This window comes from Oryzias latipes, chromosome 6, assembly GCF_002234675.1.
Source record: "Oryzias latipes chromosome 6, ASM223467v1".
Taxonomy (NCBI): Eukaryota; Metazoa; Chordata; class Actinopteri; order Beloniformes; family Adrianichthyidae; genus Oryzias; species Oryzias latipes.
The window spans coordinates 18,186,899-18,331,077 of record NC_019864.2 but is presented as its reverse complement, the minus strand read 5'-3'; the positions used below and the strand labels follow the sequence as shown (position 1 = coordinate 18,331,077).

Genomic DNA, 144,179 nt, shown 5'->3' with positions numbered 1-144,179 from the left:
CCTGACTCTTTTTAGTCTTTTCCTATAGTATTTTCTTTGACACAGCCTAGCTCACAGCTCAAGTTTTATCGTGTCTGCATTTAAATTATGCAGAAATTGTTTTGTAACTGACAAAAAGATAGAAATAATTTTCTAGAGATGAATGAAAGCAGCACTGTTTTCTGGTGTCTCTTTAAGTCTAAGAAGGATTCAAAGAAACTATATCATCCAAAGAAGGAATTTGAATGTCATTTCTTGTACATATTCATTATTACTTAGAATGTATTAAAGTCTTTAATGAAAGACCCGTCAAAATGGTATAATCTCCAACAAAAATGTTTGGGTGTATTCAGACTGGAAAAGTCTGTCCCTCTTACATTTTTGTTAATTTTTTTAATCAATTGATCACTTTTTTCTAAAAAGGATTTGGCTTATGTGTGATTTTTTTGTTGAAATGTCTACAATTAATGCTTGATATGAACCAATAAATCAAATCAACCCAAATTATTTTTAGATAAGATGTTCCCATTGCCCACCAGGATCTCTCCATTGTGCCTCCACAGTCATGGTTTCCATGCTCTACTAAGAAATTCTGCTCCCTTATCTTGAAAAACTTCAGATTGAGACAAATGGGTTAATTTAAAAAGTAATTAGCAAACCTGAAGCTAATGTGTTTCTTTAGTATCTGTCCTTATCTCGCTGTGTGCCAAACCTGAAAGTGGCTCCATTGTTCCCAGCAAAAGGAATCTGATTGGAGCGAATGGATATGAATGCTTTGAGTTATTACCTCCTCTCTGTCGTCAACATTATTAAGATGTCCGTCCAGTGTAATAGCTAAACACAACAATGGAGCAGGCAAGGAATCTGAGACACTCATCCGCTGGAATCTGGGTTACTTTATCACTTTAACAGTAAAGAAACAATTAAAGACACTTAGTGAGTCTGAATGTGCACGGAGGAAAGGATTCCTCTGACACACGATGTGCCACAGACACTGAATTGTTTCTCTGACGATGCAGCCGCATTTATTGTTCAGGACTATCAAAGCAAGTAGCTTCTCACAGATAAATGCTGCCATATAATTCTTTTCATACCTATCTTTTAGATAAGAACCTAGGTTGATGATATGGCGTTTTATTTCATATGACTTTCAGTTTCACAGAATACTGAAAACATTCTTTGTGGCTTTCAGCGTTGTCTCTATCTGTTTTCTTTGCTAATAGTATTTACACAGTTAAAAAATAAGACTAAACATAGCTCATTTGTTTTATCTTAACTGATTAATCTGATCCATCTGTTTGTCATTTAACATTTTGTCCAAATGAACCCTTACTTTTCCTAAAAAATAAAAAAAATTACATAAAGCACACCTGCAAGTGAAAATGTAAGTTCAACTATGGCTCTATAACAAGTTTAATTTTTCCTACTTATGTAAAAATTCAAATTAAATGGAATAACATTTTTCTACCAACATTTACATTAGCAAGGACAATGGGCTGTGTGACAACTGATGAGCTCTGGCCAAATGTTTCAACTTCTCTGAAGTGTGTTTTTTGTTTGTTTTGTTTTTTATTGTCTTTATATACCTGTAAGTACCAAAACTTGCTCCGCAGAGCCCTGAACTAGTGTGAACAAACTGTAGTGTGGGCTGTGATGCTGGTAATGTTCCAAGATGGAAAGATAACTTGGATAGCTCAAATTTTGCTCGCCATAGTTGTTTCACCTGTAATTTTTTGTTGGAAATCTGAGGGCGCTGTAAGAAAGCGGCAAAACGTGTAAACAGAGAGCTCAGATATTGGTGGCGGGAAGGGGGGCGGGGTTCTGCACACAACTTAGGAGAATTTCAAATGAACCTCTGCCACTCTGCAGAACTAATTTCCTAGAGAACAACACGTTTTTTTGATTTAGGCTAAAAATGGCATAATCATAATTAAAAGGACCACAAGGAACGCTTTTACAATGGATCAAGTTATGATCTGAGTCAGTCTTTAATTGTAGAACGTATATTGTGAAGAATGAAGACTCTCAAATTATTATGTCATCAGTGTTATGATATTTTTCCTATATAGTTTTTTATTGGTTGAATGAGTTGATGGTATTTATTACAGTTGTGTCATGTGAAACCAGAAATAATCCCATTCCTTACCTACAAACTCACCCTCGCAATTAGACCTAACAAATAAACTTTCAATTTATAAATGTCTGTGAATGTGCATCATCTGAATCAATCTTGGTTAAGTGAAAAGGCATGAAATCACCTGTAGCATTTGGCTTATTTACCTGCCATTTTTACATATTTACTGTTTTATCAGTCTTTCTATGATTATTTTGGCACTAATCTGTCGAGGGCAGACATAAAACATGGTTCGATTAACAGTTATTTTCAAAAGCTTATTTTTTCCTCAGAGGAAAACAAATGCTGCAGTAAAGTGGCAGGAAAACAACTCATCTTCCATGAACTTGCTTTGACCCTCCGCTAATATTTAATAGAAATTTCATTTGATTGTGGCCAAGTTGTGATTTATGTGTCTCCTGGAGTCCGGCTCCACATTTTACAGAGCTCTGTGTTCCTGGCTCCATGCGAGAGTCCTAAAAATAGTGGTTTCAAAGGCACATTAAAATAGATAAACAGCTACTTTGTGGTTTATTTAAGCTCACAAAACAGCTCTGATGAAAAGTTATAATATTTGTGTCTCATCTTTTCCCACCTCCAAAAACGTAATTCTATAGTTTGGTTACCTGAAGCTTCTAATTTAATTCACTCTTATAGGATGTTTATATTTCTAAAACAAAAGGTAATTTAAAATGTGAGCCTTTGCTATATTTTTTGAGTCTGTCTTATGTGGCAGTTGTTGCAAGCTAGTTTTTTAGGACTCCTAGAGGTCAGACATCAACACAGAAAGTATCTACAGAATTTGACTGATTATTTCTGAATTTTCATGTTCTGAAAAAAATCATGTAGATGTTGTTTTAATTTCTTTATGCCTTTAATTGAATCAGCAGCCTTTTTTTTAATTCAAATTGTTATGAATCAGGAGCAGATAAAACAACGCAGTTTGAAAACGCTTGTATTATTGATCCGGAAAATTCGCTGGGCGGGCCACAAGCTCCCTGATCCGCTCCGTATTGGATCCTCTGATCCCCCTGATCCTCTCCAATCTCCATATTGGAGAGGATGGGGGGCGAGGTTGCTCCTCGCCGATGGTCCTGTCCACAAGTCAGAGGCTGATTTGTAATGACCTACTTCAGACTTTCTTCTTGAAAACGACACAGGTTTTTTAATTTTAGGAAGAAACAACACAATCAAAATTAATAGACCACTGGAAACGCTTTTACTATAAGCTTAGAATGACAGTCATTGCATTCCTGTTTATTGAACAGTCATGTTAAGTAAAGACATTGGAGTGAGTAGATTTAAGTGAAGGTCACTTCTTTAAGTGGATTATTGTGCAAAACCCTTTATTCTTTCATGTATTCAAACATGAGCGGATCCTACTGATGTGTGATTATATAAAATACCATCAACTAACTGTCAGATTTATATGGTTAGATTACAGATTACAAAATAAACATCAGGTAAATAAATAAAAAAGCACAGGCCCTTAAGAGTGTTGAAACCTCAAAAAGCCAAAGTTTAGCTTTTGTGATTTTTAAAACTTTTATGTTAAAACACATTCAGATAACCACAATATGTAAGCAGAATTATCTGAGGAGCTGGGTGTCCATGTATGCAAGAAAACAGAAACAAAGTTTCCAGAAGAACAAACTGGTAATTGAGATTGAACCTGAACTGGGAGCACTCCAGGGGCCCGTTTCCCTTCGTTAAATGTCTCACCAGAAACACAGTATCAGCTTCATTGCCTTCTCAGGGCCCACATCAATGGAGTGAAATTTATACCACTTAAAGTATCTTTGGGGCAATCTTTCTTTTTTTCACAGGCAATGAGATTACACGCATCTCTATTGACATGATGTAATACAGTATGTAAGCGATCTGTTTTAACAGGATTAAGACATGTGAACAGTGTTACTACCGGGGTTTTAGATGTGTTTGCAGCTGAGTGTCAATGAGCTATTAACTAAATACTATTGACTTATTTGAACAGACCTAAAGAACATCAAATGTCATCTATACAGTTTGATACATTGTGGTTTTGGTCAAGATTTGTCCATTTTAGATCAATTATTTAAGTCCAGAAGTTTATGTAAAGGTGAATAAGACTGAGTCTGACAAATTAAAGCATTAGACAGCTTTTTTCTGCAAATAAAAATGTGGTTGAGAGGATTTTGGCTCCCACGCAAGTTCTGTGTTGTTGCTGATAGAACGTAGTTGCTATGACTGAACTCACGTCAGTCTAGGTTTTGTCAGTTTCTCTCAACCTCTTGATGGTAAAAAGCTGCACTGCTGAAGGTTTGAAGTGGTTGCAGTACAACAGTGTGATAACTGGCTGCACAACCAGCCTCTGTACAATGAAAGACTTTTTTCTTTCGTAAAAAAAACACCCAAAACAAAACTAAAAAGCACTGCACAATTCGTCATCTCTGGATGTAGCTGCAGCAAGGTTTGACAGGCATGTTGTGTTGACATGGTAACACAAATATATACAAGGAACTAAAACTACAAAACCACTGTAACTTCATCTGGGATTGTACAAATGACGATGTTAGTTGAATCTTCTGATTTTTGTCCCAACACCTTTAGCAGTTTGTGCTTTAATTTTTTTCATTAACAGTCATTTATAGCTAACAATACATTTTTTTGTTTATTTATTCAAAATATGAACTTTTTCTTTTGTTTTGTTTTTTCAAAATCCTAAAAGTTTTGACTTTCATAGTTCCCAAATAGTTTTCCCACAGATGGGTTGACATGGGTCAATTTCTCATTTAGGGGTCGCCACAGAAAATCATCAACCCTCTCCTCGTGTGCTCCTTGATTACATCCATGAACTTCCTCTCTGGTCTTCCTCCCAGCCTGTTTGATGCCAACCTCAGCATCATTTTACTAACACATTTAACGTGTCCAAACTTTAATTTATCCTCAAAACGTCAAACATGAGCTGTCCCTTTGATGTTTTGATTCCTGATCCACTGTCTCTAAACCTGGAACATGGCTGCTCTCACTACAGGCTTCTACACCTTTCTTTTCATTCTTGCTGACATTCTTTTATTAAAGATCAGACTTGAAACCATCCTACTTGTTCCAACCTGCTTATACGCAGCTCTTCACCACTTTCCTACAGTAATCTTTGTTGTTCTGGACTGTTGATAATTAGCATTTATAATGTCATCTACCTGCTTCTCCTCCTCTCTTTGTTCTCACTACAGATCGCAGTGTGATCTGCAAACATCATAATCATGATGGTCATCATCATGGTCATCTGTCAGTCTGCCCATCACCACAGCAAACAAGAAGGAGCTCAAAGCTGATCCTTAGTTTAGTCCCACCTCCACCTTGAACTCCTCTGTCACATCTACAACTCACCACTGCCTTGCAACTCCAACATACGTCTCTGCCACTCCAAACTTCTTGATACAAACCACAGCTCATCTGTTTCCTGTCATAGACTTTCTCCAGATCTAAAAAGACCCAACACCTCCCTCTGACCTTCTCTGTTCTTCTCCAGGAGCAACTTTAAAGCAAAAGCAGCACCTTGTATGCTAAATTGGACACCAGTGTACATTTCCATTCTTCTGGAATCCTCCCACTCTCCAAAAACGAAAACCTAAAACAAATTGAATTATTTAGTAGAACTCTAATTAATTCATGAGGATTTCCTGCCAATGCACTCTGACTCCCATTCTAAAGGGATGAATGTATTTTCTGCACATGATATTGTTGGACAAATCCCTGTCACATGCCATTGGTTTTCCTTGTTGCTTTAGTAACATAATTTGACTGAAAAGCTAAAAGTGGGTGCAAAGCTTCAGCTCTGTTCTTGGCATGCATTGTTTTTTTTTACAGACATTCTGCTGCTCTATTTCAGACCTTCTGAAGTCACTAATTATGGCCTTATAGGTTAAATGAACCACCTTTTGATCACACATATCTGTTTTATGTGGCTGTAGGTTTCTCTAGATGTCATCAGCTACAGTGAACTCAAAATATGGGGTCACATTTCCAAGTTCAAACAATTAGATAGCTGTGTGTTAAGAGTTTGACGATGGTGACAGTCACAGTCATTTTTTGAAGTATTGTGGTGGTGTGCAGTTCAGGAAAGATGCATGCAAAGGAGTGAACTGGGCTTATTCTGAACCAAAGAAACCTTCAAGTTAAAAATGTGACATTGGAACAAAGGGAGAGAGAAAAATACATAATTAAAGTCAGCTTTAATCACCATGACCGTTTCCATATCAGCCCTTAACTCCAGAAGCTCCAAGATTGCAAGACTTGATAGGAGATATTTCTTAATAATATTTGCCTCTGGCATTTTTAAAGACATGTACAAAAGCATAAAAAACACTCTGTCTGTTGTCTCCTCTATGTGAAAACTCCTGCAGCCATTTTTACATAAAGTTTTGCGAGTTAGCACCAGTCATTCAGACATGCTAAAAACTATGGCTGCAATCCTGTCCTGCATTAACCATGTGAGGGTTAATCCATTTGCATCAACCTTTCTTAATATGTTTGTTTGTTCTGACACTGCATATTTATCACTTGCTAAATGAATTGAATGAATTTTTGTTAGTTTCAGACGCAATACGCTGTGCATACAGTTGATAAAGCAAATGTACATGTATTAGCATATGCTATCAAGTTTCTGACTCTTCAAAAACCTTTAGCAAAACCAAGTTATAAATATAATATTTTTTATTGTTTTTTTACTTAAAGTAAAGGAGTTGCTACTTCAGCATTTAGCTAGAGCCAACATTCTTTTCAAACTAGGTTTTTTTTTTGTTATTGTTGCATTGTTGTATTTTGGTCACCCAGTGGATTCTGAATGGTGAGAATGAAGCCTACAGTGGAAAGGGCGCATTAATCAAAGTTTATCTTTACTCCACCCAACTCAACAATGTTCAAAAATGACACATGAGTCGGCAACCTACCTACCAATAAAAGTACACACCCAAAATGTGTTCCAAATTGAGCTCCAATAAAATAAAAATGACTTTTTTTTTAATTAAATTTGCTGCTTTAAAGTCATCACGAATAATAAAGAAACAACCTTTAAAAATGTCCTGAACCAATGTGGACATTTCAGGACATTTTTTTTAATTGCCTAAATTAAACTTTGGTGAAAGTTGAATTGAGAAATGTTCCCTTCTGCAATCTGCCTACAGTGGTCTCCGGAGGAACTGCAACAATTAGTACTTCAAAAATAAAAAATCGGGCAAGTTTCACTTTTTGTAATACCAATATAGAACAACCTCATAACAGACTGAAGCATTACGTTGATCTTTAAAGCCATTGCAAGATAGATATTATAATTTATTACTGAAATATTTTTTTAGTTATTTTGGCTCTTCATTCATTTTGCTGAAAATCCGCAGGATTACCAAAGCTGAAGGTCTCAAAGAGCAGACTAATAAAGCCAATTGGATGACTGGTAAAAGGTTTTAAGGAAAAAGAATTCCAGAAGGTATGACTCAACTTCAAGATAATGTCACCTGGATGAATAAGAATCTTCACCAAGATCTTAAAGACCCACTGCTATCATCTTTTGATCTATTTTAGCATTGCCAGTGGTCTTTTAATTAGGATTATGCCGTTTACAGCCAAAATCCAATAACCTGTATCATTTTCTGGTGCACAGTTTCTACACATTGGAGTAGTTCATCACAAATTTGCCCCCGTTTTATGAGCGGGACTGTTGGGGCAGAACAACCCCACTCCCTCACCCCATCATAGATGCCCTCCATCATCAAAAAAGGCCAAAAGAACATGTTAAAAACACCAAAAATACAAATGTAATTAGAGTGAGTCTTTAAAGGGAAATATAGAGTCTATTGTAAATGGTTAATGTTCAAAAGAAATTTAATTTTGTTGAGATATTAAATTAGGTTTGAACTGAAAATATATTATTTCATGTTATTTCTTTTCTTTTTTTTGAGTGAGTTTTATTGCTTTACTTAGGTTAGAGCTACAAACTTGAACATTTTACAGCTAACATACAGGACAAAGGTTTGTAAATATGTCATACTGTCTACCTTCAACTTTTGTGGGTTCATATCTTGATGCTACACCCTCATCTAGGGGCTTGTAAAAGGATGTAACATAAAGGTTAAGAGGAACAAATTGAGGTCATAGTCTGAGAGCGAAGTTTCCTTTTTCTCATTAGCAGTGCTCTTTGTTTTAATATTAATGTGAAACTTTTTTGTAGTTGTAATCTTGCTACACTATGTTTCTACTCTTATCTTTCAGGTGAATTTTAGACAGGTACCGTTTATCACCCTCTTTTTGTTGATGCGCCCAAATGCCTATGTGCCAAAAAGTATAAACACAAGGGTTTCATTTTTCTGCCTTAGAAGTTTTGAGCAGATTCAGGTGACAGTTTATGGGGTGGAGTTAACCGTTCTACTTCTCAATCTCTGACTGCAAAAAAAAAAAAAAAAAAAGCAGCAAACCCAAACACTTTGAGACTGACTGGCAAATTATGGAGGATAATTAATAATAACACTGTGATATTGGAGTGGAATTTGGACAAATTTTAACATCGTCAGGAGTAAACAACGATGCACCTTCACCTGTAAGGAGAGGAGTGTGCTGCAGGGATCGTTTACTGACACTGGCGTCTACGGTTTTGGAGATCAGAGGGTAAATCCTGAGGGGGTGTTGATTCAGACTCATGCTTTGGTTTGAGGATCTGTATTACGTTGCTTCATCCGGCCTTTCTTCCATCAAGTTCAGGGAAACGGAGCTCGTTGTTACCCAAAAGCCCATTTGTCATTGAATATTTATCATGTATCTGATTTGACAGGGAGAGATTTCAGAGATGTGGCAACACCCCCTGAGGCATGCAACTCAAAACCCTGTAATAGAAGCCCCAAAATGCGGCTGTCATTTTCAGCCTCTGGGACATGGTTAATTAATTACACGTTGGCTTTAACTCTCCAAGCAAACCTCTGCAGATTTTACAAGTTTGTTCAGGCTCTTCTCTGCCAGTGTGGCACAGTAATGATCTGTGTTTATCTTCAGAAATTGAGATGCAGCACATACACACGGAGAGAACATGAGGTCCTTTAAACATCTGAGACGCCGTTCACCGAGGACAGGAAAAATGTATTTGTCTCTATCTCTTCCAAAGTGCTCGGAACAAAATAATGTTAGTTTAAAACCCGGGTGGCAGTTTTGGTTATGGGGGATGCATTACTTCTCTGTTGAAAACATTAATGTTAAGCCATCAATAATTTTGTTTTATATTTTGGCTGTATTTTGACCAAAACACCAACAAGAGGTTAGATTAAGATCTTTGCCAGGTTTGCACCAGAAGATAATCTCTTTTAATCCCATAATTTTGGTGTTATAAACCACCTAAACATTATCTGAGTGAAATTTAAGTGTTAGGCAAACACAGTCTCAGATTGACAACAACCAAAGTCCTTTTTAATGCAACAGTATTTGTTTAACAGAACTTGTCTTATAGACTAAAATAGGGGTTGTATAATAAGAGATGATTTTAAGGGAAAAAAGACAGAAATATGCAAAATTGTTTAATAGGAACACATTTTAAGGAAGAAGTTTGGCAATTAATATTGAATTCTGCATGTTTGCAAAGGATCCTCAGCAGTGAAAGACAGCTGTTTGAAGAAGAAACTTTATTTAAAAACACTTCAAAATTTTAAAGCCTCATGAATATAGGATTTAAATCACCATCTTATAAATAACTTAATGGGTTTTTGATTACAAATATTCAAATTTCTTCTTAAAACTCATCAACCTTGCTGAAATAACACTTGACAAATGTTTGTGCTGATGAGAGAATGGTTTGTGAAGAAATGTACATGAAAAAATAGGAAAGTTAACAGTAAAACACAATTGTACCAGGACACAGAAAACAATCAAAAAAATGTATCGTATTACTTTAATTTAGCAACTCGGTAGCAACCATTGATAGTATATATTACTGGACATTTTCACCCCTTCCCACTTGCGTTCCAAATGGGAAGTACCCTTTGGCTCCAAGAAGCCCAAATCCCATAGAATTTTATAAATAAAAATAAACAGCTAGTAGTCATTATATTTGTCAGAATAACAGTTCTTGCTCTGATATCTCATTCTTAACATCTTCTTTCTAATCATTATTTTTTTCATTATGTATTTATATTTTTTCATTGCAAGTTATTCAAGTTATAAAATGCCCAATCAGATGCCTCAGTAAAAGCATGTGGTGCCCGCTGGCCCCCATCTCGAAGGTTTGATTGACAGATTCTCCCAGGCCGCTTTTAGTGGAACGGGAACGGGTGTGGACTTTCAACAAGCTTACTCATGATTGGAGACAGTAGTCGCCCTATAAACAGAAAAACTTTTCTGCATGTCGCAGAAAATCGCAGGTTTCGTTTCACTGGAGCCGGAGGTAAGGCATTCGGTATGGTAGTTACAAACGTTACCCATTGTTGGTTTCATCCTCTATTTTAGCTGCTAATTCTTTGACTCCTACTTCTAGTTTTTTACACCAAGGTAACTTTCAATACAAAGCATGACATTCTTACCAGTATGAGGGGATTTATCAAACTGAATAGAAGGCAAGTGGACAAAATGTTCAGGTCAGATTTTCAAGAATTTGTCAAGAAGTTGTATTGAATCATATTTCAATAAAAATGTTTCACCAAGGTTGTCAAAATAATTGTTTGTCTTTTAAAATAATGTCAGCAAAACTGCAGAGTACGAAATGTCGCTAAAATGTCAATGACTATTCTCTGTGGTTTTAAATCCCACATAACAATTTTTTTTGACCAGTCATGAAAGTAAAAAAATGTATTTATTTTGCTCTGAGCACAAAGATTTGTGTCAAATGCATCTCTTCCAGTATTCGCTTTTCATTTTCACGAAAAATTTTCTTACAATTAATTTCACTGTAATACCTGAAGCTATTCAAAGCACAGGAACAATAAAAGCACAGACAAACAGTCACACAGTGTGTGATGCGGTGGTCAAACAATCTGTGCTGTGCAGTATGGATGTGATTTACTTTCACTTCTCATCACTGCGTTTTGGTTAGAGTTGCTCTGGTGTGGAGGAGATCGATTTTCCCCAACAGGAACATTAGTGCTTCTCCAGCCAGGGGTATTAAACTCAAATCATTGTGTTCTATTGTTTGGCATGTCTTATTGATTATCTCCTGGGTTTCACAGCAGAGAGTGAAATATTGTTGCCTCAACAGTCCTGCACAGAGAATTGGATTCATTCAAGAACAACTAAGTTGTGCAAAGTGATACAAACTCTTTTTAAACTGAATCCCTTCTTGGGTGGTGTAATATGAGTGGTTGTGGCTGTGATTACAAAGACATAAAGCAGTAGATGAAAGTATAGTCATTGGGTGTGTACATACCATACAATACCAACGTTAATACATGGAAAAAAGCATAATCGTTTATTGATTTAGTGGCTCAAATCACATTATTTTATAGTACCTGTGTGATGACAGTCTCTAAAAACATTAAAGCAAAGTCTGCAGGGTTCTGCAGCCACACAGATCTGTTGCTCATGGTAACAAGGATAAAGCCTCGATTCAGCTAAAATCAATATTCTGAGCCACACTTCGCTTTCGCTGCTCCATTTCTCAAATTAGGCAAAGCAGATACTGAGGGGGGAGAAAAAGTCCTCTTTATTGAGACGCAATCAGTCTTAGGGAGCACGAAGCATTTCCAAATACCACGCAGTTGCATCATGTGAAGGAATCTGATGAAAGTGACCTTTCTCTTAACTAGAAATTTGAAGATGAGACATGCAGCCCCTGTTAAAGTGTCCCCCCTATAAAAATATGATAATTTATGCCGTCCTCTTGTGCAGTCTCACATGGGTAATTTTTACAGCAGTAAATCAGTCATTAATACATTTTTAGTTTTCATTTATGTGAATCTAACAGCTTCATGTGTATAAAACTTATTGTGTAAAAATCTTAACAAAAACATGATTTGCTATACTTTTGTCGCAAATTTGCACATAAACTGCTAACAAACTTGGGTTAATATCATGGACAAAGCTCATGCTTTTATGTGCTCTCAGGGCAATCGTATCACTAAGCTTTGTTTTGATTTATGCCTGCAGAGGTCTGCAGTGGCAAAACCCGCCATCATCCAGTGTTCTCTGGCGATTCTCTGGTAATTCATCTGGGTCTCCTGTCGTGTCTCTTAAAATAAAAAGCCTGCAGCGTCTCGCCGGTCTCCCACTCGGCGAGCACCACAGGGTCTCTCACAAAGCTAATGGTCACACCGGGGCTGTCAGCCCTGTCTAAAGCTCATCCTTTGTGTGAGCTGTGCTCCCGTCTCACCCCTGTCGCCCTGCGCCTTATTGCAAATGTCAAGAATATTGATTTGACTCAGAGCGACAAAGTCTTCATTCTTTTAGTGAAGCTGCACCAAAAAAAAAGCTAGACATGACCTTCATGCGTATTTTACCCAGGCAATCTTTTACCTCCTAACTTTAAGGTAGATGTTCTATTTCTTTTCTCTCCAACAGCACACTTAAGAAAAGCTGAAACATTACAGACACACTGCTAGGTTGTGGGAAAATCCCAGAGATGAAGCACTTTTTGAGCAACACACCACCTCTTTTGGAGGTTTGCTCCGAGGCGACACGAACATACAGATTGTTTTTTTTTTTCATCATAACTCAGCTGATGTAAACAGTGGGGGGGCAGAAGATATCTTAGTTTCTGATTGATGTCAGCTTGAAGAGCATAGGAGGAGGTCTGCAAACATCCAAACAGAAAAAAGATACACAAGAACGAGTGGATTTGAGGTTCTACTTTTCAAACAGCAAAGTTCTGCAGGTAAAAAAAAAAGACTGTTTTTAAGCCTTTTGTCTCAGTGTCACAAAAAACGATGTGTTACTTAGAAGTGAGAAGCACAAAAAGAGATGCTCACAAAAAAAAACAAAAAGTGGAAATACTACACCTCATGGCACTGAATCAAATTTGCATGATACCCTGTTTCTTCCGTCTTGCATGGCTGCTGTCTAATTGTTTCTACAGAGAACTCATTAGGAGTCATTTGGCTGGAAAGTCTCACCGGAGTCACTGCAGTCATCTGATAACCTCCACGTTCCCTTTCAGGGGAGTGAATCTGAAATCCGCTTACAAAGACAGGGAAAACAAAACACCTCTGATTTCCCTGAGGTGATGCGTTTGCACACCTGATTACACAAAATGTAGGAAGTTTTTGTATTTCCAGCGGTGCTTGATGACAGTGTTGTTGTGTGACATTCATAGGTAACTTCCCTCTGGAGGCTTGAAGGACAAACATCAATTTCACACAGAAAACAGTCCTCCATCAGCTTCATTTCAACTTGATTTTGATATAGTTTGAAACTCAGTTGATTCTGTAGTCTAATCTCTTCCTCAAATCTCTGATGAATAAATGAATAAATGCCCCATCTGTGTTTTCCTGCAGCTAGGAGTTTGCCCTCTGACTGTACTTGCTTGCATCGCGGTCCCTCTCCTCCTGCCCCACACACTCAGGGGAGCACTTCCCCGTAACACTAGACGCATCCGCTGCATCTTCATTGCTCATTATTTTACCCCACAAAGACCTTTGCTGGAAATGGGATATGCTGTAATCTGAGAGAAAGGTTTAACTCTTTGTTGTGTCACTCTGTGAATTGCGGGATCTAGAGCATTGCCGAGAGATGGGCAGCGATGAACTGATGCTCGGTTATCATAAACGTTCCAATGGTCGAACTCCAATCATTCTGTGTTTTGAGCTATCTGTACCTCAAGAATGAACATAGACCGAGAGGATGTAAATATCACCACTTTATTATCCATCCATCGCAACCATTACTTGTATTTTCAAGAAAAGAGAATCTCACAGTTTGTGATCAGGTTTAATATTTAACAAATGAATATGAGGGATACAGAACCTTTTATCCTTTTGCTTTACACTTTTGAAGGCAGACAACACACATCTGCAACAGCTGCTTGTCTGAGGGGGTGCTGTTCAAAATGAGAACCTAAAACCTAGAAGAAAAAATCTTGGCAAGAATGCAAAATAGCAACTCCAAAACCTCCAGCTTAAAGCAAATTCACAAGCTAATATAACTAGAGCCACATCACTTCACCAAGTTAACACCACCTAGTTTGTTTCTAAAGCAAGTAAAATGGTTGAGGGCAAGCATGTTGACGAAGTAGTTAGTGCTGTCACATCACAAGAAGGCCCTGGTTTGAAACTTGGCTGGGTCTTTTCTGTATGAAGTTTGCATATTCTTGCCGTGCACGCATGGATTTTCTCCGGTCACTCTGGCTTCCTCTCACAGTCCAAAAACATTCTTCATAGGTTCGGTGGTGACAAAATTGCCCCTTAGGTGGGATTGTGTGGCCCTGCAACAGACTGGCGACCTGTTCAGGGTGTACCCTGCCTTCAGCCGACAGTAGCTGGGATGGTTCCAGCAACCCTGTCATCCAAAAAGGGATACAGCAGTTTTGGAGTTGAAGAATGGTTGAACTTTACAGCAAAATAAGAAAATAAAAAATACATTACTTACAATTACTTTTTCACTTTGTAGTTACATTTAATGACATCTGTCCTGATCTAATGTCTCTCATTTCTTGTCATTTTATTGAATATTTGTGATCTAAACTGTGCTCCAAAAGGCATCATCTTATAACTGCAGGTGACTATTATAAAGTTAAGCTCCAGAATGGCCTTTTTGGGAAAGTTCCATCAACTGTCAGCCTTATATTTCAAATGCTATCTCTCGATAAAGGCCATGGTTCTGGAATGCCATAAATGTTTTTCAGCTTTTTCTTGGATCACATGTAAATTGAGACTGTTGGTTTCATTTTTATTTCCACATAAATTTCCATTCTCCAGGACTTCTGCTGAACCCAACCTCTGAAAAGAACTTGAAAATAACACCATCACTTTTTTTTTCCAGACAAACAAGAGTTGCATGTCCTGTCCACTTCAAATGTTACACTCAAATGTTTAGCATTTACTAGCACCATTAAACCAAACCATCTAGGCAAACAACCAAGTGTGGACTTAAATATCCTTCTGTGAATGTGTTAGTTGCATAGAAATGTGCAGTTGGATGTGTTAAAAATGACAATGAATAACTTTTTGAAATGAATTTTCCTTCAGGCAATAGTCAAAGAATCACCTCTTTTCAGCAAGCTCAAATTGCGATAGATGAATAAAAAAATACAGGTGTGATTAAAACTGGTATGTGGATGGAAGTAGGACCAGCCATGTTGGCATCTGATTAACTAAACCTGTCTAAAAGCACCAACAGAAGCAGGACTCACCTTCACTCACTGCCATCCTGCTCCTCTTTCAAGGCTGGCTCTGATCATCCCTGGAGGCTTCACCTGCTCCAAAACGACTGACTAGCTTTGGTCGTTTCATTTAAAGTCACACATTAAATAAATTGTGGGTGGATGCATCGATTCTGCGAGGTAAGGTGTTGAATGTAGGGTGTGCGTCATCGATTTGACTGACATTTAATGCTCTGACTTTATTTTTTACTGAAAGACAGAAAATATCAGTTACCTCCAAATACCCAAGGAAAACCAAAAAAAAGAATTATTAAAAAAAGGACAGTTTTGGATGTCTGAATTAGTGTGATACAAATGCTGTCATTTGCTTCACTGTTAACACTCTTGTGTTTGAGCGGCTCATAATTGTTTGATTAAACGGCTGAGTTCAGTGCCACTCAGGGAAAAGAGGGGTCTATTAACACACAGGAAATATTGTGTAACTGCCTTGTGAACATCAATCTGCTGCATTTTAGACACATGAGTGCAGTTCAGCTCTGTGGGATTTAGCTGTGATTATTTCAGGCCAGTCCAGGTGGAATGCCAAAGAAATCCATCAAGTGATTATGCTGTGAAGCAAAATCAATGTTGTGTTAAATAAATTATGTTGTTGAGTCAAGGCTGCATTTAATACACTGTGTTAAGACCAATGTTGGAATTGGTTTAAATCTAACCTGACAGGGTTTGCTGTTGCAAGTCCAGGCCTGTTAGATGTATTTCTGGAAAATGAGGAAAGTGCAGCTGTGAAAATGGCCCAACCAGGCGTTGGAGCAAGACTGGTGGGAGGCAAATGAAGAAGAAGCAGCACAACCCCAGAAAGCAGACTTTCTTCAGGCTCATTTATCTATCCACTCAATGTTTCCCTGAGCTTGGCTGTACTTGCAGCTCTCCCCTCCAATAGGAATGGGTCAAATGCAGCAAAACAAATGGCACACACTCACAAAGGTGAGTGGCAATAATTGGAATTTACCTTGAACTTTAGCTGTCATTAGAAGGTAAGTCAGCAGCCTTGAATTAAGAAAACCAAGACCCACTCTGAAGAAAATCACGTTTTTAGCGTTTTTAACATGGTCTTATTGCATTTTTCTGATGATCGAGGATGTGAATCAGGAGCTGATTTACAAAAAAGGTTTTTCTACTTTCTAAACAACCAATGCAGTGTCAAAAGACAAGAGCACGAATGGTAATTAATACATTTGCCATAATGAATTTAAACCTTTAAAGTCTGTAAAAAAGAACTTGTTTGAATGTGCATTGCATAGAAAATAACGAGAAATACACCAACACAGACATTTTTTCTCTCTTTGGCTCCTTTAGCCCTTGTGCTATCTTAGATGACCCCACCCTTACATTGACGTGTTCTCCCTACCATGACAAAGGTGGATAAAGGTAGAAAGATTTCATGTAATCCATGGACACCAGTGAAGATCACAAATCATTGAAGAAAAAAGGTTCAGCGCACTGTCTAGTGGGTCTAGATGACCCAACTCCCAATGTTAAAGTGCCTAGGATAGCACAAGGGTTACGACCTCTGAGTTCCACCTTTGTACCATTTTTTTTCTGTACCAAAGTATCCTTGATAACTCAAGGAAATAAGCCTCTCTGTTGTGCTCTCTCTGCGTGCCACTGTGTTTTGACTTTTTATTTTTACTAACAGCACAAAGGAACGCCAAACTACCTGTGCGAATAAGTGAAAGCTGATTCACTGTGGTGACCCCAAAAGATGAACAACAATAACAAAGGACCCATGCTAGATCTGCTAGATAAAACACACTGATTTCAAATCCAGCTACACATTTGAAATCATAGAGCCAGATCAAGCCCCAATTGCTAAAGTTCATCCACTGCAGCTATGGAAAAACGCAATTAGAGAAGAAGTGACTCTCCCATCTTTTTCACCCAAAAAGCATTGTTTCTGAGTATCAAAATACAAGAAGCTGATGGATTAGGGTGATAACTGAAACAACTGATCCTGTTGCAACCTCCTGTGACCTACTTGACTTGTGACTGTTTGCATCAGAGTCCCATCCGTCCATTTTCTATATTTTCTATATACAGGGTTGCTGAAGCCTATCTAGCTACTGTTGGGTTAAGGTGGGAACACCCTGGATAGTTTACCATCGCAGGGTCTATAGAGATAGACTAGTTATAAACTAGTTATATAGTTGACTAGAGATAGATAGGCTATAGAGGCCAATAACCACACACTCACATTCACATGTAAGGGGTGGTTTAAAATAACAAATTGATCTATCAAACATATTTTTGGACTGTGAGAGGAAGCCAGAGTGCTCGGAGAAAACCAACACAAGCATAAGGAGATAGTGCTCACTCCACACAGAAAAGACTCAGCTGAGATTCAAACCAGGGATAACCGCTACACCAAAATGTATCAAAAGAATATTAAATTTTTTAAAAATGTTTTTAAAAACCATTTCTAAATTCTCAATAGTTATTGCGAATTTCTTTAGACATATTTAATTTATTCTTATCTCTTTATTAGCTTGTAAACCTCGGCCGTAATTTTTTTCCTAAAGCCCAGTCAAACATTTTATAAACAAGTTTTTTTTTTTTTTTTTTAAAACCTCTTTAATTTTTTAGTTCACACAAATCACAATTAAATGTTAAAAAGCAATTTTTGTGTGCTTAAAATATTTCCATTAATATAACTAGAAAGTCAAAATCCCTCCTGGTTTTGTCATAATGTTTCATTTATTTATTTGTTCCTTTCATGAAAATTATTGATGTCCAATATGTTTACATGTTTGACTTACAATATTGAACATTTTCATGATTATAAGGGAGCAGAATTAAACAATACAATTCTTATAATTGTCTGCTCCTTTTTAAACATTGCATCACATTTTCATTTCTCACACCATCAGCTGAGCTCAGATTTCACCAAATACAGTTCAAAATAAACAGTAAATAGATACAAGATTAAAAAATAAGTTATACAAATGGAGGGATGGATAAATGAAATAAAATAAAAGTCAGTTAGAAAAAAGTATGAATTTCAAAAACAACATGATTACAATATTTTATGGGCATCAGTTTTTACACACCATGTACTGTTTGTACTTTTTAGGCTATATTCAACAGCTGATGCCATGGTCCTGAATTGGCAGGAACAGCTGTGTCTCCGTTTTAGTTCACGGATATATTTCTTCTCTGCCTCGAACCGAGCTAAAGTTGGACGTGTGGACTGCCAGTCAGCTCTTGGGCTTAGTTCCACTAGACGCAGACCAAGAATTGTAATTGCATTTGGCTCCCACTCCCACAACAGGATTAGGTTATTGGTAGCCAAGAGGCCCTTAAAATTGCCCCTTATTATCAATTGCTTGTTGAGTGTGAGGAAAGGTCAGTCGGTCTGGTATTCAGCGTTCCTTTTTGGGCATAGACCGTCATCAGTGTGAATTGGTGCTGCCCCCAGCTACACCTCTCAGCCATTGAGAAATGTGGCTCATCACTCATCTTCTTCTTTTTATATTATTAAACACATTTTTTTTTTACTTTCTTACAAAAATAATGAAATATTGCCGAAAAGATTCAACTTTATTTCCTGCCCTGTATTTCTGTGTCTTCAAACAGATCCATAGATCATTCCTTCTTATCGGCTGACAATATGTGCCATTGCTCAGCACCACAATAAAATAGACTGCAGTGCTATACTGTCTGGGAAAAAAAAGCTTCTTCGTTGTTGTTTTTTTCTATCTTTGTCTCTTATGGGTTTTTGAAAAATTGCCTAAAGCTTTTTCTGTGTTTTTCTCTTCTCACAGAGCCTTTCTCCCTTTTATTTAAAATAATTGGCTGTGAGAAACGTATGATATGTAGAAACGACGTGCAAGGGCTCCTGAGGTGAAAAATTCTCCTGTTCATCTTCCCTCATGAAAGTCCAACGTGTCTTTAGGGTTAAGCTTGTCTTGGGGCTTTACTGCACAGAGGAGGAATTTAGCAGGTATGTGAGGCAAACTCTGTTTGAGTCTAGTTTGCAAAAGTGAAAAGTAGATTTTCCACCAATCCTGATGATTATTTCTTATCAGTCTGCATTTAGTTCTTTTTTATTTTTATGTATATTGCAATGTCACAAAGCTAAAATGTTAATATACTCAAAAGAAACGTCCAATTCATGAACACTTGAACAAAAATATTGTCAATTTATCAACTAAAATGACCACAAAAAAGGAATGGGAAAACTAAAATTAATTGTAAAAAAATGTTTGCTGTTTGAAAGAATTTTTCTTTTTTTTTGAAAAAGGAGTTTCGAATATTTTTAAGCTGCAGGATAAACACTCGAGATGCAATGATTCACTTTCCTGACAATTTGGTTAAAACAAACTTTTCATGACTACATCATATCAGTATAACCATTTGTTACTCTCTGTTGTTTTTGATTTATTTATTTATTTTCACCTTTTCCACTTTGCAGCCGTCTCACTGCCCATCTGTCTGTCGGGAGCATGGAGGGTGTTGTTCTCAATAAAAAGAAACAAAAACCCGATCTTTTTTCCATTGGAATGTCTTTATAGGTCATTTTTTTCATTGAGACAAATCACAAGAGACACTTGCTGTCATTTTTAAACATTTATTAAAAGAGTTTCTGATCCCCCTATGCCCCAAATTGGTAACTATTTTACTAACTTTATTAATCTGTTTTTGTTTATTTTTATTTATTTAACCTTTATTTATCCAGGCAAGACAGATTAAGAAAAAAATGTTTTATTTTCAACTGTGGCCTGGCCAAAGGCAAGACCTCTGTGATTCTCCTGCTCAAGCTGCTGCCATATTCCGATGCACTTTAACGGCAATAAATTATTTTGATTCATTCATGATATGCAGACTTCTACCAAAGCATTTATTTGAAAAAATAAGCCTGAAATATACACAGCAAAGTAATAAGAAATATATAAATATCCGATCACTGATCAGAAAATAGCATCCGATACTGATCGAGCCTGAAACTATGTTGTTAGAGCCATTTAAACATCTTACACTGTTTTTACTGCATTTGCAAAAGAATAGGTCAACCTAGGAGCCCAGCAGTTCTATTGGCTGGGATGTATGACATAGCCAGTTGCACATTGTTTTTTGTTTTGTGAAGTTACAGAGCAAGAGAGCGCACTAGTTTTCGACCGTACTTTAAAGTTCTTATGTTTTATATGTTTTTGTATTTACATTTTTTGTAACAATCTTTTTGGGAAGTAAACATGTGAAAACGAAGAACTTGGACTGTGGAAGTTCATTTAAGAAGGACTCGTCAACCATAAGCTCTGACTCTATAGCTTAAGTGTGCCTTTCAGAATATAGACGGAGCCACACGTACATACATGATCGGACCCAATTTCTGATAACGTGATCAGATCAGAACATTCTTAGAGTTCAAACCTCGACCTTTGGGTCACAGTTTTCTTTCGGATCGATTTATGATTAGTTTATTACAAAACCACAAAAGAAAAATATTATGAATATTTTTTTACATTTGCTAATAGGCCCTCAACAAAGGCGAACAACCAATCCGTTGGCATGAACTAAGCCTGGTTTAATGTAACAAAACAATAATAAATATATTGAATTTTTCCACGATTACGTTCAATGTTTCAACACACGGTTGAGTTTTAAACGGATACTTGTGCCATCCCTAATATACACTGCAACAGCTCTATTTTATATGCATGTTTACGTGCTGCGGGAAATAAATTGTTCCACATTTAATCTAATTTGTCGCCTCAAATGATTTCTTCGCTCCCAATGAAGCAAAGAAATAATTTGACTTTATAAAGTCGTATATAGAAATTCCATAAAAGCAAAGACGTCCACCGTGTTCTTTCAAAGATTTATGCAAGAAATTCCTCTTTCAGGGAGGCATTCACGCCTGAGTGCAGGCAGCCCACCTCCTGAGGATAATGTGAATGACCTGGTGGGACTATTTGTTCCCCAATTTGTTCTGCCGTTTTTCTGGATTCCAAGAGGTGCCTTTGGTTAGGAGCTGCTCTGCATCCTGGACTGACTGAACTTCCTAACTTGGTGTGAAGTAAAGACTTCTGTTATGAGCTTTATAGAGCTACCTTTTGATATGAATTCCTATCAGTTGTTCATCATGTGTATTCAAGTAAAAAGTCAACTTTTATGTGGACTATTTCATGTTTTCTTTTTAGGTTGCAGCCTCACAGCATCACTAAAACTGCCTCTACAACTTCATTTCCTGCTAGGCCCCAGCTCTGACTCTCCTTCATCTGACCTTTCACACAGTTAACCCCATGAATGGACAATAGCGCCCTTTACTTGGGCCCCATGACCACAGCAAAGCCTGCAGCTGGAGCGCACAGCAAGCCTTCTTTGGCCCGAGGGCATGCCAACAGCTGAGAAAGATCACCGACCTGCCAAGGGGATTTTTATTTGAATGGTCAAGTGGTCGCAGATGTAAAGGATGAAAGTACCCTCTGCACAATGAACCAAGATCAAAAACTGGAGATGTATGAGATAACTCAAAGAAATTGGCTTTAACAGGTGCTGAGGAGCCTCATGGTGGATCTGCTGGACCTCAGAAGAGTAAACATCTGAACAACTCCAGCTGTTTACTCTGTATGCTTTTGATTTCTTGTCAGATATCAAAAGCATCATATAGTCTGACACAGGGTTTTTGATGAGTGTCAAATGATTACAGACTTAATAACTTTTCGATAAAAGAGAAAATCCTAAAAGCTGACCAGTCCAGCGACCGGGTTCACTTTAAATGAAACAGGGCATTAATGGCGGGGACAGGCTCTGGCAACCCTGCGACCCCGAAGGAGGATATGGTGGATAAAGAAAATGGATGGATAAATGAATTGCATACATTCCAAAGGGGTTCATTGTAGGAACCAGGCATATTTCCACTCAGGGTTGAGCTACAGGGGGGCAAGGGGGGACAGCTGCCCCCCAGCAAAAAGCTTTGCCCCCCCCCCCCAAACTTTGAGTCAATATTAGTATCATTATTGACAAAGATTAAGAGGGGCTGGTTTAGCTCGTGCTGGTTTGCGGCACCCTCCGTCCGTGAAACCAGGGTTCAACTCCAGGCTGCTCCCTGTTCCCTTCTCTACTTCTGTGCCAGTCCCAAGCCCGGTTGCTTTGAGAGGGTTGCATCAGGAAGGGCCTCTGGCGTAAAACATTGCCAAGTTTACCATGCAACTCATTCGCTGTGGCGACCCCTGATGGGAAAAGGGAAACAACAACATTGACAAAGATTAAGAAATAATCAACAAGCTTCTTTAATCATTAGTAGTAGTGCCTCAGCTGTTTTTTTTTATTAACAACAAAAACCAATCTCTTTGAAATACCTCTTTTTGATCCTTTAATTTGTAATTGCTGTTCCCATTTGCCACCCTTCCAAAGTCTTCTGCCCCTTTACCTCCACCCATGTTAAATGTTATTGGTCCACTGTTTTCACTGGACCAATAACCACTGTGGTCATGGGATTCTGGAGGGCGTTAATGAACCAAGAAGGACAGGGATGTTGGTGGAAATGACTCCGCCCACCTCAGCGTTGTGCTGGAAATGCCCTTTGCAAAGTAAAGCGTGAGTTTTGTTGAATCCAACAAGAGGTCTACCCAACTGTCCGGTTTGAGGTCTGATACAATCAAATTACCGCCTCCCTCCCACTCACACTTACACAATCGTAATGCATTAAAAAAAACACTAAATGTCAAAAATGTATTTTTTGTTTTGTAGTTAGTAATCATACAAAGCTAAAAGACAAATGTATCATAATACAGATACATAAGTTTAAAACTTAAGATGAAAAAGTATAATATGACGGTGGCCCAGAAGGGTCACAACACATTAACTCACAACAAAACACATTAACTCACAACGCAACACATTAACTCACAACACAACACATTAACTCACAACGCAACACATTAACTCATAACACAACACATTAACTCACAACGCAACACATTAACTATCAACAAAACACGTTAATTGAATATCCCAAAAAGTAAAAACTACAAAATAAAACAGTAAAACACAAATAAGATTCAAAAACAGAAACAACACAAAAGCGTGGATAACCTACAGAGTGTTGCAAATTCATGTTAAGTTTCAGCAGATGTGGACACAACCTAAACGTCTTTCAGACTCCCTGCGGAACATAAATCTCCCTGCCAGCCCACTAAAAAGTACGTCAACATAAATTATGGTCAGTGAAACCGACACAGCATGGGTTATTTATAGGTTTCTCATCTACCTGTTTAACCCCTTCAGCCATTCACTCATCCAGACCTGACAATCAACAGGGTTTTAAAATCAGAAATGATATTCAAGAACCTGTTTGGTTCCTTCATCAATTTAATGATGAAGATTTTTTTTCTAAATGAACAAGTGTCTTTATGTTTGAAGGCAGAAAACATTAACTTTATTAGTATAAATGACTTGGAGAAGGTTGTTGTGTTGTTCATCTAAGGCTTTCTGTTGAGATATTAAAATCTGCTGTTGTTGAATTATAGTGAACAGGTCTTATCTTCACTGACCAGGGAGATTACTGGGGGAGGGGACTGCAGGGCAGGGGCAGACAAAACACATTAATGACATACAGAAAAAAAAAGTCAGTGTTTGAATAAGCCTGTGAGAGATGACAAGATGTGCTTGATTAAAATTCTGCCATTATCATTATCATCATCATTTCCATAAGGCTTCCCACTCCTCCAGCCCTGTAATGACACACTGTCCAAGAAGCCATTTGATGCCTAAAGCCATCCCAATACTTGGCCCTGCCCCTCTCTGTCTCTCCAAATGAGTTTTCATTAGCATAATGGTGTGAGCTGCTGCTAAGTGATTTCTTTTAATCAACCCTGGAGTCACTGGTAATAAGTTGCAGATGACTTAATTAATTCTGATTAATACATGTGGCATCTTCTGACTTAGTTTTGGCTCATTTGTCATTAAAAGTGGGACATTTGTGGCAGCTGAACATCATAGGATTGCGTTTCAGACCATTTTTTCAAACCTTGGCTTCAATCGAAGTCTTTCGATGGCATCTGTCAGATTTTAGCTCCTCCTATTCACAGGTTTGGCATCAATCTAATTAAAGTAATCTGACAATCTTTTCACCTATTCCGTATTTGCTCTATTTTCTCCCGGCTGGTAGAAAGAAAAACATCCAGCTGTGCAGAGACACAAAGAGAATAAAATACTAAGTGATTCTGCAGAAGAGGAGGAAAAAGTTGTTAACATTCATAGACCTGAAAATAAAGAATTGCCTGCAGAATACATTACACAGCAAACACAAGGGAGGTCACGATATTCATCTGGATAGCATTGTATCTGGAAAAAATAGGATTTTAAAGGCACAGAATGTCAAGCTTCAAATCAGGATGTGTAATCTTTCACGTATATACCTCGTGGAGGGTGGTAGAGCCATCTCTCCTTTTGAAAATAACAAGCCAAACAAAGCTTCTTGATGGAATAGACACACATATGCCCCGAAGTCAGAGAGCTTTCCTCATACCTAATTTTTTCTGAGTCAAAGATTGATGCTGCGCGCGGCTTAGACGGGCTGGATTCACACACGTTCCTTTCACACAACTTCACCAGGATGTGTTACAGCAGGATTGCAGATTACAAAAGCTGTTTAATCGCGGATTGATAAGAACAATTGTTTCCCAGGAAACCAGACTGCCACACATTTACCTCCCAGACAAGTAACCTCAACAACTTCGCTCTTTGTCATTCTGTTTGCATAGGCCCTTGAGTTTCTTAAGCACACACAGATCACTCACACCTACACACATAGAAACACACAGGCAGTGTCAACACTTGGGTAAAACATTCAAAAAAAAAAAAACCCTTTGATTTCCTTTCTGTTTCCCTTTGACCTCTGACCTTCTGCTCCAAACATATACCCTTGTCTTCTTCTGAGCTCCTGTTTAGAGTTATGGCAACGCAGGATTAAGTCTGAGCAGAAACCCCACCCGGGCCGCCTCTCACCCCTTCCCAGGGTCTTGTTATTTCTTTCGATCTATCTATCTACTCTCATCCCTTCCCAGGGTCTTGTTATTTCTTTCGATCTATCTATCTATCTATCTATCTATCTATCTATCTATCTATCTATCTATCTATCTATCTATCTATCTATCTATCTATCTATCTATCTATCTATCTATCTATCTATCTATCTATCTATCTATCTGTCTATCTGTCTATCTGTCTATCTATCTATCTATCTATCTATCTATCTATCTATCTATCTATCTATCTATCTATCTATCTATCTATCTATCTATCTATCTATCTATCTATCTGTCTATCTGTCTATCTGTCTATCTGTCTATCTATCTATCTATCTATCTATCTATCTATCTATCTATCTATCTATCTATCTATCAATCTATCTATCTATCTATCTATCTATCTATCTATCTGTTTGTGAGTGAAAGCCACACCCCACAGCTGTGCACCTGGAGCTGCTCCCATTCCAGTGTGGCAGTGAACCCACACACCTGTTCACACCTGAGGCCTGTGCCTCTGCGCTCCCATTTCGTCAGCGGCTTTTGTTAACATCCATCAACTCTGTAAACTCGCACAAGGTAAAATAAAATAAAAAGCCTCAGGACTTTCCATGCCTCAGATATGTGACACTCTGCTGTGTTAAACAAACAATCTCCAAAGGTGTCAATTTGCAGGTTGATTAGATATTTGTACTTTTTTCCTACTTTGCTTTGTAATCTCACCTGGGCTGTTGAACCAGAACAAAGCAGGTTGTCATGATGGATTTTCTGCAAAGAGCTGACCATTGTTCTGACTTCAGTACAATGGGAAGACTGTATTATATGCATTAAAAAGTAAAATCAAGGATTTGTTTTGCCTTGTGATAAAACTGGTATGAAATTCTGTATTCCCATGGTATGCATGGCAATAGACATTAGAATATAAGTTATTAAAAGAGCCAATTCAAATAAAAAAAAGGGAACCAACTGCATATCTTATATCATTTCCACTTCAACAGATTTCTCAGATCTTGAAAGGGATGTGGGGTCCACACAAACTGCCTGCTTGTGTTCTGATGGTATCTCCTTACTAAGGGAAAGAAACTTAACAATCCATGTCCAAAGTGGGCTAAATGCAGGCGGCATGTTTTAGACTTTCAGCACCCTGGTCTGATTTGGTTTGATTGGGTGGGAAATGTCAATACATGTCTCGCCTTCTTTGGCTTTGGTTTGTTTAAACACTACATCATCTGCATAATCACACAACTGCTTATCTGGAAGTAGTACAATAACACAGATGTCCTGTACAAGAAGGGCCAAAGTCAACTGCATTTTCTGTTTTTTTATTTTTTTTTATTTCAAGCATTCAAAACAAAGAAATACTAAAGAAGACAAACAAAAGAGATACACATCTAAACATAGATATTTCAAACTTAAGATAATTAGTCATGATTTGATTAGAAACTAAAAAAAAGTAAAAGAGATGCATATCCATATATACATGCCCATATGTAAATGATCCATTACGATGATCACTTATTACCAGTCATCATGAATAGTGATATATATATATATATATATATATATATATATATATATATATATATATATATATATATATATATATATATATATATACTTATACAATACATGAAATATTGACTCCATTAAGTGTCAGAGGAGACTGAGGCCTTCAGAGTCAGTAGCCACTTTGGGAGCGAGCAGCGCTGACCAGGATAAGAAGAATCTGAATAAGCTAGTGAGGTGGTCCAGCTTTGTCCTGAGCATTACCGCAAGTGATTTATTCCAACAGCCATCAGACTGCACAACTCCTTCATGTGACTAGATCATCAAAAAAATACTAATTTATTTATCTATTCATTTATTTATTTACCTATTTGTCTGTTTGTAAATGGTTATTTGGTGTTCCGTGATTTGTATTGTTACTTGTTTTTTCTCTTGAGCTGCCATGGCAGGTAAATTTCTCCTCTGTGAGATCAATAAAGTCCAATTCAATTCAGGAACCTTAGGAAGAATAAAAGCAAGAAGAATAACAAACGTATTTGACTTTCATTTATTGTGACCTGCATCAACCCCACAACTGTCAACTTTTAGTATTTCCTATCTATTTTTTATTCATGATCTATGTTCGTTCATCTCCACTCCTTCTGCGCTTTGGTTTGATGCTTAAATTCATGCTGTTGCGAATCAAACCAGGGCTCATCATAGGATACTTGCATACTCACACTTACCGGTACTTACATTTTTCCATACTCAAGTATGGAAAAATCTCAGAATCCGAATAATTTATTGTCATTACATTGGAGCAATTTGAGCAGCTCGAGGCTGTAAGGATACAGAAGATAGCAATGTGCAAAATATGGAACGAAAATTAATCTTTCAATTGAATTTGGGATTTTTCTGCAGTAGGAACCATTATATTTATGTACTGTATTACATTTCATGTCTGCCTGCATCCTTGTTTATAATTAAGGCTCATCTACTTGACCAATTAAATTAAATTTGGGACATTTTACCCACAAAAATGCAGTTTAATGACAAATACAAGGATATAAATCCCCCAAAATAAAAACAGATCAGTACAAGAATACCTACAAACTCAACAGGATTAGGAAGGAATGGCTTGATGAAATCTGAGCAGGTTTTTTTTTACCCAGATTTTCAGTGTTCCTTCCTAACATGAACCTGTGAAGGTCCAAGGTGAAGAACCAACAGTACATTCCTTAAAAACCCTCTGAACACCTGTCTGTGTCACAAACATGTCACGGTGCAAAAACAGCTCCGACATTCCATGCTTGCGACTTGACCACCCAAAACAAATGTGGGAGGTCTGAGCTCGATCGGTAGCCTCACAGCGAGGCTCAGCTCTCCCTCATGGCTGCTGACAGGTATTGTTTTTGGCCCATCCTTTATGCTCCCTCTCATTTGTTGAGACAAACGTCTCAACAAATGAGACGTTTGTCAGCAGAGGCTCGTCAGCACATAGAAATGCCAAAAAGAAAACACACGATGAAACTAAAACACAACTTTTGACACATTTCATCAACTTTTGTTTCCTTCTTTCTAACCTGCACTGACCTGAACTACAACCGACAGTGTTTGAATCATGATAGAAAATCTATGACAACACAACTCTTTCTCTAATCCTTAGAGATTAATGGTATGTTTTTCTTGTGCTGTGTTGTAACGTGGCTGATCTAAGATGGTGAAGTACAGACAAGTATATGATGTAACTTTAGTGGCCACTGATACCATTTATGTACAAAAATATCATAAATATTGAATTAATGGATTAAAAGAATCATCAGCTACATATCTAGACAAGCCAGCTGCTAATCTGTGCAACTATACGTGACGAGGGAAGTAAATAAAGGAGCCCACCAAAAAAAAAAAGGCAAAATTGGTTCAGTTTCACCCTGAGGTGGAACAGAAACCTGTCCAGGGTGATAACAACAACAACTGGGATCAGTTTCAGCCCACCTGCAATCTTGAACAAAGTGAAGCCAATTCTCCTGATCTAAGGTTACATGAATTTATCGGAGAAACGTCCAAATCCAGCTGCCCTGGAATCTAAACGAGCTCTGATATCAAGAGAAAATCAGCTGCAACACTTTGGCATCCAAACCTCTGCCCTGTTTCAAACCGAGGTCACGACTGAAGGTAACGAGCTTTCTTTCTGTGAAAGCAAAGCCAGAAGTCTCAATGAGAGCCCAATTACAGGTCCGAGAACATCCTGAGGCCTTTTGTTGCCTTTAGGAAACTCCTGCCAAGCAATGCTGTGAGCACTGAAATAATTAGCAGCACTCCAGCAGGAGACTTTTAATACTTTAATGATTGTCTTTTGAGTCATTTTGTCACATGTAACTACAAAAATCAAACATTTCCAACCCAACAAGCATCCGTCCTACTTTTCATTGAGTAGTGTTTATGTTTTTTTTATTCAAATTGTTATTTTATTGACATAAATATAATAATCTGTTGCAAAGAAGCAAAACACAAATTCAGTTTTAAATCAAGACTATTAAAACCAGGAAGCACCTCAATTTGCTTGCAGCTCACGAGCAGTCACCGGGCTTTAATATAGTTTCAAAAGAAAGAATTAAGCTTCTCAAGTGAAGTCAAAGCTGTTTATAAGATGCCAGCAGCTTAATCACAGTTGATGTTAAATTCCAAACCATTTTCAAGCCTAATTTCTGTTCCTGATGAAAACCCTACAGCAAGGAGCTCCTAATGTACAGATCTTCCATTCAAAAATGAAAATATATAGAACTTCTCATGCTAAAAACAAGCTGAACAAGAAAAGTGTTTGAAAGAAGGGAAAGCTCTGACCTTTGCATTTCTACAAAGCCATTTCCCAGACTGAGGACCAGTTCAGACGTGGCTTTTCAGAGCTTTTATGTGAAGGACATTGCTAATGTGACTGACGTGCACAGCCCACCACAAATACTAACATCACCCTGGAAACTAATTCTCAATGGAGCTGCCAATACACTGACATTACTCTTCAGCTGGTCAACAGGATTACTTCTCTGCATTCACAAGCTTGTTGTCAGGGTGCTTTATTCTTATGTAAAACACAGAATTTGTTTCTAAATCTTTTATTTATTTATTTATTTTTTACTTCACAAGCAAACACACTGTTTGTGGAACCGGGAGTCACAAAATCTTTCTCCACAGAAAATTTATAATGACAAAAAAATGTCATCAAACTTCCCGAAGCCGCAGGATTCATATGTGGTTTGCTGTTTTGTGCTTGCTCTGCCTGTTTATATAGTTTTTTGAGATGTTATCAGCCCTGCGAGAGTCCTCATGCTTCATATTGTCCTCAGCGCAGGATCAAAGAGAAGCTATCTTCAAATGATGATAATATATCAACCATGCCCTCCCATGAATGGCTCGATTTTAATCTGGCAACAACATGTTTTGGTATTCTCATCCGCTGCTGTTATCCCTTTTGCTCCAGTGGGAAAGCAGAGCAGGGCTTGGTGTAAACACCCACAAAGAGGGCTTTCGCTGCCTTTCTTGTTCAGGTAAGAGGCTGCCTCAGCCCACAATGCACTTCTGCCTAAAGCCTTCTGGACAGTAGCTATCTTTTCACAGGGAGGATTGGGAGGGTCTCTCTTTTCCCACAGAGGAAACTCCTTTTGAGCTCGTATACGATGGACGCTTTATGGAGTCTGAATGGGGAGCTGTCCCTTTCAATGCATTCCTCTGCGTTTCTGCTCTTACAGAGGACCAGTGAGCACCAAAATCAGCATCTAAATAAAACACTCACTCCCCCCCTTTTTCCTCCCCCTTCCTCCCCTTCCTCCCCTCTACTATTATGTGAACTTATGAATCCATAGGAGGTTTATTTGAGATGCAAGTCTGAAAAAAACACTTTGCTTTGGCCTCCATGGGGGCATTTCAAAACAGAATATTGTTGTTAATCTCTCAGCACCAGTCTTCTGTCAGCTGAACAAAACACAGCAGCTATTCAGGAAAATAATCTTTATTGGTTGCTAATTTGATTAAGCATCACTGACATATTTAAAATCCTTTTTTAAGTAAATCTTGCTCTGTCTTTGCTGTTAGAAGGGGATAATAAGTCTAACAGGCGTATATACAGCATACAGTGCTCTAGGGCACAGATCAGATGCTTCATCCACGGATGAGGGTCTGCTTAGCTACTGCTGCTCAGAAATAAAGAGAAAAGTCACTCAAACAGTGGATGTCCAGCAGCTTCATTCAGCTCGGCTCCCATTTACACTTTCTGCAAAACATCAAAGCCGCCGTCAGAGTTGAACCAGAAGAACAGACCCTCAGAGAGGAAGGAAAGACACAGCACCCCTTTAACCTCTGCATCATTCCATTCAACCCAACAGAACTGCTTTGTTTTCATGGGTTATCGGGCTAATACTGTTCTTTAATCTTACATCACAACCATTCAGGATTAAAACGCGTTTTCTCCCTGAACATGTGTCATCCCACAAAACCTGTGTGCATCCTCAAAGTCGTTTTCAGACAAAAAAAAGTGCAATAAAGTCCTTGTGCTGGGGTTCATCTCTTTTCTCCACATCTAACTCCTGAGGTGTGCTTTCAGGGAGGAGTTAACACCACCAAGTGGATCAAAGCATGGTATTTGCACAAGCCTTTCTCCTGCTGCCGCTGCTGCTGCTGCTGCTGCTGCATAATGAGGTGAATCTAATAACAGTGTTGTAAAAACCCATCCACGAGGGAGACTAGAACAAAACATGACTCTGAATACCAATTTTTATTTTGTCTTTTCTGCTTCTTTGGCCAAAAACTCCTGCTTTCCGCTGGCAGCCGCTTCACAAACGACAGCAGGAAAGCTTTCTGTGAGGCTGTTGCATAATCTGCCATACTATTGCTCTTATTAATAAGGAATAATGGTTTTCATGAAACATGTTCAATATTATTTCACTGTGGGATGGAGTATTGAGTACAAAACAATTATGAGACCAATCCTTTACTAAATTCTTCCTAATGACTTATGTCGCATAAGAAATTAAACTGATGGATCCTTTTCTCTAAAAGTCCCACTCTGATCATCTTACGATTTATTGTAAAAGCGTTCCAAGTGATGCTTTAATTGTGATCATGCTGTTTTTAGTCAAAAATCAAAAGCCTGTGTTGTTTTCTAGGATATAGTTTCTGCAGATCGACAGTAGCTAATTAGAAATTCACCTCTGAGTTGTGGACAGAACCGTTGGGACTGGGTGAGCCCATCCCTTCCCATCATCCTATCTGTTAACACTCTCTACCGCTAGTTTACAGACCCCTACAACCCCAACGTAACAACTGCTTCTGATTCACAACAATTTGAATAAGGAAATGTGAAATTAAGGATTAATTTTCTTTATAATATGTCCTCCCTCACGAAAAAAATGCCACAAGAACATGCAAAATTTTAATTGGAGTGGGTCTTTAATAAACATCAAATCAAGTTAGCAGAAAAGCCTTACATGTGGTGTTGTTTACACCTGTTGTGGCTCATAATTTCATTTTTTTTTTTTTTTCCATGTTGGGAATATATAACAAAGCATTACAGATGTGGAATGTGAGCTTGATTTTGGACCAAACGATATTAGTTATTTTAGATTATATTTATGATAATTTATCTCTATTCTGTGACATTCGGTCGTGTTCACATCTGTCCGAAGTCAGAACTCTGTCTCCCCCTCTGGTCACCAGCGGGAACCATCTCCAGAGTTCGAGCCCCACTTCCTGGATGCTGCACACCTGAGTCTCATTCACTCAATCATCCACAGTCAACTGAATCACTGCACAGAGCTGAGTTCAGTGTGAAGTATTGGTTGTGCCACTCTGCCTTCTTTAACAAGCGTTATTTCTGGACTTGATCTGTCCCCTGACCCTGACCCGGACTGACTGTTTGCCTGCCCCACATCTGCCTTTATTCTGATGATCCTATGCCTGTTATCGACTCCTGCCTGCCTGACCCTGATTTAGCTTTGTGGACTTGTAGCTGAGTTAATGAACCTGCTGCATTTGGATCTAGCCATCTGCCTGTTCTTGTGACAATCTCATAATCTTGTTTTGGTTCGTACTATGTCTCTCACACATCAGAAATAGCCTTCTCATTGCTAGAAATTTTTTCAGGAAAAAGTGTTTGTCATCTCGTGGTTTTCAAACAACTTAAGCATTTTTTTCCCTCCTTTTCGCCACATCATTTTTCTTATTTTAAGCAATCCATAAAAATGTTCAGAAATGTATTTTTTAAAATAATGTTGGAAATAAAAACTTTGAAAACAAATTCTAGAACAAAGAAGAATACATTTTAAAGAAGGCGTTTAAATTTGGACTCATTCTCTGCTGTAATACTTTGGCTGAAAACAGCAATCTGGTGGAATAAACCGCTATTTGGGAGGTCTGTTTAATTAACATTGAGGCCGAGCCTGACAGCTGTGATGGCAACAGCCGAGCCAATCGCAGGTGCTGTGTGTGGCAAAGGGAGGAATGTCTGCGTGTGTTTGACAGTGGAGGCCAAGCGCAGAAATGAGATGACAGGTGGCCTGACCTGGTGCCTGGCTGCCAGAATGAGTTTGACTTGAGGGGCTCAGCAGAAACGTGACAGTGTTAATGAAAAACTTGCAACTACAGGGACGAATCCACAACAGCTTACTTTCTGCAAATAAAGAAAAAATAAAAATATTTAAAATGAACATATTTAAATAAAAAAAGTTTTCTTTAGAGTCCCTGATGAAATGGTATATTTATTCTTTGTTTCAGACTGTCATTTATGTTTTATTTTCTCACAGAGCTTTTTCCAGAAGTGGAGTGTAGCTGCAGCTCCAACAACCCGATCTTCTGGGAGTTGCTCTAAATACCTCATAGCCTCCAGGAAGTGGAAGCAGACGGAGCCCAGGTGTACAACAGCTGACTGGCACAGACACAAGCTCCTTTTGTTGAAGGACCTATTTTTGTCTGTCCTACAGTCATCATCACTGGATAAACTACACTGTCTTCAACTTTTAGCAAGAAGCTGATAAATGCGTTCAGTGAAAGCCCGAGGTCACTAAGTAAGAAAAGTAAAAATTTTCATCAAAGTAGTTTTCCATTAATCAAATGGGCTGTAATTTATGGCCAAAGTCAAAAAACTGACAGCCCCAACAAGCCAAATGAAGGTAAATGAAGTTTCTGGCAGAGTGCTGGTGAAATAATTTACAATTATCTTGTAAATGAGATTCAATCTTTACATTATTAAAAATGTGAATAAATGAGTTGGAAAATTGTGCCCTTTATTGTTCAGTTTATGACTGTCTGACACTTAAAGGAGAAAAGATGTACAGTTAAAAATGCATACATGTATTTCAGTAAATCAGCTTAAAAAGTGATATTTATTTATCCCTCATGTTCATGAAAAATATACAGATAATTGTCCTGAAGTTGAGTCATGGCCTCTTGACACAGTTCCACTCTGATCATCTTTTGATCTATTATAAAAGTGCTCCCAGTGGTCTTTTAAGTATGATTATGCCGTTTTTAAGCAAAATTTTATAAAAAAAAAACTGTCACTTTCTAGGACATAATATCTGTAGAGCTACAATAATTTACCGGAAATTCACCGCTGAGTTGTGGGTGGAACTGTTGCCGTGGAACAAGCCCGTACCTTCCTCCTGTCATCCATCTGTTCACATGTTTTCCCACTATCTTACAGTCCCTCACACCCCCAAGCTAACAACCAAAATGATGAGCAATATCAGTGCTATCAGCCGTGCAGTTTTGAGCCAGATGCCAACTCAGACGAGGAAAACAACGACGTGTATTTGTCCGTAAGGATACTTGGAGTGGAGCAGGGAGCTTGTGGCCTGCCGATTGTACCACCTAGGTCGCAGCTATAGGCTTTTTCCATCTGCATTTTTCCGTTTGCTCCTGATTCACAACAATTTGAATAAAGATAAACTCAGAAATGCAATTTTAAGATTAATTTTCTTTATATATGTCCTCCATCCTAAAAAAAATGCCACAAGAACAAGTAAAAAACACCAAAAATATGATTTTAATCAGTGTGGGTGTTTAAAATATTTTAAACTTGACTTGTTGAAACAGCTAAATGTAATCCCATGTGAAGAGTTTTAGAAAATTTGGTTATTGAAAATGTTCTTTGAAGAAAATACAGTTTTAACCATTGTCTGTATAATTAGACTGAGTGCCCCTCCCTCTCATGTTCCAAACAGGAAGTACCCGGCTCTAAGAAGCCAAAATCCCACAGTTCTAGTGAAACATAAACAGCTACTATTCTGTCATTATATTTGTCAGAGTAACTATTCTTCCTTTGCTATTTTTTAACATTTTTTCTTGCAAATCCAATTTTTTAAATATGTTTTTTGTTATAGCAAGTTATTCAAATTATAAACTGACCAATCAATCAGTCAACCAACGTGGTCTCACGCCGAACATTCCAAATGATGGACTTTCATCAAGCTCACTCCTAAATGTGAAAGTGGTTGCCATAGAAACGTTGACTTAGATCAATCACTACTTATTGACGTTGTCTGGCTCCAACATGGCGGCATTCGTATTATGAAAAGATGGCAGCTGAATTGACTTCATTTTGTTTTTAGCTAGAAGTAAGTCTTGTGATGTCACTCTCACTCGATCCCTTTCTCATATTTGGTCAATAGTTCACTTGTTGCTCAAGTAAAAAATATGCATAAAGAATCTCCACAGCCACGAAATAGCTGTTCAGGGCTGTTTTTTTCACAGTTCTGTGGATTCTGCATGTAGGAACTAAAAGAATGGGTCAGTGTGTTTGCTTGAAAGTCAGGTCCTATTAGAAATTGAGATCAGAAGTTTAATACAATTGATCAGCAAGAGGAAGTGTGAAGGCTGAAACTTCCTGGTGGACGACTGCATTGATGTTGCAACCGATAAAATAGCGGGACCATGATTTTCAAGAAAACAGGTTTTATCACAAAAACCAGGCCTTGTGGTAGAGTGTCCGCCCTGTGACTGGGAGATCGTGAGTTCAAATGCAGGCCAAGATTCTAAAAATGGGACCCAGTGTTTCCCTGCAACACTCAGCATTAAGGGGGTTGGATTTGGGGTTCCCAAGCGCAGCTGTGTCTGCAGCTCACAGCTCCCCCAGGGGATGGGTCAAATGCTGAGAGCAAATTTCACACTATAGCTGCATGACAACTAATGGGACTTCAGCCAAAGGTGCCTCTGCCATTGTCTCTGCTCTAAGTTTGATTCAAGCAACCGCGCTTAAAGCAGAACCCACATGTGCACTCTGGCTCCTGGAGCAGTCCTGTAAATCTCCTCTACATTACTGATCGAGCTTTGTCTCTAAATCCTCTCGAGGCTGGAGCTATCTAATGTGGCCCATGCACTTTTTTTCTGTCTTTTACCACATTTTCCCTCTTGTCAACACCCCATTAATGTGCTTGGACACAGCACTCTGGGAACAGCCAGCTTCTTTGGCAGTGACCTTTTCTGTCTTACAGTCCTCTTGCAGCGAGGGTCTCCCTCCCTATTGTAAGAAATACTGATCAAGACTGACAGAGCATGTGAAGACCCAGGAAACCTTTTGAATAAATTCTCTATTTGGAGTGTAACACCTTAAGAGTCCTTCTATTGAATGTTTTTACAGTGTTGAAACTTTTTCAAATACTGGATTTAGGGTTTTAATTACTTGTGACTTGCCAATATTGTCAAGGTGTCGCGCACGATGAATCTGGATCGTTTTTTTTAACTTATACACAAAAAAGGGACATTTTTGTCAATCTGTATAATGCGATGATTGCTGCAAAAGATCTGATTTCATACTAACAAACAGTAATGCCTTTTATTTTATATATTCTTCCAATGTCAGATTGAATGATGCTTGAAAACATGGCTGCACAATTCATACAAAATAAAAGAATCAGGAAAAAGAAATGTGCAAGCAGAGACACACCTACCTGTGTTTATCTTGTGGGAGTGTTCTCGTCACTACTAAGATTATTCATCTGTTTCGCTGGATGTTCTCTGTGTCAGCCAAGTTTCCACAGTGATGCAGCTGTGTGAGTGGAACTGCATGCCGGGACCTGTTCCTCATGTCTCCCATTCCGGCACACATGAAGGATCTGCACATCCACGCTTTGTGTCAAGAAATCCAGAGGAGCTGATGCACTGCAGCCACAGAGAGGAATGCTGAGGACGACTGCTTCTTTGTTCCAACGTCTCTACCTAAAGTTAAAGGAACCTCACGGTATCACGCAGGCATGTCTGACATGTAGCATCCAGTGGTTTTGGAGCCTGGAAAGTTAAAAATCCAGCATCCGTGACATGAAAATTGTAAGAAAAAGAAGAAGGTTTAGGAGATAATCCAAGGTTGTAGGAACTACTTTAACCACCCTGACAAGTTGGGAGTTTTATCACAGCATGCATAAAGTAAGGGCTCTTGTTGCTAACAGGTTTTTGACCAAAGAACAGCACGAGCCATCAAGTCCAATTAGTGCCGCACACTTTTACCACAACCCAGACGCTCAAAGAGCTGCAGTTGGGGAACTGTGGGGAAGGATCAGGGCTCTGTACAGAAAGGTAATTAGAGAAATTCTGTTAGAAAGGGGTAACTAAATCATTTATATTCCAAACCCATTCATTCGCAGAGCACCTCTTTGCTTTCCCAACGACTTGTGTTTGCTTTCCAAATAAGCAGTTTTTCACAAGATGCTTTATTTTCTGCTCGTTCATTTATAAATCTTTGATGGGCCTGATAGATCCTTTGAAAGACAAGCTCACAGAAAAGGAGCTTTAAAAAGGGCTTTGCTGATCAAGCAACAGCACAGTGCCTTGTTCCTACTTGCAGGACTGTCAGTGTAATAAATGATTTTAAGTGTCTGCGCGAAACAAAACTTTCTCTACGATTTGTTTGCTTTGCTTCTTGTTGTGCTTATGAAAGGAGAAGAAAAAAAATCTGGTTCACGGATGTCAGCAATGATGATGCTCCGGCTCTCTTTTCACGCACTCCCCATGTTTTCCACATCTGTCACAGTGCTTTCTGTCTGATTGTGTTGGACCTGTGCAGTACCAATTGGATCCGGTAAAAAAAAACCTTTTGTAATGGTGCCTTAAAAAAGCTGACAGTTGCTTGTGACGATCAAAGGCTTTGGGTTTTTTTGAGACAATTGCACTTTGACAGGTGGAAAAAATTAAGAATATACTTGCAAAAAATTTGATTTTTACGAAGAAATGCAGGAGGGGAAGTTTAATTTTTATACTCAAGTAGAACTCTCAGATGTTTCCATGTGTGTAGCTCTTCTAAAAATATATATTTTTTAAAAATAATAGAGAATAGAAAAAATCACTCCTCACATAATTCACTTCGACCAGACTGGATTCATCAAAGGCAGACACTCGGATGATAATGTCCGTAGACTAGTTAATATAATAGACTTTGCCACCATTAAAAACCAGGAAATGACGGTACTATCGCTGGATGCTGAAAAAGCCTTTGACAGAGTTAATTGGAAGTTCCTTATTGCTGCCCTCCAGAAGTTTGGTTTTGGAGAAGCATTCATCAATTGGATCAAAATATTATATCACAACCCCAATGCATCAGTTAGAACTAATAAACAGACCTCAAACAGGTTTTTTCTTGGAAGAGGAACCAGACAGGGCTGCCCACTCTCTCCTTCTCTTTTTGCTATATTCATTGAGCCTTTAGCTGCAGCAATAAGACAGAATGAGAGCATTATAGGAATAAAAACCAAACACAGCCATCATAAAATTAGTCTTTATGCGGATGACATATTACTGTTTTTAAGGAATTTACATTCTGTAAATGAAACAGCAATGATCATAAATGAATTCTCCTCCATATCAGACTATTCCATTAATTGGAATAAGTCTGTTTTATTACCACTCAACAGGAATATGGAACAAAGACTCACAATTCCAGTTAAAACAGGAAATATCAAATATCTGGGTATCTACTTTTCCCCCAAACTATCAGAACTGGTGCAGCTAAACCACACCCCATTACTGAAAAGCATACAGGACGATCTAACACGCTGGACCAACCTGCCTTTGTCCCTTATGGGCAAGGTAGCCACGGTTAAAATGAAAATCTTACCCAAGGTTAATTATCTCTTCTCAATGATTCCCACACAACCGCCATTAAAATGGTTCAAAACATTAGACTCATCCATATCAAGCTTTCTATGGAACAACAAACCTGCAAGAATTAGTCTAAAAACTTTAAAATCTGCAAAAAACTGTGGAGGATTAGAATTACCTAACTTCCACAAATACTTTCTTGCAAATAGATTACAATACATCTTAAAATGGTTAAAAAATAATCCAGAAACCAACTCATGGTTAGACTTGGAACAGGCGTTATGTGGAAAGATCAACCTGTCACAGCTACCATTTATTAGCCAAACAGTTAAAAAACAGGATTGTTTCAAAAGCATTAATATAAATGCCACCTTAACAGCCTGGTGGGAATTTCTCAAAATATCAAAATCATCAATTCAACCGTGCAAAATGACACCCATCTGGAACAACCCGGACATCCTTATTAACAAAAAAATGATTCACTTCCCAGCTTGGCAAGCAGGGGGCATAAAACAACTAGAGCACGTAATTATTGATAGAAGATTCATAACCCCCCAGGAACTTCAAGACAAACATGGAATAAATAACTTCTTGGAATATCAGCAACTTAAATCAAGTATTACTAAAAAGTATAAAATTAAAGACGACGATTTAAAGCTACCAGATGTAGTTACCACTCTGATCAATTTTTCAATGAATAGAACTCTCTCCAAAATATACAAACTTTTATGCAATTTAGATAACAATATTGCCCTTCCAACAAAAAAATGGGATGCAGATTTGAGCATCAGCACAGATGAAAGCTTCTGGTCAGAACTTTGTCTAAACACCTTTAAACTGACAAAAAGTCCAAATCTGCAGCTAATCCATCTCAAAACTCTTCACAGAGTTTACTACACTGGACAGAGGATGTTCAAGATGGGTCTCAGTAACTCAGACATTTGCGAGCACTGTGATAATAATCTACCCGACAGCTACATGCACGCACTGTGGTTCTGCACTCCTGTCCAGGCTCTCTGGCAGCAGGTATGTGCCGATTTATCAGTCTGGCTTAAGGTTTCAATCACTGCCTCACCGTCACTTTGTGTGCTTGGTGACATGAGTGCCATCGATATAGAAGAAGGATTAGCATCTATCATTTTCATAACTCTTTGTATTGCCAAAAAAACTATTTTAATAAATTGGAAAAACAAGAAAAATATAAACATAAGTCAACACAGAAATCTGCTGTTTGATCATATCAGCTTGGAAAAAATGTCAGCCCAAAGCTCAAGTAACTTTGAAAGAATTCAGTCTCTCTGGTCTCCTGTGGTTGACTCCATGACTTAGGGGGTGGGGGGCTTGGTCGTCGCTGCTCCTTGCCCTTCTGCCGTGGTTTGGGGTGGGGGTCGGGGCTTCCGGTGCCTGGCGGGGGCGGTGGGGGGCTCCGTTGGTCGGGGGGTCGGGTCCGGTGCCTGGGTGGGGCGGGCTGGGGCGCTGCGTGGTCCTCTGGGCTTGGGTGTGGGGGTGCGTGGTGGGGGGGTGGGGTGGTGGTCTGGCTTGGCTTGGGGGGGTGGTCCCTTTGCCTGTGCTGGGGGGGGTTGGCGGGGGGCCCTGCTCGGGTGGGGGGGGCCCAGCGGCGCCGGATGGGCTGCCCATCTGCACCTGGGGCTGGGATCGGCCCTTCCCTGGCTCTGGGACGGGACGGGACAACCCTCTCGGGGCCCCCGGTCGCTCTGGGTGTCACCCGCTTCGGCTGCGGGGTCTGGGGTGGGGTGGGGTGGGGGGCTTGTCGGCCCTGTCCTGTGGGGGGGCGTTCTGGGGGGGAGGGGGGGCCCATTATTAGTACGGGTCGGGGGGAATAGCGGGTCGTGGTCTCCGCTGAGGCAATCAGTGGTTGCCTCGGCCGGTTGGCCTCCTCGGTCCCGTCGAGGCCTGACCAGAGCTCTTCTAGGGCCGGCGTCTGGGGGTGGGGGCCTGGGCTTGCTCCGGGGGGGGGGCGACGCTTTCTGGCTCCTCTCTCTCTGTGTGGGGTGGGTGGTGCCGGGCCTGGGGTGTCGGCGCCTCCGGGGGTGGGCCCCTGGGCTGGGTGGCCCTGGCCCCTTTGCTGGGGGTGGGCTGGGGGACGGCTGTTTGACCACCGGGGGACAGTCTACCAGCTGTCCCCAACTTACCCCCTTCCTTATATAACCTCATATTAGGGTGAGGGGGTGGGGGGTCTAGCCTGCGATGCGCCTTGGGGGGGGGCTACTTGGGAGTGGCCCCCCTCCTATGGTTGCCGTATGGAGTGGGCCCCCCCTCTTTCGGTTTTATTTGCACCTTAGACATGTAGGGTCCTTGGTAGGGGGGGTGCTTGGACATCACTGCAAGCAAGCAGCAGATGTCCTCCTGGCACCCTACCCGCCAATTTTAACCGCACCTTAGACATTTAGGGGCCCTTGGTGTGGAGGGTGAGGGGACATCACTGTGAGTAATCAGGAGATGTCCCCTTAGTGCCCTACTCGCCAATTTTAACTGCACCCCCCTTAGTACACACACCCCTCCCCCTTCAATATATACATTCAAACATAAACACACACACATGCACACAAACACCCTCTCAAACACCCATACACGCACACACATTTTACAAGGAAGGTGGGACCTGGGTCCATCTGTCCCCTACCCCTTCCCTGGTGGGGGGTGCGGGCCCCTTGGCGATGGCGGCCGTGTCCCTTGGGTGCCGGCTCCCTGGGCCCGGCGGTGCTCTCTCCGCACGGTGGGGGGGTTCATATTACACCTGAGCCGGGGGTGTTCGTGTCCCTGGGGGGTGGGTCCTGGTCCTTGCCCCTGGGCGCTGGGCCCCGCCAAACTTCCAACATGGCCGAGCCTGGTCGGGCCATATTTATAACATCCCTTGTGGGCCGCCCTTTTTTCCCCGGGGTTCCCCCCTCCTGGGCGGGGGCGGCGGGCCCCTGCCTTGCTCCTACCTGGAACAACCGTGGGCCGGGTGGGGTCCCTGGGGTCGGGGCGGGGGGATGCCCGGAACTCCTGGGTGGTGGTGGGGTGCTCGTCTGGGGGTGTGGGCGTCCCTCTCCGGTGGGGCCCTGCGTTGGGCTCTTCTGGCGCGGCGGGGGGCTGCTTTCCTGGCTGGGCTGGGGCGGCGCTCTCTTTCCCTCTGCGCCTCCCTGCTCTCTGGCTCTGGGGGCCTCGCGGCGGTCCGGCTGGCCCTGGCCTGGGTGGCGGTCTTGGTCGCCCGGGGGGCGGTTGTTCCCTGCCTGTTCCCGTGTGGCGTTGGGGGAATTCCGGCTGCCGCTGCTGCTGCGGCGGGGGTATGGGTGTGGGGGTGGCTGGGCGCTCCTCCTCCTTCTTTTCACATTCCACCATCCATTTTAGAAGAACATAAACACTCACCTGAGCACAGGTGTTAGCTCACCTTTGCACTAATAGTTTGCATGATTGAATGAATGAAAGATTTCACACTAGTTGGTTTAAAGGCATAGGTATGCGTTCGTGAACACTATCTGTTTTGTGTGCATGTTGACATGTGGACATTTTTGCGGCTAGCAGGTGTGTTGATAATATTTGAGTGTGTGTGAACAGGCCCCGCCCTTTTTGTACTACATTTGAACCGTACCGTAACGATAAACAACCAGTAAACCTGTCTGCTCTATGCTGCTTCATGGTCTTACCCCCCTTCCCCTCCTATTATCACCCTCCTACCCCCCCCTCTCTCTAACGTCCCTCTCTCTTCTTCCCCTCTTTCCTTTTCCGTCCGGTCCAACACCAAAGATTTTCAAACATGATTGAAATTAATAAATTTTGGCCTCAATTACAAAAGGGGTTTATTCAGGCATACCTTTGGTTTGTCTGAAGATGAATAACCCCTCTTGTTAAAATAAAATATGTCCAACACAAGAGGCCCTCAGCTCTCATCTGTTTGCCTAGCTGTTGGACAGGACAAGTTAAAAAAAAAAATATATATATATATATATATATATATTTTTTATGTAACACATTACCTTTGGGGCCGGACATTAAAAGCTATTTTAAATCAATTTGTGTTTACAAGTTTCAATGCCAATTTAAGCTTTTTAAGCAATTTAAAGCAATTTAAGCTCTTGGAGCAATTTCTTGCAAAAAGAAAAGTTTTTTTTTTTTTTAGTTTTTACACTAAAACTTAAAAAGTTCCATAAATGAATGAATTATGTGACAACACTTTTCATTACCACACAAAAATGTTTTTGAAATGGAAATGTATAAACCAATCAGTATTTGATCACATCAAATCTACATAAATTTGGATTTTAAATGGAATAAATTCAAAAATGCTAAACTGTAGTTTTATTTTACTTTGAATTGCTTAGTTAAACAGATTTTCATCATAAACCTAAAACTAGAACATGAAACTTCACATTTTGCTTTTAAGAACTATTTTAATATTTAATATTATTTTTTTATTAGATTTAATATTTTAAAGTGGCAGAGTGGTTGTCTGTGACTGATTTAATTTGTGGTTGTACAATTTCTACTCATCTTAAAAACTGACTGCACAGACGTTTCGTTCACTTGTTTATTTTGGAAAGGTTTGAATCTTTATACCACACACTCGGTCTTATTCCCCTCTCAGCGGTACGTCTTGGTGTTTCACCGATGCTGTGTTTTTATTGCTGGAATTTGCTGCAAAGACACAGCTGGGATGACAAATGCAGATCGCCTTACTGTGAGAAAAAAAAAAAAAGCGAGAGCGCTGCTAGAAGGGGAGCAAACATGTGTCAGCCATCTGGAAAAGTCTGCTAGAATGTCAAGCACGTTTAAAAATAAATTGTTCTATCCCATAGAAGCACACGGTTGTCTTTTATTTTTACGGCAAAAAAAGCAAAAAAAACGACCGGACCGTAATCACTGAAGCACCACTTTATTATGAGCTACTCAAAACAAGAAGATTTCATGTATAAAATTTGCCCTGAAGAAAAACCTGTTCAGCAATGTCAACTGCTCCAGTTTAAAGGACCCAGTTAGTATCAACAGCTGGAAGCAACATTATGACGCTAGTTTATACCCCACACAGCTGCCCACCAAATAACTACTCTACTCTTTTTGTATATTTCATGGTCCATTGGACTCCTAAATGTATAACTGTAGATCCCTTGTTTCCTTTTACATCTATAGACTTTTTTCTTGTTAAACGTTTTTTCTTAATTTAACTGTGACTGTTAACAAAAGGCTATAAACCTGCTATAAAAAACTTAAACAGGTGGAAGTTTAGTACAGTGAGTAGGTTTTTTTAACACTAACCTGCATTTAAAAAGGTAAGAAATATATATTTACTTAAGTGGCACCAAATACCAGGCGTGTAAATGTCCCAATTGTTTCACCGAGTCAAAGTTTTCAAGGTTTTAAGCTTCCAGAATGATTAGGGTGGAGCAAATAGGACAGATGGAAAGAATTAGGAGACCATTTGTATAAAAGTTGAAAGGGGCACTGGTCACGTCATCTGCTGACTCCATAGTCAGTTGCTGCCATTTTAAAAATGGGAATCTATAGGGTTAAACTTGTTCAATTTCATGGTTTCCAATTCCCTCAAATGCAGCACATGAGTTTTGTGTTCTGCTTGCCTCTTTCATGAAGAGTACCACAATACATGATCATATTCAATACACAACACAACTCCACATATCTTTATGACAAGAAAGGACCAGGAATAAAAATTTAGTTCTTATTTTAGTATTTTTTTATGTCAAAGTTTAAAGCAAAAATAAGGTTAAAAAGCAACAAACCTATAGAATGTTTACCATCTGTCACCAAACACTATGCTAACCGCACAACATATTCCTCAAGTTTCTCCTTTACAAATGTTTCCTTAAATAAAACTTATTTGAACAAGATCTCAGTCATTTCTGTTAATTCCAAACTTTTACCCTGACAAAGAAAAAAATGTTTGAAACTTCAATGTCATGACGCTCAAGGCGTGAGGACCCAGATGCTGAAACCCAGAAGGAAGAAAGGTGAGTGTTTTGACGAGAAAAGGTTTATTGTTTCTCCAAGGATGGTGGTAGTAGTAGCTGAGGTAGATCCGGACTTGATGGCAGCTGGTGGCGTGGCTGGAGGGCTTAGTGCGGTAAGTGTGAGCCGTGAAGTCTTCAGGATTCTCAGAGCAGCAGAAGGGATGGTCACGGTGACGTCACTCATGAAGTGTTGGTTATCCTGACACAAAGAGTAAGAATTAGTTCGAGGCTGAGCGCAAGGCAAGCACAAAAAGAGCATAAACTGAGGACCAGGCTTAGTCACCATAAGGGGCAACGAACTGGCGTTGAACTGAGGCGTTGGGTCTCCTTTTAAGCAGCAGTGCAGATGAGGTGAGTGAAGTCGGCTGGTGGCAATCAGGAGGAGCAGAGCAGGCAGAGCTGGAGGGGGAGGAGTCTGACAGGCACCGTGACATTAAAGTTGCATCATATGTGATTTTCTTCTGCTACGTCTGTTTCATCTGCATGAAGAAAATGTTTGTGATATACTTTTGCAGGTACAAACCTGCGATTTACAAAAATTAAGTCAATTTGGCTAGGACTTTTTAAATAATCCCAGAATTATCGAAAAAACAGCATTTCCACAATTTGGACTTTGCTTAATTAGTTAAAAAAAGGTTTATCCTCATCACCACATTTATGGAATTAATTGCTATTTTAAGTCTAATTATTAAGCGGATTTAATGACAACCAAAATTCAGCACTGTCAGACACATTTTGTCAATATGTTTTTCTTTTTTTACTTTTATTCTAACTATATTTTAAAGACAACCCCATTCACACACAGACATGGATGCCGATAATTGCCAAAAAAAAACAATTTTCCCATTTTGATCCTGGCTCTTCTCCACTTTCTTCTGCTTTCATTGTGTTCCTTTTAGCCGACATGATTTCATCACATTTAACAGTTGAAATTGTCTTTTAGATTGAGTCATATTAAAATTGTCCTAAATGAGATGCATTTAAGTTAAATATATTCCACATTTCAGCAATTTCTTTTCATGCTTACGGCTGGATTGGAATTGATTTTTTTGTGAGGTTTTAAATGAACTGACTGATGTATCGGTGCTAGAAATCAAGCAAAACAAACAAAAGGAAAATGGAAAAGTCAGAGAGATTCATCTGTCCAAAAAAATCAATAGTGCATATAATCCCCATTTTTCTTTAATCGCAAACCTCTGATTGTCTTTGTAAGTTCCCATCACACAGGTTTTTTTCTTATTCCTTAAAGAAGAATGATCTTAAATCTGTAAGGTCTTGTTTGAAATAAGATGCTGGATAATAATAATAATCAGAGAAAGTACAATTTCTCTAAAAGACTCAGAATTACGCTTTTCTCAGAAATGTTTTTGCTTCATCTAAGATGTTTAAATGTTTCTCTTAATAATGTGCTTAATTAATCTTCATTCCTTGCATGTGCAAGACTTTAATTAAACCAACCTCATTCCGAATATTCATGATTTTGGAATGAGGGTGGCGTGGATGCCTTCAGTCCTTCACAGATGGAAAGCCATTAGTTTCTGTGTGGAGATGGTTGATAACTTGTTTCTTTTATTGAACGTGTCTTTTGGCTCCACGACTTAACACATTGAATTGATGCTGTTTTTCTGCAGACTATAAGTGTGGAAGGAAAAATCTATATTGATTAAAAAAGATGAAACGCCACAACACAGCATGGAAGTCGTTCTTTTAACATTGACCTGAACAGTATAGAAAAAGCCTCTTCCTCCCATGACCGCCATCTCAATCAAATAAAAGAAAAAAAGTTATTTTTATTTGCTGATTTGTCAAAGACAGTGTTTGGAAAATTGCAATATTTTCAAATCATTCTGTGGAAGGATTTCTGGAAGTCTTGCTGAACCTAAATGAATAAAACGCAAAAACAGTGTAAGCAAATGTAACTATTAAACTACTTCTGCAGAGCTGATGTATTGGCAGCAGGAAAAAGAAAAAGAAAAAGTCCTTCTACTTTTTTTTAGACGTTTAATTTAACACTCCTAAAGAAGGTCATAGAAAAGAAAGGGTTGGTAAAATCACTCCCAAGTATGGTAATAATGCTTCAAGACTATAGAGAATGCTGCTTCTCCTTCACTCAGTCTTTATTTTGACCTCATTCTCGCTATTATTGTCCTCCATCATTTAATAAAAACACTTGATCTCACTGCTGTAATAAAATTCATGTGGAAACTTTGAAAATGTTGCCAGTACGTTCCCCATTGTCAGCACAATGCTTCTCACAGCTGTTACCAGCTCACTAGACCCCACACATCTGACAAGTGACTCAATCTAGTGTGCTGAAAATCAAGCAATCTCCTGACTAAGCATTAGTGTGAATTGAGATGCAAATGCAAACATGCTGTCATGCAGCTGACAGCTGGTGTTTCTACTTTTCCATTATAATTCAGATCCTTGTTAAAACCAGAAGACCAAGACGACAACATTTACTTTGGTTTCTTGGCTACAGTTAGTGAATTGCACAGACATCTTTGCTACAAAAGGAGGGATTTAGTAGCAGTTTAAAACATGTTGGTTAGTTTAAAATGGCCTGTTTAATCCAGTTATTCTCTACTTTTTTTCTCACGTATGCCAAACCTGTACAAAATGAGTTATTTAGCATTCCATGCCTTGCAGATGCAACTCAATAATCCCTCACCATCAATCAACCTCCTCCATGCACGTATTTTTCTTAAGATGTGCATTTTTACACAAAGGTTTGTGTTAAATCTGCTTTTTCATCACCAACCTAGGAGTGTGCACTTTGTTTAAATCTGTCATCTTACTTCAGTCTATCATAAAGTAAAGAACACTTCAGTTCTTTACTTTCATCCGACATCTAAAATCTATTTTTCCATCCAGTTTTTCTTTTTCTTACATCTTGACAATAATGACAATTGTGGAAATTTTTAAATTCTACCCATTTAATTTTGTTTGCCAGAGAACTTTATGCTACTTTTAAAAAGAATAAACTAAAAATATTCTGCCTCTTTTATCCCAGATTAGGATCATCTCTTGATTTATGTATTCTGACAATCCCTAAACCATTTATTTGTATGGGTTATTTTCTTTTTCTTTTTTTATCCACAGCAATTTCAGGGCAGCAGTGATTGCTTGTCTGAAAGAACAGGGAGCAATTTTTAGATTGGTTCTGTCTTGTCACACAAAGTGGCAGCTCAGGGTCATTTCAGGGTGCTAAATGTAATAGCTATGTGCTGATCTGATGACTGAGTGCTCGCAGCTGAATGAAGGAGGCTGCTGCAGTTTGGGGTTTGCATGCTTTCAGAAAAGTGCTGCTTCCATAAAAATTTGTTTTAAGTGGAAGATTTCAAAATCTGCAGTTAAGCCACTTAGAAACTAAACAATGTTATTTATGATTATGCAGCATATTATTTGCAAAATTCTATCCAAACTCAAATAAAGTTGCTGTTGGCATTAGGGACACCGCAAGGTTTTTAAGGAAAGCTTTCAGCAAAGGGAGGGGAAGGGAAGTCGGACTGCTTTACACCAACGGTCCTGCCCACAACTCAGAGGCGAATTTCTAATGAACACCTCGCGCAGAAATTATGTCCTGGTAAATAACTCAGATTTTGTTTGTTTTTTTTGGCTAAAAACATCATAATCATACTTAAAACATCACTAAACACCCTTTTACAATAGATCCAAAAGATGATCAGAGTGGGACTTTAACTTAAGGTTGTTTTTATTGTTTTATTTTTTGTGAAAACTCATCGTGTATCACGTTAAAATAGGGAGCCTACATCTGCAGCAAGCATCATTGCACACATTTGTCATTGGAAATTGGTTTTCATTGGCTTATAAATTAGAGGAAATTTAAGACACGGTCAGACCACGATTCACTCCTTATCCAGACCACATTCACTTCTTGCAACGTGAGGTAAAGAGCCATACAAACTGTTTCAAATTACAAAGTTACACCAAAGAAAATTGTGTAAAACCAACAGACATTTAAAGCCGAAAACAGGATGCAACTTGAGAAAACGTTTGAGGACGAAGAAAAATAAACTCCTATCCTGATTTTCAGGAACCTGATCAATTTCTATCGCACGTGTATGGTAAGATGAGGATTTATATGTGTCGACATCAGCTCTAGCTTTAGGTAAAGTTCCCAGTAATAGAATCTGTGTGCAAGTTGAGACAGAAGATAAAGTCAACACAGCCTAAAGCATGTATGACTCACGGATGTTATTTTGGCACTGCCATCAGTATCTAATGAAGGAAGCACCTCCTGTTTCATAAATTTACAGAGGAGCAATATAAGCAGTAATGCAACAAATAATTTTTATTCCTTTTTTTAGTCTGATTTAATTAACCTGTGCCCGCTGCAAGAGCTGCGGTTAGTCAATGAGTCTCATTTTACATAATCCATGCATAATCAATAACATCATCATTTAAGCCAGAGATGAGGTCTGCTGCCGCAGAGGGATGATATTTATCGCCGAGTCTTTTTATTCCTGTAATTAGACGTGCACAAGCTCTTCAATTACCCACAAGCCAAAGTGCTGACATTTCCTCATCCCATTATGGAGCCACTGCCCCCTTCATAGAGACGGAGATGTCATGACTGTGCAAGGATATGAAGATGGGCAACATGGCATCAAATGTTGAGGCTTTTTGGGATCAGTTATGGGAATTAGCTCCAGCTAAACGAGTGGAATACATCCTAATGAGTTTGAAATCCATCCTTTCTTTCAGTCACCACTTCTCTAAATTGCAAATTCATGTCCTTCCAGTGGCTTCCGATGCAATTGTGCCCTTGGTTGGTTTGCACTTAACATTTACTGAGCAGTGATAATGGTTCAGAGGGCCAACTTTTAATCAAATCCACCTCACTTTATAGATACATGTCTAAAAGTATTTGTCATACTTAACATGCTGTATATTAGTGTGAAAAGCGCCAAAGTTTTACAGTTTGTTATATTTTCTTTTCTTAAAAAAGGAACTTGAGTATTAGAGAGTGCAATGGAGTACGATGGTGGATTAGTGGGCGCTGCTTTCTTGGCAGGGGACCTGTGAAGTTAGTGTGTGTGGTCAAAGCAATAATGAGAAGGGCTGGAGAGCAGCTGGGACTAAAAGTGATGTTTGAAAAACTGTCAAATGGTGCTGTAATGATGGGAAACTGCCAGGCTTTAAACAAATAATATTACAGTATGTAGCATTTTTCTTGAAAACTTGGGTGGGCAGAAGGTTTTAGGAAATTGCTTGAAAGTTCAAAATTTTAGCAGAGGATGGTAAATTTGTCCCTGTTTTTTTTTTTTTTCCATTTGCAAGTTAAAGTTTCTCATGCCAACAAGTGACACCAGGCTGCCCCAAAAAAATGTGCTACCGCTTGCAGCTTTTCTGGTGCAGCTATTGCAGCAAGGCAAGGCGAAAGTGAGGTGAAGCTCCTGCAGCTGTGCACACACAACAGCACTGCAGGACAGCACTTAAACAACCAAGCTGAAGAAGTCCAGACATAAACCAGATGGGATGACTTTGAGCGCGGCTGCTTATTTTCCAAAAACTGAATCCTCCAACAGTGTTAGTCACGTGACTCTGTGTCATGACTTTATGTGCGTGAAATTTTCTGTTATTACAGGCATGCTTTAACATGCACTGGCAATCGCTAAACTTGGTTTAGATGTGATGTTAAAGTATTCTTTCTAGCATTTTCTGCTGCACAAATGCAAACCTCTGTCCAAATCAAGAGACGCTAAGAGAGCCGTGACGGTATGTTTAAATCAAGTCATTTTTTGATCTATTGTAAAACCGTTTCCAGTGTACTTTTAATTATGATTATATTGTTTTTAGCCAAAATTTAAAAAAAAAAAACTTTCTAGGACATAGTTTCTGCAGAGCGGCAGTACTTCATTAGACATTTTCCTCACAGTTGTGGGCCGAACTGACGGCGTGGAGTAGGCCCGCTCCTTTCCCATCACCCATCTGTTTACACGCTCTCCCACTAGCTTAAAGACCCTAACACCCAACCTAACATTACAGGTGCAACAAAAAAGGCGAGCAATATCGGAGCTATCCAGGCGTACAGCTTTGAACCAGGTTAAAGATCAGACGAGGAAAACAAAGACGTACGTGGATTTATTTGTCTGCAAATGGATGCAACTGAATAGAGCAGAGAAAAGAGCTTGCGGCTTGCCGTAGTAAACTTGTGCATCACACTTACAAGCTTTTTTAAATGACATTTTTTCATCTGATTCCCAAGGATTTGATTTGAAAAAAATACCCAGAAACGCAATTTTAAGATTCTTCTTCTTCATATATGTCCTCCATCATGAGAAAAAGGCCACAAGAAAATGTTAGAAACACCATTTTCATCAGAGTGGGACCTAATTATGAGCATTTGGGTGCTGACAGAATATTGACTTACAAGGGGTAAAATCTACACCACCTGGTTAAAACACAATTGTGATAATTGTTGTAAAGATAGATACAAATGGAGGCACAACGCCACTATTTTCCTCATTCTCACAGCAAGAAATTAAAACTCATTTCATTTTGCATTCATTGACTCTTGTTTTTATTTTATTTTTTGTGTGCAGAACCTTAGAAGCAGGAAATTAAAAAAAAGCAGCTGTTTGACAGAGATAAGCCTCATTCTCGCATACATTTATAACATGTTGCATACAAATGGAGACAAAGCTGCTTACCGACATGCACTTAAAGAAAATAAAGAATGAAAAGAAAAAACATGTCAGGTTTTAAATTGTAATGATCATTCACAGTCAAAGTCATAAATTATGGTTGACTAATGTTTCTCCCCACTATTTTTTTTTCACGTAATCCATCTTTCATTGAGATTTGTTCCTTTGAAAGCTAATTATTTGGGCTGCAGTCAGTGCACACTCTCACCAGTTTTGTTCTTTTTTCGTACATTGGCTATGGAAAAGAGAAGGAGGGTGGGCTGACCTTCTCTGCAACAAGATGAGAAAGGACAGTCTGTAATGAGGTTTTACACATTTTAGTCTCTTGCACGAACAAGCCAATTTGCAATGCTTCCTGCTTATTGCTGCAGATCGCAGCACACTTTACCCCGTATCTGGGCTCATACAACATCCTTTAATAGCACTTCTTTGCATTTGACTTCCCTTCTTTACCATGCAAACCACCACGCCTCTGGAAAGCACAAATTCCACCCTACTTGTGTTCTCACCCTCAGTGTCCAACCCAATTTCTCTTTGATGAAATAGTAAAGAAAAGAAGGAAAATGGCTCCTGGGATACAGGGATACCAGCAGGGGTCTGTGAAATCTCTTTTAGTTCATGACAAACACAAAGCAGCACAGCATGCATGACTTATTCCAGTCATATTCCAACATAAATAAATACCTAATAACTCTGTTTGCTTTTACTGGTAAAGCGCGACATGGTTCTGTTTGCAGAATGACATGATTCCAAAATAGAATTAGCATACAAAAAATAGGACTGTCACATTCCAGCCTTCATATTATATCAGCTAGCAAAAGAAGTAGTGGGTTTGGCTGTAATGAAATCCGTCATTGAGTATTTTCATCTTCAGTACGTTACAGACCACGTCTAGTGTGTGGATTTATTTATTTCAGATGCTTATAGATTGGAGCCGCACATACGCTTATTTTCTTTAGTACTTAAATTTAAATGATTATTGTCCATTTTTTTTAGCTGTTTGATTATGATTTTAGGAGCAAATGAGTTTGTTGAAATTATGCTTTAGAAGTTTAATCAGTCTGTCAGGCATGTCCAAAGTCCGGCCTTCAGGCTCCTGTCACAAATACAACGAGCTAACTGGGAACGAACGGTGCAAAAATTTGACAAATTTACAATAAAACCCAGTTAGATGCTTTTGTTCTTTGTGAATAAATGAGAAGTATGCTCTTTAAAAAGTTCATTTAAATTAAATGTTAACCTCTTAAAATAGTTAAAAGACTTTCAGGCCGAATGGTTGGCCCTTAGACATTTCCACTTCACCAAATCCAGCCCTCTTTGCCAAAAGTTCAAAACACCCGTGACCAATGTCATTGGGAGCTCAAAAAAGGAACATAGGAGGCAATCAGGAAACGCTTTATAATAGGGTCCCTTCATTAACGTTAGTTAATGCATAAATAAACAATACTTAACCATTAAATAAAGTGTTAACCGACACTTTTATGCATTACTTTGCATTACTATTTTATATTTTATGCATTAGTTATCAGTTAACTAATGTTTATTATTCAACCTTACTTAATGCATAATAAAGCTTAAATAAAACTGACCCAGTGCAATTGGTTACTGTTATGTATGCATCTACAAGACGTTAGTTAATAGATCTGTTAAGCCTTAATAACGTCTAAAGTAATCTTTTTACTTAAAAAAATGTAGCCTCACAGGGATTGCATAACCATAATTAATAATTATGAAATGATTAAGAACCTTTTTGTAAAGTGTGAATATTTATCCATAAGGACACACTTTGAAAATGTCTGTCAACAATAATCCTGACTCATTCACCATCAAGGGGTGTGATAAGCAATCACAAACCAATTAGAGTATTTCACACATTTTATTCAACTTCAAACAAATATTGACATTCATTTTGGGTAACTCCTTGATTTTTACATCTCTTTGAAGCATCTGGATATTCTCTCTATGTTCTCCCCTCTGACAGAAGATGCACAACAAGCTGTGGTGGGTCACGGCTTTGCAGCTGAAGCAGAAAAGAGCAAACTCAAAGGTCCCCTTAGAGCATGTGGTGTTTAACACTGAAATTCAGCCTTTGACAAGTTTCCCATCCTTAACTCACACCCAAGCTCTTCAAAATATTTTGCAAAAAAGTGGGAAAAACCCTCAGCAGTTTAAAAAAAAATGGATTTCTCTTACAATGAGGGAGGAGAACTGACAAGTGTTCAGCTAAAATCACTGCTGGCATTTTGTCCAAAGGTTGGACTGCTGCTGGTAAAAGGGAAATATTTTGAAATAAAGACCTCTGTTGACATTATAAAAAAGAAAACTGAAGTTAATGAAAATTTGATTGAAAAATCGATATTTTTTTCTGTATATTTTAGTTTTGCAAAATAACAACTTTTGGAAATTTCTCTTCTCCACCTCAGACTGCGCTGAGGCAAATCTGTGATGACTAAAGGAAATTAGAGGGTCCTTGGGGGTGTGTGGAGACGCTCATTGTGTCTGTGTGTAAGTCGCAGCATGAGCTTGATTGCAAATGATTGATTCTAAAAATTGAAGGAGATCAAATACTCCTGTTGGCTTCATTAGCAGAAGGACACGTGAAGCTGCCATGTGAGCTGACTCCAGAGCCTCACCGTGAGCACCAGCTGTGTTTGAGATGGGGCCGCCACCTCTAAAGGCATTGTTTTCACACTGGGGTGTCACTCTTTTATGTTTTTCTGGTAAATCAATGTGTGCTGCCTCTCAGCGGCCATCTGGGGCGGACGGGGCGGATAGTAAACGTGTGGATTACAGGGGTCATTTTCTGGCTGGGTGCACAAAAAAGATGATGTCATGTGACAGGATTCTGCATTAGTAAGACATCAGCAAGGCCTAATATAGACATGGGAAAAGGGGGGCAATGTCCCGCCCACCCAAATGCTGTGACTGCCCCCCCCCCCCCCCCCCAATCCTAAATTAACTAAAGAAATAAAATTTAATTACCAAACAACCCCTCAAAAAATAGCAAAAAATAAACCAACAAAAAAAAATGACCCAAAACCGTAGTGATGGACAGACAGAAAGATGCACATGCACCCCATAGATGGCTGAATCCGGGCCTGGCCATCAGCATGGCTGTAAAATCCTGATCTGTCTCCTGCAGGAACAAAACTGGAGCACAGAGAGAGGCAGCTCTGAAGCTTGAAAGGCTTTGAGGGGAGGGTTTAGAGGGGGGGGGGGGGGTCATGGTGGTATTTTCCCTGCATGCAGTCTGATCCTAAAACACAGGTGCAACCACCTCACAGCCCTTTGAGCACATGCCCACCTCCTCCTCCCATGCTGCCAAGTGTTTGTCCATCTGATCCTCCATTACACCTGATGATTGGGGATTTGCCTGCTTTGAAACCGCTGATTTTCAACGATGAGGGGGGCTGAGGGAGGCTGATGGATCCAGCCATGCTGCCGATCATCAGGCAGACACTTCTGGACATCAGATTATTTGGAAATGTCCTGAAGGTGCAGGAACTTCCGATTTTCTGAAATAAAATGCAGATATAATGGGCGAAGGTGCAGAGGAAAGCAAATCTTATGAAGTGAAGTGAAGTGGCTTTCAATGACATCAGGGTGCATGCAGCAGCTCTGAAAAGCGTCCAGAGTGAGCGGGGCTGCTGGATGAGTGGGGGCTGTGAGATGCGGGGCTTGCATGCGGCGTCACGCAGAGTCGATCATTGTCTCTCTCACACTTTCTAACAAGCCATTTCACAACATCCAGGCAGCGGATCTGGCTTCCCAGCAGCGACTGCAGCAGCCCTCAGGGCTCCTCTCTCCACTCGTCGACGACCACAACTAAACAGTTAAGATTCTGCACGCGGATCGAGACCAATCACTGGACCTCATCTATGAAAGTGACTCCTTTCTGATCGGCGGAAGGAGTTAGAGAAATGGCAGATGAGATCCGACTCCACCGGCTGAGAGAAGAAGTGGATCTTTGAGGAGAAGGGGGATCACTTTGATTTGCGCGCACTTGGAGAGTTGGAGGAGCTGATCATGCACAGACAGGCGGATGTTCAGACCAGAAAACCACTGAGCAGATTTTCGAGGGGGAATATTTAATTTTTCTGACTCCTCTCGCTCCTGATTGCTCTCCTCCTCCGGGTTCCTGCAGGACTTTCAAAGCCGCCGAGAGCCCATGCAGTCACCAAGGTTGGTCTAATAGAAATAATATCAACAGTTTATAAGTTTTTTAAAAGAAATCTGTGTCACTTTAGTACATTTCGAGCCTTAATCACCTAAAGGTGTGTCATGTATTGTTTTTATTTAAAACACACACACACACACACGTTTTTGCTGTGCTTCTAAGAAAAATGCCCAATAGAGATTGCATCAATTTGTTTCGGGTGCAAACAAAAAAATTATTTATTTCATTTTAGGATTTATCAGAGCCACAAACAAACGCGCAAGCCCACTATAATCTGACTGGCTGATCCCGCAGAAAGACAAATTACCCTCCACCTGCATGACAGCTCAAATTTACGCAATTAGAGAGCTGCCCATGAACTCACATTTTAATGACACTTTTGTTTGTCCTCGTTAAGCCATGTGCGCTCACGTCAGAATTTCAGCTTTCAATTTGGGGCTCCCTAAGAGCGCCCCCTGCTGGAGGCATTTGGAGAATGCTTGCAATAAGATCAATGAAGGCGTGTGCATAATTCAGCTCAAATCGAGGGCAAAAGCGCATTGTTTTATTAGACTTCTGATATTTTTGCCAAATGAATTTCCAAACGTGCCCTGCTGGAGATAATGCACAATAAAAGATGATTCCAGAGATTCAAATCATTCATTAATCTTGATTAGACTTTATTTTCAGATGTTTTTAGACTGAGCTTTACCTGCTAATCTGTAAAATATGTCTGATAAATAATTTCATTTTGTGCTGATTGAATTGGTAAATCTGATGAAAACAATCATTAGTTCATTCAATTTTCATAGAACATGCACCCTACATGTGTTTTTGCGTGAACACCCACAGGAATAGCCTATTCTTTATAGAAAGAAAACATTTCAAGAAATCTAACTTTATCATTTTGAAATATTTTATCTGTTTAAAAAATCAATCAAACAAATTATGCAAGAAGCTGCAAACTGCAGTATGAGTGCAGCAGTGATTCAATAATGCACACACATAATGCATTTGGTCTGCTTTGATCTGACACATTTGCAGTGATTTCAGGGTGTTTTCTTTTTGTGCGTTTCCACCCATCAGTCGATCCATATTTAAAACAAATGTATACATCAAAGCCTCTAAGGTGCTAAAAGACAATTTCATTCCAGGGTTAGGGTTTGCTGAAGCCACAGTCCAAAAATATTCCACAATTCATCAAAACATTTCAGCGAGCAGCTTATACCTTTCAGCTGCACTCATTCATTTCAGATGTGAAAGCCTGGCATATTGCTGCTGGAAGTTAGCATGCACAGGGCCACCCTTGTTGAAGACATGTGTAGGCTTAGACCTTATTGTACATGAACGTATCCATCACCCGCGAGAGGCACAGCAACCACAAAGACATTCACCTTTCTGGAAAAATACTGTACTGCCAGCCACAACCTGACTTTCAGGTTAAATGGCAATGAAAGGCTGCAGTAATGTAGCACATATGGCTGCTATGTGCTCCAGAGGAGCCCAGCAGCTGAATTTTAGTTTGCATTTTTGTAAATGTGGTCAAATGTAAGGGAAAAGTAATACAAACAACAACAAATGTGTTTTATCTTTCAATGTTATAGCTCTTTGGGAAAGCCTGGCTGCTTTAAGGCAGGAAGTGTTCCAATGTAAGGATAAAACTTAATATGGGTCAGACATTTTAAGGTTATACACAGAATAATTTGTGTTATCTGAATGTGTGTTTTTATCTAAACTCTGGAAAATCCAAAACTCATTCAAAATCTAAAAGGTGATATGTCTTTGGCTTTTATAATAAATACTAAGTTGATTTCGTTTAACCCCTTGTGCTATCCTAGGCACTTTACTATTGGGAGTTGGGTCATCTAGACCCACTAGACAGTGCGCTGAACCTTTTTCCTTCAATGATTTGTGATCTTCACTGGTGTCCATGGATTGCATGAAATCTTTCCCCCTTTATCCACCTTTGTCATGGTAGGGAGAACACGTCAATGCAAGGGTGGGGTCATCTAAGACAGCACAAGGGTTATGTAAAAATCACAAAAAAGTCAAATTCATTTATTTTTTTTCTCCTAAGTTAAACATGTTTGGCCTAAACGTTTTGGACAGCACACACAATCCATAGTGGTGAGCTGTTGGAGGACTTTGAATTTAAAAAACAAAGAGTGCCAGCTCACAAGTGAGGTGGTCCCAAGACACTATAAAAGAGACAAAGTAATTTAAACAAAATCAATGCTAGAGTATTAAACTATTGCTAGACTTCAATTAATTCCGGATCTTTTGATTGGGGTCAAATTGTCTTAATTGTATAATAGCTGATATAAGTGGCCAACAGGTTACACTAAGGGGTTTTTCTATGTAATCCCTGCACTGAGAAAGTAAAAGGGAGGAAAACTCCAACAGAACCAGATTAGATAAAAGTGATCATCCATTTGCTGGGACTGGATGTAGTGTGAGAAGATAGGCAGACATCTGTTATAAGGCAGGAAAAACTCAAGTTTTTTGGAAAATAGAAGGAGAAGAGCATCCCTGTAACATCTGCTGCAGGACATGAAAGTCAAAATCCCAGAATACCTGTTAAAAAGCTAAAGGACTACGCAAAAAAATGATAAATAATCTATTCATGTTATGCCTTATCATCTTATTGTTTACATATTTAATGAGGATGGCCTTTATCACATTAGTGAACACATTTGTGACATTGTAATCGTTTTTCCAGATCACATGAAACTATTTCTGATAGTATAGTATCATTGAACACAAAGTTTTTTGTGAATTGATATGGTGGGAAACACAACTCATCTGGGTTGTTTCTGGAGTCTGAACACGCTTTTATTGCTCGGTTTGGGGGCAGAAAAAGTCTGGTGGTTCATCAAAAGTCAAGCAAGTCTGCACATCAAGGTGTAACGTGAGACGTTGCAGAAAGTTGGGGGGGGGGGGTCGAAATCAAAGCAGGGCTGTGATTGGCTGAACGGATCCGCTGTTCCGAGGAGGCGTCACCTCCCCCCCGAACAAACACTCTCCCAGAGAAGAGCGGAGCTCCGCCGCCCGCCGCGCCCCGACACGCCGCTTTTACACAAAAGAGGGCAACGAGTCAGTGTCGAAGAGGCAGGGATGAGAGCACGGAGCCCCCCTCTGCCGTGGAGTTTTGAGAGTTTTTATCCCCCATCGAGGCTTGAGCTAACTTTTGTTTCCCTCCCTCCAACCCCCATGTGACCAGGGAGAGGAGTAAAGTGCGACCCCGAGCTGGATGGATGGTTATGGGGAAAAGAGGGAGACCCTCGGTGCTTGAAGTGTGCAGAGTCCTGGCTGTTCTTGTCTCACTTTTTCCAACCGGTAAGTCTCACTTTTGAACTTTGTGAACAAACAAAAATAGTATTTTTTAAAAGTTAGTGCCTCGTAGGGGGCAGAGGGTCACCTCAGCCGTTAGCTAGCTTGAAGTCAACTAGTAGTACTACTACTAGTACCGTTGCTTGAACTGCAGTCAGTCCACAACGTTTTTTCACTTTTTAAATCAACATTTAACTATTAAAAAGTACTGTTACGATACAACTTAAAAGCTGACCTTACTAAAGAAACATAAACAAAATATGAAGAAAACTACTAAGTTGACTAAGTTAGCTTACTCGCAGGTGTTTCGACCTAGAGTCTCATTTCATTTTATGATATATATTTTTCAAAGGAAAAGCAGCTCAAAGTCCAGCTGGCAAGATAAAAATTGCTCCACATACTTTAGTCGTATTTTTTTTAAAACCACAAAAATGGTAACTTTTATGTGTTTAATGGAGAAATTCTTCTCTTTCTAACTGTAAAATTGATTAATAAACCAGCTATTTTAGCTTAAAGCTAGCTAACACAAATCTATTCACCATCTTAACACAGATAACTAGAATTTGTCTTAAACACATCCCATGATTACTCAAATAAGAGGTTTAATTTTTTTTTAGAATATCTTTTTAAAGAAAAAACAGCTCAAAGTGGAGTTGGGAAGATAAGAGACATGCACCAAGTAAGTTTTATTTTGGTTTTTCCAAACGACCAACTTTTGCTTGACTTAAGCAGAGATTTTTGTTTTCTTATCTATAACTAAGTACAATTCTATCAATACAATTGATATATAAAGCAGCTCTTTTTAGTTTAAAGCTAACCAACAACACAATCCTAACACAAACAACTGTTTTTTAAAGGTTGGACTTCCCTTAAACGCTTGAAAAATGCTTCAAAAAGACAATGTCATCCCTTGATGACACAAAGATGTCGCATATTGAGGCTTTGAAAGAAGAAACTGATGGTTTTTCTCATTCCTAATTTTGTTTATCCTGGCTGTGTTTCAATTAGTGTTCACTGTTATTTTTCTGCAAAAAGAGTGTTCAAATTAAACCTAGAAACTGAGGAGGAAAAAAAAAGGAATAAGTGTAGCTTTGACAAATAACCATAAACGTGAAGACATATTTCAAGGCGGAATTACCAACTAAAAGAAAATTTTCACTGATACTTTTAAAAAGTGTGATAGAAAAGTAATCTTGTAGTTATTTAAGCGTGTGTGTGTAGTGCAGCACGCTGTTGACATTCAGGTTACATGGTCTCTTGCTATCACTGCACTGGTGAACCATCATCTTCTCTTTGAAATCACTTTCCATCACAGAACAAAGGGATCTTGAGTTTGAGATGAGTTGATTGTCATCCATCAAATGCTTGGGAAGCGCTGAGCTGTTGTGGTTGAGGAGAGCATTGGAAACCTTTTTTTGTTTGTTTTAAACGGGGGCTTCAAAGTGTTGCTTTAGCTTTCCTTACACTTTGAGCAGTAAAGAAGTGCATATCACATCAAGGTTTTAAAGGTAAAAGTGAAATGTTTTGAGCTTTTCCTGAAGAATTGTGACTAGAGAGAATCGAATGTAGTGGAATAAAAAAATCTCATCTGAAGTATTAATAAGTCATAAATATAAACGGTTTCTTATTTTATAGTACGCCTTTTGCTTGGGTTCACTTTCAACTGTAACAATGGGTGAAAAAGGAAAGAAACGTGTATTTTATTAATGATTATAGCATTTTGGATGTATTTGTGCGTTTTCTGTTCCTGTTTTGGATAGAATAAATAGAACTTAGATTGTAGGATAAGCAAAGTATGCCTTTCAAAAAACAGAAACGACTCATGTTTCTGAGTTTAGCTCTTTTTTTTTTAAAGACCTCTTGTTTTTTCTCATGACAGTGAGTCTGCAGTGCAAGATCCTCAAGTGTAATTCTGAATTATGGGCCTCTACCTCAAAAACTGGTCCAGAGGAAGATTTCTGCATCGCGCTTCGGGCGTACGACAACTGTGTGCGCCGGACGGCACGCACCTGTAGGGGCGACTTGACGTATCACTCCGCCCAACATGGCATAGGGGATCTAATGAGCCAACACAACTGCTCCAAGGAAGAACCCACTTCCCAGCCACGGGCCCGGACCCCGCTCCCTCCTCCCCCACCTCCCCCGGTCCTGACCAGCCAGGAGCCCTCCAGTGGCCCCGAAGGCTGCCACTATGAGCACAGTCTTCCACGCAACGCGCCACCCTCCAACTACACGCACTGTGGCTTCTTTGGAGTCCCGCACCTCCGAACGTTCGGTGACGACTTTCAAACGTGCAAAGTGGAAGGAGCTTGGCCGCTCATCCACAACAAATACCTGTCTGTCCAGGTGACCAATTCACCTGTGGTTCCAGGCTCTTTAGCCACCGCCACCACCAAGGTGAGGATCTACATCAACTCTGCTTATAACTGCCCACTCATTTGCATTTGAATGTTTGCTGCCTGAAAAACCAAAATGAGTGAATTTCACGTCATTTATCCAGAGCAGAAGTAGTAATCGCTCATCATGTTGGAAAAAACATTTTTGGCCGGGTTCACTCGAAAAATATTTAGATAAATATTGTATTGATTGTTATTTATTGGCTGCTGACAGTTGGTTTACACAAGCAGCCCCGCAATCAACATCCCATTATTCAACCCAATAAGTGAGAAGCTCAACTGTACAAATGTGTTTGGTTTGCATCTGAGGAGCAAAAAAACCCTGAAATCTGTTGTTTTTAATGGCTCTTTTCTTCTATCAGATTCTTTGGATTTCAGTCGGCTTTAAATGAGTTCCATAATAACAAAGGAAGAAGTCCGACATGATGGCAGAGATCTTGATAAGCCGTGTAAATGACACGCTGCAGCAGAGCTGCATCAAACGCCAACATGGAGGCTCCAGTTCTCACTTTGACTCCTCCTGATGTTTGCGGTGCTTGAGGGAGGGGGCCATTACCGATCTCAGAATTGAGGGTCTGCATAAAGCTGGGTTGTTTTCCCCCATTAGGAGGTATTTATTTTCTCTCGTGGCGTTATCAGCAGAGCGCACATGATTGTTGTCGTTTGGTTAAACGCTGCAGCGGTTCGTCTGGACGCCTGCTGCAGAAATAGATTTCGCGAAAACTGGAGGTCATGGGAGTTTTGTGGATTTGGCGAGGCTCCAGCAGCGATGGAAGCTGGGGTTCATAGCAGCAGGACTTAGATGGAGCTACACCAGAACTTTGTCCTTAATCGTATAATTTTCCTGCAATCAGGCCTTCCTAATGACACTATTATTAAGTTTTGGTGTTTAAAAAAAAGTAATTACATTTTTGCTTTACTTTTCTTGGAAGCGAATGAGACGGCTTTAGAAAAGAGCCTGATTCTGGACAAAGGAAAAACAAGCGAGCAGCCGGTGCCACCTGTGCAAACAAAGCCTTTCTGGTAGGAGATCGGTGTAAGCACCGTTACGGTACCGCTGGGCTCACTGAAGCAAGCCGAACTGTCTTCCATCTGATGGAGAGATAACAGAGGTGGCCTTCTTCTCGTTTGCTTTTGTCTGAGTTGGGCCAAGAATAGTCGGAGAGGTGGGGGAGGCAAAAGGAATTGAGACAAATCTGGTGTAACACATGAATTGTCGAGCTAATAGAGAAGGATATTGAAGCCACTCTCCTGTCTCCAGCCTGCAGGAATCAGAGACCCTGGCTGTTTTTGTGTCACTGCTCTGACAATGGCTCATTGGTGTCCCATGAAACCGAGCTCCGACAGTCCTGACCAGCCTCTCTTAATTAGCTGCTGACTACATTGCTGTGTGCTGGCCCGACGCCACTCCCTGGAGCATAGTTCTGGGGGTTCAGCGGCAGGTTTTTCAGCACCATGAATGGATCGTCTTTGTGTCTGCAAACTGAGGCCTGGTTTTACACAGCCGGGACTCGTGTTTTTTTGAGGGCGTTTACCTTGCCCCCCACCCTCCACCCCTCCCCGGTGTTGTGCCGACCCCGAAATGTGACACTTGAAGGAGTAGAAGTGGGGGAGGTTGAGGCATATTGCCGCTTTTCAATGCTTTTCTCAATGCAAAAGCTTTAAGGACCCTGGAAATCTGAAGAAAACTGTGTTTTTGGTGTTTTTAACTTATTGTAGCATTTGTCTCAGGATGGCGAATATATACTAAGAAAATCAAGATTAAAATTACATTTCTACATAGGCCTGCACAATATACCGCAAATTTATGGTTATCACGACATCAAGCTGTGCAATACACATATCGCAAAAGACAGCGAAAATTGCAATAAATGGTTACCTTAATGTGCTAAAACGATCTTTTGGCAACTTGAAGTATTTAACGAGTCATATAAATCCCTTTATGTATTTGACCAATCAGATGAAGCCCTGTTATGTTAGATGTTTGCCTCCTATGTCGACGACGGTCATTTGGAGTATAATTTTTTAACTGTTGCGATGAAATGGGAATGAAGTTTTTGGTTGTTTTGCTCTTTGTTCACCAATATCGCATATCACGAGTTTTACTCATATCGTTCAGCCCTATTTCTACATATTTCTTTATTTAAATAATTGTGACTCAGGAACAGACCGAAAAATGCTGTCTGGAAAAAAAATGGTATCTATTACCCTGCTCTGCTCCTTTCTGATGCAGACCCACAGATTCATGTACGTCTTTGTTTTCTTCATCCAAGCTGGAATCTGGCTCTGGTTAAACTGGATAGCTCCAGTTTAATTCGCCATTTTTGTTTAAACTTATAACGTTAGGTTGGGGGTGTGAGGGGCTGTAAGCTAGCAGGAGAGCGTGTAAACCGATGGATGGCAGGAATTGAGGTCAGGCTTACTCTGCGCCAACGGTCCAGCCCACAACTACTTGATTTTGACTAAAAACGACATAATCGTAATTAAAAGACCACTGGAAATGCTTTTGCAAAGAATCATAAGAGTTGGCCTTGTCCCTATTTTAAAGCCGGTGTTAATAAAACATGTTCTTCTCTCCATCCTGCAGCTGACCATCATCTTTAAGAACTTCCAGCAATGTGTGGACCAGAAGATGTACCACGCAGAGACAGACCAGCTGCCATCTGCGTTCGCAGACGGCTCCAAGAATGGGGGTGACCGGCACGGAGCAAACGCTCTCCAGGTCGTGGAGAAGGTTCTGGGTCAGCACGTGGAGATTCACGCCCGGTACATCGGGACAACCATCGTGGTCCGGCAGGTGGGCCGCTACCTCACGTTTGCCGTGCGGATGCCAGAGGAGGTGGTGAACTCGGTGGAGGAAGGAGACAACCAGGACTTGTACCTGTGTTTGCACGGCTGTCCGACCAACCAGCGGATTGACTTGGAAAGTTTCCGGGCCCGGGCGGGCTCCAGGACCAGCGCCGGGCCTCGGGGCTTCACCTACCAGTCTGCAAAAGCCAAGTGCAAAGAGCGGCTACCGGTTGAGGACGTGTACTTCCAGTCTTGCGTGTTTGACCTCCTGTCCTCCGGAGACATAAACTTCACCATGGCAGCTTTCTACGCATTTGAGGATGTAAAGATGCTCCACTCCAACAGTAACAGACATCACTTATTTAAAGGAAAAGCTGGTCGTGCTTTGAGCAGAGCATCCGGAAGGAGCAACGGTTTGCTTTCCGTTTTTCTCCTCAACTTTATTGTGCTGTTGTGGACTGGATGTTTCACAATTCATCTATAGTGTGTTTATCAGCAGCTTTGTGTTGTGTCAGTGAGTGTTAGAATCGTTGTGTTGACCTGCAGCTCCTTACGGTCACCCCAGCCACGAGTCCTGTCTTAAAGAGACTGTTTGTTCTGACGTCAGCTTCACGGGTCCACTGCTGTCATTACCTCCATTCAGCTGGTTTTTGAGGAGAACGGCAGCGAAAGAGCATCCACAGAGCTCAGGATATCAACCGGGAATTCAATTCCATATTCACGAAAAGGCCGGACGAGATGATCTTCTGCAGGAAGAGATGTTCGCTGATCCTCCCTCTCCTGATCCGCACATTGGTGCCAAGCCAGCGACGCTTTCTGTGGTTCATGTGGCAAAGCAGGAGGACCTGACGGGGGCCTTTGTTAACCTTCGGCCAGAAGCAGCTCTGTGTTTGATTAGTTTCCAGCTTTGGAGAAGCTGGAGCCCTTTGGAGGAAGCATCCAGCCAAAAGTATGTCAGAACAGCGTCTCCAGTTGTCTGCAATGAAGATTAATGGGTTATATTGGAAGGTTTGTGTGTGTGTGTGTGTGCGCGCATTAGTACAATATGTGCAGAATCCAGCATCTGTGGTTAATTTTGAGTGTTTGTGGGTGCAGGAGTTTCCAGAAATGAGATGAGAAGGGGAAAAAAAGAAAAGGAGGAGAGGAAAAACACTCCGGTGGGAAAAATATTTCCCGTGATTTTTTTATGTTGCACCCAAACTTTCAGAAATGGAAAAGATGAGGATCTTCACTGGATTCAAGGGAGCTCCATCAGGGACTTGTGCGGATGCGCCTAGATCTCAGCTTCAGTGATCACAGAAGCTCCTGGGCCGATCAGGGTTTCTCTCAGAAGAACAAACTAAAGGCTTGTGGCGTGTTTTCACAACATACTATAGATCAACAAAGCGGTTTCAAATCTCCGCTCAACAGTCATGTAGATACTGTTAACGCCATTTGGGTGTCTTATTTAGCCAGTTAAGCATTTAGAGATTGTGCTAACGTTCCAGCATCTTAGGGAGAAAATGATTAGCATATGTGTTCAGATGTGATTTCATGGCTTAAGTCGTTGCCAAAGAACACCTTCCTGTGCCAACATTTGCCTGACGACAGACTTAACTCGTAAACTAAGAACGCATCCATTTTTTGGATCTCTGTCAGACAAACTAGGTTTTTTGCGGACCGTGGACAGACTCCAGCCCTCCAGGGCCTACATGTTTTCCAACTAACCTGCAATTGAAGCTCCTCATTGGCTAATCACACCTGAGGCAGGTCATCTGCAGCAGATGAGGCAGAATTTCTGAAAACCAGCAGGTTGGCCCTCGAGGCCTGGAGTGTGTGACCCCTGCATACAGTGAGGTGCAGCGCTTGTGTTCTGGGGCTTCTGTGTGTGTGCCGTCCCTGCAGTCATTTCTTCTTTACACTGAAGTGTGTGGCAGGCCTTACTACTGCTTTGAAATATGTATACGTGCAGTTTGATGACGATAGACAAAAAAAACCCTTCAAAAACAATTGTGGCGTTGACTCTTGTTTATAGATGTAAATTGTGTTGTGTGTTTGTATCATACGATTGTAAATAGGTAGTGTGTATCACCAGATGTGTTTTGAAACGTATCACTCGAGATGTTTTGAAGAATGTGAGCCTTTGTTCTTTCAGGATATATATATGTATTTTTTTAACAAACATGAACTTCACAGAAGTCGTCACTTCAGCGCATCTTTTTGTCGTCATGGAAGTGATTCAGAGTTACACAGGTTACCACAACTCACCTTCCAGAGACCAGAATGTAGGAAAATGTTCTGCGGTGTTTGTTTTCACTTTGAAGCACTTTACGTTCTTTTATTTTGTTACATTTAGCTCTTCTTTTGATTTACCTTGTGATGGTTATGAATAGGATTTAAAAAAAAATAGCTGGATGGGAGAAAAAAAACTACTCAAACCATGTTGTATGTAAATCTAATGTGGTCCCACACCAGCTGTTTACAATGTAAGTTATTTATTGAATAAAAGACAAATTCTTGTTATGAAGCTGCCTCTGTGTCTCAAACTGTTGATCTGATTTTACTCTGTGGTGCTTTACTGACCCCTGCTGGAGAACTGTGGTATCAGCAGGACTCAGAGTAGCAGAGGTTTAAATTACAGGTACGTTTCCTATGCTGTAGTAGCTCATGTAAGCATTTCATGTCTGTGGGTATTTTTGGAGCCATTTTAAGAAATATGCTAAACATCTGGAAGCTTCAGATTTCTCTCAGTTGTTTAGGAAGTTTTTTGCTGGGTCTGATAGTTTGTGGAAACTGTCATGGTGGCTTTTGGCCTCACATAAACAGAATTCAGATGGTTCTAAGCAACCTGATACTTTTTTTAGTATTTCTGAACTGTTTCCACAAGTACATACAAGCACCTCCAAATGTACACAGTATGAAACACTGAATACAAATCCTCCTGATAACATGACTGTTCAGTGCGATCAAGTGTCTTATGAATACTCCATATGGTTTGAAAAATAGCAGGTCAGCTTAAGAAAAAAAATATTCACTCCTCAGGTGTGTAAAGGTCACCGGGCCTTAAAGGTCACACAGAATACACAGCAAAAAAAAAAAAGGATTTTTTTCAGGATTTGAGAGCCTCACGTCTTCAATATCAAGTACTGGACAGAAAAAGACCTTGGAGCAACAAACTACATTTCTGTTCGACAATCAGAATGACGGGAAAGTCTGGGTGAGGATACGCGGTGAATTATAGAGATTTTGTGCAGATGGTCTAAAATCAGATCTGATAAACAAAGGTGATGTGGCTCCATTACAGTGAATAAATGCAGCTGATCAGTCACTCCATAACTGAAAACAACAGTTTTGCATTTTTTTGCAAAAGAAGATGAAGGTTTGGATAAAAAAAAAAGGGGGGGGGGGGGGGGTACTGGTTTGTAATTTAGGGAAAAAACTGAAACAATGAAATGAATCAAAGATAAATGTGAGCATAGACAAAAATCCATTTAAAACCAGAGATCCCAATCAATACAAAAAAGCTCATAGCAAGCTTTTAATCTTCCATAGTGGATTTAGTGTCACCTGCTGCTGCTGCTCGCCTTTCAGTCAGGCGATGCTCCTTTTCTTGTGTAACAAAATTTATTCCATATGCCTCAACATATGTACACCACATAATCTCACGGAGTGGTTCTGTTTTGGTCACAAATATAAATTATTTTCATTCTTCCATTCGCAGAACAAACGGTACAGACGGCGTTTGCTTGAAGTGGGAGAAAAAGAAGAGCAGGTTGTTTTTTCACTGTAAAAGCTCAGCGGAGTGCCCAGGACAAAAGACTGGGAGTTTTTTTTTTTTTAGCTTCTCGAAAACATCGTCTTTCTTCATATTTCCATAATTTCAGCAGCTCTTCTAGAAATCACAGAAACCTCAAGGATTACCAGCGTTTATGGTCCCTTCTTCAGGTTTGAACTGATGTGTCCAGTTTTCCTCCAACACTTCCAGCCCTCAGCACAGTGACAAAACATTAAGGCACAAAAACAAACAAACAAACAAACAAAAACATGGCGACAGGAGATTTGGCACGGGGAAAAAAAATACCTATTAGACAAAAGCCTTTCTAATGACCTTTAAAATCTGCTACTTTAAGGGTGGATGATGGAAAAAGTCAAACCTAAATAAACTGAATTGACAGATTTAAGGCGGATTGAATAATTGAAAAGCCTCAAATAGATGAATTTGGAATCCTAATACTGAAGAGAGTAGCTTTAATCTGTAGTGTTGTAGCGGGGCTGTAATAAATGCTGCTCTGACAGCCTTCTCGTGGTTAAAGTGACAGCAGCTAAAGGATCGCAGTGATCAACACCATTACAGAGGGACTCCACCGTGAGCAGGAGAGCCGGGAGTTTGTTTTAAAACCAAAAAGCCAGAGGAGGAAGAATCCCGCCCCCATCCAGCACGGAGAAACCTTTATCAGTCAGTTCAGCTCCATGATCGAAAGGTCTTAAGGTGCAAATGATAACAAATCTGTCCTCATTTGCGATGAAGCTACTTAAAAAAAAAAAAAAAGATGTCTTGGTTCTTTAAGGAAGAATCCCTTCACCTTCACGGCTCCAGAGGCCAACACCTTTAGGCACTTTTAGGATTGAAAGTCCTTCATTCAAATATCCTAAATTCTCCTTACAGTAGTCCATGGGACTAGCGCTCCAGATGCACCGCCACCGACTGAGCAGCCAGTTTGTTTACATTATGATGCACCTTTTTGTGCGTTTCCATCCTGACAGACAGACAGAGTGGCAAAGTGGCGAGAGAAAAGAGGTCACGAGTTTGGTGATGCTTGTAAAGAGACCGCGTTCCCTTCTCAGCGGCGAGTCCCAGCAGACTATGTTTTCCGGTTGATCCGGTTTGGGTCTGTTACGGCGTTGGGCTCGCCGGGCCGCTCCAAAGGCGAGCGGGAGTCCTGCGGGGACTTCTGGTTGAGAGGGGAGCGAGGGTCCAAAAGGGGAGGGGGTTTGTCGGGATGGAAGGGCCTGCTGTAATGTTCGGGTCCTGACGGACCCGCGGGTCTGTGGTCCGGCATCCTCCTGAAGTCCTGAAGGGAGCCTTCAGCTCCTTGGTGGTAGTTGGAACGGAATTCGTCGGGGCGCCGTCTTTTGGGGTCCGGATGCCTAACGAAGATAATTGAAAGTTAAAGGTGGAAGATCTTAAAGACCCCCTGCTAAGAAAACGGTGGTTTTAACAAGTTCCTGTGGTTTGTTTCTCAAATTGAATTCATATTCTATCAGTGACAGCGTGTTTGGTTTACAAACTTAAACATTTTAGAGCAACATTTACATCTTAAATATATGTACGGTCACACATATCTGCGTGCTTGGATCCTCGTTGGCGTCCTGGTGGAGGTACTGCGGCAGCAGCTCACCTGTCGTAGTACGGCCGGTGACCCCTGTGGTCCCGGTCGTTGCTGTACTGCTCGTAGGGTCTCTTCCGGGGTGAGACGTTGTTCCGGAAGCTGCCCGAGCTGCGGTAGGGGTCCCCGTGCGGACGCCGCTCGCCATAGTGATCCTTGTACCTGTGGGGGTCGTAGGGATGGTGGCGGTCTCCCTGCCACTGCTGGCTGCTGTTTCCTGCATATCCGTATTTACGGTCCCTCTGCCAGTCCCCCCGATCTGTTCAATGAAAACCAAACACTTGAATCCTTTTGCTGATTTGGGGTTTTTTAGTTTCTAGCGGAAGTGAAACCTGAACGTACCATCACCTCCAAAGTGGCGCTTGCTGCCGGTGCTGTACGGCTCCCTGTGGTGTCCGTGGGGTCCCGGCTGGCCCGGGTGAGAGCCAGACTTGGATGAGGGCTGAGTACCTGTGGAGTCGCGACTGGAGCCGGAGGCTTCTGGTCTGAAGGATTTCATTCTTCCGGGGAGGTCCTCCTTCTTTTTGTGCTCCTTCTGGAACGTCACACACCAGCTTCAGAGCTGAGAACCACGCGCACTTCGGTTCAAACATGACACGTTCAGTTAGCTCACCTCTTCCTCGTGCGATCTTTTCTTCTGAGCCATCTTGTAAAGCTTGTGGAGCTTCCTCGCACCAAACTCGGTAAACTTGGACACAAAAATCCAGAGGTTCCTGAAGACGACAACATCGTTAGGGAGGCGATGGAAAATAAACAACCAAATGAATGAAAGCATGAGCGGTTTCATACCGGCGCCACAACTTGACATGTTCTGGGTCGTTGTAGGATTTAAGGCATTCCGTGATGCGGTCGCCGATCTTCAGCAGACATGTACGGGTGTGCTGGAGCTGCTCTTGATCCGACAGACCCTCATCTGGTTTGTCCAGCTGCTTCAGAGCCTTTTTCACCGGCCTCATGCGTTCCTTACACTGGACACAAAGTCCAAGACACGCCTCTTTATTACCTTTAGGGAGCGCAAAAAACCCAAACTATTGAACTTTTTTGGGAAAAGCAGGCGCTCACAACACTGAAGGTCTCCTGGTCGAGCTCGTCGTCCTCCTTCCCTTCGATGGGAACGGGCTCGGACCCGGCTGTGATGTGAACAGGACCTTGGGTCTTTTTCCCTTTGGCTCCTTTAGCCTGAAAAGCCAAAATGGCAGAGTTATGATCACAGAGCTTCCTATTGTGACGTTGAGCGCTAATGTTGGAAGCACCTTCTCTTTTCTGGGCTTTGAGGCCTTCTTCTCTTTGTCCCCGTTCTTCTCCTTTTTCGGGGTTCCCTGCTTTTCTTTGTTCTCCTTGTTGTCCTTTTTCTTTTGTCTCTTCTTCACGTTGGACTTTTCCGTGACCTCATCCTTCCCCCAGAAACCCCCAGAAACAGCAGTGAGGGGTGAAGGTGGTTTAAAAAAACTGAAAGTTCAATCGTTTCCGTCTGAGCGGCGGACTGACCTTCAGCTCGCCCTCCTCTGACGGGTTATCGGACAGTCGGGGAGAGGAGATGTCGTTGCCCTGCTCGTCTTTCAGAACCTTGTTCTCCTTCTTCGCCCGAGGCCTCCTCTTCTTCACTTTGACCTTGGGGGAAGAAAAACACGGTCAGAGTTGTGTCACAGATGGTCAGCGTGCAAACGGAGGGAGCAGCGGCGAACCTCGTCTCCGGCTTTCGCCACGTCGGCGCTGTCCTGTTCTCTTTTCAGCAGCTTGAGGAGATACTCCGCTCTGGCCTGCAGCTGCTTGGCCTGAGGCTTCTTGCTTGGGTCGTCTGGGAGGATCTGTGTGAGGAGTTGACCGTTATCAGGCTGCTTTCTTAGCCTCACACATCTTAGACTGCGTTTTTTTTTGGTTCTGTTCCAGAGGCAGAAGGAAATACCTTTTCTGTAAGTTTCAGGTCAGGATCGGTTTTGATTAATTCCCAGTTCCCAAAGCCGTGCTCGTAGATGCCCAGCAGGAGCTGCGTGTCGTCCTGCAGGTCCCAGTCCACATCAAAGTGGGCTACTTTGGCCCTGCACGTCAGCTTAAACCTTCAAGAAGACGAGTTGCCAGACTGAATCAACAAAGCAGTTCTTCATTCTCTCCGTTTGCAGTGACTTACTTGTCCCTGTCGTTGGGGTTGGAGGGGACTGCTTTGTGCAGAGGCTCAAACTCTTCCTCGTGCTGGATGATGGACTTGGCGTTGACCTGCACTCCTGAAATCTTGATGTTGATTCCCCGCCGTTTCCCCGGGCCTTTGGCTGGAATATCAACGTTCTCTCATTTTGTGTCATCTTTACAAACGTATCATTTGGAGGTTTCTTGTGCAGGAAAGGAGTCACAAACCTTCAACTGGGTTCTCTTTAAGGTGTTCTTCGTGCTCCTGCACCGCAGACACACAGCTGGAGTGAATCAGCTCTCCGAGCCTCTTCAGATCTGCGATGGATTTGTCCACCAGCTCAGAGTCTCTGGCGATGGCCTCCAACCTGGCAACATCAAGGCGGGAGGAGAGAAACGCTTAAAAAGAGACCAAAGGATCTCAGGTGCAAAACGACACTGCAATAAGAAAAAGCCTACCGCTCAAGAGGAGATCCGAACTTCTTATAGGCCTTGATGAACCTGTTGAGGTTGTAAATACATTCAAAATGTGAGAAAATATGAGCAAAAACAGGGAGGAGTCAGCAAATCCGGTGTTACCTGCGGATCTCTGCGTCAGTGAAACCCTCCACGTTGTTCTTGCGAGCCCTCGGCCGTCCTCTCTTCTTGGGCTTCTTGTCGTCGTCGCTGTCGTCGGTCTCGCTGTCGGAGCCAGAGGAGCGGTTCTTCAGTTTGGAGCCCACGTCGCTGTCGCTGTCGTTGGCCTGCGCCTGACAAACAAAAAGGGAAGGGAGCGCTTTTTAAAAAGGTTGTACATCAATCAAAACCTGTGCCCGTCGTTTTGGAGGTCTGAGAGACAAAGAAAAAAGCAATGGAGTTTGTCCTCCTCACCCGTTTGTTAGAGCTCCTGCTCCTGGGCAGCATGAAGATGTCCTCCATCTCCCGCTGCTTCTCCTCCTCCTCAGCTTTGCGCCTCTGCTCCTCTGGAATGATGTCATCCCACTCCCGTACAGGCCTCTCCTCAAACTCATGAGTGGTTTCTTCCATACTGGAGAAGTTGGCAACCTAAAAAAAAGAAAAGGGTGGAATACTTTTTTAAAGCAGGAATCCACAGAAAGCAATGATCATGTGACCAAAAAAAGCAAAACATACTTTAAACTGGGATAACAGTTCATCAGTGGCACTGGAGCCTTGATCGCTTTCTCTCGTCTCTGCCAGCCTCAGGATCTCATCGATGTCCATCTCCTGCAGGAAACAAGGAAAGATGCTTTCTGTCAGCAAAAGTACAATCTCAACCACCATGGTTTCCTCTTAGGCGGACCTGAGGTTCAGACTCTTCTCCTTCTGCCTCTTTGAAAAGATCCTCCGCACCAAACTTCAGAATCGCCGTCAGCTCTTCTTTATTGAAAGGGTTGGAACTGGGATGAAGGGAAATCACGTCAAAAGGAAGATGGACAACACAAATGAACTATTCTTGGAAAAGAAAGGTCTATTTGAAAGAATTACTTAGTGTTTCCTGAGTTGCTGTCCAGAACAGTTCGACCCGTGGTGTCCATTCTTTGAATGACCAGATGGTCCAGCACCATCTTCTTCTTGGCCCTTTCGATGATGTCCTCCTCCACCGTTCCTTTAGTGACGAGTCGATATATGTTCACCTGTTAAAAGAAAAAAGAAATAAAAAAACATTCTAAGTTTGAAAGAAAAACTACAGCGGTGATACAGAGAGATAAAAAAAATCTAGGAATCCTGCCTGCTTCTTCTGCCCGATCCTGTGGGCTCTTGCTTGTGCCTGAAGGTCGTTTTGAGGGTTCCAGTCGGAGTCGAAGATGACCACGGTGTCTGCAGAGGCCAGATTGATGCCCAAGCCTCCAGCTCTGGTGGACAACAGGAAGCAGAAGTCCTGCAAAACAAGCAGAAAAAGCAGGATCAGACCTTCCTGCAAACATCTAACACATTCTTAACTTTGTGTCTCTGAGATGGAGAAATCCAGATGAACACTAATTTACCACAATGGCAAGAACAAAGTGTTTTAGGAAAACAACAAGCCCGCTAACCTCAGAGCCTTCGGCGTTGAAGTGATCCAACGCTTGCTTTCGGATTTCCCCCTTTATGGAACCGTCCAGCCGCTGAGGAGAGGAAGAGTGACACAAAAGATGAGACTTTTCACACTTTTCCCCAGCATCGCCATTCTCTGCATGCCACCGTATGCCCACTATGCGCTCAGGCGGACAAAGACTTCGACGGCCGGGTCAGCAGAAAACAAGCAAAGATTCAGCTGCTCTGCGGCAGAAAATAACTTGTTGATATAAATAAACGTGTGGAAAGACGAGCCTGCGGCAGCACATGGTCCTCCTATCATCATCCAGGAATAATCTGATCTGTGCGGCGCGTGAAGGGCCTTTCACAGCAAACACCAATAGATTCAAAGGTCAAACACTGTTGACTTTTGTTTGGACATGCAAATGACCTGATTGAGATTCAGGATTTTTTAAGCCATTTTTTTATTGCTATATCAGCTCCTCGTCTTCTCTTAAATCTCACCTGAAATGGGAATCGCTTCTTGGTGAGATACTTTGCCAGAATGTCCAACATCCTGACCATCTGGGAGAAGATCAGGACTCTGTTTCCTCTCTCTCTGAGCCTCGTGAGCAGCTTGTCTAACAGGACAAGCTTCCCGCTGCCTCTCACTACCCCCTAAAAAACAAACACATGCAAATAAAGGGATGTTAATCTGCAAATATTGGAATGGCAAAATTCCAGAATCAAGAACGTTTCAGGACAGTGATTTGGAAAAGATGCGGGAAGACGTACTTGGAGAACATCCTGCTGCACCTCACCGTCTCCGTCCTCAGGCTGTTTAATAAGAAAGCAGTGATTGCAGCACTTTTTAAGCTCCATGACGATATTCAGGAAGCCTGAGGAGCTGCCACGCGTCCCTTTGGAAAGTGCTTTATAATTTCTTGTTAAAATCCACCTAGAAGGACAAAAAAGAAAGGAAATGAAGTGATGGATGGAGAGAAACACAAAGGACTCTTAAAAGCAGGGGAGGTCATACTTGTAAAATTGTTTCTGCTGTGCGGTCATGTCCACTCGAAGGATCTGCTCTACTTTGGCGGGGAGAGACTTCTCCACGTCCTTCTTGACCCGCCGCAGCAGGAACGGCTCCAGGACTTTGTGGAGACTCTGGTACCCGTTGTCCCGCCCTTTTCCATGCTCGTCCTCAAAATCTTCCCAGGAATCAAACCTGCACAGCGGATTGAACCACAGCGTCGCTTGTGGAATACAAACTTTTGTGCATGGTTGATCAAGCCAGCAGGAGGACATACTTGTCAGGCATGAGGAAGTGCAGCAGAGACCAGAGCTCCTTGAGGGAGTTCTGCAGAGGAGTGCCGGTGATGAGGAGTCTGTGATTGGATCTGAACTCCATTAATGTTTTGTAGAGGAGGGAGTCATCGTTCTTCAGCCTGTGAGCCTCATCCACGCCCAGAAACGCCCAGTTGATGTTCCCAAGGACGCCCTGTGGGTTCAGAGGGGATGCTGGGAAATGATCACGCCATGCAGCCACACATGAAAACCAGAACAACAATTCTTCTACCTTATCTTTGAGTAAGATCTCATACGTGGTTATAAGTGCATTGAAGCGGATCCTTTTGGTTTGATGGTTCACCCACTCGTAGTCACGGATCTGCAGAGAAATCCCCTTAGAGTCACAGATTTGATAAGGTTAAAACCATGAATAAAGAGGTGACAAAACTCCACCCACGGTTTTCCTGCTCATAACGTCGCCGATGTAAACCACCACGTTCATGTCCGGGGCCCAGGTCTCGAACTCCCTCTGCCACGAGGTGAGCGTGGACAGAGGGACCACCAGCAAAAAGGGCCCGTAGAGCTGATGCTGGTGGAACAGGTAGGACAGAAAAGAGATTGTCTGGATGGTTTTCCCCAGTCCCATCTCATCAGCGAGGATGACGCTGTTACACCTGAGGAAGAGGAGGAGGAAGAATGACAAACCGCTCCCTGTCTGTGAAGAATAAGGACAGATTCTTATGAATACCTGCACCAGGAGTGAGCCAGCCAGTTCAAGCCATCCAGCTGGTAATCTCTCAGTTCCAGATTCTCATCCCCGATGTACGTCGGCTGTTTCTTCAGAGCAACAAACCTGGGCCTTTGCTTTAAAACCTGAAAGTGACAGACAGGAGTCAGATCTGCACTTTCCTTCTCGTAGAGCTTTGGCGGTTCCTGCCGCGGCCGGCCTTGCCTTGCAGTCTTTGGACGGGACGGTCTTGCTGGAGTTTCGGCTAGTGAAGCTGTCGATGCAGCGCTGGAACTTCTTCATGACCAGGGCGCCGTCTTCCCAGCTGCACTCCGAGTACGGCAAACCCATCCACTTACACAAGTACTCGGGTTCGTCGGATGACGTCTTATGACTGTGAGCTGGTTAAAAACAACATTCATGGTTCAAAAAAAGAAGAAAAAAAAGGATGAAAAGATGTCAAATGTTTGAACAGATTGTCAAATCAAAAACTCACAGGGGAAGTCGGAGGTTCCTGCCGTCTTTCCGGTTTTTGTTGCTGTTTGTGAAAGACATTTCTTTTGGTTGGTTTTCTAATAAATAAAAATGTCTACAGCATGTTCTGGACCATCTTACCAATGACTCGCTCCACAATCTGAAACTGCTTGTTCAAATCAGCCATGAGCTCCTGCTGGCAGTTATGAAACTCTATATCCTCGGGGCACGCCCTCCTCAACCTGCAAACGGACTCCACGGTAACTCAGATTCTCAGGAATCCTTTAGAAGGAGAACATGTCGATGCAAAACTCCTCACCATGCATTCATCTCTTCGCTTTTCTTCTTGAAATTGTCCATTTTCTTCAGACCCTTCACCTTCTGCTGCGTTAGGGAGTCCATGCTCTCCCACGTGCTGTGGATGTAGGACCAGCCCTTCCACTTGATCAGATACTGCGTCTCGCCTTCTTCTTTTTCGGGATCGAACCCTTCTGCTGGGTCTCCGTTCTCCTCCACTGCATACACGGTAGTAGCAGCTCCGATGGCTGAAGGAGCCGGAACAGAAGCGTCACCGACAACTTTTAAGCTAAGATCGAAGGCGTCCAGAAAAAAGAAAAACATTACAAAAAAGGGGAAAATGGACCAACCTCCTTTCTTGCCGATTCGGGTGTCGAGAATCTTCTCGATGGTCTCGCTGTCGTCGTCCTGCTGCTCCTCACCAGCCTCCCCTGTCATTTCGATCAGGTCATCAGAGTCCGTTTCAAAGTCGTGCTGGTCCTCTTTATAGCTGAAACGCCGCAGAGGAGAAGAAAAGACGACTTTAGTCAAGCTTTGGTTGAAATCTGTACACACAGAGTCCTATAACATAAAATGACAACTGTAGATACTTTGGTCTTTCAGTACAATGCACTTCACTTTTGCAATCTCGCCGTTTTGCAGATGATTATTTTTTACAGTGGATTGTGTTCTGCGTCCTGATTGGCTGTAGACCTCGTCAATCAAAACCTCCTCCGCCTTGCATCTCCTGTACAGAATCCTTTCAGTCGCCAAATTTAAATGGATCTCTGATTGCAAGCAGATCTGTGTTATAGTGGACTCATTTTTCTACGTATGTCTCAACTTGGAGAGTTTAAACAAGAGAGGAAAGTGTGAAGATGTTGGTGTCTGTCTGAGAAAAGTTTGTAGTGAGGAGCTGTACAGCCTGAAAACATGGATATTGTTGTAAAACTGAAGCTGTCCACTGTGTGGAGTCCTTTTTTTTGTAGAATGCTACTCCTGCAATAAATGAGGGAACATTGTAATCCACCTTATAAAAGGTTAAGAATCAAAAGGTGAAAATAAAAAAATAGAAAATAGACGCAAGTCTTTTTTTAGGCAGAAACCACCACAAACATTCTGTGCTCATAAGTCACCTTTTCACTTTTGTAGCCCCCCTTCTTCTCGTTTGTCTTTTTGGGGTGTCTTCTTCATCGTCGTCCTCCTCGTCGTCGTCGTCGTCGTCTTCATCCTCGTCTTCATCGCCTGATGACTCCTGCTTCCGGGACTTTCTTCCTTTTTGCAACTGCTGTTTTTTGCCGGACAAAGACTTGGTCTGAGGTCTGAAAAGGTGAGACACAGAAACACAGAAAGTGCTCAGAGGTCCTGCTCAAATACCCCCCCCCCCACCCCAATAAAATAGATCTTAGAAACACACAAAATATGAACAGATGGTGGTGAAACACCGGAACAGAAAGTGGAAGATGTGATCAAACAAGTGCTCACACAGCATGGCATGGTTTGGAGCAGACCAGCTGTCTGAGAGCCAGGCTCAGCTACTCTCTTACCTTCTAGCAGGAAGTCGTCTGGATCTAACTTTTTTCTCTTCCTGCTCACTTTCTGTACTGTCGGAAGCCTCCACATCCTCCTCCTCTTCATCATCATTTGAGTCATCATCTTTCCAGATATTTCTTACAACAAAGAAATGCCACAAGTGTCACCCTCAAGCCGCATCAAAGATTTCTCTCCAACAGTAAAGCTTTTTTCCCCTTTGTTTGTTTAAATAAAGGCTGATGAGAAACAACAGCCTCTCGAGTTTTGGTGCTCCTTGTCATCTGGCTGCCCGCAACTGCTGCAAACCAGCTGTTCAGCCATTTAAAGCTAAACATCATGTGACACAATTCACAGCACAGACTGAACGGCACACATGAAAGACTGCATGGGTCAAGGTTTAACAAAACAAAACACTCATCATACCTCAAAGCAAAATATCAAAATGATATGGTGCAGGAACAGTTCACAGATACATGGATAAATAAATAGCAAACTCTAAAATATGACCAGAATTTCTGTACTCACTCCTTCTTCTTAGAGCGTGAGGATTTCCTTTTAGGGCTCTCGCTCTCAGAGTCACTGCTGCCCTGTAAGCAGAGAGGACCCTTCAATCCAAACGTGCCAATCACTTCTGCACTTCATCCACTAGATGGCGGAAGCGCTTTAGTCTTGTGGATGAGTTGGTAACTGAAGTTCCAGTCTGTGGCTTACCTCAGCTCCAATGTTGAGGCGCTCTGGCTCCTGTCTGCTGCGGTTTGACCTCCTGACACCGTACACGTCTGGATGCTCCTCCCACATCTGTTGACGGAAAGCAAATGCTGGAGAAGGGCTGCTGGAGACCCCAGTGAATAACACTAGTGGGGAATGTCCTCATTTTCCTCATTCTGTTAGATATGAATTATTAGAGTGCACATAAACGACGTTACCATCTAGTGAGGTTTAACTAGGATATATAAGCCAGATTTAAATGTCTAACAAATTTATATTAGCATTAAAAAATGAAAGTTAACAAAAACTTTCATCACACCTGACATGGATGTAATCTCTGATCTTGGTCTAAATTTTGTTTTGAAGATGTAAATGTTTTTAAGAACTCACTTTGGATCAAATGATTCCTTTGCAAATTAAAGGTAACATCTAAACCTCAAAAGCTGCCTGAAAACAGGAAGCTGCTCTGCTCAAAGGCAGTGAGAGTTATATTTGAGAATCTGTGGTGGAAAAGACAACCTGCTCTGAGTTCATGACCTGTGATTTAGTTTCCAAAGACCTTTACCTTCTTCACATCAGCCAGACGCTCTTTCTTCCTGACTGGCTTGTCTTTGACTTCTGCGGTTTGCTGCGACTTGGACTCTGCAGACTCGCTCTCCGACTCGGAGTGACTTTCCGACTCAGAGGTGCTGTTTGACTCAGAGTTGTGTGACCTCCTCTCACTGCCATGTTCGCTTTCTGACTGACTTCCTGACTCCGACGCAGAGCGGTTGGATTCCTCCGAGGCAGAGTTACTACAGGAAAAGGAATAAATTAGACCTTCTGATTCCCTTTCTCCAAAAAACTCAGATCCAACAACATAGCAGGAGGAGGAGTGAGGGTTGAAATCAGGATAAGAACAAGTGTTGATGCTCTCAGTGGAATTCACAGACGGTCAGCCAAAAAGAATTGCATAACGGGCTTCACTCCTCACTCAGCAAATAATCTCATAACAGCCTTATTCTCTGTAAGGAACACAAATCCTCTTATACTTATTTAAAAACAAAACAAAAGCAGAGCTAAAGTCATGGACTTCCCTTGTTTGACCACCAAAGAAACAACATATTTCATTAAACAGTCACAGAGCAGGGTCACGTCCTGCGTTGTGTGCACTTTTGGGACTTGAATAATTCCTGGAACTGTTTTTGAAGGTTGGACAAGCCAAAGCAATATGCTCCTTTGAAAATTGGTCATGGTAAAAAGACTGTAATGTACATAAAATTTAAAGAAATCACAGATCTACAGAAAAGCAGGAACAATTTGATCTAGAAAATATAAAACAATGAATACTGAGCTACATCTGTAGTTGAAGCGTTGGACTAGAAAAGTATTTTTTAACTAAATATTTCAAAATAATAAAGAGAGAAACTGGTCACAACTTACTTTTATTAGCTTAATACTTCTTTATTAGTTGAGATTCCTCCTCTTTTAGTCTTAGCTTGGAGACTTCTTTTCCCTTCAGGGGAACTCCGCTAATCAGCCTCCTCCATCTAACCCCGTCTTGGACCGCTTTAATTTTTTGTATTTCATTAGTCATTAAAACTCCTGCATTTGTTGGATCTGTTTAGACTTAATAACGTTTTGTTTAAGCATGCTCTGACCTGAAAGTAAAATAGTAAAATGGCCGAAAAATTAAAAGGCAAAAGCCAGATAAACAGTTTCTTATGGTTACAAAAAAAATCTGGGAAATACGAGGAAGTGGCCTAAAATCCTCAAATCCTTATAAAGATTCATTTCAAATTTAAATGGTATTTACTAATACAGACGATGGCAGAATGTTATAAATCTTCCTAAACTTTTTTTTTGTCTGTGTAAAACTATTTGAACACGTGGTGTCGCTGTAAGCTACAACAAACTAAATATGTACCAGCAAAATCACTGCCTTAACACTAACAGTTTAAACACCAGCGTTGATGTGCCCTTAGACAAAAGGGTATATATGCTAATGCTTAGCTTCCCGTAATTTATACAACTATACCTCAATGTAAATGAAGCTCTTGACTAGTTTTAATTATATAAGATATGTCTGTTTGTGTTATTGCTTTGCTATTTTTAAGACGGAAAACAAAACTGAAATTCCTGCATCTTTTAACAATCCTTCTTTCTATTTAAATAAGTCAAAAACCTTCAAAAGGTCCGTCTTGAAAAGTCACGGAAGTAGATGGAAACTTCCTTCCGCTCTCAGGTCATAAGTGGGCGGGAACCTGGCAGTAAACTCCTCACACGATTGGCTGCCTTGATGCTCTGACGTCGATCAGCCAATCAGGGCGCAAGGTCGTTTTTTTTTTAAAGGTCTAAGTACTTCCGGTTCTTCCACTCTGTAGTCCTCAGCCGAGTTCTAATACAGATAAGTCAGCGAGCTGGGCAAACAAAGCAAGGGCCATTTTGTGACTCAAGAGAGTACGAAAAAGATGACTGACTTGTATACCTTGGGTCTCAATTATCACATCTTCTGCTGTGGTTTTACCTCCAGTGTTCTCTGAATGACTCAAAAAGAGTTGTGTTGCCAACTGTGTTAAATAAACATCTTCATTTCAGCTTAAAATACTAAAATGGCTGCCACAAATATCACTAGACTTCACGTGTGATGTAACCTCCTGCACTGCACTTTTAGTAAATGCAGAGGCAGAATTTGTACATTTCAAAGCTGTAAATGTGTCTGAAACAAAAAGGGTATTTTACAAAGTAACTGTCAGTCTTGTGAACTAAATTTACAATGCTTTCTAACTTCACTACTTCCTCCAGATCAGGACAACATGCAAAAGGTTTGATGGGATGATGCTTTTATTGGTTTTATTTAATTTGATGAGAGTTTAGCCAGTGAATAAGAAATTCACAAAAATAGGAAACCTAAAACAATGTCAGCATGAAGAGTAAATTTGTAAAGTAGGACCAATAATAATTTTCAAAATTGGAGGGGGAAAAAAAATGGATAAATGTCTACAAAAATATACACTACTGTTCTGAGAATACATTTATCTTTAAAGATTCAATACAAACTGAAACAAAATATCACAAACTTGTAAGATAAAAGTACATTTTATTTGAAGAATTCAATGATTTTTTTTTACAAGTGAGAGAAATCATCAAGTCCAACTAAAGGAAAAGAAGACAAAGGTTAAATTAAAAAAATAATAATTCAAGGGTAAAACTCTCCACTCCAAAGATAAACCTAAATCTGCTTATAAATGGCAATTTAAGGTTTAAAAAAAAGGCTGAAAATGTTTAAACACATGAACAAATTTCCCTTTATTTATTGTAGTAGAGAACTGCAAGCTTCAAGACAGCCCCAAAAATATAAATAAAATAAATAATATAAGATTGAATAGTGGTTAAGATTAACTGCTAAAAAAACACACACACACAAAACAACATCCCTGTTAGTATAATATTATGCAACACTTCAAAATAAACGTAAAAAAGAAGCCAATTAAAAAACTAAAGGGTCATTTGTCAATAAAAATCATGCAATAAATAAGACAAATTGCCGCAGCAAAGCGATTGGTGTCCACAATTATCAGTCATTTCTCTGACATTTAAAACATAAAACGGTACAACAACCTTCTTAAAATGGTGCAATGCAGTCCTAATTTGTTAGGGAAGGTCACACAACAACAAGGAATTTAACATGTTGACTCTTTTACAACACATAAAATGCAGAAAGTTTCCCTGTGTCCTCCACATACACATCTTTAAGGCGATCTTAGCACGGGCCTTACTGAAATCCTAAAACCAAGTGTTACAAACGGTACAAAAACCGGGGTGTGGCTATTAAAACAAAAGCAAGGTCATCGGTGACATCGGTTAACTTCTTCGAAAGGATTTTACAAGTGTAACACAGGTGATCAACCAAGCTTGACAAAGTAAACAATCAAAACAGAGAGCAAAAAAAAAAGGCAAAAAGGCTGAAAAGAAAAAAAACAGATCATACCTTGATGCATTGCTTTGAGTCGATCCTTCATCCGCTTGCTTTTTATTTTTACTCTTCATCATCGTTGCCGTCTCAAAAAGCTGATACAGTGGTGGCGTTTTGTGTCCTGGTATTTGCTGTCAAAAAGTTAAGAGGAAGCTTCAACTATCATACAAGTCCCATTGGACTGCTTTAGCTCGGGTGCTTTAGCAGGTTAAAAAAAAAACAGGCGTTTGCGACCGGACTTAAGAAAATGGCCTCAAATCGACTTATTTACCTAAAACTACTAATCGCTCACTTGAATAAAGCCTAGAACAAAAACAGGTGCTGTGGCTCTGGTGGTCTGTTCAATGTTCGGTCACTTTCAAAATAGTCCATGGATCAAGCCGCTTGTCGTAAATTTTAACTGCGTCATCACAAGAAGCTTTCGAAAAACTATATTTACGGACAGAAAAAACATAATGATAAATGCCGTAATGTAAATATTACAATTGTATACAAAGAAAATCGCTCGCGTGAAAAACAAACGATTAGATTCCCGTTTTCTTCGTGGAAATCTAAACATACGTGACAAAAATACAAATACGCCGTGTAAGTAAGAGGTTAGTCATTTGTAAAAAAAAAAAAAATAATTATTTTGTTTCCCAAAAAAAGCATGTAGGCCTTTACAGTCTGCATCGGCTAACACTGTCTGCACCGACAGAGGCGAGCAGAGATCACTAAAAATGGAGGCGCGCCATGGCTGCCAGAGCCCAGAATGGAAAACAACGACAAGCACTCCGCCAGCAGACGGCTCTTTCAGCTCACGGAAAACAGCACAAAAACCACCTAAAACGCATAGAAATCCGTAGAAAATGTCATCGAATAACATCCGCTTACTAAATCAATCGAGTATCAAACGCTATCGAGCAAAAAACGGTCCGAAAAACTGGCACCTTTCCCAAGGCTCAACCGCCATCTAGAGCTCCTTCCCTGCTCTGAAAGCTTTGCTTTTGATTGACGTTATTTTCATTTACCCCACTCTCAGGTGATGTCCAAGTCCCTCCCCTTTTATAAGGTTTAAAAAAATACTTTTATAGAAACTTACATTTATTTTATGCCTTAAGGTAAATGACCAAAACAAGAGCTTTCTCTCACTTAATAAAAAAAGATAGAGTAAAAGAATAAATTTTGCAACCAATTGCATCACTTCCTTTTCAGACAGGAAGACGGACAAAATAGTGGCCATCTTAGAAAGCCTTCCAAGCTAGGTACTGGTAACCATTTCAGATGGAAACCATAACCTCATGGATTATTGTGTTCCTTGTTTCTTTGACACCATCACAGATTTATTTAAAGCTAGTGAAATCTGAAGTTAAAAATTTCAATAGAAAAATTCAAATTATTTACCATTTCATAATTTATTCTTTGTTTTCTTCTGAAAACAATAAAAACGCAATCAACTGAATAATCGACCTCTGATACATTTTGATCATCATTCGATACAGAACCAACATTCATGCGAAAACAATTGGCTTGATTTGCAAACCGATCTCTTTGAAACAAAGCCAGCGGGGGAAAAAACAATGAAGAACATACACTTTATTTAAGATAACATCTGGATTTCAAATGTACAAACACTGATTTTGAGTTTCCCAAAAACAGAAATTAAAATGTCAGCACATCCAACAGTAAGCATGATCCCAAAGTCCATGTGGTGGTCAAGAAAAAGGATCCAAAAAATAAATAAAATAAAAACAATTTTAAACATTTATGTCCAAGCCCGAAAAGTAAAGTTCCATCTTGTTAAAATTTGGCCAATCGCCAAATTGGTGACCATCTTCCATTTAAACAATGCTGTGTCCACTTCCGTAATATCCAGTTGAATGGGTTCTTGATAGGATAAAAAAAAAAAGAAGGAAAAGTAGTAAGCCCACAGTGTATCCGAAATTGGGAAAAACACATGACTTACAATCAATTAAGAAAAGCAAATCTAATGTACTAAAACAAAAAATTCAATTTGAGAAAACCTCAAGTTTCATTAGCAAACACAGAAGACCAAGCATTTTCGATTTACATTTCTGAAAACTAAGTATAAAACAAAAAACTTTTTTTCTCACAAAAAAGTCCTATGCCAAATAATTGCGCTAACATCGAACCAATGTGAATTCTGATTAAGATCAGGAATAAAATGTAGACAAACATTTTAGTCAGAAACTTAAGACAATGAAATCTTACCAAGATATAAGCGTAATACAGTGATGAAAGTCAGGCAAGGAAAAAATCCCTGAACTTTTCTTTGAGCGATATGGCGGGCACAGAGCGAAATTTTGGAAAAATACGTGGTCTTAGATGCATTCTGGTGCATTCTGGCAACTAGTTATTCACTTCTTTATCAAGAAACTAAGACTAATTGGAGCATCATGATTTGTCATTCAAACCCCTAGTTTGACTCTCCATTAAGGACTTGCTGGTCCTAAAAAAGAATTTGGAAAATTGCTCAAAGTAACACAATCCTACAATCTACGCTTTTCCTTAAAGCTGCAAAACATACAATTGCTAAAATATAGTAACATCAAAGCCCCAAATGGCAAAAAGAACACCAGTAACTATGATATTCTATGAAAATACCTCAGTTATTTATACATTATTTCTGCTTTAGAAATGACTGATGTACAACATCCACTTGCACTGTTTTCTCAAAATATAATTACATCAAAATATGGGATCTGCTTTAAACTATAATTCTATAACATAATACATCAATTCTTTAACACCAATACTAAGTAATCTGGGAAATATCAAAACAAACATACAAACTAAACTAAACATTGTAAACATTATTTTTTAAGGGAGTGCGGGTCCAAACCATCAAATACTTATAATTAATGTCAACTATACTGAACTAAATCATGGTAATTAGGAAATACAAATAAATTAGATAAAGAAATGTATTCAAAATAAAAACTGAAACTCAAAACTAAAATTGAAATTATTTCAAAATGTGGTTTTGAGATTATTTTACACAAAAAAGTATTTGACCTACACTACCTTAAAAATCTTTTTTTTCCAGCCAAGACCACTTCAATTTGTTTTTTATCGTCTTCTCACAACTGAGGTCGTGACCACGCTCAATAATGACGATGCCTGCCATTATTTTAACACAAATTTGATCGCAAACTCTTCAGATGTGTTTGTGAAAGTTTAGCGTGGGTCCGCCAGTTTTGGTCTCTAGGGAATCAAGTCACGCTGACCACGTGGTGCAGACAGAGCCAATCAGACCCGTCGACGCATCCGAAAGCAACTAAAACGTCCCGTCATTGGTCAATTAGGCCGGGAAGACGAGAGATGGCCACGACCATAGAGGAAGCGATCTGCGGAGAAATATAGAAAATAAAGCTAAAAGTAGCTGATTTCAGACCATTTTTTAATCCGGAAAGCGATTTGTCCGTAGAGATCAGGTCTTTATTTCCCGGAAAGTACGTTCGGTTTGCTCAAAAACCCGGATTTCCGGGAATTCCCGGAAGACTTTCATCACTGGTAATATCACAAATAAAATAAAAACATTATCATTCTACGCAATTGTTAGTAAGACATTACAAAAAGAGAAGTGATGAACTAAGTTGCACTTTACCAGTCAGACCTGCCAATGTGTTAACAATACTTCCGTTTATAAAAATATTTACTGAATCCCTACTGAACTCTTCTGGAAAAGTAAACCAAAGGTTTACGAAAAATTCACCAAGTGACCACCAGGGGTATATAATTATAGAAATTAAATTAAGGAGACATTCGGGCAGTCTTAATTACACTACACTGACATCGTAGAGCACAACAGTTAGGTATGCAAATAGCTTTTTGGCATTGTCTAACAAAACTAAAAGTTAATTAATGTTTAATTATTGTTGTTTATTTTTTAATTTGATATGATAAAAAAAAAAATACAAGAATTTGGTAACAGTGAGAAAGAGTTGGCGGAAATTGTTGACTTATTGCCCAAAGATACAACAGGAGGGAACACTAAACCAAATTACTTATCATTATAAGCTACTTTGAATTAATTTAGGCTTCTTGCAATTTACATTAAAATGTTTTAAGTCTTAAGTAAGATAAAAATAATTTGAGTCCCTGTTTTTTGTTTATAAAAAAAAATAAAAGATCCATCAAGAAAACCTATTAACCGGTCTTTTGTCCGGTAATGGTAAAATTTTAATTTAATGGAGATAGTCGGTCAAACAAAATGTACCTCCAGGTATTGTGGAAAGAAGTGATTTCACTGTAAAACTGACTAGACTGCACAATAGTTATTGAGGGATTGATTTTAACTTACAATTTAACGTATAATTTCCGGCATGAAGCCCTTTGAGACGACTATTGTTGTAGTATTGGGCTACATACATAAACTTGAATTGAATTGTGTAACTCACTAACCTAAGGTTAACAAAATGAAATTTTAAGATGAGAAATGCATTAACATTGATAGAATCTGGCGCTCATCATGCACAATATAATCATCAGAAATTACAGGTTAGTGATGCTTAAATGTATGCAGGTCCTCATCCGATTTGTAAAACATCTCTTTTTTTTAAAATATATTCATCTTTTTAAGAATCATCTCTTATGTTTATGGTGTTAAATACTTTGTTTTTTTCTAATCAGGTTGTCACCACTTATTGCAAATGGAGCAGGTAAGATTTTATTTATTAAAAGACTACTGATGTCCTTGTCAACATTGACTTGATGTGCATCTTGGCCCTAGTTTTTACGTTGGCCACCTTATACCAGCTTTACTGGATAAAAAAGTAACTGACAGTCACAGATTATTTAGAGTTGTTCCTTTTTTAAAGATAAGAGGGGTCTGTAATGTTCACAACATTGTATGATGTATAATGATGCAGAAAATTCATAGGCCTATGTAGCTCCTACATACAAGCAACAAAACCAGCCTTCTGACCTGTTACTCCTTTAAGAAGCTCTTCTATCCTCCACTTGTTACCAGTATTGTATGGCACCAGTGTGGTAACACACTACATAGTATTGGATTGAAATCTTGTAGTGGTTCAAAGGTCCTAATGCCTAAGCCAGAACATGTTCAGGCTCGTCTAGAGATTGCCAGAGACCATCTGGATGATACGAAGTACAACTGGGAGAATGTCATGTGGTCAGATGAGACCAAAATGGAACTCTTTGGAATAACTGCCACTTGCAGTGTTTGGAGGAGGAAGAATGCAGAGTTGCACCCCAAGAACACCATACCCACTGTGAAGGATGGGAATGAAAACATCACGCTTAAGGGCTGGTTTTCTGCAAAAGCGACAGGATGGCTGATCCATATTAAGGGGGAAAAAAATGACAGGGCCATGTATGGTGAGATTTTGGGCAAAAACCTTCCATAATTAAGAGCATTGAGTGATGAAACATGGCTCAATCCTCTAGTATGACAATGATTCATCAAGGCAACAAAGAAGTGGTTTTGTAAAAGGCACTTCCATGTTCTGGAGTGACTTGGGCAGTTTTTGGACCTCAACACAATAGAGAAGCCGAAGAGGTTTTTAAAAGTCTGTCAGCAACAGTCTCAAAACTTCACACATCTGCATGGAAGAATGGGCCAGAGTGAAGACCTACAGAAAATCTTTGGCCTCTGTTATTGGTAATCATGGTTCCATTACAAAGTATGAGGGCGAGCCTTTGTTGTTGACCAAATATATATTTTTTTGCATCATTGTACATATACATTCATTAAAAAAAATTACAATTAAAGTGCATCTATGAAAAACATTAGACCTTCCCTCTTTATAAGTGGGAGAACTCACAAAAAACCATGACTGTTAAATATCCCCCAGCCCTGAATATTGTAACACACCATCCAACTCTCTTTTTTTCTCCATTAAAATATATTCCCATATATTACATTAGTGTTCCTGCGAACACTAATGTATATTAAATCTTTTATCTATGAAATTGACTTACCAGGGAAATGTATCTATGTAATGTATTATAAGAAAAGGTTGGGCAAAGATGCGTTTTTACTAAACAATGTGTCTGAACTTTATTGTTGGAGTTGTATCAATAAACAAGACGATGAAAATATTTAGATCAAAAAGACCAAACTTACAGAGGTGTCTTCTTTTTCTTTCCAATTTGAAAGTCCAATCCTTGGTCTCATGTTTTCACTGTGGAAGAAATGCAAGAAAAATGATAAGAACACAGTATGTGAGCATGAACATTCAGTTTCCAAGTATCCTAACTTTAAAGATAATTAGTTTCAGTTCCTTATATTGCTACCTCATACCATGGATATAACAACACAACATGTAAGTTAAACTAAAGAGAAAGCTGAAAATATGTTGGAATATCCCCACGAATATCCCCCCTAAAAAATGTTTATGCACCCCAAAATAATATTCTAAATTGGATACTCATTTTGGTTTAATGAGATGCATGATGCCTAGTGCTACTTTCACACAATGGTTCTTAAGACTTGATTTGAATAGCAGAGAATCGTAACAATTTTTACACTTTCTTTCAGTTTTCCTTTAATCATTGGAAATTATTGCCCGATCGAGAAAGGGAAAAACTACAAGAGTAACACTTTGTAGTCAAAATAACTCTGATAGTCACTAAGTATTTTTACCTCTCTAACCACCACGTTTTCTTTAGGTCAGATGTCAGATGTTTGCCTACTTTTTTTGAGACTGGATTCTTCAGTTTTGCACTCTAAGGGATTTATTTTGGTTAGTATTGCACACAACTTTACATTGTTCACTTATACTTAACTTCCGCCATTACCCCAAAGTAAATAGGCATCCTTGCTTCATAATGTTACGTTCACACAGAGCTCGATTTGTTCAGGGGCGGCCAGTTTCAATGTTAAGTCAATGTACAGGCACATAGGAGCTCTAGCAAAATTGTGTTTTGGGGAGTGGTAAATATTCACCACAGAAGTTCAAATATTTGAACATTGGCAAAGAATTTGTGTCGCATCAACCAATAAAATTTAGCCCATGATGTGTTGATGACAGGATTAGCAGGTGGAGTCCACAAATCAACATATAGACGGGAAGCTGATTGTTCTCTTCCTCGACATTTAGGATATTTTTCTTACTACCACGAGACAATAATAAAGTAATGATGAAGCTTAAAAACCTTGGACAGTGGTGGTAAAAAAGTGAACTATTTGAAACAATGAACCCTAGCGGAAATCATGTTAACATTCCTTAAAACAAACTGTTAGGTAAATTGTTAAGTATCACGCGATCCGATCCTTGAATAATGGTATTATCTACGTCATAGGTCATCTATCAATTTGTTATTTTTCTATTAGAACTCTTGACGGCTATAACTAAATCCATTCCTAAAGTACCATAAATTCCAAATTTGAATAAATGAAATGTCTCCTTTTTATTGGCATATTATGCCAGCTAGTTATTGTCAAGTAACCGTGTCATCGTGTGACTTAAAAGGCTTTGAAATTTGATACTTGGAATGGTATCAGGCCCTTCCAGAGTACATAAGTTCGTTTTTGTGTAACGCTGGACTTTTTAACGTAGGAGAACACAGGAAATTGTTCCCACAAAAAAAATCTGCCTTCAGTGGTCACTTAAAAAACTGCATCACTTAGAACTATTGGGTTAGCTTTGAGTTTCGGAATGGACTGAGGGGGTTTGGTGCATCCATTTTGCCTCAACAACCCAAAGGGAGAACATTCAAATTGGGCATGACGCAATTTTATGTTCTGACCTACAACTACGCAAAGTATTTACTGCCTTGGGAATCTTTCATAAAAAAATTTCCATCACTCTTGTAAAAAAAAAAAAAGTACCACAAGCATGGAACGTAAAACGGATTTTGGTGAGTGTTATAAAATAACATAAACTAGACAAACCGTGACTAAACTTTAGCAATTATTTGTTGCATTTGCATTCTGTGCAACAAATGCTAAAGAGGATTTCATTTTAAGTTCTTATAGGAATTAGATGTTTGCAATTGACCTTGGACATTGAATAATCAAATAATTGTATTCTATGTGTTTTTGTTAAGAATGTCTGTAATAGTTAAATTTCAAACTTCCCATTACTTTTCAAAACGTTTCTTGGATGTCTTCTTGGTAAACATGTCGCCAACGTAACCATTGTCCCACAGCTTGATAGCGTGATTTCCCTGTTGTGGGTTTCATTAGCTTATGGCCAAATGTAAACCTCCAAGACAAATCCGATAAGCATTGAAAAATGTTGAGTATTGGAATCTGTGGGACTTTTTGGGAGAAATCTACACCCACTAATCTAATAACTCGCTTTGAGATAATTGTTCTTATTTAAAAAAGGCCATCGGATTATCCTGTTTGCATGGTCTCTAGAAATCGGATAACTGGAGAAATCAGATAGATGTTAGGACATTTGGTGTGCATTTAAACAGGCCACACTGTCCATGTAATTTTTAGCAGGGTAGTGTTGTAAACGTAAAACTTTATCAGTTAAACCTCACAATAAATGTTCCGAGGTTCCCTAGCTAGGTCAAAATTAATTACAACCAATGCTTTTTATTTTACAATAATTGTGCAAATCTGAACCTACGATAAAAATAAGCATCATCGATAAATTTTAAGCGCTTTCCTAAAAGTTTTTTTTTTTGCATTTTGACCTTACATAGTACACTAAATGTTTCAATTATTACTTTAGGCATTTTAAGTTTACGTACTCAAATACAGTAGCGTATACACTAGTTTCAGCCAAGAAAGGTTTGTTCAAATTGAGCCAAGCGATCCGTAAATCGTTGCTAGCAATCGGATAACTACAATATTTGTTGATCACATTCAACTTCATTGTATTATGCTACACTAGAGGGCAGTGCTGGCTATCCTCCTGCAAGATGGACATTATAGCTAGGCAGTCTGATTAAACACAAAGAAAATATAGGCAAGAAATCGTCAATACAATTCTTACAAGTCCTAAAAGTCATACTTACAATCAATTTATGTCAGCGCAAACGTCATAGTTCTTCAGTTTTTCGTGGCTTAACATCAGCCCTTTAACATAAAAAAATGATCAATTAGAAAATTGTCGAGACAACAGCACACCCTAGTGGCTACAATAGTATAACAGAAGACGACACAGCTCCTGTGTCAAATAATAAAATAAAAGGTGGTCCAACATCAGTAAAAACGTACCATTTCGATTTGGTGAAATACGCTGTTCTTCGTAGACCCGACTTATTCTGGAAGGATGTCTGCAAAATTAAAGCATAATTATGAACATTTATGTAGTTTAAAAATTTACCAAACCTATGCTGGCAAACACCCTAACCCAACAAAGAAATACTATGCAATGGCAAATATCTAATGTACAAACAATGAAAAGACTAAATACGTATTTGCACATTTAAAAAAACAAAAACAAATGTTTCGTTTATATTAGTTTGACTCAATTGTAACAAAGATAAATATGTTTTAAACATTGACATCTACGCAAGAATAGCTTACGGTGGACATTTTGTTAGGTGCAGGGTGGTACTAATCCTTTTGACTTAAAAAAATATAGTTTGAAACCTAAATATATAACACAACATACAAAACAAAGTGTATTTTAATTGCCTGAAACACTCAATTTAATTTGTGGCTATGCCACAACTTTGATCCAGAAGTCCAACTAATTTAATTACATTTTATTTCTTATTTTTTTTAAATAGTACTAGTGTGTTTTCTTTTGAAGACCACATTACGTATGGTAAAGATCTTAACCCTGAATATGGTTTTAAGTTTCCTGAAGGAGTAATGCAACTTGAAAAGAGAAAATGTATTTTTATTAATAATGTTTCAGAATTCAGAACCTTAAAGGGTTAAAAGCCAACACCCTATTTTGTATTTCGAAGTATATCTGAGCTTTTATATCATACAGAATACCTAATTGCCAATAAAGTAAAATGTAGTTGAAGTCTGGTGTCCACAGTTTAAGAATTATACCTTTAAATCATGTTTAGATCGTTTTTACAACTTCTCACGATTTGTTCTAATAATAATAAAAAAGTGGGTATTAAGACTTATATTACGTTCATAAATCTTGTTACAAACTGGGTTTACCCACTCAAGAAAAACGTTGTGCCCAAAATCTGCTATTTAATGCTTTTATTTCGTTGCAGGAACCGATTAAAAACCTTAAAAATCTAATAAACTGAAAATTAACAAAATTGTACTTAAGTGTACTGTTTATACCAACCAGCATCGTTATTGTGGGTAAAATATGAGCCATTACATTGTTTCAGCGTTTTTTGTCGAATAAATTTAGACTTGAGCATTTGCCCTTTCAAGGACAAAGGAAATTTTAAATGCGTAGGTTGAAATAACAACGAATACTTCGAGAATAAATTGGTATGACCACAATTTAACTAGGTTAACTCAAAACAGAAACACAAACAATGCCAATTCCTTTAAATAAACCCCATTTTTAAGTCATTTTAAAGCAGGAGATAGTTTTTTCCTTATATTCGTCGCTGACAACACCATGGCCATTTTTACAACGCTGCGCCTAACTGTCGTCCTTTCCACCATATTGCCAAGCGCCACTGATCCGTATTTTTCGGCCAAAATGTCTGATTACTTGCTAAATCTTACCCATTCTTTTCGACGTATCTATCCCCCGTCGTCGGCAATGGAGCGCATCATGTTTTCAGCCAATTTCGTTCGTTTTAGCGGGTTTTTCAGCCTCATCGCGGCGGCCGCCTGTCTCTTCGCTCTCCCTGGGTTGCTCCTCTTGTGCTTGTGTTCACTCCCCGCCTCTGTCTGGGGTAATGCTTTGCGGCTCTGCCCGCCTCCCTCTCAACGTAACACAAGCTCCATTTCCTCTATGGCCCCGTTTTCAAAATGGCAAAACCCGACATGTTGGTCTATGTTTGCACGGCGCACATTCAGGAACTCACTATTTCTTTTCAAATAATGCCAATGAAATGCAGCCAGTTACTGAAGTTGGAGCAAAGACAGATAAATTTGTGTCTAGTATGTTGTAAATTTGCACAAAACAAACCCAATTACTGAGCAGTAAGCATATAAAAATGCCATTGATTCTATGATAAACGAGCACAATGTCACTCACTAATGCTACATAGTGGAACATCACATAAATGATGTTCTTATCTTTCTTTTGTTGTTTTATCAAACTACTAGTTTATTTTTACACGTAAAAACTACGTAATGTAGGTTGCATTTATCAATATCTTTAAAAATAATTCAAAGACATATATATTTTGTAAATATATAATTTTAGTATGATAATTCTAAAATTTTAGACTATTTTTCTCACTAAAAATGGGATTAACGCGATTGAAAAACAAGGCCTCTTTGAGACCATCTATGGAGCTCGTGGAGTCCACGCCCTCCTCCTCGTCACCAACCAATCAGTTTCTTACACATCAGTGCGCTTGCGCATTGGAGTGGAAGATTTCTTTAAAAAGAACCAGACCCCAGCAACAGCAGACCTACATAGAAATGTGCGTGTAGAGGCTAAGAACAGCATGAAGACATTTTATGGGTTGAAGTGTCATCAGTTTGGATGATGTTTTCTAGTCTAGCAATGCAACAAAAGGAACCCGGCGATAAAACTGCACCCTTAAGCATTTGTTTCCATTTTTGACTCCTTATAATATTTGAATAAAAAGAGAAAAATTAACACAGGTGTAGGAACCTTGATTTGAGATGTTGCTTATGCATAAAACATTTGCTGTTGTGGGTCTTCTTTTTAAAAAACAGAATATTTTCAACGGCAGATTATCATACCAAATCTTCTATTTTCTTCCGTTACATTACCACAGGTTGGTTTCTTCTCTGTGTCTTCAACTAATGTTCAAAGAGGATGACTGACGTTTGAAAACTAGAACTGTTTGCAGTTACTTTTTACAAATGAGTGCCCTATGTTTTTTTTATTTTTTTTATATTTAAGTTCTCTACTAAAAAATACTTACAGAACACAAAGGTATAGTATATTTGGTGCATGGTTTTGTATGATCTTTTTTCTTTATTATAACTGAATATCCTTTCAGTTTATAATCTAATATATGATATAAAAGAAATACAAGATAGTCTAATAATATACTGCTTTATCTGTGTATATAGATATAGCTTTTCATACAAAGCAGCTCCAGATTTCTTAGAATCTGCTGAGAAAGTTTGTTACAAAGAAAGAAAATACATTTGATCCACTTTTATGGTGTGCTGCCATCTGGTGGCTGTAGTTCAAATTAAATCCACACTTTTTCTTTTTAAGTGAGAGATTAAAGCTGCTGTCAGATTACACAGGTGTTCTGAAGCAATTACAGCAGGTAAGAAAAAGAAAATCGAATGTATCTACCGACACCAGTGCCTGTTTGTTATGAACATTTTTAATCAGGTAATAAATGTACAATTTTATCATCACTAGTCAGGTTAAAATTAAACTTTTTGTGAGCAAATTTAGTCAGGGATGAAGACGTTGGTGTTTATTTACAAGAAGTAGACACTATTATGCAAAATACTTAAGGAAAACACTCCTAAACATTTGTAATGAAAGAACAAAAAGATGCTGAATGTAAAAAAAATCTTTTTCTTATCTTGCTGCAATCTGTTTAGATTCTGATTCATTTAGGTAGATTCAGTCAAAGTAGAAGGCAAAAAAGCATTTAACTGGACACGTTTGAAAAAGCTACTCTATAATAAAACCGAGTCCAGTTAACTGTTTTTTTTTAACAACTACTTTTATCTGGCTACAGGGAGTTTTGTGTAGGCTTGTATAATTTAAGCCTTTGTTAATTTCCAAATTTAGTTACAAAAAAAGTCATGGACAGGTAATGGTACAAAATATAAGATGTTTTTACATATTTGATTGTTTTTATTATTATGGTTGAGTGAACAAAATGGCCTTGATATTTAAAGCTGATGTAAAGGAAGGAGTTTTGTGTTTATTTTATAGTTTGGCTGTTTTATTGTTTCCTCAAAGCAAAAAAAAAAGAGCTTTTAAGTTGCAATAGTTTATCTTAAGAACAAATATTCATTTTTGCACTACTCCATTATTTATGGTGCATTTTGAAATACACGTGTTTTGTAAAATACAAATACTTAAAATCTACAGTAATTATACATTATTTGTTTTTTCCTTTAGTTGCAATAGTAAATATGTCATTCACACACAATAAAGAACAAAACGAAATATTTGTTTGCACATTCAAACATAACTCAAATGCATTACACTTGTTTACCATAGCTAAAACCAAGACAAATAAGTTTATCTCCATAAGAACAGCTTATGGTGGAGATTTTATTATGTGCAGGGTGGGACTAAAGTTTTTGTCAAAAAAAAATAAAGTCTGAAATATCGAACGTACAACATATAGTGTATTTTAACTGACTGACACATTCAACTCCCCTTGCAGTTATACCTACTACAACGTTATCCCACGGTCATTAAATTAATTCAATTCTATTCCTAATTCATTTTTCTGGAGTTAATGTTTTTAATCATTATTACAGTTGTTTTTAAAACAAGCTAAAAACTAAATAAAATAAAGATTCAACTTACAATGTTTTTGTTTGGTAATTGTACTGTTTCCTCTAGAAATAATTAAAAAAAAAAAGACAATTAAAATAGTTCTTCTTAAAACACCCCAAATAAACTTAGCACAAGTAGTGATCTTCCTCCTTTTTTATTCTCAATTGCAAATACTTTAGAGATTTATAAACTCTAGCATTTTTAAGAGTTTTGTCATTTTTCTTAAGTAATTTTTATGTTCAACATAATATAGAAGCGCCATCAAGTGAACACGTGCCGCCATCATTCTGTTGTTAGTGGTAGTACCTGTGTGGTTTTGGGATGTCCGTGCCGTACTTGAATGCAGCAGGAGTCCTTCAAGTCTCCCTTCAGCACCAGGAACAGGGGGCCAGCCTGCAGAGCTCTTCCGGAGGCGGATAATCCCCGAGCCTGCGCGCAGTCGGGAAGGGATTGGTACAGCTCACCCTCAGGAAAACACATTTATGCAAGGAACGAGTTAGAGAGCAGCTCGAACGAGCAGGGAAATGGATATTTGCGTGCTGTCTTTGCCTCGTAAATACGCAGAATCTGACTGACACTTTTTTGTGTGACAGCTGTTGTTGCGTTTCATCAAACTGGGAGAAAACCCTTAGAAGCCCCTTCTGTTTTCTTTCTTTCCGTCTCTCTCCTCTCACGTTCGCATCATTTCAGCACCACGATGGTGTCTTTCAACCTGGGATTGACTCTTCTCGCCGCGGCTCTCTGGAGGGTCAATGGCGAACCGCTGACCCCTTCATCTGCGACGCAGCTAAACTCAACATCCTCATCCTCACTGTCATCCACCGACAGCCTGGAGGACCCGAGGAAGAACTCCACGGATGCTGCTGCCACGGGGTCCCGGCTTTCGCCTCTGATGGAGCATCTTCCAACTCTGAAAAATATTGTCATTTTCATCTGCGTGCTAACAGCTGCTCTCATCACATGCCTGGTCATCAAAATCGTCAGGTAGGTTCATAATAAGCAGCTATGACGACGCCGCTAAGTAATAAACAGCTCTTAAAAAAAAAAAGAAAATCTAAAAAATATGTGCTTAAATATGAACTATCAAAAGTTTTTTATTTTAGGTGTTAAAATGTTGAATTCATTGATTCTGAAAGCTTAAAACACTGTAATCCCATTTTTAAGAATCAGAAATGAAGATTTGATTGAAATAAAGATTTTATTTCAAACTTAATGGAGCCGTCCAGCCCTCACAATTGTCTAACCATCTGTTGCTACTATAGTCACCCTGTTGTTCAGAGAAAAGAAGGAAAAAAATCCTCTCCCTTCTTCTCCTTCCCACAGATCTGGCAGGCGAATCAGGAAAACACGAAAATACGACATTATAACAACCCCCGCTGAGCGCGTGGAGATGGCCCCCCTCAATGAGGAGAATGATGAGGAAGATGATTCAACCCTGTTTGATGTTAAATACAGGTTTGTCCTTTCATTGCAGGACAATTAACAACTTTTTCCCTTGAGTTCAATTCCTTGCAGTGATCTAGATCCATTTGAGAATATTCTGGATTTTTGAGAGAGAATGAGGAAGTTGTGAGGGTTACAGAAAGCACTGGAGTTCACTGGAGTAAATGTGTAACATTTTATCTCACCTCTCATCTTGATCCACATTTGCTTGAATGCAAAGCAGCTTGAAAAGCCGTTTTGACATTGAAACTTCACAGATAACTTCCCAGACGTCCTAAAGCAGCCCCAGCTCTTATTTTTTTTTCCATTTATAATGACCTCCACTTCCTGTCCAGAACAGAAAATCTTCAGAGTTAACCAACATGGCAAACCATATAGTAGCCTTTAACACTAGTGGGTCAGGAAACCTTTTCGCTTTAAGGAAACGGTTGTACTCCAAACCTTTAGTTTACATTGGGTGTCACCCTTCCGTGCTTTCAATTGTTCTTTGACTCACGAGCACTTCCTCAAAGGAAAATATGCCGTCCTGTTTACCTGGCATAGCTGACTTCAGGTCTGACAGGAGTGTCCGCAGAGGAACGCACTTCCTCCTCGCCATGTGGTCACTTGCAAACAGATTAAGCCCCTATAGACTAACTGACTTCTCCCCCTTTGATTTGCAGGTGAATTCCTCGACATTTTGGCAACTTCTGCTCGGTTCGCCATCTCAAAAGGTTTCCTGTGTCGTTGTGTCGCCATCCAAGTCCTACCAATGAGCCATGCTGCTTGTGCGTGGCTTCAGAAAAATGGACGGCGCCGTTCAGATGCCATTGTCTGCCATTCTAGGAAACCCCTATCATGTGATCAAACCTGCATGGTTATATTTTTGTGTGTTTAAACTGGAGACTCGGTGACGACAGTCAACAAACTGTTATGTATGTCTAGATCTAAAGGATTCATACCAAAAAATATATTTTTTTACAGCTAAGAGCATTGAATTAGCAGCCAAAGCCTGCCAGTATGCTTTTATTATCAGAAAGAGTTTATTAACGCACAAGGAAGAGTTGAAGAAATTGTTGAGCAACAAAAATTCTGCAGAAATGTACTAATTTGTTTTTACCAAAACAAAAAACCCCTTTCTTTTTAATCATGTTGCCGTGCATATTTAATGCATTTATACAGTTAGTATGTATATTTTTGTAATCATATGTTCAGATTGAGTCTTATTTTGCTGCTATCTTCGCTGACCTTTCTTCTGGAGTTGAACTTAGATCTCAGAACCAATCAGGATGTATTTATGGCGCGGATTTAGTGTGCGCCCTGAATGTGAATGCTGTCTTCTGTTATCAGGCGTGGCGAATTTGAGAGAATTAAATTTCAATTCTATCCTACTACTGAACTATATCATCAACAGCAGCAGCAGCTGCAGCCCAAACATCTGCACCGGTTTAACTAGAACCGCACGAACCCGTGTTTTGGTTTTTGGAGCAAAACAGAGTCACATTTCTCCGTTAATGTTCTACAATTTTATGTATATCTTGTGTAATGTAATCCTGGCAATATAAAGTCCCCCTTGTTTATGGGTAACTGTGTTACATGTACTATCATGTAGTTGGAGCCTTAAAAAGGATCAGCAGCAGAGGCTATCCGAGGATGAATGATTTAACTACTATTAAATAGATTCTTTTTTTTTTATCTCTTTTATCCATTTCTGTCTAGAAAAAGTAACAAAATAGATGCAAGTTAGATTTTTGCATATGTATTTTTAGGTCACCTTCATGTTACTTGATACATGCTCCACGGGTGCAGCGGATGACCTTCATCCTCAGCCAAGCGTGAAAAACAGAACCTGCTGTGTTAAAACGCGTATTTCTGCTCAGGATTAAAACAACCAACATTTTTCCCTATACTATAAATCACAGACGTAAACATTTTCAGATGACTAAATGTGTTTATTGTCTTTTAACATACAGAATATGTGTATGAACGGCTGAAAAAAGCCACTTTTTTTTGTAAGTCAAAAGTATTTTTGTATGCATTGGTAGTACAAGTTTAACAGATTTGCTTCTATTTAACAGTTTGCATGATATCTATTGACAGAAATCAGTAGATGATGAAACCACATCTTTAAGCATAAAAATGAATAGAAAAAAACTAATAAAATTTGTACTAAAATGTTGTTTTAAAGGATCTAGCAGATCTCTTCCTTGTTTCGTCTGTTCTCAGTTTGTCCCTGACAGCAGCTATTTTTGTGATGTTAAAGGCTGCTAAAGCTGTGGAAAAAATCACCTCATGTCAACATGCTAAATGTAGCTTATTTATTGTCTTTTATTGTCATTTTCTACAGAAAGCTAGTAAAATATTTCCAAATTGTGGCTGTTGAACCGTAAAAACCAACAGATGTGGACCCACTAGTGGTGTCTCAGTTTCCATGTCTTTACAGCATCGCTAAACTAAAGCTGCTTTTGAAGTTCTTTTAAAGGGAGAGGCTTGAAAAAAACAAACAAAAAACATCCCCATTCTGGTGAAACCGTCATAACTGCACACTTTAAAAGTACATACTAAATATTTTACAAAGGTATAAAGTTGTTCAAGTTGTACCCATAATGACAAAACAAACATGCATAAAGTAGGTTTTTCTTTTAAAAAATACAATCCTCATTTCACAGCAGGAACTCTGCATGCTGACAAAATCCTCTGCACTGTGGCAAACTAAAGATTCGGGGTTAACCGACCTAATAGTGCCGACCACAGAGCGTTTCTATTTTTGCCGAGCTCAGGCAGACGGCCACAAATAAAACCTTTCATAGCTTCAGACTGCTCACGTCATTTGCGCAACTTTCATGTCTTTTCCTAATTGACAGTGTAATAAGCTCAACATGCAAGTCAACAGATGCATCCTGGCAAAACAACACTTCCATGGATTAAAAAGAAGCAAAAAAAATCACATGGGAGCGCATGAGATGCAACTTGTTTTTTGCTGCACCAGTGCTGAAGTACTTCAAATGCGACTGATTTTCACAAACAGAGGCCATTAGGATTAAGATACCTGACTGGCAAAATGAGGAAATAAAAATGATCTTGGTACATTCAATGCTTTGGCCTAAAAATAGATGGAAAAACAAACCTGGCACCTTTTTGCCCTCATTTTCTGTTTTGACTGGACAGATTTGATCAAGTAATGAGAACCAATGTGAAGACAGTTGAGGATCTGTTTTTTTTTTTTTTTCCTAGATCTGCTCCATTCATAATAAATGTGATCATCCCTTTTTTTCTGAGCATGTGAGGAGGGCACTTTTAAAACGCTGGAATGTTTTGATTACGGGCTCAAAAGAGCAGCCTCTGGGGAATCCAACTTTATCTCGTATAGTAATACTGATCCCGAGACCCTACACAAGTATCGTTATCCAAGGTAATGAGGAGGCAATGGTGTTTTTCAGCTAATCTTCATCGGTGCAATAAACTACCGCCAAAAATATGGAAAGGAAATCTCCTATGCATTCAGGTGTTACTATTTTTGATGACATTGCAGTACTATCTAACTTCATTGCTGTCATTTCTAGTGCATAAACTGATATTGTGCGCTTTAAGGAGCTCTTCAGATTAACTGTTATCAACATTCAAATAAAATCACAGCTGATCCTTTCTTTTTAAGGCATCCTAACTTTATCCTTAGCTATTATTTTAGAAATAAATACCTTTTAACACTTACTGATACTTTTATAAAGATGGTACAAAAGCACAAAACATACAAAAGAAATATTATCAGAATTGTAGGCTAGAAAAAAATGACACCAATCTGTTGTAAGAGCTGATTTTTTTTGTACTGTACATCATTTCCTCAGATTCTTAGGGCCCCCTCTGGTGGTTTGCCCAGCAACTCACTCAAAGTGGACAGCTCGAGGCGGCAGAATTCACATCAAACTCTTGAAGAGCTCTTGTTTTGTTAACCCTCTGGGTTCCAATCCAGCGTCTGCATTTAACGAAAGCTTCAGATCTTGTAAACTACATACATTCAGCGTGTATTTTTAGTTTTTGCACAGCCTACTTGCACTTATTCGCTTGTACTTGTATCTGCACTTAATGCCTCATAGTACAAATACTTGAAAAATCGAATTGTGATCTGTGGCATTTATTTATCTTTTAATCTTGGCACACTCAAAAAAGTGGGCCATGAATTTATTTAAAGTTAAAATATTCCGGAACCAATCCAGGAAGTAGTAATACAAAGTCCTAACAAGACAAGCAGTGACAGGGAAATGTTGCACTGCCTTAAACCTGGTTCCGGCTGTTCTCCATCTCACAGCTCCCTGTGTGGAGCCGGAGCGCCCCCTGTCTGTGCAGCGTGCTCAACGTCCTGAACTCCAAGGGCATGGTGTGAGGACTGGAGCTGGAGGTGTACTCGTACTTCAGGGAGTCGTAGTAGTGGTATTTAACTGCTTTGCCATGCGAGTCCACTGGAAATGGCCAGAAGCCGTACAGATGGATCTCCTCGCAGAAGCGGGTCGCCATGGTGTACATGAGGAGGCCTGTGGTCGGACGTTTGATGTGGACGTTATTGGTCAGCCAGTATCTGTTGACAGGAATAAAAACGGTGGTAAATTAGCTGTTTTTATGTGAGACAAAAGGAGCCACCAAGGAAGGCCCCTGCAGCTGAAATGACTAAACAACACATCTGCTTCTGTGTGGCCTCTCTCCCACAGGAGTTTGATGCTGACCCAGACACATGTGCAAATGCAGACAGCTGCTGCTGATACCAGCAAGCTGAACAACTTCAGTTTCATCAAAAATCATAGGATTCAGGTGCAGAAGAACCTTTTTTTTTTTATTCATGGTCATTAAAAAAAACAACAAGTGTTCTCCAGTTCCAGCCTCTCTGCTTTTTCTGCTTTATAAACCAAACCACCTTCTGATTCCTCGCTTTCCCTTGACCTTTGTTCAAAACATCAAACGACAATACAATAAAAACAGAATATTCATTTTCAGGTTTTTTGTTTCAAGCTGACTCACAAATGCAGACATGTAAACAAGACAAGCACAATGAATAATAATCATTTTGTAATCATACATTTAAAAAGAAGAGACTCAAGCCAAGCTTTTGGATTTTTCGGTTTTTAGACATGACAAAAAATACTAGCAAAATGATGCAGGGCTCATCACAGCTAAATTGTGCGATGATGATTCAAGAAACCTTTGTGTGCAAATAGGAAAATGCAGCATCCTTAGACTAGCCTAAGAAAAATGGTCTCATCAAAAACGTTTATTTCAAGGAAAAAATTCAAGCCACTAAAAAATGTCAAACAAAGGTTGTTTTGCTAATAAAAAACTTTCTTAAGATTATTTTTCTTGAAGACAGAAAATAAGATAATTTATCTTGAAACAAGGTTTTTTTTTTTTACTTTCTTAAGTTTTTTTTTTGCAGTGAATCAAACATCACAACAAGAATGAAAGTAATAGTCAGACTTTGGACTATTAAAGTGACTGTTTCATGTGTCCTTGCAGAAAACACTGCAGACACATTGAGGTCTGTCAGTGTAGCTCTTTTATCCAACATCTCTTCTGGTTGCCTGGCAATGTCACGGTGACTGCATCCCGCTGTTTCTCACCAGGATAAACAGAGCGATCCCACTCTCCACAGTTGATTTACCGTCTGACTTTTCTGCAGCGGCGCTTGATATCTGCCAGTTGATTTGAGCTGACGTTGTGAAATTCACGCAAGATTGAATTTGCCTGGTATTTTGTGCTGTGACACAAAAGGGATTACAAAAAAAAAGAAAAAAGATTCCCACCTGAGTCAATTATAATTTATGTGCCATGTTAATTCATGGTAATATGGTGGAGACATATGGTCTGTTGATTTTGTGCAGAAACAAAGCACTGGCTGTAGGAGGGGGCTTTTATAGTTTCTTTTTTAAATGCCAACAGTTTATTTATTTCGAATTAAATAAAGCCAAGGATAAAAAAAATAATAATAATAAAGCCAAGGACTAAAATATTCCGTTTGGCAAAAAGTCACGACTTTGCCTCTGTACAGTACTTTAAAAAAAATAGGCATCTGAGTAGAATGCATCAAAAAGATGCTTATAAAGAATGAATGACAAATATATAAAAAATCTTGATGAGTTTAAGAAGGACAGCTTTGATCATTTCGACAGGCTGTCACATTAACTTTATGATCCACAAATGCAGAGGGAATTTCCTCAGCAGGATATCAAGTAAACACATTTCTCCTGAATGTCAGGTAGGTTTTTGAAAAGAACCTGAACAAGTCAGAGATAAAAAGGATTCATGTCTTCATGAAAACATGTTTTAGACCTAAATTCGGTGGTTGGAAGCCTGAGTGACTTTCTCCCCGTTCCTTGCCTGTGGCGCTCTGTTTAAAAATAGCCGGCTGGGGAGCAGATGAGCAGTTTGCCTTTTGATTATGCTGCTCACAGGTGTTCTCACCAGCTTACCCCCTGACAGCGTGGAGAAGTCGCAGCGACGGGAAGGCGGTGCGCACGTCCACGGTGTGACGCAGAATGAGGCGAAGGGCCCACTCGACGCGCTCCTCGCCCCCCTTGGCCATGAAGGCCGGGATCCACAGCACGCTGCCCCCGAGGCTCTGGAGGCGCTGCAGGAAGCGCTGCTTCCACTCCTCACTGACCAGGTCCTGGAAAGCCCGCTGAACCACAGACGGGTTCATGGTCACCAAGTTCGTCTGCCGTCCCACATCCTGGGAGTATTCGTCCACCGGTGCCAGGTTACACCTTAACACAAAGTTGATTCAGGTTTAAGGATCACATGTCTATCGGGAACAGCCTTTACGATAACCGAGCACACCTGAAGAGCGAGACAAGGACACGGAAAAGTCATGTCGCTGAATAAAATACACCCTGCAGCGCCTCTTTGTGCACTGGCCTGTTGGTAATTACCTAACTAAGTGACGCTCAACAGATGGAAGCGAGCTCTGTAGAGAATGGAGGTAGATCTTCTAAAAAAGGACATGAATGAGTCACAGAATCCAGTTATGTGCTGTTTAACTTATTGCAACTGTCTATTCGATTCAAGGAAGAAATCTAACATTGTAAACGAGCACTATTTATTAGATTGCTATTCGAAACTGTAAAGACCCACTCCAATCAAAATTGTGTTCTAGTTGTTTTTTAACACATTTTTGTGGCCTTTTTCTGATAATGGAGGACGTGCATAAATACAATTAAGCATAAAAACGGCATTTATGATTTCTTCGTTCAAATTGTGAATCAGGAGCAGACGAAAAAAGGCAGTTTAAAAAGATCATATTTATCACACAGAAACTACAATAGGAAGGCCTCAAGCTCCCTGCTCTGCTCCACTGGAATGGATCAAGAGATGATCGTAGTGAGTTTTTCAGAAAAAGTGTGAACATAAACATACTTCTTCCTATACTCTGGCTTTGGTCACCCCTGCAGATATTTAATCCAACAAAAGTTTGTACAAGTATATGAAAAACAAGGTATATCTGCATTAAGTACTGCAGGGACCACTTGAGGGACCAAATACTTGTTTTTCTTTATAGTAGATAGATAAATACATTTTTTTTATGATCTGGGTGATCATTTTTTTCTCAGTGTTTTAATATTTGATCATAGTTTTCACTTCTCTCCTGATCATTTTGCGTTTGAAGCTTTCCTAAACCTCTGAGCAAACCCAGAAACATGTGTTGCTGCAAGGCTGGCATTGAAAAAGTAACAACTGAGGCTGTTAACGCTTCGATAATCCAGATGATAGAGAATAAGAGCAAAGGCCGAACATTCTGCCAACACCAAAAGCTGTTTGTCTTAACAACAACACGTCGTATTGTGACGGGATGCACTGGAGCGAACTGATGCATTTTTTCCACCGGCAGCAACAAGCTGTGGTGCAAAACCCTTCAAGTGCCAGCTGTGAAAGAAGAAGAAAATGTAACGGTGCAGTTCTAAAAAAAACAGGGGACCAGCGGCTAACACCACAATAACTGGGAAATCTACAGTAGTCCGTAAGTGCAAATCAACAAATCCCTCAATGCAAAATATATATTTATCACAACAATTAAATAGGAACAAATAATAAAAATCAACGTTACATTTTAGAAATCAAAACAAAATTCCAGAAACCAAAACGTTAAAACATTTTTTGAAAAACAAGAGTAAATTCCAGAAATTAAATGAAATGTTAAAGAATTAAACAAAATTTAAAATAAAAACAAGAAACTGAAAAAAGTAGGTATTATGGGACATGGCTGACTGGATAATAATAATAATGGATTAGATTTATCTGTGCTTTTCCAGACTTTCAAAGCACTTACAGTGTGTCCATTATTCATTCACTCCTCATTCATACTTGGTGATGGAAACTACTGCCAGTTTGTGCCTACGGTCCCTCTGACCATCACTAGGACATTCATATGCATTCACACACCAGTGGAGCCACACTGGAGGCACGGAGGGTGAAGTGTCTTGCCCAAGGACACAACGACAGTTGGCTGGGGGGAGCGGGGATCGAACCGCTGACCCTTCGATCTTTGGACGACCTGCTCAACCGCCTGAGCCACTGCCGCCCTGGATGATTATGTTTGAGTTATGAAGAAGAGGGAAAGCGGAGGGATGTATCGCTTTAAACTGTGGTGAAGAGTTCATTGAGAAATCACCAAACTTTTGCAGCGGCTGCAGTCAGAAGGTTAGAGAAAAATTGTTTCTCAGAGGATATTGCTTTACGGCTAATAACTTCTGATTGAAAAAGTGAATGAAGATCATCTTCCAATCAGTGACGTCCCATATTACCTACATTTTCCAGTTACTTCTTTTGTTTCATTTTTATAAATTGTGTTCTGTTATTTTAGGAACGTTTTGTTTTTTAGAATTTAGTGTTATTGCTAAAACGTAAAGTTGTTTTTACTTAAATACATATCCATCTTTTTAATAATCCTTGTGATCTATACTGATGAATCCTTTCAATCTACTTTGCATTTCTGCTGGCAAGAAGACTCTGTTGAAGACCTATCCTGATAAATGAGATGGATGATGGCAAGTGCGGGCGGGCTTACGCTGCCACAACTCAGAAGTGAATTTCTAAAGGACTCCTGGCACTCTGCAGCAGTGGCGGTTCTACACTAACTTACTCCCTGGGCGAGTAACCCCACCCGCGCCCCCCCCCCCCCCCCCGCACACATACAAAATTTGACAACATCCTGCTGTGTTCCCTATCTTCTATTTAGCCATTTTACTCAAAAAATGCATGAATTTTCTAGACTCATATTACAGGGGGGTCAAACTCAGTCACACAGGGGCCTAAGTTAAAAAAACGCTTAAGGTTTTGGGCCGAAGAAGATAAACATTTACTGAACACACTAAAGCTAAACTTTTAAACCTTTTAAACTGAACTTTTTGAACATAAATATGAATAAAAACAGGAACATTAATCCAGAATAACTCAAGTTAAACCCTAAATAACTTGTAATATTTTGCTCTCCATAGAAATATATTCTGTCAAAATTATACAAATATGAACATGCTGCAGGACAAAACAAAGAAAACCTGGAAATATTAATAAGAAATTACATATCAAATAATTCCATTTTTTTTGCTCTTTCATCATTCTTTAGAGCATTTTTTTTTAGAGCTGGACTCCTGCTTCATTTTTAGCAATAATTTCTTAATGTGTGACGTCCTGTGTGTGTCTTTGTGAAACATATCAGAGGGATTAGATCTAAAAAATAAAACTTATTGTGATTAATATGTTTAGGTCTTATAAAACATTAAAGACTAAATCTTTGAACTCATCAGTGGGATTACTCCAAAAATATTTGGCATTTCCTTAAATTTGTGCAACACCAACAGCAGAAATCCTCCAAAAAACCTCAATACATAAAAAATGTTCTGCGCTCACCACCCCTCCCCCTCCCTCTCACACACGCGGCTCCGTCTCTATGACGGGAGGCGCAGCTGCGGCTCAGAGTTGATTGTCAGATAGAAAAAGACTCCCAATCCCCTGTTAGTGTGATTCACCTAGCCACCGGAGAATTGCACTCCCCTCTCGAGTTTTTTTTACTAATGTTCCAAAGACTACCGCAAAGAGGTGCGGCCGCAAGCGTCTTGCAGCAGAGGGCGGTGGTCACGTGCGCATTGGGTCTGCTGTGTCTGAGCAAAGAATTGTGGGAAATAACCCCCATTGCCTGCTTTTGTCGAAATTGGGTTGAGCACGGATGTTTTTTCTGCCTAAATCCTTTTCATGTGCCTGTTTTACGATGTTTCACTCTGAATTATTCTTTTTTTTTTTTTTTTTTTTTTTTTGCACCATGAGTGTGAAGAGGAAATAGGAGGAAGACATTATTAAGAGTCTGATGTTTCAAAATTAAAGCATTAAGTGTCGGCTACTGAAGCAATTTCAACTTAAAAGCTTTAAGCTACCTCTTTGAATATAGTATGTACCACATCGGGCACGGCAAATGCCGCCCCCTATGAAGTGCCGCCCTGGGCGACCGCCCACATTGCCCATATCAAAAACCGCCACTGCTCTGCAGAAACTTTGTTCTGGAAAAGGTTTGTAGATTTTGGCTAAAAACAGCATAATCACGACTAAAAGACCACTGGACACACTTTACGAAAAGGTCGAAAGATCATCACAGTGGAACTTTAAAGTAAAACCACTGAGCTAATAGTATATCTTATTACTTAAATACAACTTCTTCCTTTAGCCTATGGGAATTCAAGAGGAGCTGAAACCTCCCCTCATCAGGACGGGCGCCTCTACAAAGAGAGGATGTGACACCAAAAGAGTGGCATCAAGAGTTTTTCCAGCTCAATCGGGTGCTGCTGCACGCTTTCCTACACATTCACCAGTGTTAAAATCACTGATTGCAAGTGCTGCTTCTTACACGGATTGCAGACAGTCCATCTCTTTGTTAGATTTCAACCAACCTCACCACTTCACATCCATCAGTTTCAACAACAGAGCTGTAAAAAAAACTCATTTTTTTCGCCTTTAAAAGACTGGTTGAAGTGTGGTGCATAAACCACAATCAGACTGGCTCATCAGTTTGCACGCTCGCACAAACAGAGCCGCCTCATGTTTGTAAATGAAATCAGGAGAGCGCCGATGTTTCTCCTCCTGTGCATGCCTAAAACGCTTCAAAATGTCAATTTTGTGTACAATCGTGCATTTAATTGCCCTCAGTCTAGTTGCTGGATTTCAAATTTTACCTGACTGTAAACATTTTTTCTAATGTACAGCTCCTGTATTTCCAGTTAGAGCACATCAAAAATGTTAGAGATGTTATTATTCTAATGTGATTTATGCAAATTCTCAACAAAAAAACAAAAAAATCAGACTGATGTGCAAATGAGTCTCAGCAGCAGCCTTGAGGCTGGCGTCTTTCAGGATTTCTTTCACCGGGGAGACTTGTATCAATGCAACGTCCTTTAAAAGGAACATATAAAAACAAAAACCCCACCTGATCACAAAATCATGAGCGTCGATCTCGGATCCACAGCTGCTGTTCAGCAGAATCCCAGAGTTTCCCACGATGGCGCAGCGTCTGTGGTGCTGGTTTTTCATCGGCGACACGGTCGGCAGCAGGCGGTAGAGATTTTCGGAGATGTTAGTGGTGCTGTGGCGATCAAACACATAGTGGATGATGTCTCCCGGCTTCAGCGTGCCCTTTAAAATAGATATGTCTCTTTCTGGGTCAAGAAATTGCAGGATGTTTTTCCTGCAATTAAGAGACAAAGCACGTAAGAAAAAAAACAACAACTTCTCAGCGGATCAGATGATCATTGGAGTGAGGAGAATACCTGATGAGGTTGGAGAGGGTCTTATTGAAGGTCCAGGTTTTTAATGAGTGGTTATTGTAACTCAGACCAATAGGATCCTTCAGTGTTTTTATCACAGAGGTCGGATCCGGATGAGCTGCGGCTTTCCTGAACGACAATAGCTGGTATTTACAATAAAGCGCTGACCTTTAAAGTCTGGATCAATACAAGACGGAGGCCGTGTTTTTCTTTCCATTCACAGTGTGGGGCTTTCCTTTCTCATAAAAGATCTCAGAAAAGAAATGAAACTGCCTCTTAGATTTTGAATCAGAAGTGAGTTTTACCCCTAGCAGAAATCCTTTCAACTTTTACAAAAACTCAATCCCCATAATGTTAAATTATTCAAAATTTACTCAGATGAAAATGATGTTTATAACATGTTTTTGTGGCATTTTTCTGATGACAAAGGACATATTTACAGAAAATTGTCAATCAAGAGCAGACGGAGAAATACAACTGGAAAAAGCTTGGAGCTGTGGATCGCCCTGATGTTGCTCGCCATTTTTGTTGCACCGGTGATGCTAGGTGTGGGGTTGTGAGGAGCTGTAAGCTAGCGGGAGAGGGTGTAAAGAGATGAGTGATGGGAAAGGGGTGGGCTTACTCCACGCCATCAGTCAGAAGTGAATTTCTAATGAACTCCTGCCGCTCTGCAGAAACTATGTCCAAGAAAATGACACAGGTTTTTTGATTTTGCCAAACATCATCATCATAATTAAAAGACCACTGGGAATGATTTTAGAATAGATGAATAGATGATTAGAGTGGGGCTTTCAAATATTTTTCCCAAATTGTGCCATGTTGTTTTCGACGAAGGACCCCTTCATCCATTTTGTTAACCCACTATTTTCCTTCTGGGGGTCACAGGGTTGCTGGAGCCTATCCTGACTACTGTTGGGCAAAGGAGGGGTACACCCTGGAAAGGCTGCCAGTCACCAAGGCACACTAGCACTCACACACACATACCTAGGGACAATTTCGAGTCACCAATTAACCTATGAAGCATATTTTTGGAAACCAGAGTGCCTGGAGAAAACCCAAGGGGAGAACATGCAAACTCCACACAGGAAGGTCCCGGCCGGGATTCAAACCAGGGCCTTCTCACTGCAAGGTGGGGGTGCTAACCGACGGGTTAAGAAAAGCCGGAGGCCCTTTAGAAAAAAATGATGTAACTAATTCTATTCACCCAGACACGTTTTCCTAAACTAAGATTATTTCTTGATAAGATTATTTTTCTTGCAGGAACAGAAAATAGGACGTTTTTCTTCAGATCTTTCTACAGATTTCGTGTTTGCAGTGTGCAGACTTTCTTCTAAAAGTTATGGAACCCTCACTGAGTGACTCATTGTGCTTTCAATGAAAAAGGAACGCACAGCGACACCACATCGTTTCTGACTGATAAAATGGTTGGGGGAGGGGAGGGGGGCGAGAGGACAGAATGTCAGACCTGTGGGGTTTGGGGATGAGTTGCTGTAAGTTTATCTTCTTCCGTCCAAGATCTCTGCAGAAAAGAGATTGAATTAGAGATCACTCAGCGGGCCAGGCTTGTTGCATTTGATGCGTTTAAAGAGTGGAGATGATGGAGTGAAAGTACAGGAAGCACATATCAGCACATATTTTCGGGAAAACCACACCGTGAGCCCATTTGGTGATGTAATGACCAGAAATGTGTCCTTAATGAAACCTTCCAGCTCTGCTTTGAGGGAGGAAGAGTGCAACCCCTGTTTCAGCGTGCCGAGCACATCCGCCGTGCATGCATTCACTGTAGAGATGCTACAGATTTGATATTTGGAGAGGATTTTGCAAACTTGACCTTGGCAACATCTGAGAATTATGACACAAATGATTGGAAAACCGGAGCCACAACGGCATGGTGTGGAGGTGTTAGCGGCTTCAAGTCGCCTTCAAAATAGACTTTTATTTGGCGGCATTAATGCAGACACGGAATTGGATCGGGTTGCTCTCCCATGGTAAATCACACACCAGTGTGACCTCATTATAACTGTCAGCCACAGCAGCGTAATTGCATTTAAAACAAAATGCTCTTGCTGATAGTGAAATATGAGAACCCAGCAGCCATGGAGGGGGATAAAAATAGTTTCTTTTCTTTCAGGGCAACAAACCTAGTCACAGTTACCATATAGAAGAAGGAAAAAACAAACAGTCTTTCTGTTCTGCACCTTATTGAGCTAAATTTAGGGAGGATTTGGGGCAGGATGTGGGTGACTTTCATTCCTGCTGCCCTCCTCAGCATTGCAAAGTCTCAAAGTGTGGGAGAGCTGCTTCTTCCTTCACCTGTCCTTCTCTTTCAGGCATACTCACAGGGTGGAAATGTATCCTGTCCCGCATGCAAGCTGCTGCAAAAAACAAAAAAAGGACTGGTCCTTGGAGAGCCAGGCTGCTGGGGGAACAGCTGCTACTGTGTGCAAGTGCTGGGAGATATGAACAGATGAAAGCTTCTCTTTCTATGCTTCAGAAACTCATCCATTCTTCCTCCATCAGATCGGGTCAGATCGGATCAGATCAGATCAGATCAGATCAGATCAGATAGTATAGGATCAGATCAGATCATTAGGCAGGATAACCTGCTGGGCTGCAAACAAAAAGGAAGCGCAGACGGGATAAATAATGAAGGCTGTACTTACGCAGCTTCTTTTTCCACTTCTGCAATATCGTCAATGATCAGAAGCAGCACCAGCAGCGTTACGGACCCGAACAGAACAGAACGGAGCACCAGCGGCATGGTGTGGAGGTGGGGGAGGGAGGGTGGGAGTCTCTTCTTTCTCCTACATTCTGCCCCCCGTTTCCATTCACACCCCGAGAAGCGGATCGGTCATCGTCTTTGTTCTCATCGCCGGACAACCCCCTACCCCTCCCACTCCACTCCAGTCCAGTCGACTCCCCCCCCCCCTCCTCCTCTTGAAAGTGTTTCTGTCTCGCGGCAGCGCTGCGGTCAAACTTTGAGGGCGCGCATCCACGGAGCTGGACGTGGAGCTGCAAGACGTGGAGCACACGACGAGTCTTAAAGGCGCAGACAGGAGGTGACCCCCCCCCCCCCCCACACACACACACCTCCTCCAACACATCCTCCCATCCGAGGGATGGATAACACCCCCCCCCCCTCCTTTTTGGAGGATGCACTGGGGACCAGCAGCTCAGGTGTGTGTGTGTGTGGGGGGGGGGGGGGGGGGGCATTAGCATATTACCTGAGGGCGTTTGGGTTTCATGAGGAACCTGGATTCAAGCGAGAATCCTCACTTTTGGATGATTATCTGTATGGAATTCTGTCATAAAACCAAGCAATTCATGCAAAACCCAAACACGCCACTTCTCCCCAACTTTGTCCCTGTAGCCTGTTAATGTATCTATGAAGGTCTATGGAGAAGAATGTCATCATGTCTCAGAATAATAAAAACGTCCTTCTACAAAGTTCTGAACATTCAAGTTGCTGATGCAGCTTAAAATGGAAGAAATTGTAGAAAATTCCTGAAAAACATGACCCCCTAATAGCAGATGTACATAAAACCTGGTTCTGAGAGTGAAATGTGTCTGTGTGGATCAACATTTTCAAATGCACATGGGTAAATGAATTTAGGTTGTCTTGTTTGGTCACATTGTACAACAAGGGTCTTTCATTTAATGCTACTCAGTGCATTACAGGCATTAACAACATAATAATACTTTATTTAATATGCATCTGGCACTAACATTAATTGATCGAGCCTCATTATATAGTGTTCCTATTTGTAAATCCTTAAGTAAATCAGATAACAATTTGAGGAAAGACACCCTTCCAATTGGCCAGCCATATACCAAATATATATATATACCAAATATATATATATATATATATATATATATATATATATATATATATATATATATATATATATATATATATATATATTTGGTATACGTTATTATCTTAACAAGAGATAATAACGTTATTGGAGACAAATAACACCAAGTAAAAAGGATTGAAATATTGAATTATTTTGTCTTGAAATGATTATTATTTGACATTAATATCATTTCAATAATCACTGAGAAGAGAAATCCCATTAATTAACTTAATTTAACATTTTGCATTTACAAAACTAATCTTCTACTCTGCATCTGCACCTTCATAGCTTATCTTTAGTTAAATCTAAAGATTCCAATGTAATGTGATGATATTTAATCCCTCATCTAAAGTGCCATTCAGCCTATCTCATGTGTTTTTTGGGGAAAAGTGGCATATTTTGTGGGCAAAACAAACCTACACCCAGACTACCAGCTTTTTGAAAAAATCCTCTGTGTATAATATGGATTGTTTCATTTTAAAGACACAGATAAGGGTCTAAGCCCTATAAACTGTAAAGGAGCTCTTGGTGCTTTGACTAAAAGGGAAAATTGTTCAGGTAACATGAAGTTTGTTATACATATTTAGTCCGTTTGGGATAGTTTAAATGCTTGCAAAAAGATGATCAGTCAGACGGTAAAAGGTAAAGAAGTCAAAGCTCTGCAGTGAAGACTTATCCCTTTTGCACCTCAGCTCGGGTTCATCTCGCTAAAGCATTCTTAGTTGACAGCTCCAAAAGGAAACAGCAGCGTGCAGCTGCTTCTGTGTGGATTGATGGATGGATGTTTGACTTTCAACAAGGACACCTTCCTGTTCAGCTGCTTTCTGCGTGTCTTTATCTGTGTCGTGCATCAACAGTGAGAATCCGACTGTTCCAGCGATCTTGCTGTCATGCACAGTCTTCATGATTAGCATCATTCTGCTATTATTAGGCTTTGCTGCCACCTGAGGACGACACAAACACACCCAAATGCCGATTTCCATTTTTAGGCATGTGTGCAATCTGTAATGCAATGAAATGAGAGTTTATGAAAAACTCCTGTGGCTACTTTTGTGCAAACACAGTTTTCATAGATTAATAAGCTGCAATGACTTAGTTATAAATGTCTAGCTTCTGAGTTTTGCTGATTTTTTTAAAAAAGATTGAAGGGAGGCAGAAATGTCCCCTTTCATCTGTGTTTGTGCTGCAGTGAAACAGAAAATAAACCGCCAGCTAAACTCACAGTCAGACATGAACTCTGCGTGGTAGCCATCTGAAAAATTCAAGCACGAGGTTCTCTGAAAAGCCTTTGGATTCCCTGCACGTAAAGCAGCGTGATGCCAACCAAACCTCACCTCGTTCTCTCGGCATGGATCCGCCTGGGGAGTGACATGGAGAAACACGCCAACAGCATCCTCGCAGCTCAACATCATCACGAACATCCACCAGTTCACTTTTTTGACAATAAAAACATTTAAGAATTCTGGGAAATCCAAGCAGAAAATGTAAAACAGCTGCTTTGAGTGAGGTGTGGACAGAGTGTTGCAGGATCTTCCAACCTGAACGTTTTTCCTCAAAATCCATGTCGGCTTTGTTTCAGAAGGAATGGAGCATTTATAGTTGTCCAACTGTTTCCAGATTCAAAATATCTGATGTGATTTTATGGTTTTTTGCGCACAAATATAAGGGGGGGGAAAAAGAAGTGTTGGATAATCTTCAAGATAACAGAAAAAAATCTTTGTAGCAGTTTAAAATGTGTTCAATTTTTACTTAATTTTTTTCCAACTGCCAACATCCAATATTTTGTACATTATCAATAAACCAACTATTACTGTAAATATTAGGACATTTTTGCCAATGTTAAAAAAAAAAAAGTTTAAAAAATGCTATAAAGAACTCCAGGAAATTTCCAGGTCTCTCAAAATTGTGGGCTCTGATTTTTCAAAATAAAATACTTTGTGTAGTTCTCAGTTCTCAAGGAAATCTTGGAGAACTTTCTTTTTCCTTTTACCATCATTACATTTAAAAAGATGAACAAGCAGACTTCTTTGGTTGGTTTATTCACTTTACCAATTTGAAATGTCACAATTTTTACTTTTTTAATGCTCTTATTTTTGTCCAGCCTTGCAGGATTTACTGCAAAAGATAAACAGCTCTGAACCTCAACATAATAAAGAGAGTGCAATCAACCAGTCTCTAAAAAATGATTTTTCTTCCCCTATTTTTGATGGTCTCATCAGAATCTAATTTTGGTCAATTTTAAAATGTCAGAAAAATATTTTACTATGCTAATTTACTCAAAAAACAAACTTTCAAAGCAGAGTCAATTTTCTGAAAAATAATTTATTTCCAGAATAAAATAAATGATATGCTGACATACAAAAAGAGTAAGAAAAGAGACAGTCATAACTGTAGCAGAGAGATCAGTGGGGTAATGTGCAGTCGGTGCAATTTCTTTTCCTTCTGTGTTGTTACTGGGAGCTTCAGTTAAATAATACAGACCTGCATATAGGACTGGTTTTCATTCTGCGCAAATAAATGCATCAAATTAGTCTCAACACAACAAATACACCAACATTCTTCCACAATCGACACGCAAACACAAACCCGGCAGAGATAAAATTCTTAATAATTTAAACTCTTTTTTTCAAGAACAATCTAATAGAACCTCCTTGAAGGAACCAAACATACCATTGCTAATTTTATGAACATAAAGAGGAGGATGTTTTGATTCTCTTCTTTGCTTCTCCACTTGGAGCAGAAGCCACAATAAAATATAATTATCTATTATGTTGAATTAATCCCTTATTAAGACGTTAGGCTGAATACATTCTGCAGACGTAAACATGAAAATCGCAAACTGCTACAGTGAAAAAAAACGCTCCAAAAAACGCTCCAAAAAAAGGAATAAACAGATAATAATCCAGATGGAGGATTGCACATTTGCGCCTAAGCAAGTATCAAAAACGAAACCTAAGATCCAGCAAAAGAACAGGAAAGTGAAACGTCTAACAGGCCACTATAAGAATGCAGATTGGCTGCTTCCTGCCTCCATGTAAAATGCAGTGATGGACGACTAGTTTTTAAAACACTTGGCAACTTTTAAACAAACTGAAGAAACGACCGAGGACGTCGATCAATAAAGCGTCTTTACGTCACACGGTGGCGGCGGAAACACTCATGACACACGTGGCAGCTCCAGTTGGAGCAGCGTCCGCTAGAGCCGAGCGGGACGGGGGCTGCAGCTGTTTGTTACTACTTCGACCTCTGAAGGGCATCTCCACTTTGGAAAAAGACGTGGAGAATGTCTTCTGCGGCCTAAAGAAGTCTTTATTCTTTTGAGGAACAAGAACAAAAACATTCCTTATAAAACAGACTCCATGTTTTCACAAAGCTCTTGGTTCTCCAGGTTATTTATGAACTTTGTCCTGTCTGCTACATTGGGGCCCTCGCTCAGAGACGGGTAGAACTCCGTCGCTGATAAGTGGCCCTCGTGGCCTTTGATGTATTTCTTGTAGTTCCTGCGTAAGCAGTACCAAGTGGTAGAGTAGAGGAGGAAGGCCACGCTCTTGAGAACGATGGCGAGGCTTACGTAGAGGTGCCTGTAGGTCACGTTGTCGTATAGCAGGCAGGCCCCCCTCTCCCCGCAGTCCGAGCTCCAGAAAAGGCAAGTAGAGTCGATCCCAGCACCAAAGATCAGAGGAGGCGGGATAAAACCTGCAAAAACGGAGGTGTCGGGTGACCAAAAGAACCACGAAAATGACTTTGAATACTATCAGAGCAACAAAAAAAAAAAAAAAAAGCATTCAACAGTTTGACCAAAACCATGAAAACATAGCCGGAGACAGAAAGATCCATTTATCTCATCCAGCTCATTCTTACCGAGTAGTCGCAGCAAAAGGAACAGCACTCCCAGAGCGTACGATTTCAGTTCAGGACTCACCGTTCTTCATGAGAAGCAGAAGAATTTGCTTTTTAGTCAATAAAGTTTATGGGTAAGCAAACTAAACAAAAAAAAACAAAGTGTTACCTGATGAGAACGATGACAGAGGGAGTCTGTGCCATGGCTCCCACCAGGCTGCAAACACAGATCACACACAGGAAGATGAGGAAAGCCTCCTGGCAGCCCGGCACGGGACATTTTCCCGGAACCACGGAGGCGGGCTCGCTTCCAGCAGATACGCAAGCACATCCCGTCAGGTTCTGCCAACACAAAGACATGTGAAGCTACCATAAAACTGTTTTCTTCATGTTGTCAGATCACAGGGAGAACAGCGGTGCAGATGTCTTTAGCGGCAGAAATCGGAGCTTCTGACACATGGCTGCTGGGGGCATGACCATGAAATCCTTAGAAGTTGAAAGCAGCATCTCATCAGGATGGTGACTGTCCACATCTGGCTGCAGCAGGTGGGCCGTCAGCTCATTTCCATTTTCACACATGCGACTGCACCTGCTGATTACCTGAGAAATGTTGGACTGACTCTGAGAGAAGCCTTTGCGGGCGCAGCCGGCGAAGCAGGCGGACAGGTAGGTGACTCTGTCGGAGCCGCACACGGGGCTGATGTAGGACGTGAAGCAGTTGCAGTGACTGATGCACTCAGCCTCCGGTTTCTCTCCCACCTGCAGCCTCCTGAACCGAAACGCAACAAGAAATCTCAATAAAAACTGCAACACACACTGAAAGATTTCAGATTATCAAGGCTCAGGACAACGAGACCGAAGGTTGCATCTCGATATATGAAAAAAAAAGCTTGCAGACCAATCTACCAATGATTAAACACTTCATTAATCAATAATGTATTTGACTTTTGATGATTTCTAAACTCTTTTGTTTTACCCAAAGCAACAGCAGTACCTTTAAGTTCCTCTTTAACTTCAGGAAAGCGAACCTTAAACCACAAACGCGGCACTTCTATTGACATAACTGGATCTCTGCCGCCACCCGTTGGATTCTGCCTGAAGTGGGATGTGCAGATTGACCATAGTTTGGTCAGTCCGTGCCAACAACGCAAAAAGTTTGAAGCTCTTTTAGGTCCACCCACCTGTCAATCAAATTCCCCCTCAAAAACTGTGCAGATTTGTGCCCTAATAAAAATAAAACTACTGACAAATTGGCAATAAACCAATAGAGATTTCAAAGACCCTTAAAACCAGCTGCTATGTTTTGTTTTATTGGTGTAAAGTCGAGCTCTTTAACATAGGAGTCAATGGAGAAATGTTCCCTTTTACAACCTGCCTCCCGGGGTCTTTAAAGATCTTAAACATTTAGGTTTTTGCTAAGATATTAAAAAGTGAACATGAAATATTTTCTGATCTATTTCGTTTTTGGGTTAGAAAACGATCTATTTTGTCCTTAATTGAGTTTTCCAATGTAACTTATTCTAAGAAAAGAATCACACGTTCAGGATGTTTTGGTAATACATTTCTATCCTCATGTGTAACTGATGGCAAGTTGGGATAAAATGTATAAGTCTTTGATCACCCAGTGAATGAATAGTTATTTAACTGAACGTTGTTACAGTTTTTTGTGATTACAATAAATTTTCTTTTAAATTGAGCTTCAAACTACAAAATCTAACTTTAAAAGTTTAATAATCTTAAGTGGTGAAATCAGAAAGAACTAATCTATTATAATACAGAAACAAATGAAGCATATTTAAATGATTTGGGCTTACTGATTAAGCGGTTTTTCATTTAGCTTATTATTTGTTCTTGTTGTTGCTTGTTTGCCAACATCTTTAGTGATCAGAGTCAAAAACAAACATTAATGTGGAAAAGGTGAAAAAGGTTTTGTTTTTAACCAGGAAGAACCCATGGTGAGATCAGTGTAACAGAAAAATATCAGAAATGTGTTGAGTGTTCCACTTGGTTTGTGGTGTATTCTACATTTTTTAATTTCTCAGGAAAAATGGGTTCTTATGGAATAAAATGATCTTCTGTTTTACATTTTAGCTTTGATTTGGGAATTTCTAAGTGGCTCTGTGAAGTCTTTCATAAAAAATCTGTATTTTACATCAGTTTTATAATATTTTTCTACATTTTATTTCTGTAATCTGTTTAATTACCTTAGCAGACGTGACACAAAAAAAGAGAAGAATTTGCAGTTGTGTGACGAAATGAATATGAATGTGGTTAAAATGTGTGTGTCTTCCATTTAGACTAGAAGCAGTTCACCTAAAACAAATAAACAGGGATGTATTTCTTGACCCCTATTAGTTTGAGATTACAGACAAAGTTTGTCCTTTTTTTCTAACTGGAAAATCCAGCATCGACAGCAGTGATGGAAAACGTTCAACAGGAAAAAGGAACTTTACGAGAACAACACAAAATAAGAAGGGCTTACTCATTGCCGTAGGTAACCGTGACTCCTGCCACGGGACCCGTGTCGCAGCCGAGGAACAGGAAGGAGACGTAGCAGGCGGTGGAGATCAGGTTGACTATCATGGCCATGCGGATGGCCCCAAGAGCGGAGAGGTTCAGCTTTTTCACCAGCAGGCCCCCCATGAAGATCCCCAAACACGCACAGGGAATCGCTGTCATACCTTCACCGTAGAAGAAAATCAGAACCAGGTTTTTGCACAGATGCATGCTGTGGCCTGGAAGAATCCATGAAGGACATTTTACCTAACAGCTGGTTGGCAGAGGAGGTGGTGAGGTTGAACTGCTGCTCCAGGTACTTCCCCAGAAAAGCTGCAAACCCAGCCACGACTGCGATCTCCATGCAGGCCGCCAGGACGATGCACGTGAACACCGGGTTGGAGAGCAGGTGCTTGGTCACCTTTGGAATCACTGACAATGAAAAAGGAAAGAGGGTGAACAACACCATCCCACAAACAGCAACATGGTTTTGAAATCTAAAGAACAGAACAAAGAATTCATGTCACACGTGTCACCTCTCAGCTGCTGACAGCAGGTGGGGCTGTTGTCAGGCTCATTGTTGAGCATCAGTCCATTACTGGGCTTTGGAGTCTCAGAGTCGGAGCTGAGAGAGTTAGGCAGCATAACCTGCTCACTCTCTGCTCCTTCTTCTTTCTCCATCTTGGGCAGAGACTGCGGGAAGCCGAACATCAGGACGGCCGAAAAAAACAGTAAGGCACCACAAAGGAGGAAGCCCGCCCACCAGGCCCCGATCCACCGCGGGTCTTCAGGAGTGATGCCCAGCTTTTCTGGAGGGAGGCGAGACGAGTCAGCAAATATACATAAAGACAAATGTTGACACAAGGGGGGGGGCAGCAGAACTCACTGGTGTCAATGAAGATGGCATCCACATAGAACTTAGTGCAAACGGAGCCGAGGATGAAGCCGCAGGCGGGTCCGAACACCAGCGTGGAGAAGAGGATTCCTGCAGACACAGAATAAAGTGGTGAGAAAGACAAACTCAGATGTTAGGGGCTTCAGTGTTGTCAGGATGAGCAGATTTAAAAAAAAATGAAGGACGACGGATCATTTCCTTAGAAAACCTGGCCTCTAATATCCAACTGCTTTTACAGACGACAAGCTCTTTTCCAAACACCATTTTTTGTCCCCTCCTGATTTACAACAATTTGAATAAAGAAAATTTTAAGCAAAATTTTCGTCCTGTGTGTCCTCCATCATCAGAAAAATGTCACAAGAACATGTTAAAACACACCCAAAAACACATTTTTCATTAAAGTGGATCTTTAAACTGAAAGGCAGGAAATGTCATGTTCGTTCCACATGTATTCTAGGCTTCCAGAAGGTGCAGCCCGGATCATGACAGTGAACAGAAAGCATCATGGCTGTCAGGGCAGATTAGACCAGCTGCACAGCCAGTGTCGTGGCTGGTTTGGCCCTGCATGGAATATTCCCCTCAAACTTGTGCCAAACAAAAAAGATAAAATGTGGAGTTTGATCAAATTAGAGCTCGAATTGGGCGCCGTGAGTCAAACTGCAGCAGATAAAGAGGACCACGATTTAGATTGGGATGCAAAGTTCTCCAACCATAATTAGCTGCAATAATATCAAACTGGATAGGGAGCAACATTGCAGTGTTTTGCTGTAATCTCTTCTGTTACATTAGAAATGCCTCCTAACTTACAACCAACACCGGCATCTCCTCTTAGATTTTTCAGATGCCAGGAGCTGCTACCTAATGAAGCATGGAATCCGTTACCAAGATCTGAGCGCCTGCTTCCTGCTCCCACCACTTACATCGGAAGGGAGGCGGCGCAGTCACATAAATCTAAATCTAAGCTGGCTCACTTATTGTTCACACGAAGGAAATGAGTCAAAGACGTGTGAGGAGGGGGCTCCGCACCTTTAAACGGGTTACAAGCAGGCCGCAGAGATGGTCAAACTTAGAATGTGGGGACGGGAATTATTTTATTTTATTTTTTTACTGAATTTGACTTAAAAGTGAACCACATTAGTAGTTAAACCACAACAGAAATGAGTTGCACTTCTGAGATGAGATGAGATACGAAACCTAAAACCTTTTCCCCTCTTTTAACCCTCATTTAAATAAAAAAAGAAATGCATTTACCCTCCGGTCCAAGAAACAATCGTAGCACAGGATGGAGTTGTTGAGGTAACTAAAGAGGCCAACTGTCCTTTCATTAAAAGATTAAGAAAAAGAAAGAAAAAAGAACTGCAGTCACTCTTTCCTGCGGTGTTGCAAATGTGGTCTGTGCGTGGCATTTCCTCTTGACACTGCTCATGGCAACAACAAACGCAATTGCATTCACCACAGGAAACCTTGCAGAGGAAACTCAGTTAGTGAAACCACCTTCCACGAGATGTTGGCCCAGCCAGCCAGCGAGTCTGGAACCGCTGAGAGGATAAATGTTTCCACACAGATCCGTTTCTGCCCCTGGCTGCTTTTAGACACGCTGCCTCCTTGATGATAACAACACGAGCGTCACGTGTGGAGTGGATCAATCTGCCAATTTTGATTAAAAAAGGAAAAGCTCCCCTTTTCCAGTTTCTTCCCTTTTCAAAAAATAGAAGTTTTTAAGTCGTTTAGGCACAAAAAAGTTAATTTGATATCAGTACATAGTTAAAATTCCTACATTTTTGTCTTTTCGTTATATAATCTCACACTAATGTGGCTACTGAGCAGCTCTATTGGAGCCATTGAGATTCTTGCTCAGATGTATGGATAACAAGAGTGGGGCAAAACACTGCTGGGCATCTGCTTCAACCTGCCAGTCCTCTGCCCTCCTGCGACCCTGAGGTCAAACATATGAAAACCATGCTGCTAAACGGCTGCCAAAGGGTACAGTTCCCCATTTTCAGGACATGGCTAAGCAGGTCAGGAAAAAGAATCAAGCGTAAGCACATTAAATCTTATTTAGGAAAGAGTACACAACAAGAGTTGGGTGTAATCTTTGTAACCACTTTTCCAGCCGACCTCCAAATCCCCCTGCCTTTTAAGCGGTGGTGTAGCCAGATAAGTACAACACAAGCAAATGACTTCCTGCAAAGCTTTTAGCATACTGTCAATGATGCTCTCCTGCAGAGGAAGTCAGATAATTGAGTGATAAATATTGGATCTTGTGTGGAACCAATACAAATGCATCAACAGGCTCGGCGAGGCTTCTACTTCTCAACATATGCATTAAAACACCAGCTACAAAGCAGGGCCCAACCAAATGAAATCAATACTAGGCCATGTAAACAACACTGTGATTCATTATAGCCAAGTTCTTCACACGTGGACATCCTGTCATAATTCCAGTCGTGTTGAAGCACCTTACAGTTTTTGTCATTTTAACAGGCAAAAAGACACTGGAGGGAGGATGTTTCAGGAGGGGTGAGCTGTACAATATGAAATCAGACCATTCATTGAAAGAGCCATTTGAACTCACACTTTGGTTTCTGTATCCAATCTAAAGGACTAAAGTGATAAGCCTGCACAGGAACGCTGCATAATACTCCGTTGGTTTCCTGCTCTCACTGCACAGATAACAGTGAATTCCTTTTCCTCCTTAGTCTTGTCTTGGTAATCCTGCCATCTCAATAAGAGCAGAGTGTGGAATGGCCGGACAACAAACCCTTCGCCACTTTCACAGGGGGGCAAAGTAAAAGCAAGCACCTCAGAAGTCAACTTTGGGGCCCTGACTATAACTTAACATTCAGTGAACCAATGAAGCCCAAAAATCATTAATCAGAATGTACTGGTTACATTTGTAGAGACTAAAAAGTTCAAGAATGGTGAGATTTAAATTGCCTTTGGCACCACCACCTACTCCATTTCAGAGGATGGAAAGCAGCTATCAAAGACAACAATAGTCCTCAGCTTCTTCTACTACGCAAAACCGACGTATTGATTTTTTACAACGGCATAAATCCAATTAGCAGTTAAGGAACTTGATTGATTCATTGATTTCCTCTTGTTTTCAAACAACACAAAACAAAATGGTTGCATAAACATAATAAACAGAAAGTGATAAAGTGCACACACAAAAAAAGTGGATAGAACAGAAATCTTATAAAATTCCCACCCCTAATTTTACTCTTATGCATACAATTTTATAAATTGAACATAATCATCATTCACATATCCGTAAAAGAATAAAAAAAACCTTTAAAACAATATCACAAAGTCATGATTGTCCATGCTCAGTCCCATTATGCTTCTCATTCACGAATTTATACATTTCCAAAGTTTTCAATTTGTATTTTTTGCTCAGAAAAAAGGACATTTTCTGTCTAAAGCACAAAATACAGCCTGGTTCTAGGTAGAAGCTACCGCAATCAGAGGTGTTCACAAAATGATTTTTTTTTTAAAACTTCAAGCCAAGTTTAATTCTTTAGCATTTCCTTTCATTTCAATGTTCCATACGATGTGTCCAGACAACAGGAGACAGCCACAGGTTAACCTCTGGTGATCGCTGCATTCTTTTCTGCAATAGCCAATACTCAAAAAGAAGCACAATCTGATTGCTTTGCAGACACAACACAACTTGTTGGAACAGATAAGTGATGTTTTACATGTCTGCAGACAGGTTCTATACAGAAAAATGCCAACAATTGTTCTTTTTCAAATGCTCCAAAAAGATATTAAGAGTGTTTTCAATAACTGGTTTCCTCGTGGCTACTGACAACAAGGAACAAGTGAAATACATTCAACACTGTCTGACTCAAAGATCTTTAAATAGGAAAACAACATAAGTGTGAAGTGTAAATTTAGAGGGCTTAAGGGGAAACGCACATCCGTCTGGCTACATCACATCTGGAGACGTCACTTCTTTAGTCAGTTTGGAAACAAAACATTTCATCTTCAAAGCTCATTTTACGTATGAAATATTACACATTTTATTAAAATGTATGCAAACTTAGCAGTGCCTAAAACAGTTCCATGCATGACTCCTGTCTTTCATTTATCTTTGGCACATGTGAGGGTTCATATCCACATCCTGCTTTACCTGACATTGAAAATACTTCTAGATGTTGTGTGTTATGATAATCTTTCTGAATAAAAGAAACTGAGAAATCAATGTATGGATTCAATTAAACCTCCACTTATATTCAATAGCAGTTATTTACTAAATCTGCTTTGTGGTGTTTACGCCTATAAATGAATGAATGATCATTTCATATAAAAACTGAAGTTTCTGCAAAATTCTTATTGATTCATTCACATTTTGGAAAATTTTAGATTAAATTCTAAAAATTTAAACTGTAAAACCTTCAATGTGTTTGAGGTTTTAAAACACAAAGTCAAAGTTTAATCATTTGTCACTACAGTCATTTTAAGCCAACTTTAGGACTAAACTATTATAAATTTATTGCAAAATATCCAGAAAAATGGGAAAACCCTTTTAACTTGCTAAATATGAATATCCTTAAAAGAAACCTAATAATAATAATAAAAGTAAAGCTGAACTTAGTTCGATCCCACTGTCCCTTGTGACAGTCCTGACCTAAATAAGGTAAAGCTTAAAGCAGTCTCTTGACTCTGGTTCAAATGCCATTACGTCTGGATGATCCTGCTTTAACTCCTGTGTACGTCAAATCACATAAATCAAAGCGGCCGTCGACGTTCCAACAGCAACGTTTCCCCGCAGATGTCATCTGAGCGGGGGCAGACATAGGTTTCAATGTTTTCCCTGGAGCCATGTGGTTGAGTGGAGAAACTACAGCCTGAGGACGCGTTTAATGCTATTAGCCTTTTGACCCTCTGGATAAGAAGCGAGGTTACTACAGAACAGCTTCCAACCAGCTTCTGGCTGACACAGCGCCTCGCTGTCCTTCAACACCCAGTCATGTCCAGCTGAACTCTGGCTCCATTTAAACCCACAGAGGATGTGGCCAGAAAAAAATAAAAGGGGGGGGGCGGGTCCAGTTGACGTCAGTTTGGGTTGACCGTTCCACTACCTCTAATCTGTTACCTATTTTATCTGACTGTATGAGTCTACTAGACAGCTGATAAGAGATGACTGTTTAAAATGAGCCTGCATGGTCAATCATCTTCTGAGGTTCATTGTGAAACGCATCACGGGTGTTAACGCCAAGTGTCCGACAGATCAGAGCATTGTGTTACTTTGAATACGGGTCAGAGGAACAACAACAAAAAGTGCCCTCCTACAGACAGACTGTAGGTGTATTCCGGCTATTTTGAGTTAAAACGAGGGCCTCCATGTCCAGTAGATATCTGCTCCAAGCTATGGCTAAAAACACGCAACTACATTAACTGTAGAGCAGGAAGAACAGGGAGGTTAAGAAAAGTGACCTATAGGACAAAAAAGAAAAGAGTCATAGTAATATTCCCAATCTAAAATTTCCACATTGCGTAAAATCTTACATAAAAATAAGTTGCCATATTGTACTTTGGATATGCTGAGCATCCTTATAACATGAGAGCTTTTCTGCATTAAGAGGTTTCATTTTAAATGATAAATGCCTTTTAAGGTCAAGCCCATTGACTGCATATGAGGGCTGGCCCTAGTGAGTGTGACGTCACCCACAGAAAATGACTTCCTTTGAATGAAATTCAGATGCCTTTTCAACCATTTACTTTTATTAAAGCATCTGATTGGACAGTTTATTACTTTAATAACTTGCATTACAGCAAAAGGTTTCATATAAAAAAAGGATTAGCAAGAACATGTTGAAAAAAAAGGTAGTAAAGATGAAATGCTGATTCTGACAACTCTAATGACATCAATAGAAGCCTGTGGGATTTTGGCTTTTTGGAACCAGTCAGTACTTGTTTTTAATTTTACATGTTTTTATGTTTATTTTTGTGTGCGTGTGTGTGGGTGGGTGTGGGTGTGGGTGTCAATGCCTCTTAGCCAGGTCTGTCTCGAAAAACAGATTTTATCTCAAGGGACTTCCTGTTAAAATAAAGGTTAAATAAATAAACTTTGTGTTTGGAACGTGAGGAGAAAAGTTCACCAATGAATTCTTATCAAACCACAAAGAGGGCCATCTCTTAGATTTGCCGTGTGGTTCAACAGCCCACGTTCTGCCCAGCTTGAGTGTTTTCTCACGCACCATGACACTGAACAGTTATTTTTACACAGGAAGTGACAAGAATCAAACCTGTCATGGGTGTGAAATTAACCATAGCGACAAAAAAAAAAAGGACTAAAAGCTTCTATTTAATCAGATGAAAAACATTAGATGATGTAAAATCTTTACATCATTATTTGGCTGCCTTTTTTTTTTTAGAATTTCTTTAAAATAAGGTTTTCCGTTACATGAGATATGATCCAAACGGAAGAATTCTGGGAGATTAAATGTACACAGTCGCTTATAATCACTTTCCTTAACAGCCAGTGACTTTTGGCTGCTTTAACCTGTTCTGCAGTTACATAATCTCCGAGTCCAATTAGCCTCATGTCATTAAAGTCTTCCAGGAAGAAGCAGTAAGAGCTCTCATTAACCTAAATGGAACCAGTACAAGATGGCACAGACTGAACTGCATACGGCTTGGATTTGAATCCACTCTGGATGCAGAAAGCATCTTTGCTGATTAGCAGACACCGAGCTGTACATGTCATCGTAATGGCTTCCGATTACATTTCACGTCTTCTGCCAGCTCTTTTTCCCTCTGCATGGGTGGTGACGTCCACAATGATACTGTAAGGCAAACTTCTGCTAGTGATGTAACAATAATGACGGTCGCTCCGTTCTGGAAGATTACACAAACATATCAGGCATGTTTCCAAACGAGGGGCTGCTGTTATGCTGGGAGTCTTGGCCAGACAGCAAACTTTGAAGGGCAGATCGCGAGAGACACAAAGGACAGAGACAACGGCGGATAAAACGGCGTGTGGGAGTTCATGCAGCAGGGCCTGGCTGCACAGAGCGCTGTCTGTAACCAGCCTGTGATGCTGAGGCTGAGGGAAAGCTGCACACAGCCACCAGTGTTTGGCAGGGTTTGGGAAAGGGTAAAGGCGAGGGGCAAAACACAAGTGCAGAGGCACTTTCCGCTAAAGAGCTGCAGCTGTCCCATTGAAGACGAGGAGCCATAGGAGAGGTTTGGAACAGTTTGAGAGTGGCTGCTAACGGCTCCTTCTGCAGGTGGTCTTGGCTAATTATCAGAATGTGGATGCCAGTGGCCTGTTTTCCATCTTCTCTACAAGTACAAGGAAAGAACCGGAACATTTTAGACAAATAATTGCACAGCATTATGTCTGGCACTGATTAAAAGACTAGCTCAGGACGGATAAAGTGAATACGGAAAGAGGAAGGATAAAAACAGAGGCTGCAATCAAATTAAATCAGATTATCATCATCATCATCATTTTGAACCAATTTCTTTTTAACCACACATCAAAATACACATCAAGCTCTATACACAAAATATAAATGTACTTTTTAAATTTAAACATTTACTTCTAAGTTCGAATTATGTAAATCTCACTAATTTATCCAACTTAGTGAGAACTTTATTAAGGATGTACAAACATTTTAAAGACCCACTCTGATTTTTTTTTTTTTTTTTTGTGTTTTTAACATGTTTATGTGGCATTTTTCTGAAGTTAAAATAGCATTTCCGAGTCTTTCTTTGTTCAAGATATTGTGAATAGGGAGCAGACGGAAAAATGCAGTGTAAAAAAGCTTTCTGTGATGTAGAAGTTAACGATATCGGGATATGCGATATTAGTGATCAATATTGCGATGACGATATAACTTGCGGTATATGAACAAATGTTCTCCAAATGACCATCATCTACATAAGAGGTGAGCATCTAACATAAAAGGGCTTCATCCGATTAGTCAACAACGTGAAGGGTTCGATCTGATTGGTCAAATGCATCAAAGGATTTATTTGATTTGTTAAATACTTCATGAGATTGTTTTAGCACATTTAAGCTAACCTTTTATTGCAATTTTTGCCATCTTTTGCGATATGCATATTGCACAGCTTGATGTCGCGATAACGATAAAATTGTGATATATTGTGCAGGCCTACTTTAGAGACTGTGCCTTTTATCAAAGGTGGCTTGGCTATTTCACATTTATTCCCCACCTATTGATCCAAATCTATTTAATTAGTCCCTGCGCTCATCCACACTCTGCCATCACTGATATGGGGATCAGCTTAAATAAGCCTCAGGCCCCACAGAGCAACCTCTTGCTCACCACTCAATCAATGAATCTTGGGATTTGTTGTAAATAGTGCTGTCTAAATCTGCTCTCCCTAAGTCCCGGTTCAAGGTCGGGATTTGCCGCACACTTTTTCAAATGAGCAGTTCAGAGGAACAGACACTCTGGAGCAGCACTACTTGTGTTATTTTTAAACTGTAATATTTCTAAACTCTGTATCTATATCTTTAAAGATTGGGGGAGTGGCCGGGGGGGGGGGGGGGGGGGGGGGTGGACAGAAGAGCAGATGCATCCATGACAGTTATGCCACAGGAAGGAACAGCCTAACAACAGTTTGTTTCTGTGGCAACAGCTTGCTTGCGCTATTTAGTTATGATATGTTTCCTCCCACCTCTTATGCACATGCTCCTCCCTCGATGGATGACAAATAAAAAAAAATCCCCTTTTTAATCAGGACTGACAGAGCCTGACCCAGATTGCCTCAAGAAGACAGCCAGGCAGCACTGGAAGGTTTGCAGATGGTTCATAAATTCACTTAAACATGAAAAGGTTTTTTTTTAGAACAAAAAAAGAAAATAATGATCAGCTAGGAGTTTGTTACAATGAACCGGCTTCAGGCTATTGAGCCACACTTATTATTACAGATGTCAATGTGCTCGTGGCAACAGCAGAAGCTTAACAGGCTGTGATGACAGAGCTAGAGAGCCACACATGTGTCAGACAAATACGAATCATATCACACTGAGGTCTGACCTAGTTACTTTCTCAGCCACCTTATGGTCGACCTGAGAGTTCAAAGACTTGTCAGGCCATAAAAAAAACCAAAAAAAAAACCATCTTGCATTCATCATTAGTTGACAACAAAGAGCCATTTGTGCTAACTTCTTCACAACAATTATTGGAATCATCCGACCAAGCAGCTGACTCACTGCACTACTGTAACTGCCCTACATAAGAACATCCCTTGGTGAAGATTTTATACTTATTTCACCAATGTTGTGACTAATCTTTTGGCAAGAAAACCAGCTTCAACAATGCTTTGGTCCAAACTGCCACCTTATTGTTGTGTGATGCTGCCTGGGACAAATGATTCTGGCAGGGTCCCTCATGGAGGACAGGAACTAGGTGACGATCCAGACTGGATATGGTTCTAACACCCCTTAAAACCCTGTCCGCCAGGACTGACATCACCAGTGCCCCACCCCGGAGTTAGTCTGAGGTTGGGCCTTCCAAGAGAGCCCTTGGTTAGAGTTAGAGTTAGAGTTAGGTCTGTTCCTACAAAACCCAACCGGGCTGAGAACAAAGACACTCAGAGCATAAGAGGCCGGTGTCGATTGACTTAGGCAGATGCCTGTATGTCACAACCACTTTCTGTATGAGAACCACATTAAGTGTCCCCTCCTCCCTTTATGTTCAAAACAGGAAGTACCCGCTGGCTCCAAGGAGCCAAAATCCCATAGACTTCTATTGAGTCGCTATATTTGTCAGAATCACCGTTCTTGCTCTACTGCCTTTTTAACATGTATTTGACGATCTATTTTTTTTACAATATTTTTTTTCCGTACTGAAAGTTATTCCAATTAGGAATTGACCAATCAAATGCCTCAGTAAAGTATGTGATCTTACGTTACACGTTTGGGTGACATATTTTGTGTAGCCCGCTTTCAGGTGGTAGGGGTATGGAATTTCGAAACAAGCTCACTCCTGATTGGCAAGAGTGGTTGCCATAGAAACGATGACTCAGACCGATTTGGACCAATCACTATTTTCTGACATCGGGCTCCAACAGCATTCATATTGTCAAGAAATGTTGACTTTATTTTGTTAGAGCCTGAAGTAAGTCTTTTCTATGAGTAACGCCACACCACTTCAGGGACTTCTTATATGGTTTTGGTAAACAGACTGAACATAAGTTTAGAGTAACAAGTCTTCTTAGAGTCTCTAAATAGGGATACTAGGAAGTGCTTCGACAGGGGACTCTTGTTCCTTTGCAGGAATTCCGCAGCCAAAAAAAAGTTTCAATTATGTAATAAGAAATAACATTCAGAATATTTTAAACAGCCAAACTTAACGTGAAGCTCTGCGTTTTCTGCCTTCCCTTAAAAAAAAAAAGACATGCTCTGTTAAAGTCACATAAATGTAGAAAGCCCCTTCAAGTGTTTCAAAACAACAGAACAGAAAACCGTTGCAGCACTGTAACTAAGACAGACTTAGAAAGTCCGCTTTTTGTGACACAATCTGTCAAGCTAAACCTAAACAAAGGACATGACAAAAACCCATGGGAGGGAAATGCACCTTTAATATGAATATCTATCTAAAAAAGAGGGGGAAAAGTAGAGGAAAGAGGTTAGGCTCTTTTGAGAAAGCTCTCCTGCTTAAATTTAAGGGGCCTCTTATTTGGGGAAGCTGCATATCGATCATGACGACTTGCCTTTTAGCAAATGATAAGGCTGAAATGTGTGGTTTTGTCTGCTGCTCAGCACCAAGTTTGGCCATTTCCCTCTCTTGACTCTTTAACATGATGTGACACAGAGTGCTCTGGGATAATTACTGATTAGCTCTTAGACAGCATGTTGTTGCCCAGTTGGATACAAGATAATCCCCCTTTCACTGTCCTATGAGTCCTATAGGACCAGGCTGATGGTAACCGAGATAGTAACCAGTGCTGCATCCGCTATCGTGCAAGCGCCTCTCAAGTCTGCAGACCACCACTCCGTGGTTTTTTTAAAATGTCATAAAAACCATATGCAGCCTGCAGAGTTTATTGCAGTGGTGCAGAGGAGCAGCTGATGTTTGATGAATGTTTAGTGCCAGCCATGTCATTTATCATTTTTACTTTAACCAAACTGGCGTTGCTAGGGAAAACTGGGCACACAGCTTATGTGGAAGAACGGAAAAACCCATTTAGAATCTAATCCTTCAAGATGACATTAACAGGGTCTGAGTTTAAGGAGCTTATATAAACACCCTGCTGCAGCAAGTGTTTGGAGCACCAACACCTTTTTTTGTCTTAAAGAATGTTGACAAGACTCTGGAAGAAGCCTCTGAGCTTTTTCCCGCTGCATCTACTTCAATTACTTTTCACAGCAGACCTGAGGCAGAGTTTGTCCTAAAAAGTCGGCAAAAAAAATTAAAGAAGTACTGAACGTGCAGGAATAAAACAATTAACAAAAACAAATACCTGTCTGTAGCTAATACGTTTCCAAAAAAATGTTCCCATTACAGAGCACCTACCATAAAATCATTTAAACAAATATGAATCTATCATCAGACACCTGACATTCCTGTTTATCATATTAGATTATATTGTAGAGCTGCTGGACACCAACTGCTGTCTGAGACTAGAACTGTGAACTAAACAGCATTAACCAATGTACTATGTCCACCTCATCCTATTCAAGGTCATTGAGGTCAGCAGCAGTTTTCCAAGCAGTCATTGACCAAGGAGGGCTGATTAAGAATGGAGGTATGGGTAAGGAGGCAAAACCAAGGGAACACAATAAGAAAAGAAATCTGTGTAGAGTTTTCAACTTCGACGAACACAAACTACCTATACACACATTAAAGACCCACTCCAAAGGAAATTGTTTTTTGTGTGTTTTTAGCATGTTCTTGTAGCTTTTTTCTTGAGATTGAGGTAATATATAAAGAAAATTAAGATTCAAACTGCATTTCTGACATCTGTCTCAAAACTCAATACGGCTGGATGCCTCTGATATTGCTTGCCATTTTTGTTGCACCGGTAATGTTAGAGGTGTGTGTGTGTGTGGCTGTAAGCTTGTGGGAGAGCGTGTAAACAAAGGGATGGTGGGAAATGAGTGCAGGCTTACTCTGAGCCAGTGCTCTCGCCAACAACTCAGACGTGAATTTCTAATAAACTACTGCAGCTCTGCAGAAACTATGAACATGAAAACAACTGGGTTTTTTTTCCAACTTTGGCTAAAAACGGCCTAATTCTACCTAAAAGACCACTTTTACAATAGATCAAAAGAGGATTGGAGTAGACTTTAACAAATGTGGGTAAAACTAAACTCAAAGAGAAGGCATTCATGGAGACGTAAGCACTGCACACATGCTATGAAATGAACTTATAGTTATGAATCATGGAGTTTAGTCTAATTTCAAAGATAATTTTGACAAAATGTTCCCTTTTGCTGACTATGCATTGTTTGCAATACATTAGAAAAATGAGACAGTACGATGATAACTGATGCACTTCAGGGAAATCCTTAATGGACGCAATCCAGAAGTTCAGTTAATCCCAAATGGTTAAAGTATTTTCTCAGCAAAGAAAAAAAAAAAATAATAATGTGCTACAAGCTACAAAACAGAACTGCAGAGCACAATTTAAATGAAAATTGAAGTTTAACTTCAAAATCAATTGCAGTGTCTCTTTCTTCCTCTAAAAGTGGTCCCTGTGCTCTTTTTGACATGCTCCAACAGAGCAGTGCATGTTTTTGAAAGGTCTGTTTTAGGGCAAATGAAGTTACAGCTGTCGTTTGACATTAGTATGGATCAGAAGAGAGAAAACCCATCTTTGTATGCATCCCTGGTTCTGTTTATTGCTTTTGTTGGAGGCATTTAAAAAAAAAAAAACATTTCAGGGCAGCTCTATTGTAAATTTATATATAAGAAACAGAGAGGCTGGGTTAAGAGATAATAAAATACGTCAAATCAAATGAAATCATTGTAAAATCTATGTAAAAAAGATCAATTTAAACCAATGTTGGCTTTACTAAAGGTTTCACTAAGGTGTGAAAGGTGTGTGCGTGTTAGAAGGGAAACAATTCATTTGAGTCCTGCATTAATCAATTTTACACAAACAAACAATCTATAGTTTGACTTTTTCTTTGCTTTATTTCGTTCTTAATGGTGGAAAAACTCTTGGGAGAAACTGGAGTGACAGTTGTTTTCTGTGACTGCTGGTGTATTTGTGTGTATTTCATCGTTTAGAGTGTGCTACATTAACATTTTTAAAGCAATTGCATGTTAATGTCGGTTTCAAAAAACAGAAACACAAACATTACACCCAAAAAAAAAATCCTGGACTGATTAAAACTGTAAAAAAAATGGAAGCAGACAGCTGGCTGAGGTCTTCATGACAAACACATAAGCTCTCGACTCTTGAATGCGTTTCCTGCTTTGTATATTTATGCAGTCTGGGCTCCTGTGGGAAACGCCATAATTATCCGCGGATCGTCAAAGGTCATAACGTAGCCAGAATGGAGATCCTGTTAATATAATCCAGCCAATCATTTTTATTTCCTTCGCTCAGTGATCAGGCCCAACAGAGACTGATCCCCCCCCCCCCCCTCACGAAAACAATGAAACTGTAAATGTCTCAACCTGGTACAGTTCACCCAATGAGTGTGTTTCCATTTATCAGAGCAGCAGTGAAACATGTCTGCTAGAGTATACACAGTCAAAGCAGGCAGCCGGGGACTCTGGAGGAGTTGTTTTTCACAGGCCTGTGTGGTATGCATCTGCATCCTGGCCCGCTCAGACCCACCTCATGGCTGGCTGGTTGGCATTCCTGTCTCATTCTGTAATTATGGCCCATACCCAGGCCTCTCTGCTTTGCTTTCTATCAGAACCAACACCACCATGTTGTTGTTACAGGCGTGGTGGCGGTGGTTCCACGCGGTCATCACACTGCTGAAGAAAGTTCCCAGAGGTGGACGATGGATGGATGGCTTAGGAAGCACAAATAAACTTATGGAACTTTTTTGTATGAAGATTATTATCTGGTGGTGCTGATAAAATTATAGGGACTGATTCCTAGAGAAATCCAATTCAAAACCTGTAATAAAAATGACTGGTTTGCAGTTCAATACGCACCTATCTGTTCAAGTGCTGCAACAGATATTTATAAATTATTTCAAATGCATCAAGAGTGTATAAAAGGACATGTCTGAGAATTGCAGACAATCTGTGCCTTTCACGCAGGCGAGGGCACATGACATGCTTGCAGCAGAAGGATTAGGACAATCAGCTGAGCACGTCTCAATACCACATTGTTCCCCGCTTTGTTTTTCCTCCAGTTCTCCTAGCAGCAGCTTATCAGAGGAGTACAGAACCAAAGCTCACTCCAATTACCCCTGCCAAACTTGTAGAACGCACGGTCCACTTCCCAAACGGAAGGCGCAAACAAGCCCTACTACCGTAGCGTGGATGGGTCAAAGCTTCTGTTGTCATTTGTCAGAAACACTCAGCATAAATGATGTGGAAAAATCAGAGAAATTGGAGTTTTTACTAAAAGGACAGAGCACACCTTTGGTACACCTCTGTAAGTGCGTGGCAAGCAAACAACCAAGCTGCAGCGAGGCTGGAAGAGGAAGACAGCATTCAAGCCTGACCTGCTCTGGCTATCTCTGTTCCTCACCTCTGTAAACACATCTCCTCCACTCCGTCAAAGGCTGATGTGACAGTCTAGACTAACACATTACCAGCAGTCAAAACACGGAGACATAATGTTTTAAGAACTTGTGGCTCTGGTTTATAGAGCAGGGATGGGATCAGAGAAGATGGTAGTAAAAATCCTAAACACCAAATAAAGTATAAACATTACAGTAAATAAAGACTCCCTGAAAGGATGTTAGGAGTTTGTGGGTTTGAGTCCTAAAATGGAGTCTTCAACAGCCACATCAGCAGCACATACATTAGACCTCCTTGGTTTTTGTTTTTTTGTTTTTAAAGCTCCAAGATGTGCTCACCCAGCACTTCTATCAAAAAGCCTGTCCTGGCAGCAGCGTGTGATGTTGAATCAAACTGAGCAAACAGTGATGCTGAAGAGCAAACAGACTCATGTTTGAGCAGTTTCAGCTGCCTCAGGAGGTCAGTGATGTGGCATTGACTTGCAATATCCAGGGTGAGAATCATCTGTTTTCTGCAGCCCCCCTCTTAAGCCTTCCATCTTGGAGTAGTTGATGAAACATCCAATAATTGAGCTTACCTATATAAAGAGAGGAGTCCTTCTTCTTGACGTGGTCATCAATATAGGAAACTCCCAGAGGCTGCACCGGCGTGGCTCCGATCCCTAGCAGCACCTGAGCTCCGATCAACAGCAGGTACATCATGTTGGTGTTGGCCCTGTTGGCGCACAATACGTCCACCTGCTGTGCCTCCAAGCTGCCGCTGCTGTTCGAGCAGATGTCCCGACCCACATCAGTCCTCCCAATTTCCACTATTTCGTACTGATTAGTCAGGAACTCGGGCAAGGCGGAGAGAAAAGCGCCAAAGGCCATGACGATGCCCCCACAGCCAATCAGACGTGGTCGATGTGCCCTGGCCCCGAAGTAGCTGACGAACAAGATCAGAGCCAGGTTGCCTATTTCAAAGCTGCTGGCTATCACGCCGACATCAGCACTTTGCAAGTTGAACCGCCGCTCCAGAGTAGTCAGCACACTCACCTAGAAACAACAAGACAAAGTAGTCAGTACGCGATCATGGGGAAAAAAATGGGATGATCCGACCAAAGAGCAATAATATACACAGAATCTTACATTTTTTGTGCTTTAAAGACCCAATCCGATATTCTTTAAATCTATTGTAAAAAGTGTTTTAGCTATGATTATGCCTTTTTTAGCCAAAATCAAAAATATATGTTGTTTCTAGGACACAGTTTCTGCAGAGCAGCAGTTCATTAAAACTACTACTTATTAGCAGTTCAATAGAGCCTGTGGCCCCGCCCATTGTATTTGCAACATCACAATTAAAAACATTTTCAAACAGCCTTTCCCTCTGCTCCTGACTCACAACAATTTGAATAAAGAAATACTCAGAAATGCACTTTTAATCTTAATCTTCTTAATATAAGTCCTCCATCATCAGAAATATGCCACATAAACATGTAAAAAACACTTTTTTTATCTGAGTGGGACTTTATGGCCTAACAAAGGTATTTCATGTCAATGAGTTTGGTTAAATATGTGTTTTCATGTTCAGCTATGTCACTTTCAAGCCTTCTTCTGAAAATTTCTGAATAAGGAGCTGCTCAGATGTTCCACACGGAGGTTCCTCCCTGACAACAGCCCTTTTGATTTTTCTTCCATCACCAGCCCAAAACCACATTAGAGCTGAGAGCCACCAGAAACCATTACCCGTAGCGAAAACAGCAGAGAGGTTGTTTAGATCTTTGGTTTCCATGAGACAGAGCCAAAATGTCTTCAGCATTACAAACCTATGAGGTCTAGTCAGACACCAGAGTGATCTCCACAGCAAAGACTTCATGAAAAACGAATTAATTTGTTGTAAGAGGAAGCAACTGCATAGTTGCTTGGAGATTCTGAGCCATGTGACTCACAGTTTCACATTAAAAAAAAACAACTAAACCACTATTTATACATTTGTCCCAATCTAACCTTGAGAGGGCATCATAGTTTCCCACGCCTCAGTGAAAAAGTTTGGATGGAGCTTGAAAACAAACATGCTTTTTTCCCTTAAAAAAAATGTATCCAACTGTTCTGGTGGGAGCAGATAATTATTAAATTCTCAAGTAAACCCATTTAATTCAGAACAGATGAACTGATTTGAACTCAGAAATGACATTTTGGTTGGAGGGGTTGCTGGAAGTTGGAATTCACTGAAAACACGATACTTTGTTTAGATTGTTGGGTCATTTAAGCTGGGTTATTACAGATGGAACTTAGAAAGCAGCTTTTTCTGAGAACAAACTGTCGATTTTCTGATATTGTCAAAAATTGACTTTCAGTGGAATTTATTTGGGAGACAGAACTGACGGCGAATCATTCACACAGCCGCTTTAAGCTCAACTGAACTGACTCCCACACTTCAGATGAAAAAGCAGGCGGGGTGATTGTTTGGAGCAGAATTCTTCAGTAAACTTCAGAGCAGCAAAACTTTGGAAATGAGCCAGAATGTTTCCAGCTTTTGGTGGCAGTTTCTCATGAATGCAGACAAACCAGATATTAAGGTATTCGTCTCCACCCAGCTGGTGATTGAAAAGGCCAGTGTCTCCTCCCTTCCTTTAGGTAATCGAATCAAACGCTGTGATTTGTCTGTGGAACTCAGAGAATGTGCAGCTTCTGCTGCCGAAAATAAAAGTGTGCTCCAAGTCTGCACGAAAAGGTTTTTCCATCTTAACGTTAAGTGGGAGTTTTCCAGGAGGAGTCAGAGCGGCATAAACGATATGAGAAGAGCTGCAGTGGGAGGAATGCAAGGCTGGTCTGTGGTCAGGGCTGCATTTTACGCAGATTACAACTCAAGACTGTGGAAATGTTTAATGTGTTGCAAGGCAACGGGACAAACTTTGCTATGCTGCGTGGCATCTTGTCGCCAAACAAAGAGGCGAGTCATGTGTGAGCGTGAGGAATCCCGGTCTCCGGAGCCGTTTTTCAGGACAAACCGACAGGGCTGTATTCTCACGCCACTGTATTTCCATCCACTGTAGCTCATTCTATTCCCTACAGACAAAGGGTGCCGACATTGAGCTATTGTCAGTGGCTGAGCACCTTTTCAAGGCAAAAGCTGGGGCTATTTGAATAATTATCATTCAAATTTTGTGCAAATAAATAAAGGTAGGCTAAAGGTTGGCTAACCATTTGTAGCAGCAAATACTCATACTCAGTCTGCAGTAATAAAATGACTATTCAACAGTTTTCTTTAGACCATTTCCTACCTTCATACAGGCTCCTCATCAGCAATGGTTTACACTTTTGTTCAGAAAGGAGGATGACATCAATGTCAACAAAAAAAAAAAAAAAAGAGGGTAGCATGTTTGAGTCATGTCTCCATTAACCTGAAATAAACAAATGACCCTTTCAGGGACTTTGAAGTTGTTAAAGTTTAAGCTGACTTCAAACCTGCAGAGGAGGAAAGGATTAACAGTTCGGAAGCAGCACAGCTGAGGCTGTAGACTCATACTGAGGCGTTGTTAGCGGTTGCAACTATGACCAACAACTAATAGTCATTCAGATAATAAATCGTAAATCTTGCTAAGCTTTCTGTGTGGGCCATGGCTTGCTTTTGGGTTCCTTGGGGGGATTCATCTCGAAGCACTCTTGGATGCAACACTTTGTATGAAAAAAATGCCACGTGGATCAAATTTGGCTTGGAAGTCCCACACAGAATGTGCATGTAAGTGCTACAAATAAGCCTTGGTGGCAAATAATTGTCATATTTATCACAATTTGGAAAACTTTTAAGACAAAAAGAAGAAAGAATGAATCATTTCCATGTCACTTCCTCATTAAAAGCATTTCAAAAAATGCTAAACCCAAGAAAAATCCTACTTTCAGTCTGGTTTCTTCAATGTTTTATACCTCTCTTTACTTGAAAGCTTTTAAAGCACATTAGAAGTCACAGCTTATACCTTTTCTGGCAGTTTTATCAAACATACAACACTTTAGCTAGGGTGAAGGAGACAATTAGTAGTGCAGAAAGGCAAATATTGCTTGTATTTTTTAGGCAAGTACTATTAACTCGATGATAATCTGTAACACAGTCTAATATTCAGCTGAGGATGCAGAGGTACGCAGCATCGTGGTTGGAGAACACTTGGAAAGACAGTTTATCATGTCTGCATTAAAGTGAGCCTGTGCAGGATGATTAAATATCTGAATGTCCTAAACCGGACAGCACATCCACTGATTAGCTCTCGTCTTAAATCACTTGATTGCCTTCTTCTGCTGAGCTCCACTGCTCTGTGGCAGCCAAGCATCGAAAGCAGAAGGTGTTGTGATAGTCGAGAGATTTCAAAGTCAGTCCGATCAGAGACAACACAGTTAAGGTCCGCTGCCGTTTACGGGGCAGACTCTCATCCAGGTAAACCCCTCATGTCCGGTCTGTGTGGAGAAGGCTTCATGGAAAAGCTGAACAAACAAGATGATGCCCAAACCCTCTGTGTATTTACCACATTATAATGAATGCAAATCTCCCCTATTGCCCTGTTCAGTGTTTGAACAGGTGTCCGAACCAATGGCTCATGCCGTTGGACCTGTATCTGAACTAATAAAGATGAGTTTATGAATGCGACTAGTATCGTCTGCGTCCGTGGGATGTTCAGCAGTCCTCTTAGAGGAAAGATAAGATGTTCCACTCCATATATGGATGAAGCATTTTGGGCTATAGTCTATTAATTGTGAGTGGGCTGAGGGGCCACTCTTACAGAGTAGGCATTCCCCGCAGGATCACTTCCTCTAGATTTGGTTAAAAAAATTTAAAAAAATACATAAAAAGTGAAAAGAGCTCAACAGTTTAGGAACGAAAAAATGAGATTTAACTGTTGACCTTAAAGGACATCGAGATCACTTTGAGAACATGAAGATTATTGCCATTGAGGCAAGAGGATTTACTGGGAAACAAAATAAAAAAGTGTGTCAACAAATGTTGACTTTACCCAAAGGGTTTTGAGAATTAAAATTCAATAACAACAGAGTGAGTTCTTGGAAAACAGTCAGATTTTGGAGGTTGAACTTTGAATTCTAAGAATAAAGTTGGATTAGAGTCCGAGTTATTTATTTAATACTACAAGTATGAATGTTTATTTTGTTGTTGTTGTGGCTTAAATTTGCTGTGAATTCGTCTGTATTTGATAGAGGAAGTGCATTTGAGTGTGATCATGCTGCAGCATCGTCTCCCCCCGCGTGCGTGTTTTGGACTCACCAGGTAAGCTCCCACAGTGCCCTGGGCCAGCATGAGGGCGCATTCGGCAATCAAGAATATCTTGATATTTGAGAAACATGAGGGGTTTTTGGTGGGGCTCTCTCCTTCCAGGATGTCCCCGCCGCCCCGGCTGGAGTCTCGCTGCTTCTTCACCTGCATCCTCGCCTCTGTCCCCACAGCACTGCGAGAAATCGAAACGCACGGGAGAGTGGTCGCGGGAGCGCGTGCTGGTTTACATTCGCTGTGCTCCTCGGCGCCAATTCTCCACAACCAACCAACGGCTTGTCTACCATCTGGAAGCTACCGAACGCACATCCGAACTCTGCGGGGATTGGCGGCTCGTCTCCGGCTACACATTTCACTCCGTCGTCGACGGCGAGAAACACGCGAACTCCCTGAACAAGGTCTCAGGCGAAGGCACACGAACACAACTGCCGCGGGAACGGACGTCGAAGCGCATGCTTTCCAAACGGCGAGGGTCCTGGAAGGCTTGCGAGCAGACGGAGGTCCCGCTCCGTGCCTTCTTGTAACTCCCCCAGCGCCGGACTGTCACGGTCTTTAAGCACAACGGCTGCTGTGTTTCCGTGCGCCCGCCTCCTCGCGCTCCTCTGTAGCACGTGCACGGCTCTACAGCAGTGAGCAGCAACACTTAAACAACAACAACAACACAAACAACGACAGGTTCACGCCTGTTAAAAGGTTGTTTTTTTTAACCTTCACACAAACAGGAAATCCAGATTTAATTACCAAACTAAAACTCAAATTTTTTTTGAGGTTGAAGATGTCTTTTTAAATGTAGTAGTTGGCTTTACAGTGAATAATGTATACACAATAAAATATATTAATACGTTTGTAAATAAGTATGGCTATACATAAAAGCGTGCTAGTGAAATGCATAAATAAATAAATCCAGACAGTTGTTTATATGTTATGTGTTATTGACCAAAAACATCTGGATTCTTTCATTTAGTTAAATTAGCAAGTGGTGTACTGCCATGATAACCCCCCTCCACACACACACACACACACACACACACACAATATACATCTGCGGCATTAAAAACCAACTTGGAAGTATTCACTGTTGCAGTTCCTCAAATGACCGCTAGAGGTAGGTCTCAAGAGGTGGCAAAGTTACATTGACTGCCATGTTTAAAAGTCCACAGTGACATCAAGAAAAAACGACTTTTTATAAACACTTTTTGTTTCAGTTTTAAAATTATGGTTCCTGTTTCATTCTTGATCATTGACAGTTTAAAAACTAAAGTAAGAACTAGGGTGAGTAACCCCTCCCCCTCCACGTTCCAAATAGGCCGTACCTGCTGGCTCCAAGAAGCTAAAATCCTATAGACTTATATTGAGAAATAAACAGTCAGAATAACCCTTCTTGCTCTGCTACCTTTTTGAACATATTCTTGCTAATCCTTTTTCATTAAATTTTTCTGTAGTGCAAGTTGTTCAAGGTATAAGCCTGCTTTCAGGTGGGGATTTCCAACAAGCTTGCTCCTGAATGGGGCAAATGGTTGCCATAAAAACAATGTCTCAGACCGACTGACCAATCACTGCTTACTGAGGTTGTCTGGCGCCAACATGACAGTCTCCTTATTGCAAAAAAAAAAAAAAAGGAAAAAAAAAGGGGACTGAATTGGCGCCATTTGGTTAGATCTGGAAGTAAGGCATTTTCTATGGGTGATGTCACACTCGCTCAGTCGAGTTCTCTTATACAGTCAATGGTCTTGATGTTCCTTTACGGTCGTTTTTCTCATACTGCTCTTTCATCATCTCCCTTTTCGTATCTTTGTTTTATTTGGCAGCACTTTGGAACATCTGTAGTATTTTTTTATGTGCTAATGTACCTTCCCTAAGACAAACTGATTGAGGCTGATCAAACCCCAGCCTGAGATCAAGTGGCATTCTATTTTACCATTGCTTTCCTCTCTTCAACCTGATTCAAGTGGATTATTTCTCTGCTGCCTTCACAAAGTTACCAATAGATTTTATTCAGTAAGCATCTCAGTGTATCCTAGGTCTTCCTTGGTTTGGTAGGCATATTTGCCTTCTTCCAATGGTCACAGACACTGCTGGTACTTCTTCCCTCTTCCTCTCTTGAGCCCCTTCCATCTACTCCTCCCAGAGCTCTGTCAGCTCCAGTATATGACCAGCTGTCTTATGGCCACTGTGGTCAAGATGATGTCTGTGTGGACTGGATGATATTTAGTGGAATCAGTTGTTTCTCTAAGTTAACTGACATGGAAAGCAAACCAATAGAACAGCTTTTTGGTGTTCTCTCTGACTTGTTCCTCTTACTTTTGTCCTTGACCATTGAATGTCCTATATCGATTTCGTTTTTTTTTTTTAATAACAGCCAAGTTTCACATATTTTTGAAGACTGGATTTGAAAGAGAGAAAAATCTGACCCCGTTTAAACTTGCAAAGACAAATTTATCACATTCCTTAAAAAGTTTGGTGAGTTTGAAACAGTAATGGTAACCAGGTTTTTTTATTTATTATTGTGTAAAATTAGGCTCTACATTTTCTTAGGAGGGAATTTAAGTTTAAAAAATGATTCAGGAGTAATGTTAAAGTACTTATTGCTTACACAAGCATTAAAATAATTTGAATTAACCCATGTTTCCGTTTGACAAAAACCTTTTTAAAAAGTCAACATACTGTATTTAGGTGTACTATGCTAGAAACATGACATTAGTTACACATTTGCAAAACATTTTTCCAACACCTATTATTGGATTATGGTGTCAGCATGTTTGGGATGAAGTAATACAGTGGCTATAATGTCATACAACCGCAAAATATGATAATTATGGGAGTAAGGGCTGGGAAAACTGTAAACAAATATTAAGTAAGTGTTGTAAAGAATTTATACCCCAAATCATCATTATTCTCTTTTATAAGTCTTCTTTTATTTTAGTTTTGGCAAAATATTTTTTCTGTCAGATAGACAGACAGCCTTTGACTAAGTGTAACAAAGTGTGAGGAAGTGTTTGCTTCCTCCGGAGTACTCATGTAAAAACGCAAGACAAGTAAATGTTAAATGCTTGACTGAACAGCGTGAGAAATGCAAACCTAATAGTTTCTGGGGCAGATGTGGGGGAAACCCTGACACACATCTGCAGCAGCCACCTGTATCTTTTTCATACTAGGTGCCAGAAAAAGTTTTGAACCAGCAACCTAAGCCTATTATGAAACTAAATAAATGACCAGTCCTTTCAACTTTTAGGTCATTTTTATATTGTGAATTTAATCGCCGTGACAGAAAACAGTGTTCTGTCTGTAATAATATCTTGGTGGCCTCCTGCTATGTGACTTTTAGGCTTCTAATTACGGATATGCTTCATTTACCTTCACCTTTAAAGCCTCTGATTCATGACCGATTGGTGACTGTTTTGCAAAAATTACTTGTCCATGACTATTAAATGGATTACTCACCTTAAGTTGTACTTTAATTTCCATTATGACAAGCAAGAAAATTAATGAAACCAGACAACTGCAAGAATAAAAGAGCAATATAAGAGCTATATTGCTAATGTTTGTAAATCTTAACATAACCTTCCTTTACTCCATATATGTTAGCTGTTAGCAAACATGGATTTTTAGTTAAAGTCTCACTCCAACTTTATTTGATCTATTGTAAAAGCGTCCCCAGTGGTCTTTCAATCATGACTATGCTGTTTTTTTGCCAATTAAAAAAACCTGTGTTGTCTTTTTGAAGACGTATTATCTGCAGCACAGCAAGAGTTCATCAAAAATTCACATCTGAGTTGTGGGAAGGACCGATGGTACGGAAGCAACTC

At 40.1% G+C, this 144,179-nt stretch overlaps 5 protein-coding genes across 7 annotated transcripts; 2 read left to right on the top strand and 3 right to left on the bottom strand.

The window, feature by feature from the left end:
• The first annotated feature begins 54,859 nt into the window (after positions 1 to 54,859).
• On the top strand, positions 54,860 to 66,753 carry rgma (repulsive guidance molecule BMP co-receptor a). The gene is made up of 4 exons (XM_011476143.3): positions 54,860 to 55,757; positions 58,952 to 59,067; positions 60,941 to 61,458; positions 64,045 to 66,753. The coding sequence occupies exons 1-4, from the start codon at positions 55,744 to 55,746 to the stop codon at positions 64,729 to 64,731; spliced, it is 1,335 nt and encodes a 444-aa protein (XP_011474445.1). The 5' UTR covers positions 54,860 to 55,743; the 3' UTR covers positions 64,732 to 66,753.
• A 980-nt stretch (positions 66,754 to 67,733) lies between these two features.
• Positions 67,734 to 93,573, bottom strand: chd2 (chromodomain helicase DNA binding protein 2). 2 transcript variants are annotated; one of them, XM_011476140.3, is made up of 42 exons: positions 93,275 to 93,573; positions 91,835 to 91,893; positions 91,633 to 91,693; positions 88,784 to 88,841; positions 82,711 to 84,561; positions 79,306 to 79,534; positions 78,744 to 78,830; positions 78,558 to 78,619; positions 78,047 to 78,169; positions 77,636 to 77,821; positions 76,871 to 77,010; positions 76,543 to 76,768; positions 76,365 to 76,465; positions 76,246 to 76,287; positions 75,975 to 76,150; positions 75,771 to 75,895; positions 75,480 to 75,696; positions 75,312 to 75,401; positions 75,043 to 75,233; positions 74,772 to 74,960; positions 74,528 to 74,690; positions 74,258 to 74,410; positions 73,771 to 73,842; positions 73,467 to 73,616; positions 73,223 to 73,371; positions 73,038 to 73,134; positions 72,869 to 72,961; positions 72,608 to 72,781; positions 72,317 to 72,486; positions 72,197 to 72,238; positions 71,966 to 72,105; positions 71,742 to 71,880; positions 71,520 to 71,670; positions 71,299 to 71,421; positions 71,102 to 71,224; positions 70,867 to 71,007; positions 70,676 to 70,792; positions 70,403 to 70,581; positions 70,227 to 70,326; positions 69,956 to 70,148; positions 69,626 to 69,872; positions 67,734 to 69,374 (listed from the first exon to the last, which is right to left on the bottom strand). In XM_011476140.3, exons 5-42 carry the CDS (start codon positions 82,770 to 82,772, stop codon positions 69,089 to 69,091), a joined length of 5,448 nt encoding a protein of 1,815 aa, XP_011474442.1. In that variant the 5' UTR covers positions 82,773 to 84,561; positions 88,784 to 88,841; positions 91,633 to 91,693; positions 91,835 to 91,893; positions 93,275 to 93,573; the 3' UTR covers positions 67,734 to 69,088. The 2 variants fall into 2 exon arrangements, with proteins under 2 accessions (XP_011474442.1, XP_011474443.1); XM_011476141.3 differs by lacking the exon at positions 78,047 to 78,169 and having other exon boundaries at positions 93,275 to 93,572.
• A 2,929-nt stretch (positions 93,574 to 96,502) lies between these two features.
• LOC101160408 (membrane protein FAM174B) lies at positions 96,503 to 99,788 on the top strand. Its single transcript, XM_020704072.1, has 3 exons — positions 96,503 to 97,160; positions 97,500 to 97,631; positions 98,282 to 99,788. The coding sequence occupies exons 1-3, from the start codon at positions 96,874 to 96,876 to the stop codon at positions 98,283 to 98,285; spliced, it is 423 nt and encodes a 140-aa protein (XP_020559731.1). The 5' UTR covers positions 96,503 to 96,873; the 3' UTR covers positions 98,286 to 99,788.
• A 989-nt stretch (positions 99,789 to 100,777) lies between these two features.
• st8sia2 (ST8 alpha-N-acetyl-neuraminide alpha-2,8-sialyltransferase 2) lies at positions 100,778 to 112,262 on the bottom strand. 2 transcript variants are annotated; one of them, XM_023955832.1, is made up of 6 exons: positions 112,051 to 112,261; positions 110,853 to 110,906; positions 109,391 to 109,516; positions 109,051 to 109,308; positions 104,054 to 104,347; positions 100,778 to 102,171 (listed from the first exon to the last, which is right to left on the bottom strand). In XM_023955832.1, exons 1-6 carry the CDS (start codon positions 112,146 to 112,148, stop codon positions 101,871 to 101,873), a joined length of 1,131 nt encoding a protein of 376 aa, XP_023811600.1. In that variant the 5' UTR covers positions 112,149 to 112,261; the 3' UTR covers positions 100,778 to 101,870. The 2 variants fall into 2 exon arrangements, with proteins under 2 accessions (XP_023811600.1, XP_023811601.1); XM_023955833.1 differs by lacking the exon at positions 110,853 to 110,906 and having other exon boundaries at positions 112,051 to 112,262.
• A 3,287-nt stretch (positions 112,263 to 115,549) lies between these two features.
• Positions 115,550 to 141,009, bottom strand: LOC101172075 (solute carrier organic anion transporter family member 3A1). The gene is made up of 10 exons (XM_004069658.4): positions 140,368 to 141,009; positions 135,698 to 136,154; positions 120,470 to 120,568; positions 120,120 to 120,392; positions 119,851 to 120,015; positions 119,570 to 119,768; positions 117,688 to 117,856; positions 117,257 to 117,429; positions 117,109 to 117,173; positions 115,550 to 116,943 (listed from the first exon to the last, which is right to left on the bottom strand). Exons 1-10 carry the CDS (start codon positions 140,524 to 140,526, stop codon positions 116,591 to 116,593), a joined length of 2,112 nt encoding a protein of 703 aa, XP_004069706.1. The 5' UTR covers positions 140,527 to 141,009; the 3' UTR covers positions 115,550 to 116,590.
• Positions 141,010 to 144,179: the final 3,170 nt, after the last annotated feature.

Coding starts and splice junctions, on each gene's coding strand:
- chd2 (XM_011476140.3), bottom strand. CDS start 82,772: ATGATGAAGAGTAAAAATAAAAAGCAAGCGGATGAAGGATCGACTCAA. Junction 73,135..73,222: donor AGCAACTCAGGAAACACTAA/GTAATTCTTTCA, acceptor CCTTCATCCCAG/TTCCAACCCTTTCAATAAAG. Junction 70,793..70,866: donor CAAAGCCCAGAAAAGAGAAG/GTGCTTCCAACA, acceptor TTGGCTTTTCAG/GCTAAAGGAGCCAAAGGGAA.
- LOC101160408 (XM_020704072.1), top strand. CDS start 96,874: ATGGTGTCTTTCAACCTGGGATTGACTCTTCTCGCCGCGGCTCTCTGG. Junction 97,161..97,499: donor CTGGTCATCAAAATCGTCAG/GTAGGTTCATAA, acceptor TCCTTCCCACAG/ATCTGGCAGGCGAATCAGGA.
- rgma (XM_011476143.3), top strand. Junction 59,068..60,940: donor TGTCTCACTTTTTCCAACCG/GTAAGTCTCACT, acceptor TTCTCATGACAG/TGAGTCTGCAGTGCAAGATC. Junction 61,459..64,044: donor TAGCCACCGCCACCACCAAG/GTGAGGATCTAC, acceptor TCCATCCTGCAG/CTGACCATCATCTTTAAGAA.
- LOC101172075 (XM_004069658.4), bottom strand. CDS start 140,526: ATGCAGGTGAAGAAGCAGCGAGACTCCAGCCGGGGCGGCGGGGACATC. Junction 117,857..119,569: donor ACGGTTACCTACGGCAATGA/GTAAGCCCTTCT, acceptor GTTTCGGTTCAG/GAGGCTGCAGGTGGGAGAGA. Junction 117,174..117,256: donor TCTGTCATCGTTCTCATCAG/GTAACACTTTGT, acceptor CTTCTCATGAAG/AACGGTGAGTCCTGAACTGA.
- st8sia2 (XM_023955832.1), bottom strand. CDS start 112,148: ATGCCGCTGGTGCTCCGTTCTGTTCTGTTCGGGTCCGTAACGCTGCTG. Junction 110,907..112,050: donor GAAGTGGAAAAAGAAGCTGC/GTAAGTACAGCC, acceptor TCTTTTCTGCAG/AGATCTTGGACGGAAGAAGA. Junction 109,517..110,852: donor CTCATCCCCAAACCCCACAG/GTCTGACATTCT, acceptor ATTGTCGTTCAG/GAAAGCCGCAGCTCATCCGG.